The following is a 121,543-nucleotide window of genomic DNA, read 5'->3' on the forward strand; positions in this document are numbered from 1 at the left end:
CTAGCCGACACAGAGGAGAATGATCAGTTTGAAGAGTGACTCTTTGACCCCACAAATAAAATCTCAATTTAGTCAAGTCCCACACAATACTGAAACATTCTTTCTCAATGGTAGAAAGATTGCGTTCCCTAGGAAGTAACTTTTTGCTCAAAAACACAACCTGGTGCAATTCTGCATTAGGTCCTTTTTGGCACAGGACCGCCCCAACCCCAATTTGGTTAGCATCGGTTTGAACAAAAAAAGGTTGAGTTGGATCAGGAGCAACCATGATGGGTGATGGCATCAGACTAGCTTTTAAGGCTTCAAAGGCAGATTGACGTCAGTCTGTCCAGACTACTTTAAGAGGTTGTTTTTTCTTGCACAAGTCAGTAAGAGGCACAGCAATAGTCGAAAAATGATTGATGCATCTTCTGTAGTATCCTGTAAGGACCAAAAAGGATTGAACTTCATGTTTAGTTTTAGGAACAGGCCAGTCTAGAATACTTTGCACTTTAGCATCAAGAGGCTTAACAGTACCTCCATCGACACGATGACCTAAATATTTGATGTCAGCAAGGCCAAATTGGTACAAATTGGTACAGTGATTCCAGCAGCTTTTATGCAACTCAAAACTTGACTCACATGGTCCATATGCTCAGACCAGGTTTCACTATAAATAGCCAGGCCATCTATATATGCACAGGAGGAAGATGACAAGCCCTGGAGCAGATTATTGACCAATCTCTAAAAGTTCATAGGTGCATTCCTAAGGCCAAAGGGCATAGTGACAAACTGGAACAGTCCAAGACAAAAGCAGATTTCAAAGAGGCATCCTCATCAAGGCCTACTTACCAGTAGCCTTTATTTAGGTCCAGCACAGTGATAAACTTTGTTCTGCCAAGCTTCTCAATCAGTTCATCAATGTGAGGCAAAGGAAATTGATCTGGCATAGTCACAGCATTCAGTCTTCTCTAATCAATGGAAAAATGGATTCCAACATCTTTCTTAGGCACAAGTACAACAGGTGCAACCCAAGGGGAAGTGGAAGGCTTGATAACATCCAATTATAACATTTCTTGGATATCATTAGCAATGCTGGCCACTAACCCTGTAGGGATGAGTATTTTTATTTATTTATTTCAAATTTCTATTCCATCCTCCCCAAGAGTGGGCTCAGGGCGGATAACAACATATTAAAATACGAAATACAATAAAAACAACATAGTAAAATACAATAAAATCCATACACATTTAAAACAGGATGGTGGACAGCCTTCACAGGGAGGGTTAAGATTTTATACACCCCTTTTTTTTCAGGCCGGCGGAGGCCCAGCCTCAGCCATATGCCTGGCGGAACAAGTCTGTCTTGCAGGCCCAGCGGAAGGATAGTGGGTCCTGCTGGGCCCTGATTTCAGCAGACAGAGCGTTCCACCAGGTGGGAGCAAGGATCGAAAAGGCCCTGGCTTTAGTCGAGGCTAGGTGGGCCTCCTTGGGGCCCAGGACCACCAACAGCTGTTTGTCCCCTGATCAGAGTGTCCTCTGGGGAATATATGGGGAGAGATGGTCTCATAGATACGCTGGTCCCAGTCTGCACAGGGCCTTATAGGTCAATACCAGAACCTTGAATCTAATCAGGTACTCCACTGGGAACCAATGCAGCTTGTGTAAGAACAGTGTTATATGTGCCTTGTTTGGCACTCTCATAATAACACGCGCCACTGCATTTTGTACCAGCTGTAATCTCCGGGTCAGGCTCAAGGGTTAGCCCTGCATAGAGTGAGTTACAGTAATTAGCCTAGAGATGACCATTGCTTGGATCACTGTAGTTAAGTCATGGGTTGACAGGTAAGGGACAAATTGCCTGGTCTGCTGCAGATGGAAAAAAGAGGACCTGACAACCGCTGTGACCTGTGCCTCCATTTTCAGCGAGGCATCCAAGATCACCCCCAGGTTCTTAACCCTCAGAACTGGCACTAACGGTGCCCCATCAAGGACCGGGAGCCGGAGTCCTGAACCTAATCCCCTGTGGCTCAAGTACAGGACCTCCATCTTCATCAGGTTCAGTTTCATCTGAGACTGCTTCAACCAACCAGTCACATCTGCAAATGCATGTTCCAGGACATCTGGGGCTGAGCCAAGCTAGCCGTCCATCATCAGATACAAGTGGGTGTCATCTGCATATTGATGACACCCAAGTCCGAAACTTCATACGAACTGTAGCAATTGGTACAGCATTCTAGGTGTTAATATGCGTCAGCAAATGGGTTTTTCCAGGATGACGAGTAAAAACATCTGCATACTTCTCCAAAACTGCATACAATTGTTCAGCTTGATCAGATTTTAAAGCAGGATCAAAAAGTAATGCTCTCAATGCCTCCTGATTGTTTACATTTAGCAAGCATGTCTAATGGATGCATTTCAAAGCAAACATGTCAGGAATGTGGTACAGTTTTGGCTGTGGATGCTCCTCAGGAAAAGAAATCAAACAGTGGACAACACTCCATTTTGATAGCTGAGTGCAAATAATGCAGTGAAGTTACACTGTGCTGATTAAAGAGGCAAAAAGTTTTATTTGAGGAAGATACATACTTGATAGGAAAGAGGAGTGAGAGAGACCCTAGCTATCTGACTACATCTTGCAGAGAGAGATAAGAAGAGTGGCAGGAGAGAGAAGAAGCAGGATATTGCCCTGTTTAGCCCAATAGGAGACAAGAAAAGGAAATGACCCCCAGGAAACAAGAGAGATGCTGCTCTCACTGTCCTAACTGAGAGCCAAACTACAAGCGACGTCTTACACAGGTTGGACACTAGTCGGCTTCCCTCAAGTTTTGATGGGAAATGTAGGCATCCAGGTCTTGCAGCTGTAATGGAGAGCTAAGCTGTAAAACCAGGGCGCCTACATTTCCCATCAAAACTTGAGGGAAGCTGACACGTGTCCAACCTGTGTAAGGTGTCACTTCTAGCTTGGCTCTTAGTGATCCTTGCTGCCCCCTGCATAGAAGGCTCTTCTTCCTTCTTGCTGCTGTTGTACACCAGACATTGCTATTTCCAATACCCCTTCTCAATGTCTAGTGTACAAAGTCCACAAAGTTTAGTCTTTCACGTAGACTTTGAAATTTCTCTTTGGCAAGTGGCTTGGTGAGGATGTCTGCTATCATTTCTTCTGTGGGGCAGTACCGTAGCTCAACAAGCCCTTCTTCTTGCATATTTCTCACTATGTAACTCTTTATGTCAATGTGCTTGGTTCTTGATCCAATTCTTTCTGTATTTGCAAGTTTTATGCAAGATTGATTATCTTCAAAAAGTTGTATAGGTTTGGGTTCATCTATCCCAAAGTCTTCTAATAGTTGTAGAATCCACTTGAGTTCTTGGCATGCTTCTGCTGCTTATATGTATTCAGCTTCTGTAGTTGATGCCACTACTAGGTCTTGCTTTCTGCTTGTCCAACTGATTGCTCCTCCACCATAAAAGAATACTCGTCCACTGGTAGACTTTCTGTCTGTGATGTCTTCTGCCCAGTCAGCATCCATGAATCCCACTAGTCTGGGATTGTCGCTTGCTGGTAGCTTGAGCTTCAGTTGTGCAGTACCTCTCAGGTATCTTGCCAGTCTTTTGACTGCTTGCCAGTCATTCACACTTGGTGATGCATTTTTCCTGCACAGTATTCCAACTGCTGCTGCTATGTCAGGTCTGGTCACTGTACTTATGTAGAGCAGTTTTCCAATTGCTTCTCTGTACACTTTGATGTTTCTCAGAGGTTCATTGTTTCCATCTTGCTTCAGGAAATTTGTTTCCATTGGAGTACATGTTGGTTTACCATCTTTCATATCCATGTAGTCTAGGAAGTCCATGATCTTTTGCTTTTGATTGAGAAGATAGCTTCCATCTTCCTCTTGCTCTATCTGAACGCCGAGGTAAAAACTGACATTTCCAAGATGCTTTACCTCAACCTCTTGGTTCAGATGCTGAATTATTTCATCACAATCTTGTTGATCTTCATAACAAAGGAGAAGATCATCTACATAAATTGGAATAAAAGTCCATTTGTTGTCTTTCTTTCTTGAGTACAGGCAGCGTTCTGCCCCGCCTTGCTTGAATCCTTCTTTGATGGGCATTTGGTTCAGTTTCTGGTTCCAGGCCCTTGCAGCCTGTTTCAGTTCATAAATGCTCTTCTGCAGTTTGTATACAAGTCCTCTGTCTTTGGACTGTTCACATCCAGTAGGCTGTGTCATATATACATCTTCTTTCAGCTCTCCATGAAGAAAAGCAGTTTTCACATCCAGATGCTCCACATGCATCTTCCTTACAGCTGCTATGCTCAGTAGTGTTCTTACTGAAGTGTGTTTCACTACTGGTGCAAAGGTTTTATCTTAGCCCTCTCCATACTTCTGAGAATATCCCTTTGCAACTTGTCTTGCTTTGTACTTCTGTACTTCTCCATCTGCATCGTTTGGTTTTGAAAATCCATTTGCATCCTACTGTCCTCTTTCCAGGTGGTAGTTCTGTGAGAATCCATGTCTTGTGGGGGGCGGGGGCGGGGGTGGAGGTGGGGGTGGGTCCCCCCCCCATCCTGGCGGTGAGGGGAAGGCGAATGACCGCCTCACTTGCAGCTGGCTGTTTGCAGGCGTGCAGGTTTGCTCCCCGCCCCGGTGTCGGCTTGACAGGGGGGCGGGTTCGTCCCTCCCCTTGCGCTCATCTAGAAGGGGAGTGGCTGCCCCTCTTGCAGCCTGGCCATCCGGATTTGGCCAAGCTGCTTCAGAGGCGGGCCGTTTGTTTCCCCAGCCTATCAAACTGAGGAAGGGAAAGGAGTTGGAAGTCCTTCCTTCAGGCACCCAAAAGGCGCATGCTCCAGCTATCCTTCTGAGTCGTCGGATAGACGCTAAGACAATTATGTTATAGGATAGTGTTTCGTGATGAGTATTCATTTCATTAAATAACTCTTCATCTTTAGCTAAATGATTATTGCACCCAGAATCCACTGCCCATTGGGATACACTTTCATCTTTTACAACAACATTTAAACAGTTCTTATTTGATCTGCCTGCATTTGGTCGGCTATTAGCATTAGTTGAGCCATTGACTCTATCTGCATTCCTAAAGCCTTTTGCTCCCTGCCCCCACGCCGGCTTGACGGGGGGCACCCCCCCACACCAATCCCAGCGGCGAGGGGAAGGTGAGCGGCCGCCCCTCTTGCAGCCTGCCGCCGGTTTGCAGGCGGCTGGGTTTGCTCCCTCCACCCGTTGTGAGGGGAAGGCGAGCGGCTGCCCCTCTTGTAGCCTGCTGCCAGTTTGCAGGCAGCCGGGTTTGCTCCCCCCCCCGCGCCGGCTTGACAGGGGGGCAGATTCCTCCCCCATCCCGGAGGCGAGGGGAAGTTGAGCGGCCACCCCTCTTGCAGCCTGCCATCAGTTTGCAGGCAGGCGGGTTTGCTCCCCCCCGGGGCTGGCTTGACAGGGGGGCAGGTTCCCCCCCGTGGCAAGGGGAAGGCAAGTGGCTGCCCCTCTTGCAGCCTGCCGCTGGTTTGCAGGTGGCTGGGTTTCCTCCCCCCCCCAGTGATGAGGGGAAGGCGAGCAGCTGCCCCTCTTGCAGCCTGCTGCCAGTTTGCAGGCGGCCAGGTTTGCTCCCCACCCAGTGGCGAGGAGAAGGCGAGCGGACGCCCCTCTTGTAGTCTGCCACCAGCTTAGTTCAAAGCCTTCGTTCAGGCTTCGTTCAAAGAACGTTGGAGTTGATTGTATAACATTTAAGTGCACTTACTAGCATGTTACACTGAGCCTTTCAATTTGCTAGCAGGCGGGGCTGTATAATCCAAAGTGGTTTCTCCTGGTCGATAATCTTTGTACTTTAGCCAAGTCAACAATAAATTTCTTCTCAAACAGTGGTGCTGAAACATTGCGTCCATTTTATACTTATCGTACCACATATATGCATGCCATCCAAATAGTTTATTATAACCTTCCAACGTTAGTAGTTTATGATTGGTTAAAGACACCCATTCTTTTAGCCAGACTAAGCATATCGCTTCATGGTAAAGTCAAAAATCAGGTAACTGCATTCCACCTCTTTCCTTAGCATCACAAAGAACTTTCATCTTTACTCTTGGTTTCTTTCCTGCCCACACAAATTCAGATATCTTCTTCTGCCATTTTTCAATGGGTCTTCGTACTGTCTCTCATCGCCGCAATGAAGGCTTGTAAGTTTCTCAGTTCTGGGGCCCCCATATTGTAGAGAGTTACATACCACTCTGCCGCTATCCCTTCCAGGCGGGCCGCTAAGTAAACTACTCGGCTTTCCTCAGTAGGGAACAGGTGTCCCCACTGATTGAAGAACTGCAAGGTGTCAGAACGGTGGCTAGATAATGTCCTTACTCCAGACTACCTCCTGCAATCAGACAACAGTCCATTGTTTCCAAAAGGCTTTTACTGGAAAAATAGTTCATTATAGTCCACTAGCCTGAATGCAATATTCAGGATGGTACATATGCATTGTTACCAATGACAGGCAAAGCATGAGGTACAAAGTAACAGATCACAGCAGGCCCAACCTCCCCCCATAGTTCTCAAAACAACTCCTTTGAAGTCAGGAGAGCGAAAATTTCCCAAGGCCGGTTCTTGGTGGAACGTCGGTAGCCAAAACAATCCTTTTCTGTGAGATAGCTGCCTGGGAACCTTGGCACCTGGGAAGAGAGCACTTAAACACTGAAAGGATTAAAAATGGAGTTGGTTAAGCAAAGGCATACAAGAAAGCAGTCTGGACCTGACATTCTGCCCCCTCTAAGATCCCCCCCCCCCAGGTTTATGTGGGTAACGAGAGTGGAATGCCTTAACTAATCTAGGAGCATGAACATGTACAGAATTCACCCACTCATCGAACCCAGAGTCAAAGTCTTTCCATCTGATGAGGTAAAATAGCTGATTTCTTTTTATTTTAGAGTCCAATATTTGTTGAACTTCATAGTGGGTTTGATCATCAATTAAAGTAGGGATTGGAGGGGCACAGGTGTGCCACTGGTCTGCAGAGGGGGCTTTTTTCAATAAACTAACATGGAAGGTATCATGTACGTGGCGTAAATTCTTTGGTAAATCCAAGGCAACAGTCACTTTGTTGATTACTTTGCGAACAGGAAAAGGTCCTAGGTATTTTAACGCTAGCTTGCGGCTGGTTTGAGTTACTTTCAGATTCTTTGTAGAAAGATAAACCAGATCACCAGGTTGTAATTCCCATTCTGCCGCACGGTGGCAGTCAGCGTACTTTTTGTAATCCTGTTTGGCTTTGATGAGGTGCTTTCTAATTTGAGTCCATTGCTGGGCTGCTTCCCCCCACCATTCGGTGACGTCTTTGGAAGCGGTAGTAGGAGGGGGAAGCGCTTCAAACGGGAATGGCTTGAAGTGAAAGCCATAGACGGTTTTGAAGGGAGTTTCTCCTGTGGAAGCGTGTACGCTGTTATTATACGAAAACTCTGCTAAGGGGAGCAAGTCCAACCAATTATCCTGTTGGAAATTAATGTAACAGCGTAGAAATTGTTCTAATATCTGATTAGTTTTTTCCGACTGTCCGTCTGTTTCCGGGTGATGGCTTGAACTTAAACCTTGTTCAATGCCCAGCAGTTGTAAAAGCTCCCGCCAGAAGTTGGCAACGAATTGTCTGCCGCGATCCGAGATCACCTTCGATGGAAAAGAATGTATTTTTACAATGTTTTTCATAAAAATGTCGACTAGTTTTCTAGCAGAGGGAATTGTGGTGCAAGGTATAAAATGAGCTTGCTTGGAGAACAAATCAACCACGACTAAAATACAGTTGTGCCCCTTTGAGGGGGGTAAGTCAGTGATAAAGTCCATAGAGATTATTTCCCACGGTCTATTTGGCGTTTCCAAAGGCTGTAATAGTCCTGGAGGCTTGCCCTTTCGGGATTTGGCGCTGAGACAAATGGGGCAAGACGCCACATATTGGGAGATGTCTTTGCGCATGCCCGGCCACCAAAATTGGCGTTGCACTAAGTGAAGTGTCTTTAAGTACCCATAGTGCCCTGCCGTGGGAGCATCATGACAGCGTTGTAAAACTTCTTTTCTTAAACTCTTGGGTACATAGAAGCGATCTCCCCAAAGCCATTCTCCTTGATCGGAACGTTGCAGTTTGTCTTTGGGCACATCCCCCCCCTCCTTTTCCACTTCAGCTTTCAGTTTTTGCCTCCACCCCTGATCGGGTTGAGGGGATAGGGTTGTGCGGCTGCGTGTGGTCACCACGCCCCCTAATTGCGTAGGCGAAAAGACTGTGTCAATTGTCTCCTCCCTTTTACTTTTGTGCTGGGGCATGCGTGATAGAGCGTCGGCCAGAAAATTGGTTTTGCCTGGGAGAAAGTTTAAGGTGAAATTGAACTTGGAGAAGTATTCCGCCCATCTCAGTTGCTTGGCGTTTAACCTGCGAGGGCTGCGTAGGGCCTCTAAATTTTTGTGGTCCGTCCAGACCTCGAACGGATGACGGGCTCCTTCTAACCAATGTCTCCAGGTAGTGAGAGCCGCTTTTACAGCAAAGGCCTCCTTTTCCCAAACATTCCAATTCCTTTCCGCCTCTGAAAACTTTCTGGAAAGGAATGCGCAAGGTTTGAGTTTCTCATCCGCCCCCCGCTGTAGCAGCACGCCCCCAATTGCAGTGTCGCTGGCGTCGACCTACACTATGAAGGGGCGGTTTTCATCGGGGTGTTGTAGAACGGGCTCGGAAACAAACTGCGTTTTAAGGTGATTGAACGCTGTTTGGCATTCTGGTGTCCAAGACAATTTTGCACTTGGCTTTTTGGCTTGGTCCCCCTTGTCTTTGGTTTTTAACAGTTCGGTTAGGGGGAGTGTGATTTGAGCGAAATTCGCAATGAACTCTCTATAGAAGTTGGCAAAGCCCAAGAAGGATTGTAATTCTTTGTGGGTCGCGGGGGTTTGCCAATTTAATACTGCTTGTATTTTGCCTGGATCCATTTTCAAGCCCTCTTGGGAAATACAGTGGCCTAAGTAAGTGAGTTCTGTTTTGTGGAACTCACACTTAGAGAGCTTAATGGGCAGTTTGTTATTCATGAGAGTGGTTAAGACTCTTTTTACAAGGTCCACGTGTTCCTCTTCAGTCTCCGAATAGATTAACACATCATCTAAGTACACTACAACGCCTTTGTATAGAAATTCATGCAGCACTTCATTGATCATGGACATGAAAACCGAGGGTGCCCCGGCCAGGCCAAATGGCATAACCAAATATTCATATTGGCCGAGGGGCGTGTTAAAAGCAGTTTTCCATTCATCCCCCTCTCGGATACGGACATGGAAGTAAGCGTCTTTTAAATCTAATTTCGTAAAGACCTTACCTTGCTCCACGACGTTGAGTAGATCTCTGATAAGCGGGATGGGGTAGGCGTTGCTGGAGGAGACCGCGTTGAGTCCCCAAAAGTCCGTGCACAGTCTTAGGCCCCCGTCCTTCTTTTTGACGAAAAGCACTGGAGCTGCGTGGGGGCTATTAGCCGGGTGAATGAATCCTCTTTGAAGATTCAGGTCTATGAACTTGCGGAGCTCTTCTCTTTCGTTAGGACTCATGGGATATAGACGGCTTTTGGGCAGCGAGGCGCCCAGTAAAATTTCCACAGCACAGTCCGTTCTCCTGTGAGGAGGTAAGGTATTAGCTTCTTCCTCTGTGAAGGCTTGGGTGTACGCTCTGTATTGCTTGGGTATTTGGTTAATTTCTTCCTGGGTGAGGAGAGCAGGCTCAGTTACAGTAGGGTTATTACCCCAGTTTTGATTCCAACGATGATTTTTGCACAATTCATGGGTGAACATGATGCTTCCCTCTGCCCAGTTGATATAAGGGTTATGATCACATAACCACCGGCTTCCCAGGATCAAGGGGTATTTCGCCGTGGCACTAATGACGAATGATCTTACTTCCCAATGTTGCCCCATGCCTGTTATGATTGGCGTGGTTTCGGTAGTGACTGGATTCATGTTAGTGCCATCCATTTGCTCGAAAATTACAGGTATTTCCAAATCTTTCACAGGAAGTACTAGTCCGTTTACTAGAGCTGGTGCGATAATGTCTCTGGAGCAGCCCGAGTCAATTAGGGCTTGTATGCGGATGTGCATTTTCTTGTCAGGATTCACCAAAGTTACTGGTATGAAGCGTATGGACCTATGGGGTCGGTTCGGAACCGGAACTGACGGAGGTTTGATCTGCCGTTTGGGTCCTTTTACGACAGATCCATTTCGTTTCCCGAGGCGGGGCTCTCTGGATTCTCCCCCCCCCCCCCCGTTAGGGCTGTTGGATCGTATTCCATAACTTCTTCCAATTCTAGTCCTCTTTCGGGGGGGTTCCTCCTCGACGCTCCCCTACCTCTTGGAGCGGTTCTTGGAGCTGGAGTAGGGCGCGGTGGCGCTGGGTAGGCTGCGGGGGCTGGGCGTCTTAGTTGGAGCAGAGGTCTTTGCACAGGCCGATATGGGCATTGCGCCGCAAAATGACCACCTTGGCCACACTGCAAACATAGCCCTTGTTGCCATCTGGCATCTCTTGCTCCACGAGTAGCATATCCAGTCCCCCGGCTCCCTCGGACCGGAGTGGAGAGGCGTCTTTGGCCCGGAGGTTGTTGGTGTTGTTCCACTAGACGAACTTCTAGTAGGCGGTTTTCTACCTCGCAGGTTAATTGTATCCACCCTAACAGTGTAGGAGGGTTATCCTGCATGAGGGCTCTGTCCAACAATTTAGGGTTTAAGCCCTGTTTGAATAAAATGATCTTGGTGGACTCTTCGCACCTTGGGCATTTGGCAGCGAGTTGTCGGAATTTTGTGGCATAGTCTCTAGCCGACATGCTGCCTTGCCTAATAGCCTGTAATTCCGTTCGGGCTCTAGTTTCTTCTAGGGGGTCTTCATATTGGGCTCGAATTGCATCCACTAGCCCTTGGAGTGAATCTAACTCCGGGGCCCCCACGTTATAGAGTCCCACATACCAGTCGGCTGCTTTACCTTGGAGACGTGATCCCAGATGCTCGATTTGACTGGCCTCACTCCCGAAAAGATGCCCCCAACGATTGAAAAATTGTACGACTTGCACCAGGAAGAATCCCAATTTGGAGGGGTCTCCATCAAACGTAGCGTCCAGCTTAACCCATCCCATGGGAAGATCTTGTCTGGGAGCCGGTGCTGGCATCGGGTAGACATCGAGCGGGTCGAGTTGTAAAGGAGGCTGTCGCGGAGTTGGCGGTAGCTGTGGCGGAGGTTGCTAAGGGCAGGGTTGAGGTTGGTGCGGTGGCGGCGCTCCCGGAATCGGCTGGGGAGGTCCTCTCGGTGCTGGTTGCATTGGCCGTAAAGGTGCCCCCCCCCCGCGGTGGGCCTCTGGGCACTGGTTGACGGGGAGTGGGAGCCGGCCGCAACGGAGATGGGTGAGGAGAGATGGGTTGGAGAGGAACCGTATCCCCTCGCGGCCCCGGCATTGGGAGAGGCCTGCCCGCTCCTGGGACTACTTGCGGTGTGGTCCCTCCCGGTAGGCTTGGAGGCTGGTTCGCTTGTGTCGTGGGTGGAGGGACTAGCGGGGAAATCGGCTCCAGCGGTCGTTCTCCTCCTCCTCCTGCTTCGTGTATCCCACAGCTTCGGCAGTCTGTGAGGTCTGCATAGTTTTGGTCTGCAGCCCCGTGGTTAGCGTCTGTTGCCACGGCAAGGGTGTCTCTACTCCTTGCTCCTCTTGAGATCTCGCAGCTAAAACTCCTTTCGTCAGACCAGTGATTGCTGATATTCCTGAGTCAATGGCAATCGTTCTGCTCTGGAGCTGCACCCATTGGTGCTCACTTACATCTTGCTGCCCCGACCACGGGGTGACTTCCACATAATCCCAACTCAGGGCGCCACGGCGGGACGTTTCCCATTCCGTTTGTTCGGTCGCCCTGTTCCAGAACAGCCACTGTCGGCCACTGGTTTGCTCGGGTATGGATTCCAAACTGCGCCGACTATCCAGCTGTAGTTGCGTGAACATCGCGCTGGCCCTCCGGTCCCTCATTTCTCTTGGTCTCGCACCCCACTGCGTCGGGGTGGGCACGGAGAAAAGTGGTGCGGCTGTGGCTCTAGGCCGAGTATCAGCACTGCTGGGAGCGAGGGTATAAATCGTTGTAATCGAGGAGCCGTGTCCTCGCGGTACAGGTGCTTGGGATTCCAAATCTTGAGAGCCGGGAGAGGCATACGGGTCAAACAAAGGATCCCTGACTGGGACAGCTTTGGAGTCCGTCTGATCCGGCTTAGGCATTGGAAAAGGTGATTGGTAACAAAATGTCAGAACGGTGGCTAGATAATGTCCTTACTCCAGACTACCTCCTGCAATCAGACAACAGTCCATTGTTTCCAAAAGGCTTTTACTGGAAAAATAGTTCATTATAGTCCACTAGCCTGAATGCAATATTCAGGATGGTACATACTCATTGTTACCAATGACAGGCAAAGCATGAGGTACAAAGTAACAGATCACAGCAGGCCCAACCTCCCCCCATAGTTCTCAAAACAACTCCTTTGAAGTCAGGAGAGCGAAAATTTCCCAAGGCCGGTTCTTGGTGGAACGTCGGTAGCCAAAACAATCCTTTTCTGTGAGATAGCTGCCTGGGAACCTTGGCACCTGGGAAGAGAGCACTTAAACACTGAAAGGATTAAAAATGGAGTCGGTTAAGCAAAGGCATACAAGAAAGCAGTCTGGACCTGACACAAGGCCTGTACGACGAGGAATCCCAGCTTATGCAGCTCCCCGTCGAACGTAGCCTCCAGCTTTATCAATCCCAAGGGTAGTTCCGTCCCCATCATTGCTAGTGCTTCAGGGGGGTTGGGCCGGTTGTCGAGGCAACATCTGCGGCGCTGGGCACCACGCCCATAGCGGAGCAGGCTGGTATGGTTGGAAGGGCATGCCCGCTCTCGGTGTAGGTCTCTGCGGCACTCCCTGGGGCCCAGGTTGTGGTCGAGGCTGTGGTGGAGGTTGAGGCCTGAGCGGGGCCTGAGGCCGAGGACCCGGTAGCCCTCAGAGGGCTGGTACCAGCGGCCCTACCTCTCTGGGTGGGAACTGGGCCCTTGGCGGCTGCAAGCGAGGTGCAGGGAACCGAGGGGCTGGTTGCGCTGGAGCAGCCGGTGCGGAGGGGCCAGGTCCTGCTGGTGCAGCTGGTGCTATGGCTCCCGCCAGGACTATTGGCGCGCCCGGCGCTGGGACAGCTGGGCCTGCAGGCGGAATCGTGGGGCCTGCCGATCTGGCAGGAACTGCTGGCACGGGACCTCCAGGTGCGACAGGAGTGGCGAGGCCAGGTGGAGGTGGCAGCGGAATGGGTGCGCGTGGGGCTGGCAGTGGGATGGGTGCTGGCAGGGCCGGCAGGGCGAGGAGTGGGCAGGGGGCCACTGGTGCCAGTCCTTCAGGTTGAGTCGCTGCCCTGGTGGGCGCCGGACCGGCCGCACTGGCAGGGCCTTGAGGGACTGTTACCCCTGCAGCGTCTACCTGTGCAGCACTCGCGTCTCCTGTAGGCCCTTGGACCATCAAACCTATGAGATAGGTGGCCTGCGCCAGGTCTTCACGCATCGCTTCCATTTGCGCCTCCAACGCCCGGTAGCGGGCTTCCTCCTGACCTCTCGGGTCTTCTTCAGCATCCCATCCTGCTTGCTGGAGCAAACTTTCCTCCCAAGCTCATTGTCCACACTCGGTCCGCTCCACCTCTTCTTCCGTAAAACCCAAGCCGGTGTCCGCAACCTGTGGGCCCATTGCAGCGAGAATCCCAGAAGCAGCGGGCGGGCCAGGCACCTCTGAAGCGCTGGCGACCCAACCCTTGACAACTCCCGTCACCGCGAGCAACTCGTATTGCAGCACTTGGGCCTGATCTTGGAGGGCACTCCACCGCTCCTCACCCACCCGGGGGCCCAAGTCACTGCCCCAGGTTCCGAACGAACCTACATCGGCATAGTCCCAGCTCACTAGCTCTGTCCGGGGAGCAGTCCAATCCTGGAAACTACCCCCCCTCTCCAGGCGGGGAACACTCCACCAAGCAATCCGCAGCCTTATCCCAGCGATACTGGGGAAGGGTGCTGATTCTCGCAGCTCCCGCGGTGAAAGTGGACGCCTGTCCGGTTTCCCAAACCGGACCTTCAGTTGTCCCCAGGTTTTCTGACACTGGGGCTAAATTCAAGTCAATCATGGAGCAGGAAAACATGGTTCTACGACGTCTTTCCCTGCTGTCCCGGGGTCGCGGACCCCACTGCTGAGGCGTAAGCACAGATGTCAAAGGGGCAAAGCCTCCTCCCACACTGACTCTGGGCTGTGCCCCTTCCCAACTTGCTCTCGTCTGCGCAGTCCCACCGTCAGGCAGTGTTGGGGGCCCCGCACCCTCCGTTCCAGGATCAGACGGGTCTGTCTGAGTAGATCCGGTATCCATCCTTCCTAGGTGAGGGGTCGGGGGAGTAGCGGGATTCTCAATAAAATGTCAGACTATGGAATCCCAGTTATCTCGAGTTCATCTCCCACCCCTTCTATAAGAAGCACAGGGTCTCTTGGTTCAAAAGGTTTATTGAAAGACTATGCTCAGGATACAGGTGTCCATAATCCAAGGGCTGGAGAGGCCCCTGGCTGAACGAAAGCTTTGTTGAGAATGGCATATAAAACGAAAGTCACAACACATCAAACACCCATTCCCAGCCTCCCCCCCCCCCAGTCCTGTCTGCGAAGGCCTGAGAAGACAAGGACATCAAGGTTGTTGGCTGGACTGGATAGATAAGCCTCTTCACTCCCATGAGTATGAACAGCCTGGACAACATCTGGGCCTAGAGGGAGGAAAACTGGAAAACTACTGGTTATAACACAAGATAACATGGCGGTACTCTGGCTAGAGAACTGACATCCTGATACCAGGGCTGCAGTTTGGGGCTTTTCTTTTGCCTGGGCAAGGGACTTAACAAAATGATTAGAGCTGTTAAGGGACCCGTCTTTGACCTCTTCTTCTGAACACACCATCTGCATTCTGTTCAGTCCCCATGAAACACCAGGGAAACTCTTTCAGGCTTCATTCAAAGAATGTGGGAGTTGATTGAACAATAATCTAGTGCGCTCACTAGCATGTTACACTGGGCCTTTTCTTTCAATTTGCTAGCAGGCGGGGGGGGGGGGCTGTAACTGGACACTAAGCAAATGTTTTGGTCAAAGGCAGAGGAGGACTCTAACATTTAAGATTTGGTGGGCCGGAAGGAAGGGGGGGTCCAGGGCAATTGTCCCCTTGTGCCCTTTGCTTCCTTTGAAAGTGTCCTTCACAAATGCCCCAGATCTCACAAATTGTGACTTCTTGGATCCCATGTGCAAGCACTTCCCTCTGTCCTTTGGCAGGGTACTATATTTTCACTGATTCTCCCCTTCCCAAAATCTAACACCTCCCTCATCCCATCCTATGCCATCCTGGGAAATGCCCTGAACATGGAAGAAAAGGGGGTGCATGCCAGCTAAAATCCCCCCTCCCACGTTGCTGCTTCTGAGATATACGGAGGGTTGGTATATTTGCCTGGAAATTTTCACACACGCGCCCTGTGGACCTCCTGCTGCCTCCCATCCAATGAGGGATCTGTATAGGGACTAGGGTTGCCAGCCTCCAGGTATTGGCTGGAGATCTCCAAGAATTACAACTGGTCTCCAGGCCACAGAGATCAGTTCACCTGGAGAAAATGGGGTGGGGGTGGGGGGTGGACTATGCTATGCCAAGGTCCTTTCCCTCCCCAACCCCACTTTCTCCAGCTTTCTCCAGGTTTCACCCTCCAGATCTTCAGGAATTCCCCAACTTGGAGCTGGCAACCCTAACAGGGACGAAGAGGTTTATTCTCCTGGTCGCCTGCCAGAAAGGCCTGGGGAAGGTCTGACCTGGTTTGAACCCAGGCTGCCTTTGATGCTTCACTTCCTGTACAGAACCAAGTAGCCAAATCTCCCGGACTCAAATCTTATTAACTCCTGAAGTTGCCAGCTACATAGCGGACACAAGAAGCATTCTTATCCATTGTTATGGGAAGCCAGGACAGGGTCTATTCTGCTTTCTGGAGAGCGCACCAAAGGGTTAAAGGGAAGGAGTCTCCATTCCTAGAGAGGCCAGAAGAGGAGAGGCCCCCTGACTTGCCACAGTCACTTCCTCTCTCAGTGTCCCAGTTGCGTGTTATTGGGCAAACGGGAGAGGAAGCAGAGCCTGGGGACTTTTTGCAAAATAGGTAAGTAATGCAAAAATATCTCCTTTGCAAAAGGCTTTTGGGATGACTAACCAGAGGGCTGCATTCATCCAAAGGGCTGTTCCGCTTGCTCTCTGGAAGCTCAGCTTCTGTGGAGGTGGAGCAGAGTTCTTCCTGGAATAAGGCACGCACCTTCTGCTGTATTTTCTCTGCCTTCTCTTGCTGCCTGCAAGCTGTAGCAAAATGGCATCTGTTTCTTTCATGTTTATTTTATTTATAATCCCCCTTTCTCACTGAGACTCCAGGTGGATTACACAGTGTGAGCCAATACGATCAATGGCTGGGACACAATACGATAGGAGGGTATGGACTGCAGACTTTTGAAAGAAAGCATAAATCCAAATATTATTATTATTATTATTATTATTATTATTATTATTATTATAAATCCAAATATAAAGCTGAAACACTGCTGAAACAAAATCTCAGTAATTTAACATGATCATGTTCATTGACACCGAAGTTGCACATCCACACAGATAGACAGAACCCAGTAGAATAGTCTACAGTCCGAGTCCCTTTTTGAGAGCGTCTCTCTGAGCCATTTCTTACAACAGAGGCTAATTGCCTGCGGAGAAAGCAATACAGTTTTGCATCGTTTGAGGGAAGCCCGGAGACTGGGGGCTTTCCTTACCTCCTCAGGCTGGCCATTCCATAAGGTGGAGGCCACCCCAGAGAATTCACGTGTATGGGCAGCTGTTGATTTTGCCCATTGGGCACGACAGAAAGCCCTGTTCAGACGAGCAAAGATGCCATAGTGGAACACAGGGAAAGAAGCAGTCCCGTAATTCTTTTCATAAGCGAGGCATTGCTGTAGTTCAGACTTGGGTTTTGGGAGGGTTCCCTTCTTCCCTCTGCTATGGCTTTCTGAAGGTATAATTCTGAACACAGACTCAGCATCCCTTTTCCTTTCATCAGACCTTCAGTCTACTTCGGCCTCTTGGTGCACTTCAGTTGCCTCTGCTAATTTAAGATCTTGTGATTCTAAAAATCCACCCCTCCTCTTGAATTCGTGGTTACTTGGGGGAAGCCTGGCCCCTTCAAAATGCGTGTTGGATTTCTCAAATGAGCCACAGGACTCATAAATATCCCTGCCTGGCTTTGCTTTTCTGTATGACAAAGGTATTTGTTTCTTTAGACAATTTTTATGCTGCCCCTCCACACAACCTGACTGAGGTGGCCAAAAAGCATGTGGAAATGAAAATATAGAAGACTGGCAACAAAACCCGTTGTGGGGGAAAATACAATGGGCTCTAGAAAGGGGAGGGTGGATAGGAAGGGCTGGCAGATACGGGGCAAGGGGGGGTCTGGGGAGGGCTGGGAGGCAGGAGGGGTCTGGGGAGGGTTGGCAGGTAGGGAGCAAGGGGGGTCTCAGGAGAGCTGAGAGTCGGGAGGGGTCTGGGGAGGGTTGGCAGGTAGGGGCAAGGGAGGGTCAGGAGAGGTGAGAGGCAGGAGGGGTCTCGGAGGGATGGCAGATAGGGAGCAAGGGGGGTCTGGGGAGGGCTGAGACGCAGGGGGTGATGCACCCCCTGTTCTGTGAGCCCAGGCTGCACCTGTGATCCCCGCTGGAAGGGCACACCCTGGCTCCTCCCGCTGGGTGGAGCTGGGCAACAGGGCGGGGGACGAAGTGCCCGCCCTCCTATGATCCCCGCTGGAAGGGCATGCCCTGGGGCAGCGGACACTTCACCCCAGCCCCGGCTCCACCGGCGCTTGCAAGCGCGTTGCTCTCCTCCTCAGTTTTTATCCTGGTGCTCCTTCGCAGGCGTACCAGAATAAAAAGCGGGACCTAGGCAACATGGCTTGCCTTTTATATAATAGGATGCTGGTGAGATCTGAACTGGTGGCAACGGATCAGGATAGAAATCTTGGAGTCATGATGGATAATTTTATGAAAATGTCGAGGTCGTGTGTAGCAGTGGTAGAAGTACAACTGCTGTGTTCGCAGTTATCAGCAAAGGGATTGGGAAAAAAAGAGGCAGGTGTTGTAATGTTCTATAGCATTATGGTGCAGCCACATTTGGAATACTGTGTACAATTCTAGTTGCTATATCTCAGAAAAGTCGTGCTGGAAAGGGTGCCAAAAATCATCCAAAATTATCAAGAGTTTTAGTAGTGCAGTACTAAAGAGTTACACCCTTCTAAGCCCACTGAAGTCTATGGGCCTAGAAAGGTGTGACTCCCTTTAGAATGGTACTATAGTTTTGCTAGGCTGAGTAGGCCCATTACACCAATTTATCAGTTGCTCCATTCATATTCATGTTCAATTCAAGTGACAGAGTAGGCCGCCGTGCTGGCACAGCCCTACGCAGGCCTCCTTGGAAGGGCTGCTTCTCCGAGATTATCCTGGCGCAGGCACAGTGTTGCCAATGACTCACTGCCCCTGTGCCAGGATAAAAAGCGAGTTATCGGAAATACGGGCTGCCTTTTATATATTAGGATAGATCCATGAATGATAACGAATAACACTTTCTCAACTGAGGGCACCCTATCAACATAGTCTTCAATTCTTTACCTAAAGATACCTTCAGAAATCTCCTTTTTACTTGGCATATGAAGCTCTTCCAACTGATCATACTTAGAGTTCTCCTCTGGCACACGTAGTGGAAACACATGAGACAAATCAGTGGGCCAGGGCCCTGCGAAGTTCAAACTGAGGGTCCCCTTCCTCTTCTCTGACTCCTCCATAGCTTTGCTGGCTTCCATGAACTGCTGTTGAGATCTTTTCCAGTTGTCTACAGCATGATGAGAGAGGTCCAGCATCTCTGGGACTTGAAGTTGCTCCGTTCTGCGTCTGGCCCACTTTTTCTAACTTCACAAACAACCTCTTTCTAAATATGTACCTCATTCCTGGTGCATGTAATCTTCTCTGGCTTCTGAACGCTGCAGGAATCCTTAGTCTATAGTTAAGAAATGCTTTTATTAAGCAGAGCAGAAGGTTTCTGCTTGCTGTGTGGAAGCGCTTCTTCGCTTGCTCCACCCAAGTTCTTCTTTACGAACATCCTTGATCCTGGAGTGTGCCATCAGCTTTCATAGCTCACGAGTCACCTCATTAGTTGTAGGTGTCCATATCTACAGGTCCGACCACTCAGTCTTCTCTTTGCTGGCACTCATAGATCTGACACTTGTCTTTACAGAAGAATCCGGCACAGGAGGAAGGCGATCCACTGGTCCAGGTAGCGTCTGTTTGGAGAGGAAGGAAGGATGAGGGGAGAGCCAGAATCAGTTGGTCTGGAAGCAAGAAGAGGCCCTGATGCCACCGAGGCTGGGAGCGGAAAGGAAGCATGGGAAGGAACCATGCAGAAGAGCCTGGGAGAGGACGTGCAGTGCCAGCAATTCAGGCACTTCCGCTACCAGGAGGCCGAAGGGCCCCGAGAGGCTTGCAGCCGACTGCACCATCTTTGCCACCAGTGGTTGAAGCCAGAAAGGCACAGCAAGAAGGAGATCCTGGACCTGGTGGTCTTGGAGCAGCTCCTGGCTGTCCTGCCCCCAGAGATGGAGAGCTGGGTCAGGGAATGTGGGCCAGAGACCAGTTCCCAGGCAGTGGCCCTGGCGGAAGGGTTCCTCATGAGCCAGGCAGATGCCAAGAATCAGGAGCAGCAGGTGAGAAGGACTGATCCGGATAGTATATGGGGCACTGGATATGATCAAGGAGCTCCTTGAAATCCATATGGATTGCTCCAGTCCTTTTATAACCCTTCACACAGACCTTTTCCTCGTTCCTTTTCTCAACAGTGTCCCCTTTCTGGGATCCCCACTTCTGTTTCAGGTGCAGGAAAAGATTGTGCAGGAGCATTACCATGGAGCGGATTTTCCTGGTAAGATCAAAAGGGCTGTTGTACCCACTGGATGTCTTCCTCGAGTGTAAGTGGGCTGCATTGATGCTTCCCCACCCCTGCCCCCAGTCCAGTGTGGAAAGAATGTTCCATTCCAGCTTCCTACTTTAGAAATACCCTTTAAGTGGGGGTGCGTGGGTGGGTGGGAAGAGAGTCAATTTATGATTTTTGCTAAATAATTGGTACAATAATGGTTTAGCTAGTTAGGTAATTACTTTCTAAAAATGCCAGTAAGTTTGTGGTCGAGGAGAAAGAAAAATGATAGGGATTTATAGTTCAACCATGATTCTTTTGCAACTGAGAATCTCCTAAATGTATGGGAGAAAATACAATGAAAACGTTTCCGGCCCATGTCACCTCTGGTATCAGCAGAAACAATGTTGCCTCCTAAATCAAAAAATAGTGATAAATATAAATTACTTTTAAAAATTGGGCAGATAGTACATTAGGCCAAAATGAAGAGGCACAAAATCATAATCCTCAAGGAGCTCTAATGGCATATTTACGTAGTTCATGCATGACAACCAAGTAGGAACAGGCCCCACTCTCTGCACAGGGCTGCAACTCTTTTACTCATCACTTCTTAGATAAAATGACTTCCCTGCATTCTGACTTGGACCCTGGATTTGCATTGACAGTGTCAGATGGTGGCAGGGTGTCAACTTGTCTGGTTGTTTGTCATTCTTCTCATTTTAATCATTTTTAGGATGTGGACAGGGTCCTTGGAGGTTTGAGCCCAGGAGATACCACTCCACCTGTTTCAAATTTTCCATTCTTGAAGAAAGTGATTGAAAGGATGGTGTCAGGACAGCATTAGGCTCTCCGGGACCAGGCACATTTTTAGATCCTTTTAAATCTTTTAGACCTGCTTATGGGAGTGAAACAGCCTTCGTCGCCCTGATGGATGACCTTCAGCGGGAGATGGACAGAATGAATGCCTCTGTGCAAAGTGTGCAGGGGTAATTCACCAACAGCGAGGCTGCCTTTTTCTGTGTGTGCTGATCTTGCCACCTGCCAAGAGATTCTGTGGTTTGGCAGCTGCGATTCTGTCAGGGTTAGGACTGCCTGTTTCTTGCGTTTCAGAGGCCTTCCTACTTAAGTCTGTGAATTCTGTTGCACTAGAGAAGCAAGCAATAATTTTGTCTCTTACCCTTAGCAAGAATAGATTTTGCAAACATTTGGAATCAAAAAATTATCCTAAATAAGGATGCAACTGAAGCTGTGACTATGGGCCAAGAGAGGGAGAAACTTCTTCCCCTGTGCAAGAAACTGAGATGCTAAATACTTGGAAAGTGTTGAATGTTTTCCAATTCCCTTTGATTCCTCCAGGCGAGGCCTTGAATGCAACAGTCTATTCTTTGCCATCTCCTTGCGCCAGAGAGAAAGCAGCTCCTGTACGGTCAGATGGGGTAAGTGTGGAACTGCAAATATTGACCCTGGGTGCCTCCCTGAACATCTTTCTTTCCTTCCCCTGTCTCCCGTCTGTGATGTTGACTGGACGGAAAATGAAAAGTTCTGATGGAAGTTTGAAACCTGCGTGCAAGTGTCTAATTGGATTGTGCTTAAAAGGGGAAGAATTGTTACATTATCTGAGAGGAGGCAGAGAATCATAGAATCATATCATAGAAGTAGAGTTGGAAAAGGTCTTACACTCCATCTAGCCCAACCCCCTGCCCAATGCAGGAACAGCCTAAACCATCCCCAACAAGGATTCGTCCAGCCACTCCTTGACGGCCAATGAAGGGGAACCCACCACTTCTCCAGGCAGCCAATTCTACTGCTGGATTACTCTTAACATGAAGAAGTTTTTCTTAATGTCTGGCCAGTACTGTCCCTCGTGCGGCTTCAACACTTGTTCCTATCCTTTCTTGCCAATAAGAACAGCTCCCTTCCCTCCCCTAAGTGACAGCCTTTTAAATACTGAAAGAGAGCAATCACGTCTCCCCTCAACCTCCTCTAAACTTTCTGGGTCCATCAAGTTTTATTTGTAGGGTTTGGTTTCCAGGACCCTAATCATTCAGGTTGCTCTCCTCTGCACCTGTTCCAATTTCTCTGTATCCTTTTTGATGTGAATGAATGTAATGGAACAGGATATTTTAAGTGCCTCCATTAACACTATGCAATTTTATGAGTGCAACAGTTTTGAAATGAGGCCTCCAGAACTGCACACAATACTCCAGTTGGGGCCTGAGCAATGTGGTATATAGTGGGACAATGACTTCCTGTGGTTTCGATATTATGCCTTTGTTGATACAGCACAAGGTTGTGTTTGCCTTTTCTGTTGCTGCATCACACTGACTCCACATATTTAGCTTCCCATCCACCCATATGGAGAACCTGGCGCTTATCCGTGTTGAATTGCATCTTATTCAAATCTGCCCACTTTTCCAGTCTGTTCAGATCTTGTTGAATTCTATACCTATCTTCAGATATGTTTGTTACTCTTCCCAGTTTTGCGTCATCTGCAAATTTATTTTGGAATCCCTTCACACCCTCATCCATATCATTTATAAAAATATATTGAAAAGGCCTGAGCCCTATGGCTTTCCACTGGACACCTCTCTCCAATCTGACGTGGTGCCATTGACAACTAGTCTTTGGGGGAAGTTATCCAGCCAGTTCCCTATCCATCTAAACAGCTTTTTTTTTTGTCTTTTCAGCCTCTGGTGACCTTTGAGGAGGTGTCTGTGCATTTCAATGCAGAGGAGTGGGCTCTGATGGATCCAGGCCAAAGAAGCCTTCACAAGGAAGTCATGGAGGACAATTATCAAGCTGTGGTCTCTCTGGGTAAGGCTGCCCTTTCTCTAATTCACAGAGGCAGAAGGCAGACGTGGCTCCTTCTAGTAAGGACACCTGTAGGAGTCTTCATATACAGACTCTCAGTGGGCAAGTTGGACAGGTCCGTGCGCAGGCAGAGGTTGTGCTTCTGTATATCCAGTGGACTCGCCTACACTTAATGTGTAAATTACAATGTTGTAAACCAAAAGAAACAGCTTATGGGATGTCAACGGGGCCTCCTCATGGGCCTTTCAGAGCAGCTAAGAAAGCAACATTTTAAATAGCAATAATAATGTCTCTATTTGTATGTTGCAAACCCTTGTCTAACTCTGGCTTGGTCTGACCTCCCTCTACCCTGAGGTAAAATTTCTCCTCACCAAGCGTATGAAGCTGAATACGGGGCTGGGAAGCCTTTAGTAGCATGGTTGAGGTTTAGCTTCAACTTTCCTTCTTGTCCCACCCTTAAGTGGCGCGGTTAGCCAGTCAAGTCAACGTAGAGGAAAGATCAGGGGTTTGCGCTTCCCTTAGAAAGAAACTGGCACAGGAGGCTTATGAAGGTTCGAAATGAAACAGAAGTTTTATTCACAAGTAGGTAAAATAAGAAGGCATGTAAGCAGGTCTTTAAAACTGAATGAACAGAATACTTCACTGGTGTGAGGCACAAAACACTTGGTGTGGTTCTTAAGTTGCTGGCTTGTATGAGAGATGTTGGTGTCATCAGACTTAAAGATGTTACAGTAAACTCTTTCTGAGGCTGGCCCTCCTACAAGTTAGGTGCTCCAGTGTTAACACAGTCAAAACCCATTTAAGATACTGGGCAGGAAATATAGTTATGCTCAAGCTATAACCCTGTTCCTTGTGCTGAAGCGGGGGGGACTGCTTTCTACCCACTTTCTTGGCCTACTATAATTCCCATATCTCTTGTGTCTAGTGCTGTGTTACTGACAGTTTCAGATGGTGACAGAGTGTCAACTTCTCTATTTATTTATAGGGCCCTTGCTGTGCATTTTATGAAGTACAAAAAAAAATCCTTGCTCTAAGCCAGGTATCCCCAACCTTTTGGCACATGGGGGCTGCATTAGAGTGCCCAGTGCCTAAAGAGGGCCACAGCTTAACTCAAAATGCAACAAAATTGTAGGGTGATAGCAGCAAATAAGCAGGTTGGAGGGCCGCACAGAAAGAGCTTGGGGCCGCATGTGGCCCGCGGGCCGCAGGTTGGGGACCCCTGCACCTTACAATCTCCTGTTGGGCATGAGGATCATAGCAGTTTGGGGAGGGAGATGAAGGATTGCATTAGAGTCATTCCACTGGGTTCATTCTACTTACACCAGTGTAGGCTTAGGCATGGTTGACCTAAGCAGGAAATGGATGTGGCAGAGCATTGAAGAACAAACTGGGAAAACCTGGGTTTTGGCAGGTTTAGTACGTTTTGTCTATATCACAGAGAGCCTTGATCTTCAGTCATCGGAGGGTAAATGTTTTCGCCTGGGAAAGCAAGGCAAGGTTTTAGAAAGGAGAGGCCACAAATGAAAATGCCCCGTCTCTGGTGACCACCAACCTCTGAGGGGCTTGGGAGGCTGACTTTAACTGGGGGGGCACAATATGTGTTACCAAGTAGGCCCCCCGTCCTGCTTTGAGGCCTGCCATGGACTGTGCCAGTTTCCTAAGTTGCTGTTTCATTGCTACACCAAGATTGCCCTGCACGTGTGTGCTCTGATACACGTGTCAGTTTCCTGCCTGCTTGTTAATTACCTTGCTGCTGCAATAGACTGTGTTAGTTTCCTGATTCCCTGTCTGGATGACTCCACAAAGGACTTTCTTCCTGGGCAGCCCTGCCTAGACCTGTATCTGGACCTCCCAGTGTGTGTTTGGACTTCATTACAAGTGTGCCCCATGCCTGCCTTGCCATTCGCCACCGACCGCGCCTGTTCCCTGCTATGGACTGTGTTTTACGTGCTGTTCTCCCTGCCTCCATGGAAGCCTGCCTCATCTGGGCCCAAGCCGCTGTTAGCAGCCGGGCGCCTGCCGGGGAAACCTCCAGCAAGCCTGGCCAGGTGCTCCCTGGTCAGTTCCCGCCTGGAGCCTCCCGCGGGCCAGCCGCCGAGCTTGCCCTCGCTACCGGGCAGCCTACCAGCCATGCCCAGCTGGCAGCCATGTTCTTAGGCAGCCAGAAGACCTAGAGAAGAAGCCTGCTTTGGGAAGCCATTTCGGAGAAGCAGGCACACCATGTCCACAGCGAGAGAACCTCGCCCCGCTCTGCTTATCTTAGGAGCTGCCCTGGAGAGGAAGCTAAGTGCCGACCATCCCAAGCACTTAGAGAATGCATCTCAAAGAAACCTCCGTATTCCAGAGCTGATGACATCAGGACAAGCCCTGTCTGCTGGAACATCCATTCAACATGCTCGGATCTCCCCCTCCCTCCTTTGTCCCCCCTTCCTGAGGTGTCACTATAACACGATCAGATTCACTAAAGTGGCCCATCTAAGACATTCAGTAACCCATTAAAGCCTTTGTTTTAACCTGTGAGAACCACCAAGTACAGCACCAGCCCCAGGGTACGTTTTGGGGTATTTAAACTGGTCCCTCAGACCACACGGTGCTCGTGCCATTCCTATCCTGTCCCCAGCCAGGCGCGTACGCCATTCCTATCCAGACCCCCTTGCTGTCTGTCCAGTGCTGGCATTGGACCAGCTCGCAGTCGTGTCTCTGCTCTGCTTCAGGATTGTAAGTATTGCCCTTATCATCGTGGGTACCTGCTCATGCAACCGTCTCTGTATTTCCTTACTCTGCATTTCCTAGTTCTTGTATGCTCTCTTGTATGTATATGCAAGTTCAGGCTTACGCCACACTATTAGTAAATACACGTGTTTATTGTATCTATTTGTAGTCTGCCCCTTTGTCACTAGAGTGTCTGGAATCGGGACCTCTGTAAACATTGGTTAGATCCGCGCTAATTTTAAGTTCCAGACTGCTGAGCTAATTTCCCCATTTAAAAGAGCAGTTCTGGTAACATATGACAGGAGGCATACCCTAAAGTACTCCATCCTCAATTAGGGCCTTGGAGTTGGAGCCAAGATCAGTGCAGTTGCTCCAATTGATCCACCTAGATGAGAAATTTATCTTCTTACTAGCAACAAAGCCTGTTGTGGGAAAAAATACAACGGGTTTGAGGAAGGGGAGGCTGGGCAGGCAGGCAGGCATTGCAACCTGCTCTGAGCTTGATCCCAGCTGGGTGAAGGGGGGTCGGCATTGCCTCCTGCTCCATTCATGATCTTGAGAGGTGAAGGTGGGCAGGGGGCTTTACTACCTGCTCTGCTCCTGATCCCAGCTGGGTGAAGGGGGAGCGGCCATTGCCACCTGCTCTGCTTCTGATTCTGGCAGGTTGACGGGGGGGAGCAGGCATTGCTGCATACTTGGCTCCTGACTTTGGCAGGGTGAAGACAGGGTGGGCATTGTCACCTGCTCAGTGGCTTATTACGGTGGGTTGAAGAGGGCGGTCATTGCCACATCCTGTGCTCCTTAACCTGGCTGTGTGAATGGAAGAAGGGCATTGCCTCTTGCTCTGCACCTGATCCCAGCTAGGTGAAGGTGCAAGGTGCCACCTGCTCCACTCCTGATCCCAAATGGGTGATGGAGGGGCGGGCGGGCATTACCACTTGCTCCATCACTAATACCAGCTGGGTGGGGCGTGGCGCCACATGAGATAATGGCAGATACCTGAATCGGAGCTCCGGTAGCCTTCAACTCTCTCCGTGTTAAAAATAACGCTTCCTGAACAGGCACGGGTAAATAAATGATGGGAAAAGCTGGCAGGGGGGGGGGAAAGGGAAAACAGCAGCAGTAAAAAACAGAGAGGCAAACCCCCCAGCTTTGCAGACAAAATTTATTGAGGCCCAAAACGCGGGAAAAACCCCGTCTCTTAAAATGGCTGCCACAACAAACGCCATTCAAAATGAAGAATTAAGAGCACTAGATAAAGAAATTGAACTAAAGATTAATTGCCTTGAGGACAGAATTACCTCCAGGATTGAGGCTATTCTGAAGAGCCAAATGGATGAGCTCAAAGAAACAATTCATCAAGTAGCTCAGACAGCAGACAAGGCTTTGGAGCTGGGAGTCTCCTTGCAAAACACAGTGCAAGCACTACAAACAGAAGGTGGCTGGGCTAAGGCAAAATTAATGGAAATTGATGACAGAACGAGGGAAAATAATTTAAAACTGCACGGATTTTCTGAGAACGATGAAGGGACAATCGAGCTACCAACTTTTATAGCCAGATGGATAGCTGATGTAATTAAACTTGAAGATGGAATTTTTCCTTCAATTGAAAAAGCTTACAGGGTTGGTAGACCCAATAATCCTCAGAGAACATCAGGAAGGGACATAATTGTGAATTTTCTCAGCTACAGAACTAAAATGAAGATATTGCAAGAAGCCAGGAAAAAAGGATGCTTTCCCTATCAAGACAGACAGATATTGATATTCCAAGATCTATCTAGGGAGACCCTTGAAGCAAGGAAAGTACTTAGACCAATTGCCAGACAGCTGCAGGAGGCAAATATAAGATATCAATGGACCCTGTCAAACAAGCTAATGGTGCGGATACAAGGGAAAACATTTCAAGCGGTTGACCTTGTCAGCGGTCAGCAACTCCTGTGTGATTTAAATCTTAACCCACAAGACAAGACGCAAACTTCTCTGCTCAAGGAACGAAATACGAAGCAGACAACGCTGGGAAACTGGAGCAGAATCCCTGTGAAACAGCCTGCCTAAGCCAGCAGACATGATATATACGCCTCATCGTGGAAAGCGGAAGCGATACATCTTTGAAATATCAACAAGGGGGGGGGGCTGAGGGACCTCTGGTTATTTGCAGCCCCTTAAGTTTGAGTCTCCCCAGAGATGGAGTCTCATCAACTCCATGTTATTGGCCTATGGTCAATGACTCAGGTGGAAACATTTATGTTGTTGTTATTATTCTATGTTCTCCTCTCACTGCCTTTCCTCTCTTTCTCCAATACTGCTCCTAGTGTTGGGCTAGGGAGGGGGAGAGGTAGGGGGAGGAAATTTTGGAAAGGGTTCTTGGGAAGTTTGGGGGGGAGGGGATGTTGGGTTAGCTTAGATTTATTGTTGGTTGTATTTGTTTATGCAATATATGACAAGTTTAGTAAGTGGAACAGACAAACCAAAGCTGATGTTAAAACTAGACAAAGCATATTATCTAAATGCAATAAGGAAAACTGGAAAGGTAACGGTCATACTAGAATGGAGAGCATATCCTATTGGTTGTTGAGATACCCTGTTAAATTGATACAACACCCATGGAATGGCAATTAAGGTAATGACATATAACTGCAGAGGGTTAAATAATAGAATAAAAAACAAAAGGGTTATGACATCTATTTTAAAACATCATCCTGATATTTTATTTCTCCAGGAAACCCACTTAAAATCACAAGATGCACCTGTCTTCAAATCTAAATGGTGGCCACTCCAATTCCAAGCTTCTGGATCCTCTAAGTCTCGGGGGGTGGCTATTTTAATCTCTAATAATACTAGATTTGTATGTTCAGCCATGGAGCAAGACCCACTAGGAAGATATATATTTCTGAAAGGTAAACTGGATACAGAGACTGTGACATTGGCATCTATATATGCCCCAAATTATAACCAGGTCAGATACATACAAGAAATTTTAAGTAAGCTACAAACATTCCAAGAAGGCAAAATAATTGTAGGAGCGGATCTTAATATGATAGTAAGCTATGATTTGGATCATTCAGTCTCTAAATTAGAAGTAAAGAAGTGCAAGAGGCCTAAAGTAAACACTGAATTGGCAAGCATCTTAGATCAATTTAGCCCTGTTGATGCTTGGCGACATCTTCACCCTGGGGAGAGGGACTACTCCTTCTTTTCCCCAAGACACAACTCCTTCACTAGGATTGATTATCTATTGACATCTAGAGATCTGATGGAGAATATATCCTCCACTCTCATTGGCCCTCGAATCTGGTCAGATCACTCCTGGATAGAAGGAGATATTGCTTTTACAAACTCAGACAAACCATGCACAATCTGGAGTTTAAATAAAAATCTTTTATTAGACAGAAATATACAAGAGGTTATAAGGAAGGATCTCCAGCACTATCTCCAAGCAAATGAAAATTGTGGGGTCACTTCAGATTTCATTTGGGATGCCTTGAAGGCAGTTATCAGAGGTTCCTTCATCTCCCTAGGATCAGCCTATAAAAAGAGAAAAGAAAAATTAAGAACTGAGCTGTTGCAAAATATAACAGATCTAGAGCAACAACACAAACAGTCAGGCTGCAAAAAAATACTCAACCAACTTACAGTAGAGAGGAAGAAACTAGAAGCACTAGAAGTTGCAAAAATACAAAAAAAACATTTTGTACATTAAACAGAGATACTGGACTACTTCCCCAAAGTCCATTAAATTACTAACTTGGAAAGTTAATAAACAAAAGGCAACTAAATTTATACACTCAGTAAGAGACCCCAGTGGCAAAATCCTTTCTACCTCACAGGGAATTCTCGGGGTATTTGAAAACTTCTACAAGAAACTCTATACCACAAACAATCCCAAAATGCAAGAAATTAACAAATATTTGGCAAAAATGGACACCACTAAAATCACAAATTTGCATAGGGAGTTAATGGAAAAACTGATAAGTGAATTAGAAATCCAAAAGGTGATTAAAGATCTTAAACCTAATAAGACTCCGGGGAGGGATGGTCTACCGGCTGAATTCTACAAAAAATACTCAGATCTCCTAGCACCTCAGCTAGCAAAAACGTGCAACTTTATACTAATTGAAGGTAGGCTCCCCCAATCCTGGGCTTCCTCTGACATTGTCGTTCTCCCTAAACAAGACAAAGATCCTACAAACCCTGCCTCTTATAGGCCGATTGCACTACTAAACAAAGATGCCAAAATTTTTACTGCAGTGTTAACAAATAGGCTGAAAACCTTTATAACCTCCTATATACACAGAGACCAGACGGGCTTCATGCCTAAACAACAAATGGTCGATAATATCTATAAAACCCTAAACATTATAAATTTTGAGAAATCTTTAGACAAAGAGGCAATTATCTTGGCTCTTGATATTGAAAAAGCTTTTGATAGCTTGGAGCCAACATATCTAGCCGCACTTCTTGACAAAATGGGATTTGGAGAGAAATTCCTAAGGGTGATACGTACAATATATACTAACCCACAGGCACAGCTGAAAATTAATGGTCACAGGTCTAATGATATTTTAATGACACGGGGCACAAGACAGGGATGTCCCCTTTCACCCCTGCTATTTGCATTAGCAATTGAGCCTTTGGCTCAAGAAATCAGAAGAGATCAACTTATTAGTGGTGTACAAATAGGTGACTCAATTTACAAAACTAGTATTTTTGCTGATGATATGGTTGTATATTTAACAAATCCAGTAACCTCTTTAGACAACTTGACATCAACCCTCACTAAATTCAGCCAAATATGTGGTTTATCAGTTAATCTAGCGAAAAGTGAAATATACCCAATCAGAGTTACAGACAACACAATCAAATTACTAAAAACCCACTTTTCCTACAAATGGATCCAGAACACTTGAAAATATCTGGGAGTGCACGTTCCCCTAAACTTAAATGAAATCATAAAGTATAATCATCTAAATTTAGAACGCTCTTTGTCACAACATTTCAAACAGTGGAATGACAAACACTTTTCTCTCTTGGAAAGGGTTAATATAATCAAAACATTTATACTTCCCAAATTTTTATTTTATTTTAGAGCTTTGCCAATTCATATACCTGTAAAACATTTGATACGTTGGCAAAAAAAACTGACAACCTTTGTCTGGGCCAACAAAAAAGCAAGATTTAACAAAGTGATACTAACAAAATTGCCTGAGCAAGGGGGGTTGGCTTTGCCAGATTTGCAAAAATATTACAAAGTGACCCACCTAAATAATGTTCTGATAATGTTGGACCAACAAAATCAAAAGGATTGGAAAGAGGTAATGCATGTGTATACATGTTCGGAAGTCTTTTGGAATTCCCCTTCCAGCAGGGGAGTGCATCTTAATGATAACCCGTTTTTGAAGGCCATGTTGCAGAACTGGGATAGAACAAAGTTAGGGCTGACACGTACAGTTTCCTTGGTAGCAACATTTACTGGCCAAAACTGGTTTCAGCCTGCAGAACTCCAACATTCCTTTAAAGCATGGAGGAAAGGAGGGTTAAACAGGTTTATTGATATAAACAAAAATAAATTCTTAATGGGGAAATCTGATTTAGAGGGTAAGATAAAAGACAAACTGCCCTGGTATGAGTATCTACAAGTAAAACACTTACTTGATACTGAGGTTATCTGCAAAGCTTTGGCAGAACCCCTAACTGATTTTGAATTACTAATAAAAAAGGGCACCTCTGGTGCACAGGGTCTTATATCCTCTCTTTATAAAATGTTATCATCAATTTCTGGATATAAAATATTGCCATATCAAAAGGTGTGGAATAAGGATTGCAATATTGTGGTAACAGAAGATAAGTGGCAACAACTGTGGGGCAATTACATATTCACCACCAATATAATATGTATTAAGCTACAAACTGTAAAGCTGATGATGAGATGGTACTTGACACCATCTAGGTTGCAGCACATGTCCCATTCGATCTCCCCTTTATGTTGGAAGGGATGTGGGAGTAGAGTGACATACATGCATTGTTGGTGGGATTGTGTCTATATCAAGCAGTTTTGGAGTGATGTACTTAAATATATAGAGAAAATGACCACGTATCAGTTACCTCTCTAGCCAGAGGTGATACTACTAAATGATTGGCATGATATCCCCATCCCAAAAGAAAGAAAAGCTTTAATAGCTCAATTGTTGGCAGCGGGTAAATCCATTCTGGCAGCAGCCTGGAAGAGTGAAAACCGCCCAACCATTTCCAACTGGTTGCTGAAAGTCTGGGATCTCTTTATTTTAGCCAAGTTGACTGACTACACCAAACAACGTGAAAACCCAGATTACAAATCACATTTTATTGAATTTTGGTTCCAGTTCTGGAATTTCTGTCGATAGATAACTATACTAAACAAATTGTTAAACCTAAAGATTGTTTTAATGTTCTACTTAGTTTGTAAGAGTGTCTTTATTCAAACTGTATAAATCTTTATGACGACAGAGTCATAATTTTGTATTTGCAACCATTTAGATTGCCTAAACAAAAGTTAATTAATTAGTTTCTCTGTTTCCTTATACATGACGTTGATTGTTCTTGTATCTCCTTATAATTACAATAAATACATTTTAAAAAAAACTAATACCAGCTGGGTTAAGGCAGGAGAGGGCATCCGATAAGGAGACCAATACACAAACCACATTAAACAATTTTGCTGGGCGTGAGCCTGCTGACACAATGAAAGCTGCATAGAATTCCTTCTTCGCAGCCTTCATCGCCATCTCATAGGCTTTCATAAATGTCCTATAAGAGGCTCTTGCCTCTTCATCACGAGAACGCCTCAACACTTACTCAAGCTGTCTTAGCTCTTGTCTTTTCCGTCACCGCTCTTCTGTATACCCAGGAGCCTGCGGGGCACAGAGGTAAAAGGGCGACAGGGAGTGATTTCATCGATGGCTTCAGAGAGCCGGACTTGCCAGTCCTCTACCAGCTCATCCAATGAACCGCTGTGGAGCTTTGGATCCTGCAGAGCATTTTAAAAATCAGTTGGATCCATGAGTCTCCGTGGGTGAGCATAAATTTGCTCAGCGCCCTTGCAAGGGGCGGAGACGGGGTGGCATATCCAACCGAGCATTCAGAACTGAGTGGCCAGACCATGGCACCAGTTCTACTGCTTCCAGAACCACATTTATCCCCATCCCAAAAATCAAATCTAGCATATGGCCTACTTTGTGTGTAGAGGCCGACACAAATTGAGAGAGTCCCAGTGCTGCAATGGAAGATGCTAGGTCCGCAGCCTGTACAGAGGTGGCATAATCAGTGTGGACATTGAAATCCCCCAGCACCACCAACCTGGGGTACTCCAAGGCCCGCTCTGCCAATACCTCCAGCAGGCACGGCAGGGTATCTGCTGGTGCGCTAGGCAGTTGGTACACCAGACAGCCAAACTCTCCTTGGCACCCCACACGAGGCCCACACAATCAATGCCAGAAATGTCAGGGATGGGGAGAGTCCAGAAGGAGAAAGACTCTTGAGTAAGGATCACCACCCCATCCCCCTGGCCTCCTGTTCAGGACTGATGGAGGACTGAGTATCCTGGGGGAGGGGGTCAGTTCTTCTGAGGTGACTGATTCGGCTTCTCTAACCCAGGTCTTGGTCACGCTTACCAGGTCCACTTCATTCCCTTCAAAAAAGTCTTGCAGTGTTATTGTTTTATTATTTATGGAGCTGGCGTTGTACAACATCAGTGTCAAAGAGGAGGGGGCTTATCTTCCTAGCTCCCTTCCCAGCATATCTCAGGATAGGACACAGGTTAGAAGGGCTTTGAGCCATACCGCTGGACTAGATGACCATGGGAACCCATTTCAGCTTTATGTTTTTATGTTTATTGTAACTGCAAACTCAACAACCAGTTAATATATAGCAGGATTTCTCTGCTCTTAAATTGATTTCAGTTCCATCATTACCATTTTGCTTTTGTTTTAAGGTTTCGCCACTATCTTCTTTTTTCCAGAGGCTGTTTGTCTGCAGAAAAGACCTGAGAAAGAACCACAACAGCTCCAATTGGAACAGGAACAGCAAATAAGGAGGAATAGAACAAGATGGAAGAGGAGGAATGAATCTTCTGCTTCTCAGGGTGCTGAATCCCAGGACATCCTGCCATACTGTGGAAGAATCACTTGCCCTGTGTGTAGAAAAGAATTCCTTTACCAATCACTGTTTGATATACATTGGAGAAAACACACAGGGGATAAACCACATCAATGTGTGGACTGTGGAAAGAGCTTTGCTCAGAGTTGGCAGCTTACTGTCCATCGACGTATCCATTCAGGGGAGAAACCTTTTAAATGTGTGAACTGTGGAAAGAGCTTTGCTCGGAGTACACAGCTTACTGTCCATCGACGTATCCATTCAGATGTGAAACCTTATAAGTGTGAGGACTGTGGAAAGAGCTTTGCTCGGAGAACAGATTTTAATGCCCATCAACGTATCCATTCAGGGGAGAAACCATTTAAATGCGTGGACTGTGGAGTGTCCTTTACTTGGAGTGCGCAGCTTACTCTTCATCGACATATCCATAAAGGGGAGAAACAATGTAAGTGTGAGGACTGTGGAAAGAGGTTTGCTCAGAGTACCGATTTTAACATCCATCAATGTATCCATTCAGGGGACAAGCCATATAATTGTGATGACTATGGAAAGAGCTTTGCTCAGAGTACAGATTTTAACATCCATCGACGTAACCATTCAGGGGAGAAACCATGTAAATGTATGGAGTGTGGAAAGAGCTGTGCTCAGAATAGGCATCTTACTGTCCATCAACTTATCCATTCAGGGGAGAAACCATTTAAATGTGTGGACTGTGGAAAGAGCTTTGCCCGGAGTACGCAGCTTAGTGTTCATCGACGTATCCATACAGGAGAGAAACCATATAAATGTGTAGACTGTGGAAAGACCTTTGTTCAGCGTACACAGCTTACTGTCCATCGACGCAGCCATACAGGGGAGAAACCATTTAAATGTGAGGACTGTGGAAAGAGTTTCGCTCGGACTGCACAGCTTACTGTCCATCGACGTAGCCATACAGGGGAGAAACCATTTAAATGTGAGGACTGTGGAAAGAGCTTTGCTCAGAGTACACAGCTTACTGTCCATCGACGTAGCCATACAGGGGAGAAACCGTTTAAATGTGAGGACTGTGGAAAGAGTTTCGCTCGGAGTACACAGCTTACTGTCCATCGACGTAGCCATACAGGGGAGAAACCATATAAATGTGCGGACTGTGGAAAAAGCTTTGCTCAGAGTGCATACCTTACTGTCCATCGACGTATCCATGCAGGTGAAAAACCATATAAATGTGTAGACTGTGGGAGGAGTTTTGCTCACAGTTCACAACTTACTGTCCATCGACGTAGCCATACAGGGGAGAAACCGTATAAATGTGTAGACTGTGGAAAGAGCTTTGCTCGGAGTACACAGCTTACTGCCCATCAACGTATCCATACAGGTGAGAAACCATATAAATGTGTGGACTGTGGAAAGAGCTTTGCTCGGAGTACAGAGCTTACTGCCCATCGACGTATCCATACAGGTGAGAAACCATATAAATGTGTGGACTGTGGAAAGAGCTTTGCTCAGAATATGCAGCTTACTGTCCATCGACGTATCCACACAGAGGAGAAACCATATAAATGCGTGGACTGTGGAAAAAGCTTTGCTCGGAGTACACAGCTTACTGTCCATCAACGTATTCATACAGGGGAGAAACCATATAAGTGTGAGGACTGTGGAAAGAGCTTTGCTCGGAGAACACAGCTTACTGCCCATCAACCTATACATTCAGGGGAGAAGTCTTTTAAATGTTTAGACTGTGGAAAGAGCTTTGCTCGGAGTGCAAACCTTACTGACCATCGACGTATTCATATAGGGGAGAAACCATATAAGTGTGAGGACTGCGGAAAGAGCTTTGCTCGGAGAACATATTTTAATGCCCATCGACGTATCCATTCAGGGGAGAAACCATTTAAATGCGTGGACTGTGGAATGTCCTTTACTTGGAGTACACAGCTTACTCTTCATCGACATATCCATAAAGGGGAGAAACAATGTAAGTGTGAGGACTGTGGAAAGAGGTTTGCTCAGAGTACCGATTTTAACATCCATCAATGTATCCATTCAGGGGACAAGCCATATAATTCTGATGAGTATGGAAAGAGCTTTTCTCGGAGTACAGCTTTTAACATCCATCGACGTAACCATTCAGGGGAGAAACCATATAAATGTATGGAGTGTGGAAAGAACTTTGCTCAGAATAGGCATCTTACTGTCCATCAACATATCCATTCAGGGGAGAAACCATTTAAATGTGAGGAGTGTGGAAAGAGTTTTGCCCGGAGTACGCAGCTTAGTGTTCATCGACGTATCCATACAGGAGAGAAACCATATAAATGTGTAGACTGTGGAAAGACCTTTGTTCAGCGTACACAGCTTACTGTCCATCGACGTAGCCATACAGGGGAGAAACCATTTAAATGTGAGGACTGTGGAAAGAGTTTTGCTCGGAGTTCACAGCTTACTGTCCATCGACGTATCCATACAGGGGAGAAACCATATAAATGTGTGGACTGTGGAAAAAGCTTTTCTCAGAGTGCATACCTTACTGTCCATCGACGTATCCATGCAGGTGAGAAACCATATAAATGTTTAGACTGTGGGAGGAGCTTTCCTCACAGTGCACAACTTACTGTCCATCGACGTAGCCATACAGGGGAGAAACCGTATAAATGTGTAGACTGTGGTAAGAGCTTTGCTCGGAGTACACAGCTTACTGCCCATCAACGTATCCATACAGGTGAAAAACCATATAAATGTGTGGACTGTGGAAAGTGCTTTGCTCGGAGTACACAGCTTACTGCCCATCGACGTATCCATACAGGTGAGAAACCATATAAATGTGTGGACTGTGGAAAGAGCTTTTCTCAGAGTGCATACGTTACTGTCCATCGACGTATCCATACAGGGGAGAAACCATATAAATGTGTGGACTGTGGAAAGAGCTTTGCTCAGAGTGCATACCTTACTGTCCATCAACGTATCCATACAGGGGAGAAACCATATAAATGTGTGAAATGTGGAAAGAGCTTTGCTCAGAGTACATACCTTACTGTCCATCAACGTATCCATACAGGGGAGAAATCGTAAGTGAGCAGGCTGTGGAAAGCTGTGTTCGGAGTATGGAGGTTACTGGCCTTTAGCAAATCCATACCAGGGAGAAACAGTATTAATGTGCAGACTGTGCAAAGAGCTTTGCTCAGACTTTTAGTCGTATTGTCCCTCGACAGATCCACACTGGAGAGAGTCCATATACCTAGAGTGTGAAGGAAACTGATGAGTTATGTTGTTTTCTATCAAAATATTCACACTGGAGAAAACAGTCTTTTGAAGTAGTGTGTAGTGCATCCTTCTTTTAAGTTGGGTGTATGTGCAAAGGACAAATGTTATATTTCTTTTATGTTAGAAATTTTTAAAATCATTTTCTAAGTCACCTTTATCGATGTGGAAAAGGCAAGTTATAAATGCTTTAATAAATAAATTATTAAATAATAAATAAATGCTTCCACTGTGGGAACAGCTTCAGCCACAACTCCTCTATCACCAGGTGTCATGAAGTATATGCAGGAGAGCAAGCTTGCTTCATGTCAGAGGTGTCATAAGAAAGGCAAACTAGAAATTTTAGTCAGAGGTGTTAGAAGAAAGGCAAACTAGTGTTACCATTTCATGGAAGCTTTGTGACTTGACTACTGTAATGCACTGTACATAGATCTCCCTTCTAACTTAACTCAGAGACTCCAGTTGGTGCAAGATGAGCAGGAGCATGGATATTTGTCCCATTGTGCTGTCACTCCATTGGCTACGTCCCAGTTCCCAGGCTCAAAGGTTTTGACTATCACATACAAAGCTCTTCATGAACTTGGTCTATCATATCTATGGGATCACCTCTCCCCCCGTTTCCAGCTTGGCAGCTTTGGTCATCTGTATGGGGCCTTCTTGCAGATGCCACCTTGCACATGGACAAAATCAGCAGCTGCTCATACATGTGCATTCTCTGTGATGACCCCCACTTTATGGAACGAACTATCTGAAGAGGTCAAGAAAGGCATCCACTTTCCTGCTTTCCGCAAACAATGCAAAGCTGAATTATTCAAGAGGGCTTTTAAAATCAGATATAAGGGCTGTAACGTAAGGAAGCGCTGTCGAAGAAATATGTCTGTAAAGGTATCCTACTACATAATTCCCTTGAGTTTCGGACGACTCATCCCAATTCCCAGAGCACGGGCACATGAGTGCGCCCCTAGTGGGGATAAGGGGGAGTCTTCTGGCTGCACTCTAGGCCAGGCCCGACCCGGTGCCAATGAGGCTGGAACAGCCGCTTCCGGGACTAGGCCCATGAAGCTTCCTGCCGCTGCTCCGCCCCCCCCCCCCAGGTCAGCGGCTGCATCCAGAGCCAAAGCTGGGTGTCCTCTCAGTGGCTCTGGGTGGAGGTGGTGCAGCACTCTCCCGCGTGGAGGGAGCCGCCGGCTCAGGGGCTCAAAGGTGCACTGAGAAGCACCCTGAGGCAGCCCCTGACCTCAGAGAAAGCAGGAACGGGAGAAGTCCTAGCAGCTTGCCAGCCAGCCAGGCAGACACCCAACTTGCTCTGCTGCCTCCCGGCCGCTCAAGCAAGGCAGACACCGCATAGCCCTCTCTATCTCTCTCTTATTTTGTGCATGTGCGTGCATCCTCTCCGGCCACCGACCCACCCGCTGTTGTCCTGGCAGCTACTCCCCTAGCAGAGTCTGGTGGATCTCGGGGAGATCCTGGCCCGCCAAAGGACAGCGCAGGCAGTTGGGCTGGCTAAAGGCTCCTCCTGTGCCAGGGACAACCGGCCCACTGAGATACGTCAAGGAGTAGCCCAGCCGGGGTCCCGTGAGGCTATGCTGCTCCCCACCCCCCGCCTGGCTGGAGGCAAGCTTCTGGGTTGCCAGCCCCAGGTGGGGACATTCTGGGGGATGTGGGGAGGAGCCTGGAGAGCGTGGCCATGGAGTCCACCCTCCAAAGCATCCCTCTGCTCCAGGAGAAGGGATCTCTGTCAGCCGGAGATCATTTTAACTCCAGGAGATCTCCAGCCACCACCTTGAGGTTGGAAAGTAGGGTTGCCAGCTGCAGATGGGGAAATTATGGGGAATCTGGGGTGGCTGGAGCCTGGAGAGGGTGGCCATGGAGTCCACTCTCCAAAGCAGCCCTCTGCTCCAGGAGAAGGGATCTCTGTCAGCCGGAGGCCGGTTGTAACTCCAGGAGATCTCCAGCCACCACCTTGAAGCTGGGAAGTAGGGTTGCCAGCTGCAGGGGCTAAAATGGGTGTCTGCTGGGTGCTCAAGCTCACCAGGGTGCTTGGCACTGCCTCACAGCACTCCCCCCTGTGGTTGCCCATTTGGCCGCAATAGGCGCTGGGGTGGGGTCAATACCATGCCCGGCTGCCCTGCCCTCCCCCTTCCCTAATCAGGATGCTGGGGAGGTGGCAAACCTGGCCCAGCTACTCTGCCTCCCCCTTCCTGATTGGGGCGCTGGGGAGGAGGCAATGCCAGCCGTGGCTGCCCAGCCCACCCCCTGACCAGATTGAGGCACGGTAGAGGCAGCAATCCCTGCCCCACCTGCCCTACCCTTTCTAGAGCCCGTTGTATTTTTTCCCCCACAATGGTCTTTGCTACTAGTATAATAATAATAATAACAACATTCGATTTTTATAATGCCTTTCTAGACAACTTAATGCCCACTCAGAGTGGTTTACAAAGTATGCCATTGTCCCCACAACAAAAGACGCTGTGAGGTGGGTGGGGCTGAGAGAGCTCCAGAGAACTGCAACTAGCACAAAGTCACCCAGCTGGCTTCAAGTGGAGGAGGGGGGAATCAAACCCGGCTCTCCAGATTAGAGTCCTGCACTCTTAACCACTACACCAAACTGTCAATAGGGTGACTATAGATTTTACTACTGTTGGTGTAAGTATGATCCTACCAGGTTGTTCCTGTGTTCTTTAATATGTCTTTCTTAGAATTGCATATGGTCTATTTCAGCATTTCTTCAACTCTGTATTGTATTCCTGCTGTTTTAAATCTTTGCAAATATGTATGTATAACCCCTATAATATTGTTTATTGAAATGCCTTTGAAATTGACTATAGCGACTCACACTGTGTAATCTATCTTGCTTCTCAATGTACTCCCCACTTTCGATGGAGTTCGTTTGACCCTTGCAGACTTGGATCCAGCGCTACTACTAGAAAAAATAAGTTAAGGCAGCCACAAAAAATACTTTCTACAACCTCACTCTAGCCTGGAAGATGGCTTCGTACATAAGCAAGGCCGACCTGGCCACCTGGACTCATGCTATGATAACATCAAAACTTAACTATTGTAATGAACTATACATTGGTCTCCCATCTAAGTTAACTAGGAGGCTCCAGTTGGTGCAAAATACTACGGCTTGACTGTTTTCAGAAGCAAGCGGCAGCATGAACATCACTCTCATCCTACAGTCACTCCATTGGCTACCTATTAGTTACCATTTATAGTTCAAGTACAGTTCAAGTATTGGTTATTACATTCAAATCTCTTCACGGCTTTGGCCTGGCATACTTACAGGACTGCCTCCCTCCATGGCAGCTTTGATTATATGAACAGAGTCACCTGCAGGTGCCACCCTGCACATGGGTGAAATCAACAGCAGCCTGCACACGGGCTTTCTCTGCAGTGGTCCCTACCCTGTGGAACTGCCTGCCTGAGGACGTCACTCCCCACTCTCCTGGCTTTCCGCAAACAATGCAAACTGAATTATTCAAAAAGGTTTTTTTACTCAGCTAGGAAGGCTGTATTGTAGGGAGGGGGTCTCAGATGCTTCACTAATGAGTTAGGGACCTTAGACTCAGCACTATGTTGCCTTACATATTTGTCACTTATATACCTGTGTTTCATATGGTCTAATGTTAGTCCTAGAATTGATTATGTTGTTTCAGCATTTCTTCAACTCTGAATTGAATCCTTGCTAATGCTATGTCTCTGTAAACTTGTATTTATTTACCCTATGGCATGGTTTATGGAAATGTCCTTGACACTATATGGAAATTTCCTTGATCATGTATAGAAATGTCCTTGATACTGATTGTACTAGTCTCACACTATGTAATTCGCCTTGAGTCTAGGTGAGAAAGGCGGACTATAAATGACATAAATAAATAGATAGATAAATAAATGGTTCTGTTGAAAGCATGAGAGTGGCCCAAAGTTAACCAGCAATCTTGTTACCCAAATGGCTGCATGTGGGAATTTGAACCTGATTCTCAGAACCAAATATCACTGTTATCCAGTTTCTCTAACATTGCCATCCTAAGAAAAATTATTCCAATCTAAACCCATTGATGTCAGTGGGCTTGGACTGGGTTAACTCCTCTTAGGATTGCACTGGAAGTGACCCATCAAGCCACATGTTACATGTATGCAATGATGTTAACAAACAGAGGATCCACTAAACAGTATAGTAATACAAACAGTGTTACCACGTCAGTGGGTGGCTCAAATTATGAACAATCACTTTCAAGGTTATTAATAAAGTGAACAAACACAAAGGTAAATTATGAACACGCAAATTAAATGCCTATATTGTATTTCTTAACATCAATAAAGGTAATAAAGTCCATGAACTCAAGCCTTGTGGTTGAAAGTTAAACTAAAGCACAGAGAAGGCTCCACCAGAGCCCTGATGCCCAACTCGCAGATCCGGTTTGTTCCTGCTCTTTCGTCTTCCCGATGTCTTCAGGGGCAAGCTCTCCTGTGAGTTCTGTGAACATAAATTAAAATGGAAAACCACATGCCGACTGTACAAACAATCCCCCAATAAGGCTTCCTTGCCTGGGCTTATCGGATAAAAAGTGGGGCATCTGAAATACGGCTTGCATTTTATGTAATAGGATTAGCTTTCCTCGTATGTTTATCACATAAAGCATCTATTGATGACATTACTGGTGATATTGGTGGACTAATACTCATTCTCACGGCATCCCAGGTTTTAAGCAGACTGTCTCTAATTACATGAGTTGTATGTTGTATTCCTGGCCTTTTCTTTACCCAAAAATAAGTATGTAGCCTTTCTGTCAGATCTGCTGCTTCTAACTTTATTAACCTATCATTTAGATTTTGGATCCAATCTGTAATCGAGACCAGACCTGCAGCTTGATAATATAAATTAATTTTTGGTATGCCTAGTCCTCCTCTTCTTTTTTCATCTTGTAACACTTTAAATCTAATTCTTGTTTTTTTGCCATTCCAGATGAATTAATTTATTTGTTTTTGCCAGTTTCTCGATACCTTTTCTTGTATGTTAATTGGAATAATTTGAAATAAATTTTTTTGGCAAAATGCTCATTTTTATTGTGGAAATTCTTCCTAGCCAAGATAATTTTAATTTAGACCATCTTTCAAGATCTTTGCATTCTCTTCCAGACTATTTCATAGTTGTGTCTTTAAATAATGTGTTATTTTGTCCTGTCAAATTAATGCCCAAGTATTTCACTTGATTTGTTGCTATCTCACATTCTGTCATTTCATAAAATTGGTTAGTCTTAAAGGTGCTACTGGACTCTTTTTGATTTTGTTACTACAGACTAACATGGCTAATTCCTCTAGATCTGTCATTTCCTTGATTTTTTTCTTGTTTCGTTAATTTTTTTTTAATTATTAACTTTAAATTCCAAAAAGGAACCGAATTTTATAAGATGTTCTATGATGTAGTGTAATGTCTCATGTAGATTCAAAATTGCCAGGACCACCTCATCAGCATAACTTTTCAATTTGAATTCTTCACCGTCTACATTTACACCTTTAATTTTAGAATCCTGTCTCACCTTTGATGCAAGAACTTCCATTGCTAAAATAAATAGTTGTGGTGATATTGGACACCTTCGTCTGGTCCCCTTTTCAATTTGAAGAACAATGAGGGAGGCTTCTCCTTCCATACTCTAGCTATAGTACCTTCATTTTCCTGCCATTTAATTTAATAGGTTTGTAGCCTGCTCTCCCCAACAAGTGGGTTCAGAGTGGATAACAACATCAGCAGTGACCATACAATTAGAATAAACAACAAGAATAAAATTCACATGAAGGCTCTTTCTATCATATGTGGTGGATTTGTGATAAGGCTAAACAATTCTGGTCTAAGATATATGCGGAAATGTTGATAATTATAAAAGGTAACTTTCCAAAAAAAACCGAGCTGTTTTTGTTAGGACTTAGCATGGAAAAAATTAATGTAATGGACAGGACATTATTATATTATATGATGGTGGCAGCAAGACTATTATATGCGCAGTATTGGAAGCAAGCGGAGATTCCAGAGATTGAAGATTGGATACAAAAACTGTTGTACATGGTGGAGATGGACAAATTGACTAGAAAATTGAAAGACCAAAATTCAAATGAATTTTTAAAAGACTGGGAGAAATTTAAAGAATATCTGGAAAATAAGTGGGATATGAAGGGACAGTTATGGTCTATTGGATAATTACTGATGTCTATATGATAGTGAAATTAAAGTTTAGGTAGGAACTTTACCTTTAAGGAACAGGAATATTAGAAATATTAGAATAGATAAAATATGAAGAGAATTAAAAATGTTTTAGTGCTGTTGGGGGTCAAGAGAGAAAGGGGGAGGGAGGGTGGGGAATATATGTTATATGTTTTAATTAATTAATATACGGTATAGAAGTTGTAGAGTGTTATAGGGAACTGATGTATGTATTAGATATATGTGTGTATTAACCTAGCCAATAAAAATTCTTTATTAAAAAAAAAAATCAACATTGTGTGTGTGTGTGTGTGTGTTGTGTGCTGTCAAGTCCTGTCTGACCAATGGCGACCACCCTATGAAGGAAAGACCTCCAAACCTTCCTATCATTAACAGACCTGCTCGGATCCTGCAAACTGGAGGACATGGCTTCTTTTACTGAGTCAAGCCATCTCGTTTTAGGTCTTCCTCTTTTCCTAAAAAAATCAACATATATAACAAAAATATAAAAAACTTCTCAGAGCAGTGGTCAGTATTGCACAACCCAATATACAATATGCAGACCCCATGAGGCAGGGGACAGCAGGCTGTTTAGTGCAGATAACAAGTCCTGGAGGGGGTTCAAACCCCACAGCAGGAGACCAGCAGAAAAATGCACCCAACATCAACCACAACCATAGGCCTGGAGGAAATGTATAGGCTTAACCCCTTACCAGCTCTTTGGATACTGATGAATCTCTGAACTTGCACCAAGTACTAGCACAGCTGAGCCATTAGGCAGATGGGTGAAGATACTTTAACACCGCCTGTTCTTCATCAAATGTTTTTATTGGATTACATTGGAATATAAAACAGAGAGCACATAATATTTAAGTAGATCACACTACATTAGCCGCCAAATAAGAAAAGAAAGGAAGTTGCTAATATCTAGTTAGAAGCACATGAGAGTTACAAAAGATACCTGAATGTCCAGGTATCCACTTTGGGCCTTTTAAACAGTCTATTGGGGGGAGAGGTGGATTTCCCCTCCCAGAAAATTAAAATTAGTCCTCTTAACCTCCATAGCTTAGCTAAGCTAACCCTTGGCACGTAGGCTGGTTTTAATGACCAGGGGGCTACAAAAACATGTTTCTCCATCACTTAATGACAGCATAATGAACATCCAAGCAAATGGCCATGAACTGGCAGCTTTATGGCCTCCTCCCTTCTTACTGAGAAGAGAGCAGCTTTCCGAGGGCTTGCTCAGAAAGTGGAATTAAAAGCCTGCTTAATATCTGACGACCTGCTTCGTATTCCCCTACTGTGACAGGAATAGATATGACGTGAGTAAGCAAGTAAGTAATTAATTAAGTAAGTAAGTAAGTAAGCAAGTAAGTAAGTAAGTAAATGAGACTGTAAAGATCCTGGTATAAGTTAACCGTAGTGGTGCCATTCTGTACTCTAGACATGCTTAGAGTAATGTTTCTGGGGCCACAGAGCAGACACAGGAAGCCCTTTGCGTAACAAGGTTACTTGCTGACTTTGGACCCATCACACGCTCTCAACAGAACAACCTTATAGAGCTGATGTGATTATTAACTGGAGGAGAACAATCTAAAAAGTTATGGATCCATGTTGGCGATAAAAAGAGCACAAGAAGAGAGGATGCACCATATTCCATCCTTTACAAAACAAAGGTTATCTAAGAACCTCCCTAAACTATTAGAGACAGTGTTGTCTAGTGGTTAGAGACTAGACTCTAGGAGACCTAGATTCAAATTTCCCTTGGCGGCAGAAAGTTACTGGCTGACCCTGGGCCAGGCATACTTTCTCAGCCTAACAAATCTCACAAGCTTGTTGAGTGGATAAAATGGAGGAGAGAGAACAATGAAAGCTATTTGGGACCCTACAAGAAGAAATGTGGGATATGATATTGATTAAAAATCAATATTGGGATAGTTTTGGGGGGAAACGGATGATCGCTCTTGTCACTACTTCATCTGGTATAGCTGCCACTCTTCTAGGAGGAAGCAGAACTGCTCATTCAGTAATCAAACTCTTGTTAAATATGGTGAGTGGAGCAAGCAGGGTGGAACTCTTCTAAAAAACATACTCTAATAAATTAGTAATAAAAAACCCTTTAACTACTAAATTCTCAGACACTCCTCCACAACATGTATCAACAGGGTAGGACAAATCACTCCCATTATATAATAAACTGTCTTTCACTTATTTCAGCTAGGAACCAAACAAAACAATTCACAAGTTGTATAATATGGGCCTGATTTAGCATAAAAACGCTAGACACTGAGCGAACTTTTCTACAGCTTGCCCTTCTTCTGATGGCTTTGACAGGAAGCATGGTTAATCCCCCACATAACACCTGGAAAGAGAGGGCTTGTGACTGAAATTGTTGACACACAGGAACCATTTATTTATGATATAACAAATTAGCATTTCTTTAATTAAGCATTTATAATTTAGCACAATCTTAGCATTTATTTGGTTCCTCTTTTCTGTTTGGATACATCAATGGGCAATAATCTCTCTACTCCAAACAAAGCTCTCTCCACAGTCCATAGAATTATATGGTTACTTCCCTGTGTGGATATGTTGATGGACAGTAAGCTGTGTACTCCAAGCAAAGCTGTTTCCACAGTCTGCACATTCATATGGTTTCTCCCCTGTGTGGATACGTTGATGGGTAGTAAGACTTGTACTCCGAGCAAAGCTCATTCCACAGTACACACATGTGTATGGTTTCTCCCCAGTATGGATACGTTGATGTAAAATGAGATGTATACTCTGAGTAAAGCTCTTTCCACAGTCTGTACACTTATATGGTTTCTCCCCTGTGTGAATTCGTTGATGGATAGTAAGCAATCTACTCTGAGTAAAACACTTTCCACAGTCCACACATTTATATAATTTCTCTCCTGTGTGGATACGTCGATGGATATTAAGCTGTGTACTCTGAGTAAAGCTCTTTCCGCAGTCCACACATTTAAATGGTTTCTCCCCTGTGTGGATATACCTATGGGCAGTAAGAGTTGCACTCCGAGCAAAGCATTTTCCACAGTCCACACATTTATATGGTTTTTCCCCGGTATGGATACGTTGATGGACAGTAAGCCGTCCACTCTGAGCAAAGCTCTTTCCACAGTCTACACACTTAAATGGTTTCTCCCCTGTGTGGATATATCTATGGGCAGTAAGTGTTGCACTCCGAGCAAAGCATTTTCCACAGTCCACACATTTATATGGCTTCTCCCCGGTATGGATACGTCGATGAACAGTAAGGTCTGCACTCCGAGCAAAGCTCTTACCACAGTCTATACATTTATATAATTTCTCCCCCGTGTGGATACGATGATGAACAGTAAGCTGTGTACTCAGAGCAAAGCTCTTTCCACAGTATACACATTTATATGGTTTCTCCCCGGTATGGATACGTTGATGTGAAATAAGACTTGTACGGTGAGTAAAGTTCTTTCCACAGTCCATACATTTATATGGTTTCTCCCCTGTGTGGATACGATGATGGACTGTAAGCTGTGTACTCCGAACAAAGTTCTTTTCACAGTACATGCATTTGTATGGTTTCTCCCCTGTGTGGATACGACGATGGACAGTAAAGTCTTTCCGCTGAGCAAAAGTCTTTTCACAATCCACACATTTATATGGTTTCTCCCCTGTATGGATACGATGATGGATAGTAAGCTGTGTACTCCGAACAAAGTTCTTTCCACAGTCTACACAATTATATGGTTTCTCCCCTGTGTGGATACGTTGATGGACAGTAAGTTGAGTACTCCGAACAAAGCTCTTTCCACAGTACACACATTTATATGGTTTCTCACCTGTGTGGATACGACAATGGACAGTAAAGTCTTTCCCCTGAGCAAAGCATTTTCCACAGTGCAAACATTTATATGGTTTCTCCCCAGTATGGATACGTAGATGGACAGTAAGTTTTGCCCTCCGAGCAAAGGTCTTTCCACAGTTTGCACATTTATATGGTTTTTCACCTGTATGTGTACGTCGATGGACAGTAAGGTTTGCCCTCCGAGCAAAGGTTTTTCCACAGTACGCACATTTATATGGTTTTTCACCGGTATGGGTACGTCGATGGGCAGTAAGGTTTGCACTCCGAGCAAAGGTCTTTCCACAGTCCACACATTTATATAGTTTCTCCCCTGTGTGTTTTCTCCAGTGTGAATGAAATGCTGCATAATAAAAGAATGTTTTTCTACACACAGGGCAACAGATCCTTCCGTGGTTTTCACCTTCCAATGGGAGCTCTTGTGGTTCTCCCTCATGGTTTTTCTGGGGACCATCAGCCTCTGGAAAGAAGAGGACAGAGTGATGAGATCTTATAACAAAAGGAGAATCAAGGAAAGAAGGACATTAATTGCTCTTGATAACAACAGAACAGGAATCACTTGTACAAGAATCCAGCCATGCATTAATTGTCTGAGTTTTCATGTAGGATAAGCATAGAAAACAGAGTTGGAATGCCAAGGTCATCTAGCCCCACCCCCTGCAAAGTGCTAGAAATTCAAACCTATCCTCCCCTCCCTTAGTGACCCCCTACTCTCTGCTCAGAGGAAGGCAAAAAAACTCCATGATTGCTATGGGCATATAAGAAAGGGTCATGAGGCATAGCACTGGCTCATCCCTTCATGCCCTCCCTTTCTTGTTCTATGTACATTCATATTGAGTAATAAATCATCATTGCTCTCAGATGCCTCTTCTTACATACTTCCAAGGAAGGAGAGCCCACCACCTCCCAGGGAAGCCTGTTCCACTGAGGTACTGCTCCAACTGTCAGGAAGTTCTTCCTAATGTTTAGCTAAAAACCCTTTTGATTTATTTATTTTATTTGACTTATATACCACCCTCCCCACAAATGGGCTCAGGGCAACTTAATTTTAACCTACCCTTTCTGGTCCAACCCACTGGGGCAACAGAAAACAACTCCACTCCGATTCTTTTAAAATAAAGAACAATGAGGATTTACCATTTGAATATGGTTGGCTGCAATATCGACAGATTAAAGACTTATTTGAATTTGATAAAAGAAAAGTGGGTTTTAGAACTAAAAATACAGAATTAGAAGAGCTTTTATTTGGAGGGGGAAAATTGATTTCTAAGGTGTATAAACTTTTATTGAAATGGTATACGGAAGATGAGATGGTTAAAACTCAAATGGTGAAGTGGGCAATAAATTTTAATAAAGAAATCACAATGGAGACTTGGAAATTTCTATGGAAGAACACATTGAAGATATCTACATGTAATAATCTAAAATAGACTGTATACAAGATAATGTATAGGTGGTATTTAACAACAAAAAAATTAGCAAATAGTAATATGTCAAACAAATGCTGGAAATGTAAAAAAACATGAGGGTTCTTTTTACCATATGTGGTGGTCATGCGACAAGGCCAAACTTTTTTGGTCAAAAATATTTACGGAAATGTTATTAATTATGAAATGTAATTTGTTGAAGAGCCCTGAAATGCTGTTGTTCAGATTGAATATGCAAAAAGTTAATGGGAAGGATAGGACAGTGTTATTTTATTTATTTTATTTATTTATTTATTCAATTTATATACCGCCCATCCCCAGGGGCTCTGGGCGGTGAACAGTTAAAATCGATAAAAACAAAAACTAAAATCAATATACAAATAATAAAACAAATTAACAAAGTGCAGTGGTGGGGAGAACCTTCCCCACCCCAAAGGTGGGAGGCCGACATGGCACCGCCCCCTTCAATCACCAAACGCCTGGCGGAACAGCTCTGTCTTACAGGCCCGGCAGAACGATAATATGTCCCGCTGGGCCCAGGTTTCCATTGACAGAGCGTTCCACCAGGCTGGGGCCAGGACTGAAAAGGTCCTGGCCCTGGTTGAAGCAAGGCGGGCTTCCTTAGGGCCGGGGACCACAAGTAAATATTTGTTCGCTGATCGGAGCGATCTCCGGGGAATGTACAGGGAGAGGCAGTCCCAAAGATATGCCGGTCCCAACCCACTCAGGGCTTTAAAGGTAAGAACCAACACTTTGAACCTGATTCGGAATTCAACTGGAAGCCAGTGCAGCTGGCGCAGGACAGGTGTGATGTGTGAGTGGTAAGGTATACCAGTCAGGACCCATGCCGCTGCATTCTGGACCAGTTGTAGTTTCCGGATCAGGCCCAGGGGTAGCCCAGCGTAGAGTGAGTTACAGTAATCTAGCCTGGAGGTGACCGTTGCATGGATCACTGTAGCCAGGTCCTGGGGCGTCAGGTAGGGGGCAAGTTGCCTGATCTGACGAAGATGGAAAAATGCAGACTTGGCAACCACCGTGACCTGGGCCTCCATCGATAGGGAGGCATCCAGGAGCACACCCAGACTCTTTACCACTGGCAAAGTTGCCAGTGGTGTCTCATCCAGGACAGGGAGCTGGATCCCAACATCTGGCAGCCCCTGTCCCAGCTGCAGGACCTCCGTCTTCACTGGGTTCAATTTCAGCCTGCTCTGTTTCAACCATGCCGTCACAGCCTCCAAAGCTCTGGCCAGATTGTCTGGGGCCGTGTCTGGCCGGCCGTCCATCAACAGAAAAAGTTGGGTGTCATCCGCGTATTGATGACAACCCAGCCCAAACCTCCGCACCAACTGGGCGAGGGGGCGCATATAGATGTTGAATAACATCGGGGAGAGTATCGCCCCTTGGGGAACCCCGCACACCAAAGGGTGACAGACCGATAGATCTCCCCCGAGCGCCACCCTCTGTCCCCAACCCTGGAGAAAGGAGACCAGCCACTGTAAGACTGTCCCCCTAATCCCCACGTCGGCAAGGCGGCTGGCCAACAAATCATAGTCAACCGTGTCAAACGCTGCTGTGAGATCAAGTAACACAAGCAGCGCTGACTCGCCTCGATCCAGATGCCTGCGAAGGTCGTCTGTGAGGGCAACCAAGGCTGTCTCCGTCCCATGGCCAGGACGGAAGCCAGACTGGAATGGGTCCAGGACTAGAGCATCATTCAGCATCATTCAGCATCATTCAGCATCATTTTATATGACTGTGGCAGCAAGATTACTATATGCACAGTATTGGAAGCAAAAAGAGATACCAGAAGTGGAAGATTGGATACAAAAACTGTTGTACATGGTGGAGATGGACAAAATGACAAGAAAATTGAAAGAACAAAATCCAAGTGAATTTTTAAATGACTGGGTGAAACTTAAGGAGTAACTTGCAAGTAAGTGGGACATGAAAGGACAGTTGTGGTCTCTGGACAATTATTAAGATGCATAGAGAATAAGTAAAAGCTTTACCTTTAATAATAGGGACAAATATTTGAATAGAGATAAAAATAAGAAATAAAGGGGTTATAGTGCTGTTGGGAGTCAAAAAGGGAAAAGGGGGAGGGGGAAGGGATGGGGGCATATATACCGATTTAAAGGGTAAATGTAGTTGTCCTATGTATTATGGAATGTATGTTAACCCATTTTTTTAAAAAAGAAAACAACTCCACTCCATCGTCTATGTGACACCCCTTCAAATACTTGTAGAGGGCTGTCATATCACCTCTCAGTCACCCCCTTTCCAGGCTAAACATACCCAGCTCCTTTAACCTTTCCTCACTGGACTTGGTCTTCATACTGATAACTGTCTTTGTCCTTTGGACACATTCTATCTTGTCAACCTGTGATGCCCAAAATTTAACACAGTACCACTGGCCAAATCCCCTACTCTGCCATAGAAGCTTACCTCTGGTCAATCACTCTCCCAGCCTATACTTCCTCACAGAGATATTGTGGGATAAAATGGATGAGGACTGAAAGCCTTTTTGTATGCTGCTTCGGGTCCCCTTTGGGGGAAAAGGGGGATATCAATAAAAAATAAACTATACAAACAGAAATGGTGCCACTATATTTGAAGGGTTTGCATGTTACAGTTGACACAAGAAAGCTGTCTAAGAAAACCTCTATGTGGCCAGCTCTATCATGTGGGTTCTCAAGAAAAAAAATCAAGTTCACACAGCGTGGGGTTCCTCATGCTTTCTGACTGACTGCCACAGACTCTTCATGCATGCATACTGATACTCTTGAAGGACAAGCTACATTTTTGTAAAAAAGGCATAATATTAGCTTGCGGGCTTCATCATAATTCCATATGTCAGAACAAGGTAACAAGATAGCTGTTTTTTAAAAAGGTGGTGGTAAATGGTAGGTAAGGAAAATGTGGGCAAAACATCTGTGTGGACACTCGACTGATATTGTGGGTTTCATGTCCAAGCCAAGGTTGGGATATTCAGAGGGGCAGCGGGTGTGGAGAAATCAGCACTGGAAATGAGCTTTGTTAAACAAAGATCGAGAAAAAGCATTCACCTGGACTGAATTGTGACATTGGCTTCCTGTCTCATTACCCATGCTGATTTCTTCATACCCACTACCCTCAAAATACTCCCCCCCTTATTCAATCACAGCTGCTATTGTCATTCACTGGCTATTATCATTCATCTTCTGTAATCACTCCACTCTCCAAGAACTGATGGACTCTAGATGTATCTGAAGAAGTGAGCTGTGGCTCACAAAAGCTCATACTCTACCACAAATGTTAGGCTTAGAATCATAGAATCATAGAGTTGGAAGGGGTCATATAGACCATCTAGTCCAACCCCCTGCCCAGTGCAGGATCAACCTAAAGCATCTCTGACGAATATTCATCCAGCCTCTTCTTGAAAACTGTCAGTGAAGAGGTGCTCACCACCTCCCTAGGTAGCTGATTCCACTTTTGAACTACTCTGACCGTGAAGAAGTTCTTCCTAATATCCAGCCGGTACCTTTGTGCATGTAATTTAAACCCATTGTTTCGGGTTCTACTCTCTGTTGCCAACTGGAACAGCTCCCTGCCCTCCTCCAAAAGACAGCTTTTCAAATACTTAAAGAGAGCAATCATGTCCTCTCCTCAATCTCCTCAGCCTTTCCTTGTAGGGCTCAGTCTCCAGACCCCTGATCATCCTCGTCACTCTCCTCTGCACTCTCTCAATTTTGTCCACATCCTTTTTGAAGTGAGGCCTCCAGAACTGCACACAATACTCCTCTATGGGGAAAACTGGGCTTCTCTATGGGGAAAACTGAGGAGGGGGTTCTAGGTGGCTGGGGGTGGCATTTTGCAAGCAAAATGCATCAAAGCTGCAGAAGACCCTCTCCTAACCCTCCTCTCAGGACCATCCAAATTACAGAAAAATTGGACTTTGGGGGGCTATGTTATGCCCCCCCCAAAGAAGGTGCCCCTATCTACCACCAATCTCCATTGTTCCCTATGAGGACCAACCTTCACATCAGAGAATCACACTACGGATGTGAGGGCGATCTGGCTGCGACATGTCACCCCATTGATCACCAGGGTTGATTCGGCTGATCTGGCTGGCTAGGCGGGTGTCCCCTTCCTCTCTCACCGCTCCATGTGCGTCCCTCCCGAAGCTGCGCGCTCGGTGGAAGAGGACGACCATCCCAGATAGAAGGAATCACACTAAGAAAATTTAATTTAAAATACACAAAACCATATGAAGCAAGGGACACTCTTGCCACTAGAAGTAAACTGAAGCCCACTCCCCACCCCATATAACCAAAGTGAAACTCACCAGCAGTAGCTGAAGGACAGCAAACGCAGCACTGGGCCACATCTCAACCAGCAGGCAGGCTAGAGGAGGCTGGAAAGGAGAGGCTGGGAGCAAAGCAGCCACAGGTGGGACTGCCTGAGGTGATTAACAGAGAAAGCCTGGTACCCAACAAAGGAGGCGCTGGTGTGGCTGCTCAGAGCAGCCAAGGCCCTAGCTAGAGGGCTGGGAGGGTGTGGTTGGCAGATGGAGCCGAGGATGGGAAGAGGGATATAAGGGAAGCTCTCCCACAAGGTAGGGTGGTGAGTTAGGAGCATGGCGGGGGAGGGAAAGAACTACCAGCAAGGAGGAGATGAGGCAAGTGAAGGCTTTGGGAAGCTGGAAGTAGGAGAAAGCAGCCGGGAGTAAGCCAGGTTGAGCAGGCCTGCGAGTGGGTTGAGAGGGAGCGAGGGTGAGGTATACCCCCCTCCTTCCACGGAGTGAGGCCCTGCACCATCTCTGCACGTGGGCTTTCCAGAGGCGAAGTCAGGTACGCCGGCACACAGCACCACAGCGCCTGCAGTAGAACCTGACACCCCCCTCTCCTCAAAGAGAAAAAAATCACTCTCAATCCAATGTCCTCTAGGTGCAGTCATCAAGTCCAATCAAGTCCAGGTCCATTTTGCTTGCAAAATGCCACCTCCAGCCACCTAGAAAGCCCCCTAGTTTTCCCCATAGGGAACAATGGAGATTGGAGGTGGATAGGGACATCACAGTATTTTGAAAATCTGACTCATTTTGTAAGATAGCAGTATCAGGGTGTCATGATCCTGGTGATGGCTCAGAGCAAAGGAGGGCATAGGGGACTTCAGCACAGGGAAGGGGAAACCCCAGCTCAGACTGAGCCACCAAGATACAGCGTCTCAACCCCCTCCAAAGGCAAGAAGGACCCAGCATCCCTGCCTGATACCCTATCATGTGGCCTTGACGAAGGGCCATGAAGGTCTCTTCTCTCTTTCAAGAGACCACATAGTCCTTGCAGGGTGCAAAGAAGCTGTTAATGGATCTCTTATAAATCTGATATCTCTATTTTGGACATCCCACCCTTCCTTGAGGGGGCTTACAACAACATTTTCCTCTGGCTTGTGATAGGCAAGCCAGAATTGTTCGCCTTGTTTCAAACACATTTTCTTCCGGGTAGTTACAAACCAGTTTAATGTATCGGTTGACTCATACTGAAATCACCTCAGCCTTACTCCTGCCTGACACAGGAGTAATATGATGTTTTAGTTTACAAGGAAACGTTTTAACTTACAAATAAATGCAATACCCCGATGAGGGGAGTCCTCCTTAGAAGCAGCCATTTCTGCCTTCAGCCACAGTGAATAAAGGGAAAGGGGAGCCTTACCCAGAGAGGCCACAGCCTGACTATTGTCCTCCATGACTTCCTTGTGAAGGTTTCTTTGGTCCGGATCCAGCAGAGCCCATTCCTCCTCAGTGAAATGCACAGACACGTCCCCCAAGGTCACTGGACCCTGAAAAAGAGAAACCCCTCTCTCCTCTTAGCTAATGGAACCATTCTTCCCCTTTTAAGCACAATCGCAAAGGACTATAATTAGATGCTTGCAAGATTCAACCTTCCATTATTTCTTTTCCTTTTTCATCTTGTGGACAACACACCTGGAAGCCAAGGAAAGGATGCAGAGAGGTTCTCTGTGGGCTAGGGAAGGGTGGGGGGTGCGGGGAGGCACCCAAGGTAAGAATTGGCACTTCCACACTTACCCACTGTGGCTGCATGGAAGCTGCTTTCTCTCTGTCACAAAGAGATGGCAAAGAATATATCGTTGCTTTCAAGGCCACGCCTGGAAGGATCAAAAGGTAATTGGAAGACATTCTAAACTTTCCAAGTATTTAGCATTTCAGTTTCTAACACGAGAGAAGAAGATTCTCCCTTTCTTGGCTCATAGTCACAACTACCCTCACCTCCTTATTTAGGATAATTTTTTTATTCCAAGTGTTTGCAAAATCCAGTCTTGCTATGGTTACCAATGGACACCTGTTTCTCTACTGGTACAGAATTCACAGATTTGAGAAGGAAGAATTCTAAAAAGCAAGGAACAGGCAGTCTTAAACCCACCGACAGAATCACAGTTACCATATCCCAGAATCTCTTGGCATGTGGGCAAGAAGAACGCAGATGGGAAAAGCCTTGCAATTGGTAAAGTACCACTGCTGACTTCACATAGAGGCACTCCTGTCCATCTCCCTGCGAAAGTTATCTATCAGGGTAATCATGGCTGTTTCAGTCCCATAACTAGGCTTAAACCAGTGTGGAAAGGATCTAACAATTGGCCTCATCCTGGAAAGCCTGAAGCTGTCCAGCCAGTACCCATTCAATCACCTTGGCCAAGAATGGACCATTTGAGACTGGTGGGGCGAGATCTCCTGGGACCAGGGCAGTCTTCTAAAGAAGTAGCTGAACACAGCCTGTTTTGAGGCTGGGGTGAGCACCCCCCTCCTCAATGAGGCATTAAGTCCCTCAAACACTCAGTCTAGCAGGCCCGCACTGGCAGATTTAATTATCCAGTGTTACCAGAACTGCTCTTTTTAAATGGGGAAATTAGCTTTAGCAGTCTGGAACTAAAATTAGCGCGGATCTTAACCTGAATTTACGGAGGTCCCGATCCCAGACACTCACGTGATAAAGAGAGCAGACTACAAAGTAGGTTCAAACACGTGTATTTGCTAAATGGTGTGGCGTAAGCCTAAACTTGCACATACACACAAGAGCATACAAGGACTAGGAATACAGAGTAAGAAATGCAGAGACTTTCGCATTAGCAGGATCCCAACGATGGTGGGGAATACTCACGTTCCTGAAGCGAAGCAGAGACAAGACAGCGAGATGGCCCAATGCCCGCAGTGGAGCCACAGAGACACAGCAAGGGGGTCCGGATAGGATGGCACGCGCACCGTGTGGTCTGAGGGACCAGCTTAAATACCCTAGGATGTACCCTGGGGCCGGTGCTGTACTTGGTGGTTCTCACAGATTAAAACAAAAGCTTTGATAGTTTATTGAATAGTTTAGATGGGCCACTTTAGGAATCTAATCAAGTTATAATGACACCTCAGGAAGGGGGACAAAGGAGGGAGGGGGAGTTCCGAGTGTGCTGAAAGGATGTTCCAGCGGACAGGGCTTGTCCTGATGTCATCAGCTTCTGGAATGCGGAGGTTTCTTTGAGAGGCATTCTCTAAGTGCTTGGGATGGTCGGCACTTAGTTTCTTCCAGGGTGGCTCCTAAGATATGCAGAGCGGGGCGAGGTTTCTCTCGCTGCAGACGTGGTGTGCTCGCTTCCCCGAAATGGCTTCTCGAAGCAGGCTTCTTCCCTGGGTCTTCTGGCTGCCTGGGAACATGGACGCTGGCTGGGCATGGCTGGGGCTGGATAGCAGGCTTCCCGGTAGCGAGGGCAAGCTCGGCAACCGGCCCGCGGGAAGCTCCAGGTGGGAACTAGCCAGGGGGTGCCTGGCCAGGCTCGCTGGAGGTTTCCCCGGCTGGTGCCTGGCTGTTAGCAGAGGCTTGGGCCCGGAGGAGGCAGGCTTCCATGGAGGCAGGGGGAACAGCATGTAAAAACACAGTCCAGAGCAGGGAACAAGCACGGTCCGTGGCAGATGGCGAGGCAGCACAGGGCACACGTGTAGCAAGTCCAAACACACACACTGGGAGGCACAGATACAGGTCTAGGCAGGGTTGCCCAGAAAAAGAGTCCTTTTGTGCAGTTACCCAAACATGGAGGCAGGAAACTAGCACAGTCTATGTAGCAGCAAGGTAACTGACATGCAGGCAGGAAACTGACACGTGTGTTAGAATGCACACGTGCAGGACAGTCTTTGGTGTAACAATAAAGCAGTAAGGCAGGAAATCCAAACACAGTCCATGGCAGGCCTTAAAGCAGGAGAGGGGGCCTACTTGGCAACACCAGGAAGGGCAAGGGTCATACAAGCAGGTGGTAGGGCTCAAACATCCATGGATCCTGTCGTGCCCTCTGAAAACCAGTTGGATCCATTAGGCTAAGGGGGCAGATCACCTAAATCAATCCCCCTCCCTGCACACTTCTGGTATCCCTGTAAACCCAAATCCCAGCCAGCAGAGACCTGTCCATGACAAGGGGGCCATCTTCAGTCCCCCCCCCCATCCTTGGATCACTTTCCTCCTACACAGAGCAAAACACCAGATAGAGAGTCTGCCTTATGCAGGATATGGGGCTGGCTACTAGCTGAGACAGGCCCATGGTTCTCACAAAGTCCATGAAACCATGACAAGATAGCCTCCATATAGATGCTGAAGTCCCCCACAACTGTTTCTACATCATAAGATCTTATAATTATATCTTGCCAAACTTTAACATTAATCTTGCCAATTTTTAACATTAATGTACATTAATTGACATTTTTTTTTAGTTCGGAGGCAGCTTTGTTCTCAACACCCCTACTGTGGACATCAGCAACGAGATGGGCAACAAATGTTTGTGTTGTGTTTTCTCCCATTCAATCAATAGATTCTCACTCACATTATCACAGTTAAATTATAAATCTCTATCATTTTCTTTATCCACAACCACAGACCAGGGGGTTACACAAGGCATAATCTTATCCTCCATGTTATTCAACCTCTTTGTAAAACATTCATCACAATGGAACTGGATGCCATTAATACACAGCTGATACCCAGAGTTATATCTTGCTATCCAAATCCCGTTAATGCAATAGAGGTACTGAGTTGGTCCAGCATACCTACGGGACTTCCTCTCTTCCTACGTTCCTCCACAGTAACTTCGCTCCTTTGAACAGGGTCCCCTACAGGTGCCGCCCTGCACATGGGTGAAATCAACTTCTGTCCATACACGTGCATCCTCTATGGTGGCTGCTACCCTGTGAAACGACCTGCCTGAGGGGGTCAGGAGAGCCCCCACTCTCCTGGCTTTCCGCAAATGATGCAAAACTGAATTATTCAAAAGAGCTTTTTACTCAGACAGGAGGGCTGTATTATAGGGAGGGGGTTTCAAAGAGATGCTTCACTAATGAGTTAGGGACCACAAACTTCACCACTATGTTGCCTGACGTACTACCTGTTGCTTTAGGTATGTGCTTCTATATGCTGCCTGTGGTTTAAGTATGACCCTCCCTACCGGGTAGTTCTAGGTTGTTGAATGCCAGTCCTAGAATTGCTTAGGCTCTCTTTCAGCATTTCTTCAACTCTGTATTGGTTTTTTTGCTGATGTTACATCTTTGGAAACTTGCATTTGTTTACTCTGTAGCACTGTTTATTGAAATGTCCTTGATATTGACCATACTAATCTCACGCTCTGTAATCTGCCTTGTGTCTCAGTGAGAAAGGCAGACTATAAATGACATAAAATAAAACAAATAAAAATTGAACCCAGAGAAGATGGAAGTGATGCTGGTTGGAAAAGCAGAGGTCTTGAAGGACATTGTGCTTCGAACCTGTGAGGAGGTCCAGTTGATCCTAGCTGACTCAGTGCGGAACTACAAGTGACAAAGGGCACAGATTGGACACTTGTCAGCTTCCCTCAAGTTTTGATGGGAAATGTAGGCATCCTAGTCTTGAAGCTTCGCTCTCTGACTGCTGTCCAATGGACTTTTCAACTGTCACTTGTCCAACATTCCGCCAAGCTGCCTACATTTCCCATCAAAACCTGAGGGAAGCTGACAAGTGTCCAATCTGTGCCTTTTGTCACTTGTAGTTCCACACTCAGTTAAGTGCCTAGGATTATACTCAATTCAGCGCTGCTGCTAGAGAAGTAAGTTAATGCATTGTCGACGGCTTTCACGGCCGGAGAACGATGGTTGTTGTGGGTTTTCCGGGCTGTATTGCCGTGGTCTTGGCATTGTAGTTCCTGACGTTTCGCCAGCAGCTGTGGCTGGCATCTTCAGAAGTGTAGCACCAAAAGACAGAAATCTCTCAGTGTCACTGAGAGATCTCTGTCTTTTGGTGCTACACCTCTGAAGATGCCAGCCACAGCTGCTGGCGAAATGTCAGGAACTACAATGCTAAGTTAATTCAGTTGCAAAAAAGGCCTTCTCCTACCTCAGACTAGTTTGGAGGGTGGCTTGGACATGGTTGATCTGGCCATCTGGATACATGGCGCAGTAAGACTAGACTACTCTAATGCCCTCTTACAAAGGTAGAATTAACTCGGAGACTCCAGTTGGTTAAGAACGTTGTAAGCATTTACTCTCTGGAACTAGAAGGAGCATGCGTATCACCCCCACGCTGCAGACATTGGCTTCCCATCAGTTACTAAGCTCAATTCAAAGTCATGAATATCAAGTCTTTGGATACTTTTTAAGGGGGGGATAGTGCTCTGTTACTTTAACTGAATATAGAGATAGAAATTTTAACATTATATTGGAGAAGGATAATATAGTTTGTGATAATATACCAGGCTATAGCGATGTATTTTGCTATAATACACTAGGTCATAGTAAGATGAGATTTATAGGGTATACACCAGATTATGGTATATTGTAGGACACTATATATTAAATGCTTAATTTAAGTTATAAGAGGAAAAAAGGAGACATATCTTAAAGTAATATTGAAAATAACAATAATTTTGAATGTTATAGATATGGTATAGTAGATATATATTATTTTGGATATGGAATATTATAGGTTATACTATTATAGAGTATGCTATTATAAAGAGTGTATATGTTGAGTAATAGAATATGATTCATTGCTAGAATATACTGGATATTATATAGTATTAAATATACGATACATATTGTTAGATTATATTATATGTTATGGAATAACTATGTTATATAGGGTTTAGGATGGTTAAGGATTATATATTAAGAGGTAGTAAAGTTAATTAGATGAAGGGAATGGAAAACTGTCAGAAGTCAACGGAAAACGGGGGGGAAGAGTGGGGGATATTACTATATGGGGGAGATAAAATAATGTGTTGTATGTGAGAATTGATATAATAACCCATCCAATAAAAATTCTTATTAAAAAAAAAGGTCATGAATATCAAGCCCTTCATGGCCCTAGCCCCTCATACCTGTGTGACCATTTCTCCTCCTATGTTCTGCCACAGAAGCCCTCCAGTTAAGCAAAATCAACAGTTGCTCACAAATATGCATTCTCTGTGCCTTAAGGAATGGCCTACCTGAGGAGATCAGGAAAGCTCCCACTTTCCTAGCTTTCCGTGGACGATACAAGATTGACTCAGAGAGACGCTTTGGTAAGAGACTGGGACTGTAGACTATGCTGTTGGGTACTGTATTACCCTTGCACGCATAAAATAAAATTGGAGCTAGGGTACGGCCTAAACCACTTTTCGTCCAATTATCTTCTGCTGAAGTTAAACCAATTCTACATTTTTACTTCCCAAAATGAATAGTTTTAAACTGAGAAGCTGGAGTGGAGCATCCTTCCCACACTGGACTAGGGGAGGGGGTAAAAACAGCCCATTGACATTCAAGGAGGACATCCATCGGGGACAGCAGCACTTTTGAGCTTACCTGGAAAATCCACTCTGTGGTAACATTCCTGCCCAATCGTTTCTTGCACCTGAAACAGAAATGGAGGTCCCAGAAAGAGGAGACTGTTGAGAGAAGGAGAAGAAAAAAGGCTGGGAGGGTTTCTAAAAAAGTTGGGTCAACCCATATGGATTTGGAGGGCATCCTTGATTGTACCTTGTGCCCCACATCCTACCAAGATGAATCCCTCTCACCTGCTGCTCCTGATTCTTGGCATCTGCCTGGCTCAGGAGGAAGCCTTCTGCCAGGGCCACTGCCTGGGAACTGGTCTCTGGCCCGCATTCCCTGACCCAACTCTTCATCTCCGGGGGCAGGATGGCCAGGAATTGCTCCAAGACCACCAGGTCCAGGATGTCCTTCTTGCTGTGCCTTTCCGGCTTCAGCCACTGGTGGCAAAAATGGTGGAGCCGGCTGCAGACCTCTCGGGGCCCTTCGGCCTCCTGGTAGCGGAAGTGCCTGAATTGCTGGTGCCGCACATCTGAAGGGAGAAAATCCTCTCCTGGGCCCTTCTGCATTGTTTCTTCCCACAGTTCCCTTCTGCTTCCAGCCTTGGTGGCATCAGGGCCTTTTCTTGCTTCTTGACCTACTGATTCTGGCTCTCGCTTCATCCTCCCACCCTCTCCAGACAGCCTCCACCTGGACCACGGGATCTCCTTCCTCCTCTGCCTGATTCTTCTATAAAGGCAAGTACCAGATCTACGACCTCCTGCAAAGAGAAGACAGATTTGCTGGCAAATATAAATAGGTGACCCATGACTTGTGAAAGCTCATGGAACACCCCACCATCAAAAGTGCTTGTAAAGAAGTTGGATGGAGCTCATGAAGAGGAGCTTCCACACATCAAGGAGAACTGCTCTGCTTTGCTTAATGAAAGCATGGCTAAACTATAGACTAAAGATTCCTGCAGCATTCAGAAGCTAGAGAAGATTATATGGCACCAGGAGTGGGGTGCAAATTTGCAGAGTGGTTGTTGTAAAGTTAGAGTGAAACAGAAGCAAAACAGAGTTCTAGAGATCCTGGGTCTCTACAGATAACCAGAGAAGATTTCAGCAGCAGTTTATGGAAGCCAATGGAGCTATGGAGGAGCCGGAGAAGAGGAAGGGGACCCCAATTTGGAACCTTGCAGGGCCCTGACCCACTAATTTGCCTCATGTCTTTCCACTAAGTATGCAGGATGAGAATGCTAAATTGAATGACAAGTAGGAAGAGCTTCATATGCTATGTTTTTATACTCTGGCTGAGGTTTTTATGCTGATTTTTTTTATTAAACACTTCTATTTTTGTATAGATCCAGAGGAGTTAGCCGTGTTAGTCAGTAGTAGCAAAATCAAAAAGAGGTGCTACTGGACTCTTTTTGATTTTGTTACTTTTTATGTTTTCAGTTCAGGGGTTTTTTTTTTAGTCAGCCTCAGTTAGGTTGTCCAGAGGCAGCACATAAATATCTTTGTCATACAGGAAAGTAAAGCCAGGCAGAGATCTGTCCGAGTTTTGTGGCTGATTTGAGAAACTCTGGTCCAGCAGTTGACTTTGCAGGGCTTGCTGACTCATTCAGAAGGGATCAGATTGTCCCAAGTGTCCAAGATTTCAAGAGGAGGAGTTGATTTCTAGAAGCTCTTGAGCTTCTAGAAATCCACCCCTCCTCCTGAAATCTTGGACATTGAGCCAGAAGCTAGAAGCTCTTGAGCTTCTAGAAATCCACCCCTCCTCTTGAAATCTTGGACATTGAGCTAGAAGCTAGAAGCTCTTGAGCTTCTAGAAATCCACCCCTCCTCTTGAAATCTTGGACATTGAGCTAGAAGCTAGAAGCTCTTGAGCTTCTAGAAATCCACCCCTCCTCTTGAAACTAGAAGCTAGAAGCTCTTGACCTTCTAGAAATCCACCCCTCCTCTTGAAATCATGGGACATTAAACTAGAAGCTAGAAGCTCTTGAGCTTCTAGAAACCCACCCCTTCTCTTGAAATCTTGGACATCTTACATCAGCAAAGAGAACTGAAGTGTGTCAGGCTGGAGAAGTCACCAAGAAAACAGCAGATTTGCTGGCCAGGAATAGTTGTGCTGAGTCTCTCGGCAGAATTATACCTTCAATAAGCCATAGTAGAAGCCTCCAAAAATCCAAGTTTGCTATTCTAGAGCTGAAAGGGGAAAAAAGGAAGGATCTTTGGGAGCCAGGACTGCATTACAGCAATACCAGACTTAGGAAAAGAATTCTGGGACTGCCTCTTTCCCCATGTTCCACCCCAGCATCTTCGCTCATCAGAACAGGGCCTTCTGCAGGGGCCACCTTGACAATGGGCAAAATCGACAGCTACCCATATACATTAATTCTCTATAATGGCCTCCACATTATGAATAGCCTACCCAAAGAGGTTAGGACCCCCCCACCCAGCCCCTGTCCGGGCTTTTTATAAACTATGCAAATCTGAATTATTCAGGAGGGATTTCTGCTCAGGCAATAAGGAATAGAAGTGGGTCAGAGAGATCCTCTCCAAAAGGGACTGGGACTGTCAATTATTCTACTGGGTTCTGTCTATCAGTGTTGATATGCAACTTCCTCAAGACTGAGGTTTTGTTTCAGCAGTGTTTCATCTTTATGTTTAGATTCATGCTTGCTTTCAAATGTCTGCAATCCATACCCTCCTATTGTATTGTTTATTTAATATCCGGGCCATTGATTATATTGACTTAAACTGTCTAATCCATCTGGAGTCTCATTGATAAAAGCAGACTACGAATAACATAAATAACAAAAAAAATAAAGAAACAGATGCCATTTTGCTACAGCTTGCAGAAGAACAGGAGGCAGAGAAAATACAGGAAAAGGGGCATTCCTTATTCCAAGCATAACTCAGCTCCACCTCCAGTGAAGAAAGCGCTTGGAGAAATGGAGCCCTCTGGTTAATCATGTCAAAAGCAAGGAGGCCTTCTGCAAAGAAGATATTATTATTGCATTACTTACCTCTTTTTAAAAAGTTCTCAGGTGCTGCCTCCTCGCCCCTTTTTCCCAACAACACACTGGCCACTCAGCACACATAGGACACTAAACAGGAAGTGACCGTCCCAGGTCAGGTGCCCCCCCCTCTTCTGGCCTTTCTAGGAATGGAGATTCTTTTCCTTTAACCCTTCAGTGGACTATCCAGAAAGGAAAAAGGACCCCGTACATTGAAACCAAATAAAACCACTGTTAACTGCAGATCATGTCTTAGTCTATATGCAGCACCATGACAATCACGCACTCACCACTTGGGGGCGCTGTCACAGCGCAAAAACATCATTCCAAGGCCCGAATCCCCATTGTAACCCCCAGAGTCCCGAGGGTCAGGTTCAGCGTCCAGAGATATGTTTACAAATTCAAAATGTAAATCCAATTTATTAAAATATAACAGAGCACAACTATGAAAACGTTCCCAAAGTTATCAATACTGGATCAGTAACCAGTGGCCCCAGAGCAGAGTTCTACCTACAGTCCCCTTGGTAGAGGGCGCAGAAAGTTCTGTGGGTTTGGCCAGAGGCTATGCCTGGAACAGCGTCCCAAATATCCAGAAGGCCTTGCCACAGCAGGACTCTCTTTATGAAGATGCTGTCTGAATCCTGGGGCTTGCTTGTTGCCCTAGGAGCAGTCCCCCTTTCCTCCTGGCAAGACGAAGTGGGGCACCTCTTCACTAGGGTGCTGGTCTCAAGCGGTCAGTGAAGAGTTCAGCTGCCAGCAATTCCTGCTCTTTGCTCTTCATTGCTTCTTCAGCTCTTCCCAGCTACCGCTGTTCTCCCAGGGAGAAGTGCTGAATTCTTCCCACCTAGCAGTTTCAGCTCTGTAATCCTATTCAATCCAAAACTTGGAAATAAGCTTTGCTTTCCATAGAACAGTAACTTCAACATTCCTCTTTCCTTTTCAGTTTTTTCTGCTAGCCTAGTACTGCATTATACCACCTCTTCCAGTCATGGTGACCTTTTTTTTAAAAAAAAAAACACATGCCCTATGAGCCTTTGCTAAAGATGAAAATTAATACAAACCTAGGTACAGCTCAGTGATCTGCTAGTCCTGTCTGCTAGTCTGGTCTATCTATGTATCTGCAGTCTAGGTCCTGGGCCCCAAACTCTTTTTTCAGTACAGGCTTACACCATGGATCTTCGGCTTCCAGGCAATAGCAAATCTTCCAGAATTACAACTGATTGGAGGGTGGAATCTACAGCATTATACTCTGCCACGGTCTCTCCCCTTCTCAAGCTTCACCCTCCCCAGGCTTCATCCCCAAATCTCCAGGAACTTCCCAACCAGAGTTGGCGACCCTATGTCCATAACCACAGACTGTGCCACGAAATCACACACCCACAGCTTTCATGGCACCACCATGGAGCAAAAACATGGCTCTGAAGCAGGGATTCTCATGGTTCCTCCGGCTTCTTGGGTTTGGTCACCGGGACGTCTAGGATTGTGTTGCAAAAATAGCGAAGGTTCATGCTTTGCTCAATGATTACACCAAGACTTGGAGAACTTTGAAAGAGGAAAAGATTGTATTCCAAAAATAAAAAGGGGGAAAAGTGTTAAGCAAGTAAAAACAATCTGAGCCCATCCTAAAACTGCAGGGAGAATCTTTTATCTGAGACAAAAGGCTCATCTGCTTCTCCCAGCTCTAAGTGAAACTTTCCCATCTTATCTAGCTGGTTTCATCCAGCAGTTGGTTATTGCTTCTGGTCTTGCTGTCTAAGCAACTAAGCAATTTTGTATTTCAAGCTGGCTGTACTTTTGCTCATAATTGTATCACAAAAATCACACATCCACCATTTTGGGGAGCTGCCATGGCACAAAACGTGATTCAATGTCAGGTTCCTTCATGGATCCTGAAGATTTTTCATGAGATTACCCAAAACTTAACTATCAAATGACACGTCATGTCCATAGCCGCAGATAACACCAAAAAAGTTGTGCACCCACCACTTCAGGGCCCCACCAGGTTGCAAAAATGTGCTTTCATATATATATATGGTGCCTCTCTGATACTGTATCTTAATACAGTGTATAGAGTTTGCCAGATTGTGCAAACCTATGCAAACTTGCTCCTTTCTAATTATTTCATTGATTTCAGTGGGTTAGAATCAATGGTTTAGACTGCACTGCATATTATCTTAAATATAATCATGATGTTAGAAATGTTAGATTTTTATAATTTTGAAGCGTGTTAACTACAAAGCAACACTAGATCTGTTGGGCTTTAAGGTGTCAAAGGACTCTCTGGCCTTGTTCTTACAGATATAGTAAATCTGGCTCTGGACTATACCCTATTCAGATATTCAAAATGGGACACTTTTTTATATAAAAACCATGAATAGAGGCAGTGTAGAGTAGTGGTTAAAGTGCAGGCCTAGGAAAATCTTTTTGGTCTCTATGGGCAAATCTATGGGCAAATCTCTATGGGCCATTCCACTCCTCCACTCTCAGAAAAAGACTAAAAACCTGTGATTTTTCCCCCAGTTAGCAGGTTTCCAGTGCAAAAGTCAAATTAGGCTTGCCATCCTCCAGGAGGGACTTCAAAAAGTGCAAAAATGACAACTGATCTCCAGGCTACAGGGACCAGTTCCTCTGGAGGAACTGGTAGCTTTGGAGGAGGGACTCTGTAGCATTATTCCCAGCTGAGGTCCCTCCCCAACACCCACCCTCTCTAGGCTCCACCCCAAAATCTCTAAACCTTGGGTTGGCAACTCTAAATACAATGCAGTGGATATCATGAGCAGAGAAGCCCCTGTTGCCTTCTTCAGTTTGGAGCAAGTCCTATGGAACTCCAGGAGACTTGAGACCAGTGGGGGATAGTGTCATTGCATGCACATGGGGTTAGCACAGGATTTCCTCCTCCACCCCACCCCCCAGAGAAGGGACACCTGGAGGGGAAGTGGCAGGGTAAGGCTTCCTCAAGGGGGGGATGTCATGCAGCCCTCAAATGGGGCTGCAGGGCGGGCCTGAGACTGCACTGGAGGGTCCGGGCCACCTATCCCCCTCCAGGCTTAGCAAAATGATGCAGCTCCCACCTGGCTTTCAAGTGGTTCCTGGTGAGTGGCATGTGCAATGCAGTGCAAAAGCATCCACCCCAGCACCCTAGACAGCCAGGAACCCTTCTGGATACAGAACTCTGCAGTCCCCACCCCCCCCCATCGCCAAGCTAGGGTGGTGGCAGTGCGTGATTCTCGGCTGCTGGGCTGCCCTTTCCTGGTGTTCAATCCAGAATTATTCAGGAAGGCTTTCTTAGGTAGGTAAAAGGGCTGTGCTGTTAGAAATGGTCCAGAGACATGTTTTAGTAAAGGGGCAGGGACTGTGGACTATATCACTATGTATTGTCGAAGGCTTTCACGGCTGGAGAACGATGGTTGTTGTGGGTTTTCTGGGCTGTATTGCCGTGGTCTTGGCATTGTAGTTCCTGACGTTTCGCCAGCAGCTGTGGCTGGCATCTTCAGAGGTGTAGCACCAAAAGACAGAGATCTCTCAGTGTCACAGTGTGGAAAAGATGTAGGTCATCTTGTAGGACAAGACATACTTGTCAGTTTTGATGTTGTATCCCTGTTTACCAAGGTTCCAGTAAAAGACACTATTGCACTTATTAATCAGATTTTCCCAAAGGATGTAACAGCCTTATTCCACCATTGTCTGACAACCAGTTACTTCCAATGGGGCAATGAATTCTATGAACAGATGGATGGGGTGGCCATGGGGAGCCCACTCAGCCCAGTTATAGCAAACTTCTACATGGAACATTTTGAAAAAACAGCTCTAGAATCAGCACCCCACAAACCTAGTGTATGGTTCCGGTTTGTGGATGATACATTTATCATTTGGAGCCATGGGGAGGAAGAATTGATGGGGTTTTTGAATCATCTCAACAACATCCACCTGAACATACAATTCACAATGGAGAAAGAAATCGAGGGAAAACTCCCATTCCTGGATACCTTGGTCATCCGCAAAGCAAACTTTCAGTTAGGTCACAAGGTCTACAGGAAACCAACTCACACTGATCGGTACTTACACAAAAACTCCAATCACCACCCCCGACAGAAAAGAGGCATAATGAAAACATTAGTGGATCGTGCAAGACGGATATGTGAGCCGCACTTTCTCAATGAGGAAATTAACCATCTAAACCACGCACTTCAGGCAAATGGCTACTCCAGAAATGAAATCCGAAGAGCAATCAAACCCAGGATGAATCAAACAACCAAGGAAAAACAGTCTCCTACAGGAAAAGTGTTTTTGCCATATATCAAAGGAATTACTGATCAGATGGGAAAGCTTATGAAAAAGCATAACCTTCAAGCAGTATTCAGACCCACCCGAAAAATACAACAGATGCTACGATCAGCAAAAGACAGTAGAGACCCCCTCACCTCTGCAGGAGTATACCGTATACCCTGCAGCTGTGGACAAGTTTACATCGGGACCACAAAGCGTAGCATCCAGACAAGAATAAAAGAACATGAAAGACACTGCAGACTTGGACAACCTGAAAAATCAGCAGTGGCTGAACATAGCCTAACACAAACAGGGCACAGTATCTTATTCCAGGACACCAAAATACTGGACAACACTTCCAACTACTTTGTCAGACTGCACAGGGAAGCCATTGAAATTCACAAGCATAAGCAAAACTTCAACAGGAAAGAAGAAACCTTAAGAATGAACAGAGCATGGTTTCCAGTTCTGAAAAACACCAGGCTAACAAAACACTCTACACCTGACAATAGCCCTGCAGAGAAGATTAGCACATCAAGCACCAATCCATATGCAAAAGAACCTCCTCAGGATACAGTGAAGCCTCCCGCTATTAGCATTCCACACCCTGGGAAACTCTTACAGGATGACTCAGCTCAACCCCACCCCTCCTGAGTAGATACAAATGACCTACATCTTTTCCCCACTGTGACGCTGAGAGATCTCTGTCTTTTGGTGCTACACCTCTGAAGATGCCAGCCACAGCTGCTGGCAAAACGTCAGGAACTACAATGCCAAGACCACGGCAATACAGCCCGGAAAACCCTCAATCATTATACTATGTACTCAGCAAGTAGCTTCTGCATTGCTTAATATGTCATGCCTAATTTCTTATTGCTTTGTTCCAGCTCAGTATTCAATGTCTGCATTTCCTCCCACCAGATGAGCATCCTTTGTCATCCACCAAGGTGACTGATGCAGGTCTCTGCCTCATAGCCTGGCCTGAAGCTGCAACACTTTTGAGCTCAGCTGGTGCCTTCAGGACCACACACCCATCTGCCAGGGAGCAGGGGCTGTTCTGAGGGCCAGTGTGGGGTAGTGGGTAGATAAGAAACTAAAATATGCAAGACCTGTGTTCGAATCCCCGCTCTGCCATGGAAACTGTTTAACCTGTCTCACAGGTCTGTTGTTGCTGTTAGGATTCAATGAAGGAGCAGCTGTTTTGGGTCCCCACCATGGAGAAACACCAGCATAAAAACAACTTCAGGTCCAGAAAAGCCCTCGTTACAATTAGGGAGGCAACACTTCTTACTCCCATTTGTTGCCCATTCCAGAGTCTGGGTGCCACCAACAAAAAAGCTCTGCCAGAGACACTTGTGAAAAAAAATTGCCCCACAGAACAGTTGTCATGGGGGAAAGAGGGTTTTCATGTTGGCACCTTGAATTGCACTTGCAAAGAAATTACTACCTGGGGGGCAAAGTCCAGGGATCCAGCAGGAAGAGCCACTGAACTGTGGATGATACTCTACTCTTTCTCACATTCAGGCGAGGCCATAGATGCATGATTGTATTGCCTGGAGGGCCCCGAGGAGCTGGGGGAGTTCCGACATCCAGATGGTGCTGGTGGTTGACTCTGCGCTAAATCAGGGATTCAGGGACTGTGGCTTTGGACTCCCCCTGAAGGTTTGTTGCTTGAGCTTCTTTTAGAGCCAAGCTACAAGTGATGCCATACACAGGTTGGACCCTTGTCAGCTTCCCTCAAGTTTTGATGGGAAATGTAGGCGTTCTAGTTTTACAGCTTGGCTCTCCATTACAGCTGCAAGATCAGGATGCCTACATTTCCCATCAAAACTTGAGGGAAGCTGACAAGTGTCCAACCTGTGTCAGATGTCACTTGTAGCTTGGCTCTTAGACTGGGGTCTGCTGGTGCAAAGGCAGATCTCTGCCGCACATGGTGCGTTTACCAGCTTCTGTTTGGGCCACTCACTCCCTTGGGGGGCAGGACTTGGCTGCAGACCCCCTCTGCTCACAGGCTAGACTACTGTAATGTGCTTTCCATGAAGATTGTTCAGACGTTTCACTTGGTGTATTTTTTATTTTTAAAATTATTTATTTGCGCAAAGTAAAAAAGAAAAAGAAACATTTGTATAAAGATTTGGTAACTTAACACGTTTTGGGTTCCCTGATACGGACCTGGATATTCTCACCCCTCCACAGGTTTCCTTCTCTTCCTTTCAATCAGTCAGGTCGCACATGCTCATGTGCGACCTTTCACACATGCTCATTCTCAGCCTGAGGTACTCATACATGCCCCCCTCCTCCCACACACCTGGGTCTGTGGCTCAGTGGAAGAGCATCTGTCTGGCACGCGGAAGGTTCGAGGTTCAAACCCAGCCTCCTCAACACAGGGATCCTGTTGAGATAGGTGAGGTGAAATACCTCAGCCCGAGACTTAGACAGGCAGAGGATCACAGCTACTGAAGGAAGCAAGTTCATCTGTAGACAGTGCTTCCAGTGAAAATCAGGGCATTTCTACTCTGTAGCAAGGATGCCAACGCTTCTGGATCAGCTGGGAATCTCCTGGGATTGGTATCAGTCATCTAGCATGTATTGAAAGCGATCCAGGACGACACTGCAGAGTTCTGTCCTGAAGCACAGCGACTGCAGCCCAGCTGGATTGCCCAAATGTAAATGTGGGGGATTGGATATTACGGCAGCCCTGTTGGGCTGTGGAAAGTGGAGATCTGCCACTTAGCCAAGGCCCAATACAGAAAGGGCATACGTGTTCTCTAAATAAGCCAATAAATAATTTCCTAATCAGAGTATGGCAACAGGTGACCAACAGAGGCGTGGAGATGATCCTGCCATGGAAGGAAAAGCTGGAATACTGAAACTTACAGAAGGAAAACAGAGAAAAAAAATTAGCCACCAGCTTCAGCCGGATGGTGGGAGTTGAAGTGGTAAAAAGGAGGGGAATCACAACTTCCTCGTACAGATGAGCACAAGAAAAACCCTCTGCTTTTTGCAAAAGAATCAAAGGTTTATATGCAGGAAGCCAGGGAGGAGGAGGCAGCTTAGACAGGGAGGGTGGCAAATAACCTCTCAGTTACAATGCAAAGGGGACTGCACCACTTCCTTCGACCTATCAGAGCCTTTGTGGTGTAAAATGTTAGAATGCCTGATTAGAATCCAGGTTTGAATCCTCACTCTGCTGTGAAAAGCTGTAACCAACAGCTAGTGCAGCCCCAATACAACGCTGTGGCATTTAATTTTTTTAATTTGGTCTCCCCCAAGGTTTGGAATAAAAAACGCAGCCAGAGTGACAGTGAGAGGGGCCAGGGGAAAAGTCAATACTTGCAGTTCAAAGAACAACGCACATTAAAAACAACTTCCTGTATTCTTCCTCTAGCTGGGGAAAAGCACCTCCATTGATGCACCTCAAGAATTCACATAGGGGAGAAACGTTATAAATGCCTGGAGTGCAGAAAAAGCTTCAGTCGGAATGGAACATTTATTGTCCATCAAAGAATTCACACAGGGGATGTGTATGGTTTCTCCTCGGGATGGATACATTGATGAGCAAGGAGCAGTGTACTCCGAGCAAAGCTCTTTCCACAGTCCACACATTTATATGGTTTCTCCCCGGTATGGACACGTTGATGCAAAATAAGATGTGTGCTCTGAGTAAAGCTCCTTCCGCAGTCCATACATTGATATGGTTTCTCCCCTGTGTGGATACGTCGATGGATAGTAAGCTGTGTATTCCGAGCAAAGCTCTTGCCGCAGTCCACGCATTTATATGGTTTCTCCCCAGTATGGATAAGTTGATGTGAAATAAGCTGTGAACTCTGAGCAAAGCTCTTTCCGCATTCCACGCATTTATAGGGTTTCTCTCCTGTGTGGGTATGTTGATGAGCAATACGGTTTGCACTCTGAGCAAAGCCCTTCCCACACACCAAGCACTTAAATGGTTTCTCCCCAGAATGGATACGTCGATGAATAGTAAGCTGTGCATTTCGAGCAAAGCATTTTCCACAGTCCACACATTTATATGGTTTCTCCCCGGTATGGATACGTTGATGTAAAATAAGATGTGTACTCTGAGTAAAGCTCTTTCCGCAGTCCGCACATTTATATCGTTTCTCTGCTGTATGTGTTCTCCAGTGGGTATTAAACACTGAACGATAAATAAATGTTTTTCCACAGATGGGGCAACTGATTGTATCACGGCATGGCAGGATGCCCTGGCATTCAGCACCCTGAGAAACAGAGGTTTCGTCTCTCCTCTTCCATTTTGTTCCATTGCTTCTTCTCAGCTGTTCCTCTTCCAATGGAAGCTCATGTGGTTTTCCCTCAAGGTTTTTCTGGGGACCATCAGCCTCTAGAATGAGGAAGCAAGTAGTAAGACCTTAATGGAAAAGCAGAATCAAGGAAAGAAGGCCATTAATTGATAACAACAGAACGAAATCATTGATATTGTGGGTGCTTGTCCAATCATAGCAATAAAGAGAGCTACATGGAGAAGCCAAGGAGTGAACCAAGCACCTTCTGAATGAAAAATGTGTGTTCCACCTGTTACCTAAATGGGTCTCCATTGTCTGTCCTCTGGCCCCAAGAGGCATCCATCTGAGCACATCCAGAGTGCAGACCGGCACCAATAGGATACACACTAGAATCTTTACAGCCAAGTGTCTACCAGGATCTGTGATTTGGGTGGTGGGGGTGGCACTAGAGAGTAATGAATGAAGCAGTTCATTTACATAGGACTGGAGGACTCATGCGCACACTCTCTGTTCTGCAATATATCCTAACACTTAACGGTCCTAACCACAACTAAAAGTACAGAACAGACACTTAGAGATTAGTTCCTCCAAAACAATCCATGATTTTAATGTCAGCAGATGCTATAATTTCTGAATATCCGCAGCAGGATATGAAAGGAGAGAAGAATAGGCCATTACAAAATAAGAGTACATCAGAGTATGCCTAGAGAGAGAGAGCTGCTCTCACATCTGTTCTTAGTGTTCTCCTTATACTTAAATTTTCTGTCTTTGATGTAAATGAAGTTCTTTTACTGAGTTCAGCCATCTCATTTTGGGTCTTCCTCTTTTCCTATGAAGACCCCTGTGGCGCAGAGTGGTAAGTTGCAGTACTGCAGCCCAAGGTCTGCTCAAGACCCGAGTTCGATTCCGACAGAAGACAGGTTTAACAAGCCGGCTCAAGATTGACTCAGCTTGCCATCCTTCCAAGGTCAGTAAAATGAGTACCCAATTTCCTGGGGCTAAAGTGTAGATGACTGGGGAAGGCAATGGTAAATCACCCTGTAACAAAAAGTCTGCCAAGAAAACGTTGTGATAAGACATCCCCCCCCCCACATGGGTCAGTAATGACTTGGTGCTTGCACAGGGGACTACCTTTACCTTTTCCTACTGCCTTCCATTTTTCCTAGAATTACTCTGCATCACCTCTTAAAATCCACTTTCGTCTCCCTGCAGTGGGCCTAGTGCCTCCAAGGTGGAACCTCCATACTTAGATGCAATCTCTCTCTGAAGGTTGGTTGCCAGCAGGGCAATCCCAGAAAATCATAGAATCATAGAGTTGGAGGGGCCTTACAGACCATCTAGTCCAACCCCCTTGCCCAGTGCAGGATCAGCTTAAAGCATCTCTGACAAATATTCATCCAGCCTCTTCTTGAAAACTGTCAGTGAAGGGGAACTCACCACCTCCCTAGGTAGCTGATTCCACTTTTGAACTACTCTGACCGTGAAAAAGTTCTTCCTAATATCCAGCCAGTACCTTGCCGGTAATTTAAGCCCATTGCTTCAGGTCCTACCCTCTGCTGCCAACTGGAACAGCTCCCTGCCCTCCTCCAAATGACAGCCTTTCAAATACTAAAAGAGAGCAATCATGTCCCCCCTCAATCTCCTCTTCTCCAAACTAGACATTCCCAAGGCCCTCAGCCTTTCCTCGTAGGGCTCAGTCTCCAGACCCCTGATCATCCTCGTCACTCTCCTCAGCACCCTCTCAATTTTGTCCATATTCTTTTTGAAGTGAGGCCTCCAGAACTGCACACAGTACTCCAGGTGTGGCCTGATCAAGGCAGTATAGAGACGGGCTATGACCTCCTGCGATTTCGACGCTATGGCCCCTTTGATACCTTTTTTGCTACTGCATCGCACTGACTGCTCGTATTTAGTTTACAGTCCACTCTTACCCCAAGATCCCTTTCACATATACTACTGCCAAGAAGTGTATCCCCCATCCAGTATTTGTGCTTTCCATTTTTGTGGCCCAGATGTAATACTGTGCACTTGTCTTTGTTGAATTGCATCCTATTCACAGCTGCCCACTTCTCCAGAGTATTCAGGTCTTGTTGCATTTTAATTTTATCTTCTTGGGTGTTTGCTACTCCTCCCAATTTGGTATCATCAGCAAGTTTAATGAGCAGCCCTTCCACTCCTTCATCCAGATCATTGATAAAAATATTGAAAAGTACCAGGCACAAAACAGAGCCCTGCGGCACCCCACTGGACACCTCCCTCCAATCTGATGAAATGCCATTGACCACCACTCTTTGGGTGCGGGTCCTCTAACCAGTTCCCTATCCAACAAACTGTCCTATAGTCCAGTCCACAGTCTTCCAGAGGGGGGCTTTCGCTCTGCTCCTCTGTTTGTGAATGTCCCAAGGACTATATTTGGCAACTGAAATGGGGAGGCTGGAAGAGAGGGACCTCTGGCAGATCTCTTCCTTTACTCGAATGCAGAACAGCATTCTGGAAGAGAGCTTTACATGTGAACCAGGGAGACCCGAACAGACCTCCCTACTTCTGCAGCATGCTGGAGTGCTCTTGAACACTGTGCAGGCAAATGGAATGGCCTTGCCAATTCTGCTTTGGGCTCACAACAGCATTTTCCTCCAGACTACCACCCTTGTGGAAGGATGTGCTCCTTTGGTTTTAATAGCAACCTGGCACATAGGAATTCGGCAGGAAAGCTCTTCGTGACAAGGACTAAAACTTCACTTGTTAAAATCCAGCTTTTCATGATTTGTTCTCAAGGCTCTGCCACACCTTTTTCGTGCATGTTCAACTGTGCCTGAGCCTACACTGTTAGTAGAATGAACTCAGTGGAATGACCCCAATTCACCCTTTCGGCCCCCTCCTCATACTGTTACCCTCCTCATGCACAAAGGGAGGCCCAAAGGTCCTTGGGGCAAGGAAATCTCTTTTCATGCTTTCTAAAATGCGTAGTGAGGATCCTGTAGAAATACAAATATTGTCAAGGTTGTTGTAAGACCCCTACGGGAGTCCTTCTTAGAAGGAGCCATTTCTGCCTTCAGCACCTTTGAATTATGGGAAAGGAAACCCTTACCCAGAGAGGCCACAGCCTGACAATTGTCCTCCATGATTTCTTTCTGATGGCTTCTTTGGCCTGGATCCAGCAGAGCCCACTCCACCTCAGTGAGATGCACAGATGCGTCCTCGAAAGTCACCAGACCCTGAAAAGAGAACAATAATAACAACAACATTCGATTCAATAATAACATTCGCCCTTCAGGACAACTTAGTGCCCACTCAGAGCGGTTTACAAAGTGTGTTATTATTATCCATGTGACAATCACCCTGTGAGTTGAGTGGGGCTGAGAGAGCTCCGAGAAGCTGTGACTGACCCAAGGTCACCCAGCTGGCTTCAAGTGGAGGAGTGGGGAATCAAACCCGGCTCTCCAGATTAGAGTTCTGCCGCTCTTAACCACTACATCAAACTGGCTCCCCAGAACAAAAGAAACCCCTCTCTCCTCTCAGAGAATGAAACCGTTCTTCCCCATCTTAAGGGCAAGCCAAAAGGTCAATAACGAGATGCTTGCACACAGGGTTCAAACTTACATCAGACCTTTTCATTTTCCATCTAGTAAACACCAAAGACATGAGACAAGGGAAGGACAGAAAGAGATTCTCTTGGGGCCAAGAAGGGGTGGGTGGTGCAGCGAGGCATCCAGGGTCAGGATTGGCACTTCCACACTTACCCGATCTGGCTAAATAGAAGTTGCTTTCTCTCTGCTGCAAAGAATATATTATTGGATTCAAGGACCAACCTGGAAGGATCAAAAGGTAATTGGAAAACATTCTAAACTTCCCAAGTATTTAGCATCTCTGTTTCTTGCACGGGAGAAGTAGATTCTTCTTCTCTTGGCTTATAGTCACAACTACACATGTGCATCCTTATTTAGGATAATTTTCTGATTCCAGAGGTTTGCAAAATCCCATATTGCCGCAGTTAACATACACAACGTAGGCCTGTTTCTCCAGTGGAACAGAACACCCGGCCCCAAGGAGGTTTGCCTTGCCTCAACCAGGGCCAGGGCTTTCTAGGCCCTGGCCCCAATCTGGTGGAACTCTCTCTTTGTGACCAGGTGGGCCCATTCGGACTTTTTATCCTTCTGTCGGGCTAGCAAGATAGAAATGTTCTGCCAGACATTGGGTGGTTGAGGCGGGAGGGTCACCTAAGCCTGCCGTCCCCAACCTTTTTGGCACCAGGGACCAGTTTCGTGGAAGACAATTTTTCCACGGACTGGGGGGATGGGGGGAGACAGCAACTGTGCGTGTGCTGGCTGGGAGAAGGAGGAGAAACCCAGAAGCATGATGGGAGTCAGCCAGGACGCATGAGCAGGGAGAAGCATGAGCGCCAGGGCCAGAAAGCAGCCGGCAAAAGTAAGTGATATTTCTAATGAAAAGTGCAGGGCTGGCCAGACAAGGTGCAGCTTCCCCTCCCAAGGCAGTGACTGCCTACCTCACCTGCTACCTAGAGGTGGCTCTGTGCTCGCTCACCACTCACCTCCTGTGCAGCCCAGTTACTAACAGGCCACGGACTGGGGACTCCTGACCTAAGGTATTGTATCAGCCTCCTGCTATGGGGGAGTATATGCCCCCCTCGGGTTCTGTCAACATCTATGACTGCCACCCACCTCACAGATTATTTAGTTTGAGGGGTAGGGCAAAAAGTGCATGGCTGTCTTATAATTGATGCGTTTTTCATATTTATATTGCTGCAAAAATTTTATTCTATTTATTGTATATTTTAAAATGTTGTGATCTGCTCTGAGCTCACTTGTGGGCAGAGCGGAATAGAAATCAAATAAATAATGGTATAGAATTCACAGATTTAAGAAGAACTCTGAAATGCAAGGAATAGGCAGTCCTAAACCCACCAACAGAACAACAGCTGCCCCAGAATCTCTTTGCACATGGGCAAGAGCAACACAGATGGGAAAAGATACTCTTGCAGTTGGCAAAGAACCACTGCTCACTTCTCTGGGAGGCATTCCCTCTGTCTCCCAGTGAAGGTCATCCATCAGGGTGACCAAGGCTGCTTCAGTCCCTAACCAGGCCTAAACCAGTGTGGAAAGGATCTAACCAACTGGTCTCATCCCGGAAGGCCTGAAGCTGACCAGCCACCACCCTTCCCATCACCTTGCTGAAGAAAGGCACATTTGAGAGTGAGTGAGAATGAGATCTCCTGGGACCAGGCCAGGCTTCTTTAGAAGTGGGGGCAGTGCAGCCTGTTTTGAGGACGTGGACGCCCCCCCCCCCCCGCCTTAAGGAGCCATGAAGTCCCTCTCACGTCGAGTCAACCTGGCCTGCCCTGGCAGATTTAATTAGCCAGGAAGGGCAAGGGACTTAGAAGCAAGTAGCAGGCCTCAAACCTCCATGTATCCTGTGTACATCCTCAGACTGAAAATCCCCCACAGCCACCTGAAAACCAGTTGGATACATGAGACTATGGAGGCAGATTACCTTAATCAATCCCCACCCCTGTGCAATCTTGGTATCTTTGTAAGCCTGAATCTTGTTTTTATTTATCCTATGACATTGTTTTTTGGAAATGTCCTTGCTACTGATTGTACTCATCTCACACTATGTAATCCACCTTGAGTCTCAATGAGAAAGGTAGACTATAAATGACATACATACATACATACATACATACATCCCAGCCAATAGTGATCTGTCCATGACAAGGGGGCTGTCTTCAGTCCCCCCACCCTCAGATCGCCTTCCTCCTTCCCAGAGCAAAATACCAGATCGAGAGTCTGCTCTGCACAGGATGTGGGGCAGGGCATTACCCGAGACAAGCCCGTAGTTCTCAAGGAGGCCGTGAAACCCTGAACAACTGACAAGGCTCCCTCCGCAGGGATGCTGAATTCCCTCACAACAACTATGTTACTACAGCATAAGATTCCCCCAAAGATTGTAATTTTGTTCCTCTTCCTCTCAGCTCATTGCATCTGCCCAGTTTTTAACATTAATAATCACTTTTTGATTTAGAAGGTAACTTTGTTCTCAATGCCCCTACTGCTTACACCAAAGATGAGTTGGGTCGGAAACAGAGCTTTCTAAAGAAGCTAAGATGGCTCCATATCAGCTTATTAAAGAGTTGAGAAATAAAAAACATTCATTTCGGAAATGGAAGGAGGGCCTTATAACCAAGGATGAAGATAAACAAATAACCAGCACGTGTAGGGCGAGAGTTAGAAAAGCTAAAGCTCAGTATCAGCTTAGGCTAGGAAGAGATGCTAAAAACAACAACAAAAAGTGTTCTTTGCTTATGTTCAGAGTAAGAAAAGAGTAAGGATATGGTAGGCCCATTGCAGGGACGGGAAAGTGAAGTTGTAATGGGTGATGAAGAGAAAGCAGAACTGCTCAATTCCTACTTTTCCTCAGTCTTCTCCTGTGAAGGAAATGGTAATAACAGACAGCCTAGGATCAGCATAGGGGTAGTACATAATGCACTATACATAGGTCTCCCATCCAAATTAACTAAGAGCCTCCAATTGGTGCAAAACGCTGTGGCACGACTGCTATCAGGGCAAGGGGGGGCATGAACATCACTCCCATCACTGGCTACCTATCAGTTACAGTGCTCAGTGTAAGGTACTGGTTATGACATACAAAGCTCTTCAAGGCCTTGGTCTGGCATACCTATGGGATTGCCTCCCTCCCTATGTTCCTCCATGGCAACTTCACTCATCTGAGCAGGGTCTCTTGTGGGTGCCACCATGCAAATAGGCAAAATCAAAAGCAACCTGTAAATGGGTGTTCTTTGTGGTGGCCCCTACCCTGTGGAACGGCCTGCCTAAGAAAGTCAGAGACCCCCACTCTCTTACACTAGTGGCCAAAAGTGTGGAAACCTTTTGGAAAAAGCTCATTTTTGAAGTTTGATGGCTCATAACACCACTTTTTTTGGGAGTAATACCATAAAATTATATTTCAATGGAAAGATATTTTAATCAAGAATGCAATGCAACAAAGTTTGTTCAATTATCTGTATTCTATCAAATGTTATAGCCAAATAACCAGGAAAAGGAAGCACAACTTGCTTAGGTTGATATGAAGTAGCTTTCCTTCATTTAAATGTAGCCATTCAACGTAATACAATTAAAGAAACAGCACGAAGAGTTGACTGGTCACCCAGAAAGCAATGTAAAATAGTACTATTAAGTGAACAAGGCTACAGTTATGAAGAAATTCGAAGAAAAATTGGTGGAATTAACCAAAGGTGGTATTTCTAAATTTTTGAAGAGGTATAAGGCAACTTAGTCACTACAAAACCAGACTGGTAAAGGCAGGAAAAGGTGCACACAAGCAAGGGATGATAGAAGAATTGAGAGACTGAGCCTAGGTGACAGAAGAAAATCATACAGAATGAAAATCATACAGAATGAAATGGCGCAATTCAATGTGAAGTTGAGTGCAAGGACTGTTCGGCGCAGACTGGAGGAATTTGGTCTTAATGCTAGAATTCCACGGAAAAAAAACATTGTTCTCTCTCAAACAAAGGTTGAAAAGATTAAACTGGGCTAAAACCCATGTTAACTGGACAGCGGAACAATGGGACAGTGTTATTTGGAATGATGAGACCAAAATCTCCCTGTTTGGTAGTGATGGCATAAAATACATGAGTCAGTCCTCGAGCATTTAGAGAAGATGGCTGTGATTACTAAGAGCCAGCATGGGTTTCTCAAGAACAGGTCTTGTTCTTGAGAAACCAGTTCCTCAGGAATCGGTCTGGGAACCTGTTCTGTTCAACATTTTTATAAGTGGTTTGGATGAAGGAATAGAAGGAATGCTTATTAAATTGGCAGATAATACTAAGTTGGAATGAGGTAGCAAATATGGTAGAAGACAGAGTCAGGATACAGGATGATCTTGACAAGCTGGAAAACTGGGCAACCACAAAATAAATGAATTTCAAGAGAGATAAATGTAAAGTTCTGGACTTAGAAAGGAAAAATCAAATGCATAATTATAGGATGGGGAGACTTGTCTTGGCAGTAGTATATACTGAACATGAGTCAGCAGCGTGAGTGGGTTAATCATACCAAAAGGTAGTAATTTTGCAAAGGTGGTAATTTTGCAATCCTGACCTATTTTGCAAAAGTCCTCAGGGTCTCTCTCCTCTCCCCTTCACCCAACCACACTCGCCACTCAGTGGGACACTGGAACAGGAAGCGATTGTCCCAGGTCAAGTGGCAAAGTGGCCTCTCCTCTGACAACATTTGCCCGCCTCCAATCTTCTGGCACTTCAACTGTTCTCCAAGAATTCTCAACAATAATGACCAGAGACTCAGAAATTACATCCACGAGTTCTTTTAGTGCCCTTAGATGCAATTCATCTGGCCCTGAGGACATAGAGTTTATTGCATTGTAAAGGGGGTTGGACTAGATGACCCTGGAGATCCCATCCACCCCTCTGTTTCTATGACTGCCCCAGCCATTGAACACACTCTGTAATCTCCCTTGAGTCTCACTGAGAAACACAGACTACCAATAATGCAAATAAAATAACATAAGCAGATGCTGAAAGAGAGGCCTCTTGACTAGAGGTCACAGAAAGTAGCAGATGCAGAGAAAATATGGCAGAAGGCGCCTATTCCAGGAAGAACTCAGCTCCACCTCCAGAAAAGAGGAGCTTCTAGAGAGCGAGCAGAAAGGCGCTTTGAGAAATGCATTGCTCTGGTTAATCGTCCCACAGCAGGGAGGCAAAGGAGATACGGCTGCAGCCCTTACCTATTTTGCAAACAGTCCTCCGGGGCTGCCCGGCCTCCCCCTCAACGAACCACACTCGCGCACAACACAGACGCGCCCCAAAACTGGAACAGGAAGTGACTCTGCCCGGTCAGATGGCCGCCCCTCTTCTGCCCCCTCTAGGCATGGAGGCTCCTTCCCTTTAACCCTTTGGTGGACTCTCCCGAGAGTAAAAAGGGTCCGCTTCTGGCTTCGCCCTGCCAGAGGGTACATTTGTACATTGAATTAAAATAAAATCCCGACACATTGCAGATCATTTCTTAGTCTGTGCAACAGCACCATAAGAATTACGCACCCACTGCTTCAGGGAGTTGTCAGAGCACAAACGCATGAATCCAAGGCACGGATCCTAATGGAGCCGCAGGATTTTTGCATGGGCCCCCCCCCCCCCAAACTCCCCATCAAACCCTGTCCATAGCCACAGACTGCAGCACCGATTGGCACTCGCACAGCTTCCAATGCGCAAAAGCGTGGCTCCGAAGCAGGGATCCTCATGGAGCCTCAGGCTCCTGGAGTTGGGTCACCCCCAATTCACTCTGCACCACAGAAACCACACATCCACCATTTTGTGGAACCACCGCCATGAAAAAAAATGATTCATAGTCATGTATCATCCTAGATTCTCAAGATATTTTTGGGGTTCCCCAAAACTTAACTATCAAATGACACTTTAAGTCAATAGCCACAGACTACACCACAAAAATCACTCACCCACCACTTTGCGGTCCCACCAAGGTGCAAAAATGTGCTTTCAAGGCAGGGATCCTCAGGATTTTTTGCATGCTGCCCCATCAAACAGCTGTCTCCTTTCCAGGCCAATGTTTGGCTGTGGATGGGTTGCGTCTCATATTATGCCACTTTGATACTGTGTCTATACAGTTTGCTAGATTGTGTAAGCCTACGCAAACTTGTTCCTAATTATTTCATTGATTTCCATAGGTTTAGACTGCAGTAACTGTTTAGGAATGCACTGTACATTATCTTAGAAATATTAGATTTTTACATTATACAAATGTGTAACTACAAAGCAATATTAGATTTGTTACAAGATTCTCTGGCCTACTTCTGAAAGATACAGTAAACCTGGCTCTGGACTATACCACTTTCAGATATTCAAAATGGGATACTCCTTCATATAAAAACAATGAATAGAGAGAGACAGTGCGGTGTAGTGGTTAGAGAGCAGTACCAGGACCTGGCAGATCCAGGTTCTTCAGGGGCCCTGTCCCCGAGCCATTTAGGGCCCCAAAGGTAAGAAATGGCACTTGGTCTTGTGCCCTGAAGCAGACGGGTAGACAGGGCAGGTCTTCCAGCATGGGGGGGCATTGATCAGTGTTCCACCCCTGGTGGCATCCTGGCCTCTGCAGAATGGATGAGCTAAAATGTCTGTTTTCTAAGGCAGCCCCACTTGAGATGCATCAAAGTCATCTAACTTGGATGTGATCAGAGCATGGACCGCCCACCTGACCCTCCAACCCCTGGCCAGCAGTCAGCAGCACCCCCAGGCTGGATGGACTCCCCGCCTTATGTACACACACCCCACAGAGTAATGGTTGGATAGTGGCAGGACTTGCAGCAGATAGAAATATTCTAGGGATATGAAAGGATTTGAGGTTACTGGACTCTGTGCACCACCACCACCACCACCACCACCACCATCATCATCATCATCATCTACCAATACCTGGCTGATACTTAGGTCTCTGGTCGAAACATGTATCAGCTCAGCTAGGCCAATCAATGATCGCATGTGATCTTTGTTCATTATTGATTGTGTTTCGTGTAATTCGAACAACAATAACAAACAACAACAAGTACATCCTGTAGTGGAAGAAGAAAAAAGAGGCCTGAATGATTACATCAGCAGAAGTACAGAAAAATGACTTCAGGCAGTAAAAACAGAGAGCATATTAAAAATAAATGCTGAATACAAGAAGAAACAGCTCGAGAATAGATTCAATGGCTGGAAGAACAAACTCTTACACAGGCAGTATCTAAAAAATATTGAAGGAAAAAGCGACAACAGCTTGACCTGGGCATGGTTGAAGATGGGTACAAACAGGAAAGAAACAGAAGGTCTGGTTTTCGCAGCACAAGAACAAGCTTTACAAATGAATGTTATGAAAGACAAAATTCAGAAAACCAGTGAAAATCCAAAACGCCGACTTTGCCAGGAAAAAGATGAAACTGTGTCCCACCTTATTTGTGAATGCAGCAAAATTGCACAGACGGACTACAAAGATAGACATGACAGGGGCCAAATCCACACGCACTCACCACCATCCGCTTATCTTGCGCAGTCATGGCAATCGGGTTCATTCCACTACCATGCTGTGCATCATCACATTCACCCTCCCAGTGCGTCTTCGTGGCACAATCAGTTCTCCACACGCCACTGAGTAGTGTTATAGTGAGCGGCTCCCTCCTCCGTTGTCAGCGTTGACGACGCATGTCACTTCCCTTTTTTTTAATAAAAAGTTTATTTTGTGCTATACTGATATTCCAACTCTTATGTAGGTAGAGCCAGCGAAAAGCCAGAGTATTTATAGGGGTGGGTGGGGACCAGGTTCCATTCAAAGCTGAGAGCGGAAAGTAACGGATGGTAAGATAAAGGACCATCATCTGTTTCTTTTCCCATGCAAACCACTGCTCACTGAAGTAGGTTTTGCAGTATACCGACCTTTCTTTATTGTGTAAATGCACTATGACAACCCTTTAAAAAAAAGTGGGGGGGGGGGCGGACAAAAACAGATTTCCACTATTATCACGTGGTATGGAAAGGAGACGCAATTGTGGTGCGGTGATGGCGGGGAACATGTGGAATGGGAAAGCGTGTGAGTATCTGCTTGAACAGCGCTGCGGTTGTGGAAAAGGTGCGGAAACAAAAAGGAAGTGTGGATTCAGCCAGGGTCGCAAACCTGATTCATTGTTGTGTAAAAAGTATAACTTGCCAGTATCAAAGAATTCATGGGAACATCAGGTGGAAAATCTGCTAGAAAATGAACAAGTCAAGAGATCTTGTGGGATTTCAGAATTCAAACTGATCAGCACCTTGAGCATAATTCACCAGACATAACAGTCGTGGAAAATCGGAAAGTCTGGATAATCGACATTGCAATTCCTGAGGATGCCAGAGTTGAAGAAAGAGAACAAGAAAAAATGATTAAATATGGAGATCTGGCAATAGAAACCACCCAACCATGGAAGAAGAATGCAACAGTAGTCCCCTTTGTCATCAGGGCACTTGGAACCATCTTGAAAAACTTTGCAGTTCACATGGAAAAACTGCAGCTTTCTGACATAACACCTACAGAACTGCAAAAGATGGCGCAACTTGGAACAGCGTACATATTACGTTAATATCTAGTTGATACTAAGGTCTCAGGTGGAAACTTGTATCAGCTTAGCAAGGCCAATCAATAATAACATGTGACCTCTGCTTATTGTTGATTGTGTTTTGGATAATTTGAATAATAACAACAATAACATTTGATTTATATAACACCCTTCTGGACGACTTAATACCCACTCAGAGCAGTTTACAAAGTACCTTATTATTATCTCCACAGGAACAAACACCCTGTGAAGTGGGTGGGGCTGAGAGAGCTCCAGAGAGCCGTGACTATCCCAAGGTAGTCCAGCTGTCTTCAAGTGGAGGAGTGGGGAATCAACCCCAGTTCTCCAGATTAGAGTCCTGCCGTTCTTAACCACTACACCAAACTGGCATGAAATAGGAGGGGGACAGGAGATGTAAGAGATGTCTCAAACAGATGCTTTGATAAAGGGATAAAAGACAGCAGACTATACTTCTGTGCAGTCCGTTACTCTCTCAAATCATAACGGGTAATAGTTTATACGTCTCGTTTTACACCATCCCATTGAAACGGGCACAGTGTGGCCAGACCCCTTGCTGTGGGACATTATAGTTGCTTAATTTAACCTGCCCTTTCCTCGCATGCTCCGCTCGCCTTTTCCCTCCTGGTCTCCTGGACTGGGGAAGTGCTCCCTAAGGGTTAAAGAGAGAGAGAGAGACCGACAGTCCTAGAGAGGCAAATTGGGAGAGAGGGCGGGGAGACCTGGGAAAGCCACTTCCTGTCTCCCTCCCTTGCAGGAGCCCCTTTTTTGTATCTCCGCTTGCCTGCCTGGGAGGGAATCTGGTGAGTCGAAAGGGGCTTTGGAGGGGGGAATGTGGGGTGGGGGCTGCAATGCAAGACCCAAAGCGGAGAGGAAGGAGGGGGCGCAGCAGGGGGTGAGAGAGAGCAATCCCCGCCCAATTCCTATCCTTCCTCCCTCTGCCAAATTCCTCCCACCGCCCCTCCTGCCCTTCGGCCGCTTTCTGCAGAGGCCCCAAAGTTCCCTGCAGTGGGTTTGGGGAGGGATCCGAACCCAGCACCCTTGGAGGTTGGAGGGGGCTCCAGAGGCTTCAGATTGCACCAAAGCATGTTTAGATAGAGAAAGGGGGAAAGAAACAGGGGGGTGGGGGAGTGGATACAGGAGGGGGCAGTAATGGGCCTGAGGGGGAGATTTTGGGGGGAGAAGGATGGGGCAGCTGCAGGAGGGGAGTTGCAGGAAGGGCCGGGGAAGTGGGAAAGGGGGGGGGCATTGAGTGGCAGACAGGGACTGTGGCTCTTGAGTCCCCGCAAAAAAGGACTTAAAAGAGACCCAATCCAGTACCTCTTATGGGGTGGGGGGACGGGGTTTTACATATCTATAAATGAATAATAGTATTTGCATCGACTTCTCTGAATTCTCAGCTTTGATCTGATACTTTAAAAAAATCATTTTAAAAATAAGCCTCCAGCCTTTTTTGTTGTGAAGATATAACCTGAAAGACCATTGGAACAATATTCAAGGCTAGACTGTACCTCCTCCCAGGTTTCCCTTCCTGCATCAGAGTGCCCCTTGGTCCCCCGGTGCAGAGCCCTGAGCTCCCTACAAAGGCTTGAGGGTGGAATCCGAACCCTGCACCTTTGGCAGTTAGATGAAGAAAGCGCTCTCAGGTTCCACTGAGGCACACTGAGGAAGAAGCAATGGCTACAGGAGGAGGGAAGAGATGGGGGCTTGGCTGGTTTTTATTTCAGTGGTGGGGAGGGAAGGCAGGAGGGGTCCCAAAGGAAAAGCTGAAAGAGAGAGAAACTTGTATGTATCAAAAAGAGTTTCCCAGCATTTTTCTTTCTCTCCCTCCCAGGCAGAAGGAAAAAGACGCCCTTGATGGCTTTTCTGCTGTCTCCCCCGTGTGGTGAGGAGGAAAGACCAGCCATGCCAGCAGCCCAGGTGCGGGGGGTTGGAGGGGGGGGGAAGGTTTCCTTCTCGGCTGCAAGGCTCAGGGGATGGGGCTCCCGGCCTTTGGTTCAAGCCCTGCCAGAAAACGGTCCCTTGCCTAGGATGAGAGAATCCCAAGCAGGCCAATAAGAAAAAATACTTTCACCAGGAGGAACTCCGAAGGACCCTTTGGGGAGAGCCAGATTTTCAGTCAGGCAGACTGTTTCTTGGCCTTGGGGCCGACCCCAGCAGATAAACCCTGGAGGGGCTCCCGGGAGAGGGATACCCTAATGCACAAGAGCTGCTTGGATTGTGCGATGAAATGCTCTTCGGGATGAACCACATCGTACCTCTGATGTTCTTCTTCCAGGGCTGGGTGTCCTTCGAAGAGGTGGCTGTGTATTTCTCCAAGGCAGAGTGGAGCCTGCTGAGCCCGGCCCAGAGAGCTCTGTACAAGGAAGTCATGCTGGAGAATTTTGGGAATGTGGCCTCTCTGGGTAAGGTGGGGAAGGAAGGCAGGAGGGTTCCCAAAGGAAAAGCTGAAAGACAGAGAAACTTGTATGTGTCAAAAAGCTTCCTAACATTTTTTCTTTCTTTTCCTCCCAGGCAGCAGCAGAAAGACGTCCTTGATGGCTTTTCTGCTGTCTCCCCCGTGTGGTGAGGAGAAAAGACCAGCCATGCAGGCAGCTCAGGTACGGGGGCTTGGGGGGAGGCAGGGATGCTTCCTTCTCGGCTGCAAGGCTCAGGGGAGGGGGCTCCATGCCCTTGCCAGCACTGCAATATGTCAAGGCTGCCCACTTGGGAGGCCAGAAAATGGTCCCCCCGCCTAGAATAGCATGTTCAGAGAATCTCAAGCAGGGGCCATAAAAATACTTTTATCAGGAGTAACTCCAAACAGCCCTTCAGGGAAAGCTAGATTTTGAGTCATGAGGAATGTTTCTTGCCTTTGGGGTTTGTGGGGGGCTGATGTTCTTGTGAGAGGCCCTCACAAAAACTCCTTCCAGAGTACTTTACAGTTGGAAGACGGCGGTTGAGGACACTCTTCAAAACCAGCTTCATTTCATAGAATCATAGAGTTGGAAGGGGCCATACAGACCATCTAGTCCAACCCCCTGCCTAGTGCAGGATCAGCCTAAAGCATCTCTGACAAATATTCATCCAGCCTCTTCTTGAAAACTGCCAGTGAGGGGGAGCTCACCACCTCCCTAGGCAGCTGATTCCACTTTTGAACTACTCTGACCGTGAAAAAGTTTTTCCTAATATCCAGCCGGTACCTTTGTGCATGTTCACAGCCCATTGCTTTGCATCCTACCCTCTGCTGCCAACTGGAACAGCTCCTCGCCCTCCTCTAAATGACAGCCTTTCAGATATTTAAAGAGAGCCATCATGTCCCCCCTCAACCTCCTCTTCTACAAACTAAACATTCCCAAGGCCCTCAGCCGTTCCTCATAGGGCTCAGTCTCCAGACCCCTGATCATTCTTTTTTTTTTATATAAAATTTTATTGGTGAGTTTATATTTCATATTTAATACATACATTCCCATCATATCTAGTTAACTCTAACCCCCACCCTTTTCCTCCCCCTCCTTATCGACTTCCAACAGCTTTCCAACCCTTATCCCTTCTTATTACTTAACTTAATTTCACTTATATTCTTCTACAACACATATGTCATAATATCTCTTACTCTAAGCGTATTCAAATTCTTCTATATATATACTATATTAATTCAACTAATATATCCATTTTACTCTTCCTTGATTAAACTATATATTCTGGATAAATTTTCTTAAACATACTGCTAGCTTAGATTATAATAATTAAATTTCCCCCTTAATGGTAAAGTCACTTCTCTCTTCAATTTACAACATCACATTTTAATAGTTCTCAAACTGCCACAGTTCTCCTTTCACATCCCATTTTTTTCTATTGTTTCAATTTCCCCCAATCAGCAATGTACTGTCCTGGATAAAGATCTTTAAGTTTTCTTGCCAATTTATCCATCTCCGCCATGTACAGCAATTTGTAAATCCAATCTTCTATAGTTGGTATTTCTTGTACTTTCCATTTCTGCGCATACAAAAGTCTTGCCGCTGTAGTCATATAAAATAACAATGTTCTGTACTGCATTGGAACATCTTCCATTCCCAAGTTCAGTAGCAACAATTCTGGGTTCTTATTTATTTGGATTTGTAAAATCTCATTAATTGCTTTAATTATATCTCCCCAGTATTGCTTAGCTACCTCACAAGTCCACCACATATGATACAGTGATCCTTCATGCTTTTTACATTTCCAGCATTTGTCTGACATGTTGGTATTTCCTAACGCGATTTTCTTTGGTGTTAAATACCATCTATAAATCATTTTATATGCATTCTCTTTAATATTCGTACAAGTTGAAATCTTCAGTGTGTTTTTCCACAAGTGCTCCCACGCCTCCATTGTTATTTCTTTATGAAAATTTATTGCCCACTTCACCATCTGGACTTTTACTACTTCATCCTCTGTATGCCATTTTAGAAGTACTTTATAAATCTTTGAAATTTCTTTCTTGCCTTCTTGTAACATCACTTTTTCTAATTCTGAATTTTCCATTCTTATTCCTCCCTTCGAACAGTCCGAGTTGTAAAGATCTCTGATCTGCCTGTATTGAAACCATCCATAACAAGGAGACAGCGCTTCTTCTGTTTTTATTCTTAATATTGAATGTTGTATTTGTGTTATCTCCTTCTAAGTTAGACGTTGCTGTTCATTGTCGACAGTTCTCGGATCTATTACTTCATACGGAACCACCCATGAAGGAATTCCATCTTCCAAATAAACCTTATACTTCTTCCAGATTGTGAAGAGGCTTCTTCGAATGTAATGATGCAGAAACATAGAGGCCGCTTTTACTTTATCATAGCACAAATATGCATGCCATCCAAATATTTTTTTGTATCCCTCCAAAGCCAGCAATTTACGGTTTTTTAACGTTATCCAATCTTTTAACCATGCCAGACATATTGCTTCATAGTATAGTCTTATATTGGGCAGTTGCAAACCACCTCTTTCCTTCGCATCCTGTAATACTTTCATTTTCACGCATGGTTTCTTGCTTACCCATACAAAGTCTGAGATTTTCCTTTGCCATTTATCAAATTGTTTAGAGTCTCGAATAATTGGAATTGTTTGCAACAAGAACATCACGCGCGGTAAAACATTAATCTTTACTGCTGCTATTCTTCCCAACCATGATAGATTCAGTTTGTTCCATTTTGTCAAATCTCTCTCTATTTGTATCCACAATTTCTCATAATTGTTTTTAAATAAATCTATATTTTTCGCAGTCAGTTCAATGCCAAGATATTTTACTTTGTTAGTTACCTCACAGTCCATTATCTCCATTAGTTCTTTTTATTCACATAAAATCCAGCCAAGTCTCCAAAGTCCCAGTTCAGGTTGTCAAATGCTTCTTCTGCGTCCACGAAAAAGAAACCAACTTCCCTGTCACAGTGCTTGTCATAGTATTCAATAGCGTTTATTACTGTCCTTAAATTGTCTTTAATTTGTCTATTAGGTAAAAATCCAGCCTGTTCTTCTGCAATAAATTCCAACAACCATCCCTTTATCCTTTCCGCCAAAACTTTTGCAAATATTTTATAATCATTATTCAGCAATGAAATTGGCCGATAATTTTTAACATTGGTCAAGTCCTGTCCGTCTTTTGGAATCAGTGATATATTAGGTTCGTTCCATGAATCAGGAATCTTTTGGCCTTGCATAACTTCGTTCATTACCTCTCTCAGAAAAGGTGCCAATTCGTTAGCCATCATTTTATAGAACTTTGCCGTTAATCCATCCAGTCCCAGTGCTTTCCCTAATTTCGTTGTTTGGATGGCCTCTTTTATTTCTTCTTCTGTCACTTCACTGTTTAATTTTTCTTTCCATTCCTCTGACATCGTTGGAAGTTTCATTCTGTCCAAATATTCCGCTATTGAATCTCTATTCACATCTTTTTTCTGGTACAATTTTGCATAAAATTTATAAAAAGCTTTACTAATAGCTGGTTGGTCCAATAATGTTCTGTCTTCTTCTCGAATCTTAATTATAGTTTTCTTCTCTTTTTTCTTTTTTAATTGCCAAGCTAAATATTTGCCAGGTTTATTTGCACCTTCAAATATTTTTTGATTCATTTTTTTCAAGTTCCACTCCAATTCTTTATTATTCATTGCCGTCCATTGCTCCTGCAGTATTTTTATATCCTGATATATTCATTTCTTCCCTGGTCTTTTCTTAAGTTGCATCTCTTTGGCTTTAATTTTTTCCGTTATTTGCTTTCTCTTTTCTTCTTTTCTCCTTCTATCTCTTGCATTCAGATCCATCAATATTCCTCTTATTACAGCTTTATAGTTATCCCATGCCTTGTAAGTTGACACATCCTTGTTTATGTTGTATTGTATAAAGAACTTGGTCTCCTTTCGTAGCAATGCCATGTTATCTTCTGTCTGCAGCAAGTCCTCATTTATTCTCCATCCTCTTCTTTTAATGTTTTTTTCCAAATCTCCACATGATTGGGTTATGATCTGAGCCTACCTTAGGCATTATCTCCACATCTCTAGTCCATAACATCAGTTCTTTGGAAGCCCAGATCATATCAATTCTTGATAATGTAGAATGCCTTGCAGAGTAAAAAGTATATTGTCTGTTTTTAGGGTTTTGTCTCCTCCATACATCTTCCAGACTTTCCTGTTCCTTGATCACAAAAAACGACTTTGGCAAAAGTCCTTTTTTTGTGTGCAATTTTAGATTTCTTATCTTCTTCCAAGTTTGTGACTCGATTGAAGTCGCCTGCCAGAATTATTTGATCATAGGTCAGCTCATCTAATTGTTTTTGTAAATCCTTGAAAAAGTTTTCTTTTGCACCGTTAGGTGCATAAATTCCAATCACCAAGGTCTTCTTTGAGTTCCAAATTATTTCCACTGCTAGATATCTGGCTTCTACATCACTTAAAACTAATTTTGGCTGTAGCTCCTCCTTTATATACAATGCAACTCCTCTCTTCTTCTTTTTGGAAGCAGCTGCAAATTCATTTCCAAGCTTTGCAAGTTTCAAATACTTTAAATCCTGTTTTCTGATATGTGTCTCTTGCAGACACACTATATTTCATTTTTGTTTTAAAAGCCAATGGAAAATAGCCTTACGTTTACAAGGTGAATTTAGTCCATTTACATTCCAAGATATAATTTTACACTCCGTGATCACATTCTTGTACTTTTTGGTAAGTCCTTTTCATTATCCCTAATAAAGGTTTCCATCTCATGGCCAGACCTGATGTTCCTCCTTACTCCACCGAATTCAAATGCCAGTCCTTCTGGTATTTCCCATCTGTATCTGATTTTCAAATCCTTTAACATCTGGACCAGCTCTCTGTATTTTTTCCGCTCCAACAACACCGCTCTGGGCAATTCTTTCATGATTCTCACCACCTTCCCATCGACTTCTAATGGTTCCTGGAACTGTTTACTCACAATTGACTCTCTTATATTTCTGGTCGTAAATTGCACAATCATATCCCTTGGTAACTTCTTCTGAGCTGCAAATTTTGAGTTAATTCTGTATGCCACGTCCAGGAGAGCTGCAATCTCCTCTTCTTCTTTCCCCAGGTAGCCTGCCAAAATTTCTATAATCTGCTCTTGGGCTGATTTTTCCTCAACCTCCGGGATCCCACGAAATCTGAGTTGCTTTTCCATTTGTTTACATTCAGCTACGGCCATTCTTCCCCTCACTCCTCGCATCTCCGTTCTCTGCACGTCTGCTAAGGTGTCGACCGTATTCTCTACTACAGGGGTGGGCAAATTGCGGCCCGCAGGCCACATGCGGCCCGCTACAGAGTTTTTTGTGGCCCGCCAAGACAGTCAGAAAAATCCACCTTGAACCGAGATTTCCTTCCCGTGCACGATATGAAATTAGCACAATAAATAAATTGAATAAAACTACCACTATTTTATTTACTTTATATTTATTGATTTTTATGATACAATTTATACCTTTTTGGAAATGCAAAGTTAACTAATGAATGCAATCATTTTAAAAGGTGCGGCCCTCTGCTAACCTCCGCTCCCACAAAGTGGCCCCCGAGCCAAAACAATTGCCCACCCCTGCTCTACTACATTAACTCTCTGCTGTGTAGCTTGCAAGTCGTTCTGTACTTGATCCATTTAATCTTTAAAATTCTCTTGCATCATTTCTTTAAGCTCTTTGTTTCCTTCTGCAACTTTTTAATCCAAGTTTTCCAGCGCAGTTTGCCACTCCTTCTTCGACATCGTGGGGCTAGCTCTACCTCGCTCCCATGAGTCCGCTCTTTTCCTCAACTCCGTGGCGCTGATTTGTTACTTTCTGTTATTTTTAAAAGTCCAGATTCAGTTTATTTTTTAAAAATTAGTGTTCGCGCGGTCCAAAATGTCGGGCGTCTTTTCTCTATGGTTTTATGTTGAGGCAATCACCCTTACCTTCATCAAAGATGGCCTACTTTCGTTTTCCTTGAAGTCACAGCTTTGCCCTGTTTCAAAATGGCGATCTTCTACTTCCGTTTTTAACAAGCCGCTTCTCACCAGTCTCTTTATGGTTCTGATGCACTTCCTGTTCCTCTTCTTTTCACAGCAGTTCTCGCGATGTTAAAACTTCCTCACAGTCCGCTATCTCTTCCTAGCCGCAGGTATGTAAACAATAATCAATTTTCTGCACTAACTTCTCTTTACAATATCACTTTTTAAAGTTTAATTTGCCGGAATTTTCTCCTTTATGTAACAAGTCTCTTGCAGTTTTTAAATTCTCTTTATCACTTTATTCCTTTTTATAATCTGTCCTGTATTGAGAGATAGCAATCTTTACCTTCTTAGACGTTTCTCTTGGGTTGTAATCGCTGCTTCATTTGTCCAGTCGATTCAAATTCCCCTTTTTATTTGCTGAAGCTTGGGCATGTAGGTCTTATGCCAGAAAATGACTCCAGAGCCGCTGCAAAGATTTTGGCAACCTTTCTTCGGGTGGGACCTCAAGAGTGGATGGGGGTTCATTGCGTAGAACCCCCCTCACACCCGAGATCAACGCGCCCTCAGGTTCTTGAGCGTACTTGCCTGTTCTCCGCCTGAGAACAGGGGGCTGCGGGCAGTTTGCGCCCCTCCAGCCTCCACAAACAGCGGCACGGACAGCCCAGCTCTCTGAGCTGCATTAGACCTCCATGAATCCCAAACCGGAAGTCAACCCCCCTGATCATTCTTGTTGCTCTCCTCTGCACCCTCTCGATTTTGTCCACATCCTTTTTTGAAGTGAGGCCTCCAGAACTGCACACAATACTCCAGGTGTGGCCTGACCAAGGCAGTATAGAGAGGGGATATGACCTCCTGCGAATTCGATGCTATGGCCTCTTTGATACAACCCAGGATTGAATTAGCCTTTTTTGCCACCGCATCACACTGACTGCTCATATTTAGTTTACAGTCCACTCTTACCCCAAGATCCCTTTCACATATACTACTGCCCAGAAGTGTATCCCCCATCCAGTATCTGTGCTTCCCATTTTTGTGGCCCAGATGTAATACTGTGCACTTGTCTTTGTTGAATTGCATCCTATTCACAGCTGCCCACTTCTCCAGAGTATTCAGGTCTTGTTGAATTTTAATTCTATCTTCTTGGGTGTTTGCTACTGCTCCCAATTCGGTATCATCAGCAAATTTAATGAGCAGCCCTTCCACTCCTTCATCCAGATCATTGATAAAAATATTGAAAAGTACTGGGCCCAAAACCGAGCCCTGCGGCACCCTACTGGACACCTCCCTTCAATCTGATGAAACGCCGTTGACCACCACTCTTTGAGTGCGGTCCTCCAACCAGTTCCCTATCTACCAAACTATCCTATAGTCTACTCCACAGTCTTCCGGTTTGCCCATCAGAATGTCATGGGGGACCTTATCAAAAGCTTTACTGAAATCCAGATAAATCACGTCAACAGAGTTCCCCCAATCCAGTAAGCTGGTCACTCGATCAAAGAAGGAAACCAGGTTGGTCTGTCAAGATCTGTTAGGAACAAAACCATGCTGACTTCCCCGGATCACTGAGCGGTCCTTCAGATGCTTACAGATTGATCCCTTTAAAATCCGTTCTAATATCTTCCCAGCAACAGAAGTCAGACTGACCGGCCTGTAGTTTCCCGGGTCATCCTTCCTCCCTTTCCTTGGGATAACATTCGCTCTTCTCCAATCTTGTGGCACATCCCCAGTCCTCCAGGAGGCCTTGAAGATGATGGACAGGGGTTCTGCAAGTTCTCTGGAAAGTTCTTTCAGCACTCTTGGGTGCACCCCATCCGGCCCAGGGGATTTGTATTCATCCAGTGCAGCCAGATGCCTCTCCACAACCTCTCTGTCAATGTCAATTAGCCACTCAGGTGTCCTGCCACATTTTCTACTATCTCTAGATGTGCCTGAGTTCTTCAGGGAGAAAACAGAGGCAAAAAAGTCATTAAGCCTGTCTGCTTTTTCTCTGCCCTGCATCAGAGTTTCTCCATCTACTCCCAACAGCGGTCCAATTGCCTCTTTTACCTTGCGTTTGCTTCTCACATATCTGTAGAAGTTTTTCTTATTGTAGCAAGCCCTCCTGGCCAGACCCAGCTCGTACTGAGCTTTGGCCTCTCTGATGTCTGATCTGCAGTACCTAGTAACCCTCATATACTCCTCTTTAGAGGTCTGTCCTTCTCTCCGTTTCCTGAACAATTCCTTTCTCTCCCTTAGCTTATTCTGGAGCTCTCTGTGCATCCACATCGGTTTCTTGGAGCCCTTACCATGTTTCCGTCATGCTGGGATCATGAGGGCTTGAGCTTGCAAAAGCTCATGTTTGAGAATGGCCCACCCTTCACTCGCTTCTTTCCCTTCCAGCACACTCCCCCACGGAATGACTCTCATCAAGCCTCTGAGTTCATCGAAGTTGGCCCTATGAAAATCTAACCTACGAGTCTGGCTATGAACTTCCTTGGCTCCCCACAGCAACTGGAATTCAAGAAGGACATGGTCACTTCCCCCTAAGGTCCCCACCACCTTCATCTCATCTACCAATTCTTCCCTGTTGGTTAATATCAAGTCTAGTATGGCCGAGCCCCTTGTAGCTTCCTCCACCTTTTGAAAAAGGAAGTTATTGGCCAGGCAGGTCAGGAAATTGCGTGATTCATGACGCTTTGCTGAGCCTGTCTCCCAGCACACATCGGGGAAGTTGAAAGAGGGCAGCATCCATTTCTTCTCGCTGGTCACGTGGTCTGTAGCAGACTCCCAACAATAATACCTTTTGTCCTTCCTCCCCTTATTTCTACCCATATACTTTCCACCGGGCTGTCCGCCCCATTCTCCGTAACTTCTTGACAATCAAGCCCTCTCCTCACATGCAACGCCACTTCACCTCCTCTTCTACACTTCCAGTTTTTCTTGAACAACTCATACCCATCCACTAGCACATTCCAGTCATGGGAATCATCCCACCAAGTCTCAGTAATTCCTACTATATCATAGCCCTCTGTTTGCAATAGAAGCTCAAGCTCTTCTTTCTTATTGCCCATACTTTGGGCATTGGTATGTAACGAGCTTTTGCCTGTGTTTAAAACTAAGCTTTAGCTAGCTAAGAGAAAGATGTATCTCTTTCCAGGGAAGCTTACAGCAGTTAGTCTTTAGACTTGTCAAACAGATAAGTTCTTTGATCCAGCTGTTTATTAGTACATGTATTTATATAGGGTTCAGTATTGCTTTGCAACTCTTGATCAAACACATAGACACTTGTCTAGAATTTATTTCACTTTATTGAAAATACACCTTAAGTTTTTTAATGAAGTAAGTAATCAAAATATAAATGGCTATTAATATAAATCTTATAAAAACAGAACACAGAAAGGCAATAAGAAATAAGTTTACTAACGTTTCTTAATAAATCTTAAGTTTAACATGCTTAAAGTTTCTATGAAATACATAGGTAGAGATAGGTTCTCACCTAGATTTTCTCAAGAGATTTCCTCCTTCAGAGCTCTGCCATACTATCTGTGTTTGCAATTATATACCTAATCATATGCATATATTTAAGGTCTGTTCACATGATAGCACAAACAAATAATTACTGGTTTGACACTTCACTGAATATTTATAATTTCATAGTACAGCCTTCCAATTAGTTAAAAAATTATGTCATAGTCAGAACTGCACAACAAGACTACAAATTTCTAACAAGTGTCAAGAAAAGTTAAGTTGAACGATCACCATTGGTTGAATCTCTGATAGAGGAACATTAATCTCGATAGAGTCCACTATTTTAATTAATTGTCAAAGGATGAAAGCACACCTGTTGAATTACCTAACACATAGAAAAAAATACACAGAAAGTTCATGCAAAGTTGAAAAGTTCATCTAGAGCAGGGGTGGCCACACTTGCTTAATGTAAGAGCCACATAAAATAAACCTGAGATGTTTGAGAGCCACAAGACATGATGCATTGAAGTGACTTCAGAGGAAGAGGCGGGTTTGGGGGAGTGTCCTGAAAGTGACGTCACAGGAAGGGGTGGGGTTTGGGCGCAATATGCTGGAAGTGATATCAGAAGGGGGTAGAGCTTGGGAAGGACTACCACCTGACCTTTGACCTGGAAGTGACATCACAAAACGTGATGTCATCCTTGCAAGGCACCACCTCTAAAGTATTCTGGCTCCACCCCCAAAGACCCCAGGTATTTTTTTAGTTGGACTTGACAACCTCAATGTTTTACTGAAAATAGGAAATACATGGAAAGAAAGACAAAAAAAGAAAGATATGGAAAGAAGGAAGGATAAAAAAGGAAAGCAAGAAAGATAAGGAAAGAAGGCATGGAAAGATATGGAAGGAAGCGAAGGCATGGAAAGATATGGAAAGAAGTAAAGAGGAAGGAAGAAAGGAAGGGAAAGATGGAAAGAAATACACGAAAGGAAGGAAGAAATGGAAAGATATGAAAAGAAGTAAAGAGAAAGGAAGGAAGGGAAAAAAGATTTGGAAAGGTATGAAAAGATATGGAAAGTAAAGAGGAAGGAAGACGTGGAAAGACATGGAAAGAGAAAGAAAGAAAGAAAGAAAGAAAGAAAGAAAGAAAGAAATGGAAGGAAGGAAGGTATGGAAATATAAGGAATGAAGAAAAGGAGGGAAGGAAGGAAAGAAGATGGAAAGAAGAGATGGAAAGAAAGAAATGGAAAGAAGGAAAGAGAAAGGAAGAAAAATGAAAAGAAGGAAAGAAAGGAAGAAAGAAATGGAAAGAGGGAAGGATGAAAGAAAGAAAGAGATGGAAAGAAGGAAAGAAAGAAATGGAAAGAAGGAAAGAGAAAGGAAGGAAGGAGGGAGGGAAGAAACAAAGAAATCAAGGAAGGGAGGATCACAAAAGCAGAGCCACACAATCTTAAAGCAAGCATATGTCCTCTGAAGCAAACACACTCCCTGCTCCTCCATCTCAGCTGTCCTGCACACACTTATGACACTTACTCCTGACAGTAGTGGGATTTGAACAGCAGAGTGCTGATTCGGGACCCAACCACTTAACCATTTGGGGGCACTGGGAAGGGAAACCCCCTGGCTGTTGCTGCTGGACAAGAATGGTTTTAATATCCATGTCTTTTTTCCTCAGGGACCAGCAATATAAAGAACCACTTTCTTCTTCTTCTTCCAGGGTCAGGTGACCTTTGAAGAGGTGGCCATGTGTTTCTCCAAGGCGGAGTGGAGCCTGCTGAGCCCAGCCCAGAGAGCTCTGTACAAGGAAGTCATGCTGGAAAACTTTGGGAACGTGGCCTCTGTGGGTGAGGATCCATTACTTTCTGGGCCAGTCTTCATACTGGGAGACATTTTTGAGAGGCATGGAATGCCTCTATGTTGTCCTGTTATGGGCCAAACATTGCCCATTAATCATGGCTGGGGAGTTGGGGGGGGCGGGTTGGAGAGCCAAGAAAAGGTGCCGTGATTAAGGAGTAGTGGCCTTTCCGTGGGAAGAAGGCTCCTGCCTCTTGGAATAGCATTTTATTGCATCTGGGTTGATAGAAGGTGCGGTCCCTCTAGCCCTGTCTTTGGATGGCCCTGGGACCCAGGAGAGCTTTAAAGGCTGGTGCCCAGAGTGTGTATGGCTGGGGGAGTCTCAAGGTAAGAACACCTCTGGATTCCCTGTGGTGTGATTTTTTTTGTGAGGGAGAGGGGATCTGCTGCCAGGGGACCCCAAGTGCCAGCCTCCAGAGCCGCCCTTGTGGCCAGGCCCTCCCCTCCCTTTGCCGGGCCAGCCAGTTAGCTGTTGGTGCTTCGTTTGGTTCGTTCCGTGGTTTTCACTAGCCAGCCAACCAGTTTTAGGGGAAGCCTCCGTCTCCTTCTCTTAAGGGTACTTAACACACCATATAATGCTAAAAGAAATAGAGTTTATTGCCGCAATTAAGAACACAAAGCAAATTTCTACAAATGGGACACACTCAGAAATACAGCTTACAACTTAACTTCTGTGCTCCTAAATTAGAATACAGTGAAACATCCATATTCCAAATCAGAATATCACTTAACACTTACACCAAAAGGATACAGGCAAACTTACACTCTAAAAACTTAATCCTAAGGGTAATGAAATTAAACCTAAGTGTCCCCTGGAGTGAGTCTGGAGCCAAGCAGAGAGGTTCCCTGAAAGGGACCCTCCCTCGCCACCTGGCTAGCACGTCAACCCGGTCCCCTCTGCAAAGGCTTGTAGCCGTATTTTATAGTAGTCCCATGGGCTCTGTGTCATCACTCCTGGAGAGATCCCATTGGCTAGTGGACCCGATCCAGGGCTACAGAAAGTACCTGTTTACTTTTCTGGCTTCTCTGCGGGGCAGAGCGTTCTCAGGAATCCTTTTAGTGTAGTCGGCAAAAAGCACAGCGGTTTCTGGCTGAGAAGATGCTGGCTTATCTTCAAGGGCAAGAGGCAAAGGACCTTGCTTGTTACAGAGTGTTAAACATAGCACATTCCTTAGCCAGCTGCTTTGTGTAGGAGACAGAGGAATCGAAAGTTACGAAGAGAGAAAGGAAGGGGGTTTAAAGGAACAAAGAAGAAAAGTCTCCGCTTTTTGGAGTGTTAGAAGCTTTTTCTCATAAGTTTGGATGGCAAGCTGTTAGTGGCCTGGGTCTTTCAGAGCCAAACCGTAAAATTCCCACGACATTCCCTTCTGTTACTTTTGTTCCCAGTTGGGCAAGCATTGGGCACTTAACTGCCAATACTAGATGGAGGAACTCTGGGCCAGCTGTCTTATTTGTGGAAGGCCTGAGTCAGGTGGCTTTCATGCGTACACAAAATAGTAAAGAGTCCAGTAGCTCCTTTAAGACTAACCAACTTTATTGTAGCATAAGCTTTCGAGAACCACAGGTCTCTTCATCAGATGCTTCATCTTAAATGTGCTACTGGACTCTTTACTATTTTGCAACTGCAGACTAACACGGCTAACTCCTCTGGGTGCATAGACAAAAGAGCCATAATTGTGATTTTGTTTCCTCCTGGAAAAGGTCCTGTAATTTGCATACCTGGCCTTATATCCTGGCTGGAGGAAGAGGAACAGCTGTTTGTCCCTGGGTGTGATGAAGATGAAGGATTGACAGGTAGGTCTGTAACGGGATTCACCGATATATGGGAGTTATGCATTTCATTTCTATAAACAAGAATGGTCTGAAATACCCTTTTGCTCCTGCCATTAATGGCTGACCTCTGCTTTGTGCACCTCCCAGTTTTTGCCTCAGAGACTGCTGGGAGTAAGTCCTGTCACTTGCAAACTGAATTGGGATAGAGATCACAGCTACCCCCTCCCTTTTTCTCCCTTGGTAAACACGATCCATCCCAAAGATGAATCAGAGAGAATGCAAAATGAGAAGAGGTTCGACAAGAAAAGAAAAGGGGAACACAAAGAGCAACAAACAGAGCAAGGATAAAAGACATTGAGTATGAGCCTGCGATGTAGACAGCCTAAAGGAGGAGAAAATATTGATTCCTGGCATTGCAATTTTTCAGAAAATGATCCATTAGCTTGGTTTCAATATTTGGGTCTTCTGTCTTGTAAATTCAGGAAGAGGGGCTCAAGATGGAGTTAGGAGTAAAGAAATTCAGGAATGACAAAGTGGCTTAAGACCAAGCCAGCTTCTTCCTCATGTCCTCCTGGCAGGCCAGGCTTTTCTTCCTACAAAAGAGAAGGGATACTCTCTACCCTTTGGTATTCCTAACTGTGACTCTCTGGGCCCAGTGTGAGCTGCCAGCCCTTGTTCTCCTCCGGCCAGAGCACTGTCCGTTCCTCTGTCCCTGAAGTGCCCTCAGCCTGGGAAGCGACTCATTCCCTAGTGACCTTCCCTCTGATGTCCAGCAAAGAGAGCCTTACAGTGTTTGAGATGGTTCAGAGCACCAACCCAATTACAGTCATCTTTCATGGAAATTATGGGATACTAGAAACAAAGCTCGTTGTAGCAAAAAATACAACGGGCTTTAGAAAGGGCAGGGGGGCCCTGTTGGCCATTGCCCCCTCCCCAGCACCTGGATCTGGGACAGGGGAAGGAGGGCAGGGGGGGCATGCCCACCTCCGGGCCTCCTGCCCTTGCCCCCATTGTAACTTGCGGGGAGGTGAGCAAGGTATGCCCGCTGCCATGCCCCCCTTTGCCCCTGCGTGGCCCCATCACCTCCCCATTGGGACTTGTAGGGTTTCCAGCTCCAGATTGGGACATTCCTGGAGATGGGGGGAAGTGAAGCCTGGAGAAGGTGGGCTTTGAGAGGGGAGGGACCTCAGGTGGATATAATGCCCGTTGAGCCTACCTTCCAAGGCAGCCATTTTCTCCAGGGGAACTAAGATCTGAGAGATCTCCAGCCACCACCTGGAGACTGGCACTCTAGGCTTTTCGGGGGCAAGGCAGGCAAGCCTGCCCCCCCCGCCGCCCTTAATGATCGTGGCTTTGTGGGGAGTGCATGCCCCTAGGGGGGTGGAACCTGGAGAAACCTGGAGAAAGTGGGGTTTGGGGAGGGAAAGGACCTCGGCATGGCATAATTCTATAGAGTCCACCCCTGAAAGTAGCTATTTTCTCCAGGTGAACTGATCTCTGTGGCTTGGAGACCCGTTGTGATTCCAGGAGATCTCCAGCCACTACCTGGAGGCTGGCAACCCTATCTCCAGGCCACAGAGATTAGTTCTCCTGGATAAAAATAGCCCTTTCAGAGGGCGGACTCAATCATAAGTTGCTGAATCGCCTCCTCTCCCCCAGCCCCAGCCTCTCCAGAATCTCCCCCCCAAACACACACACACACACACACACTCACAGCTTGGGGGAGGGAGCAGGAAAGCCAGGCTTGTCCACCTCTGTGCCCCACCGCCCCTCCCCCCAGAATCATGGCTGGGGAGGGGGGAGAGGAGGCCAGGGAGGCTTCCATGCCACTCGACCCGCCCCCCAGGATTGTGGCTTTGGAGGGGAGAGGAGGCCAGCGATTGGGGCGCTGCTGGCAAGGAGCATGAGGGGGACGGCTCCAGGCTCCTCCACCAGGTAGCCACCCCAATCAGGGAGCGGCGGGTGGGAGGCGCAAGGGGACCGGCAGTTTGAAGCTGCTCTGCCCGGCAGCCACCCCAATCAGGTCACAGGAGGCGGGAGATGCATGGGGCCAACAGCTCCAGGCTCCTCTGCCCAATGGGGCTTCTGGCACAGAGTGCCTCCATATCCCCACTAGGGGTGCACTTCCGTGCCTGCTCAGTGGAATCAATGTGAGTCGTCGAAACCCGCTAAGACAATTATGTTATAGGATAGGTCATTGTTACCAGCCTTGGGTCCTGACTTTCCCAGAAGAAAGGAAGTTATATAAATATTTATAGTATGTTAATAAAAGGAATTTATATCTTGACCATATGAATATAAGGTCAGGGACTCTTCTTGGAAAGTGGAATATAGTTTCAAAGCATGGAGGTGTTGAAGCAGCCGCCTAAAATGAAACCCGTGTTTCCTTTGGACATCTTCTGGTTTTCTTTCCATGGGGCCTGGAAATAGGGGTTGGCACTGGGCCCCTTTTTTGAGCTCCACTAAGACGAGGTGGGTCTGTCTTTTATAATTTAAATTTATTCTTTTCCCATTTCATTTCTTCTCATGGGAACCTGTGCTGTTTGCAGGTGTCTGCCTTGGACAAACCTTTCTGTTTTGGTGGGGAAAGGTCCAATGAATAAACTGCCCACTTTTCTGTATTTGGAAGAGAATTATTTTATGAAAGACAAGAGGGCTGGTGTGCCCTCCTGCCACCCCACCCCTTCATGAGGCAAAAAGAGGGTAGAGAGGCCAGAGAATGCTGAAACTCGAAAAGCACTTGGTGAACCTTGAGATTTTAGTCACCCATGAAGTAAATATATAGGATCCGTGATGAGGCTCTCTTTCCGTTGCCTCAGCCGTGCTGTCCAAACCATCCCACTAGGGTTGCCAGGTCAGTATACCCTCCCAGCTGGAAGGGGGACCCAGCCCATATTTTCCTGGACCTTTTGCTCGTCCTAGGAGTCGTTCCCAGGAAGTGACATCATCACACCAAGCTAGGACATGCTCCCGTGCTTTGCACGGGGCAAGTTCAGCCCGGTTGGGGCCAAACTTGGCCCCAGGGAAGTGCGGGAGTACACCTGCTGCTAGTGTGACAGTGTTGCTTCAGGAAGTGATGTCATCAAACACCACCGGAAATGTACCCAGTGCTTGCTTTCCTAAGTTGTCCAGTGGGGGCAGTTTCTCAACCTCCCACCAATCACCAGTGATCAGATCACTCTGGAGTAAACCCCTGGCCAACTGGGAAGCCCTCCTCCTCTAGGGTGAAGGATGGATTTGGATTTCGTGCATCAGCTCAATATGAATATATCTCTGTGAGAGTCTTGACTTAAAGAAACAGTTTTGCTACCAGATAATACTACGCTAAAAAGAAGGAGAATAAGAACGAATCAGTCAGAACCTGCCAGTCCATGTTAGCTCTGTTCACATCTTGCAGTGAATGCACATAGAGTTACACTGGAGTTTTCTTCATATGCGTGTTGAGTAATGTTCATGTTACATCAACAGATGAACGGCTGAATACATGCTAGAAACCAATGTCAAAGAGAACACTGAATTTTATAACGCTCTGAGGAAGGAGGGAAAGCATCCACTTAGGGGGAGGAATAAAACCAGTCTTTTACAGAGTAATAATTCTCATGAAATTACACAACTTCTCAAACTATATGAAAAAGACAATAGGAATGAGGGAAATTCCTCAAGTGGGGAACGATTTTCTGAAAAATCCGATATTCAGAGGAGCATAAATGCCCATAAAGGAATGAAAATGTGAGAAAAGGTTTGGGCAGAAAAATACCCTAATTTCTTATCAAAGAATATACACAGGGTTGAAACCATATAAATGCTTGGAGTGTGGAAAAAGCTCCAGTCACAGTTCACACCTTGCTTCACATCAAAACCTTTACCCATGAGGAATAAAACCTCTGTCATGTTAAGGAGAAAGGCAGAAATTTCAGAGATTTTTCCCTGTCAGATGATCTTCTCCCTCTGGCTGGCCTCTTCTCTACAGACCTTCTCTTGTGTCTATTAAAACTGCATGCCTGTCCCTCTCTTATAAGGTGACCTCCTTCTCCCCACAAGCCCCTCAACCATTCCCTCCTGTAAATTCATCCTGGCAGGAGAAGAGAAACCTAAAATGGGTGATTTTGAGGCAAGAGGTCTCCATGGCGTATTCCCTTTCTTTTGTCCCTCTGGGCTACAAATGGCTGCCCTGCCAATTTGGTCAGCTCGGAATTTAGAAGGAATTGAGTAAGTGAGGGGGGGAGGGGATGGCTACAGGCTAAATGAGTTTAACTTCTGAGCCTTCAGAGATTGCAAACGCAGCCTTTTCAAAGGAAAATAGAAAACTCTAACACAGATATGTGGGAAAGTGTAATGTCACACCAGGTTTCTCTTTCTTTCGGCAGGAGGCATATGGGAGTCAGCGAATGAAACATCTGAGCATGGAGTGATGGAAAATGGAGACACCCATTCAGATCTGAAAGAGGGAGATGAACATGGTGATGAACTGAGGACAGAGATGGGAAAACGCCCTCCTGCAGGAATGCATAATTCTGGTCTTTTACGGGGTGCAGGCTTGCGTGAAGACAGTACAAATGGGTGCCCAGCAAGTGGGGGGGAATCTCCTGAAAAATCAGATAAAAATGTGAATCAGAAGATCCATAAAAGGAAGAAAACGGACAAACGATATAAATGCCTGGAGTGTGGGAAAAGCTTCACTGAGAACAGAAGCCTTACTTGCCATCAAAGAATTCACACAGGGAAGAAGCCATATAAATGCTTAGAGTGTGGAAAGTGCTTCAGTCAGAGGGGACATCTTACTTCCCATGGAAGAATTCATACAGGGGAGCAACCATATAAATGTCAAGAGTGTGAGAAAAGCTTCAGAACAAGGGGAAACCTTAATAAACATCAAAGAATTCATACAGGTGAGAAACCATACAAATGTCTGGAATGTGGAAGAAGGTTCAATCAGAGTGCAACCCTTTCTTCCCATCAAAGAATTCACACAGGCGAGAAACCATATAAATGCCTGGAGTGTGGAAAAAACTTCAGTGCAAGGGGAAACCTTAATAAACATCAAAGAATTCATACAGGTGAGAAACCATACAAATGTCTGGAATGTGGAAAAAGCTTCTCTTCTAGGGGAAACCTTAATACCCATCAAAGAATTCACACAGGCCAGAAACCATATAAATGCCTGGAGTGTGGGAAAAGCTTCACTGAGAACAGAAGCCTTACTTGCCATCAAAGAACTCACACAGGGAAGAAGCCATATAAATGCTTAGAGTGTGGAAAGTGCTTCAGTCAGAGGGGACATCTTACTTCCCATGGAAGAATTCATACAGGGGAGCAACCATATAAATGTTTGCATTGTGGGAAAGGCTTCCATGAGAGTGGAAGTCTTCATTCTCATCAAAGAATTCATACTGGGGAGAAACCATTTAAATGCCTGGAATGTGGAAAAAGTTTCAGTCAGAATGGAAAACTTACTTCCCACCAAAGAACGCACACAGGGGAGAAGCCATATAAATGCCTGGAGTGTGGAAAGAGCTACAGTCATAGTGCAAACCTTATTACTCATAGAAGAATTCACACAGGGGAGAAGCCATATAAATGCCTAGAGTGTGGAAAAAGCTTCATGGGCAGTGGACACCTTTCTGGCCACCAAAGGATTCACACAAGCAAGAAACCGTATAAATGCCTGGAGTGTGGAAAAAGCTTCTCTTGGAGTGGAGCACTTATTGTCCATCAAAGAATTCACACAGGGGAGAAGCCATATAAATGCCTCGAGTGCGGAAAGTGCTTCAGTAACCGTGGAAACTTTTCAACCCATGAAAGAATTCACACAGGGGAAAAGCCATATAAATGCCTAGAGTGTGGGGAAAGTTTCAGTCAGAGTAGAACATTTGCTCGCCATCAAAGAATTCACACAGAGGAGAAACCATATAAAGGCCCGGAGTGTGGAAAAAGCTTCAATCGGAGTGGAAGACTTATTGGCCATCAAAGAAATCACATAGAAGAGAAACTGTAGAAATACTCATAATATGGAAAGAGGTTATATCAGATTAATTGACTTACAAAAATAGAAAGCAATGCAATGAAGCAATACAATAATATAGTCTGTAATTCAGTATCGTACTATATAATTGAGTAAGTGTGTTTCAGACAACTCACTTTATACCCTGGTGCACCACCAGAGGGCGATGCCATGGAGGGAAGCCCAGTCAAGGCAACGTGTCCCTCCAGAAAACGTGCCGTGGCTGAAAGGCCAGGCTGGGTTCAGGAGGGGAACAGGTGGCAATACCAGCCCCTCGCTTTCATGCAGCTGGTATTAGGAGTGGAACAGCTGGCAATACTCACCCCCCACCTTAACCCAGCTAATATTAGGAGTGGAGCAGGTGGTAATTTCCATCCCTGCCTTAGCCCAGCTAGTATTAGGAGCAGAGCAGGTGGCAATGCCCACCCACCCCCTTCAGCCAGCTGGGATCAGTAGTAGACCAGGTGGCAATGCCCACCCCCTCATCTTACCCAGCTGCTATTAGAAGTGAAGCAGGTGGCAATGTTCACCCCCAGCAATTCCCACCTCCTGCCTTTACCCAGCTGGTAGGAGTGGAATAGGTGGCAATGCCCATCCAATGCCTTAACCCAGCTCGTATTATGAGCAGGGCAGGTGGCAATGCCTGCCCTCCCTTCAGCCATCTGGGATCAGGAGCGGAATAGGTGGCAATGCCTACCCTCTACCTTCACCCAGGTGGTATTAGCAGCAGAGCAGGTGGCAATGCCCACCCATTGCCTTAAACCAGCTGGTATTAGGAGCAGAGCAGGTGGCAATGCCTGTCCCCCACCTTACCCAGCTGGTATTTGGAGCTCCCAGGGTGGCAAACCTATTCATGGCTTATTTAGAAAAGGGATTTGTTTACAGAGAAGAATCTAATCCTTTTCTTGAAAATATGCTCCTATATTGTCACTTTATTGATGACTGTTTCTTGATTCTTAGAACAGAGGGAAGTGTGGAAGGCTTTGTTGCCTGGATGAATTATTTGCATAATAACATCACATTTACCTGGGAAGGGGATGTAAACTGTATACATTTTTTGGACATAACTGTTTGTAGACAACCAGATAACACTCTTGGAGTTAGTCCTTACCGTAAGGCAACAAACAGAAATTCGTATTTAACATTTAATTCTCACCATCCTAGAATCTTGAAAAACAATACCCCATTTAGTCAATTACTTCGGATTAAACGGAATGCAACTGATCAACAAGACTTTGCTAGAGAAGCTAATATTATGATGCAAGCGTTCTGACACAGGGGTACGCGGTGGGGGTTGTAGAAGATGCATGGAGACGTGCTATGAGTGTGCATAGAAGGGACCTGTTTGTATACAAAAATAGGGAGAAAAAGAAACAACTGATATAGACAATGGATTTTACATCTCAGTCATGCTGGATCAAAGGCATTATCCATAAGCATTGGCCCCTACTGCAGGATATCAAGGGCTGTGAGAATCCCCCCATAATTGGACTGCGAAGAACTAGGAACCTTAAAGATCTGTTGGTTCACTCGGATTTGGGGAGGGGAAACAGCAGTGGAAAATTACCTGTTGGGTACTTTAAGTGCGGCTGGTGCCGGTTGTGCCCTCAAGTGACCACAGGTGATAGGGTTTCCATCCCAGGCTCAGAGTTCAATATTCAATTAAGATAATTTACCACTTGAGATCCCACCTGAAAAATCACGAGATCCCACTTGCAAAATCGCCAGGCTAACTAATACGCTGATCAAGAATTCCTCACTTCATCCCGACATGCACAGAAAACTATGCAAGACAGAAGCACAGCCACCACGACTATATGGACTCCCCAAAATTCATAAGGATTCAGTCCCACTCCGACCCATCGTGAGTGCCATTGGTTCACCAACATATGAATTAGCTAAACATCTGGTCAATCCTCTACAGGACCACATTGGAAAAACCACGTCTTACATCAAAGATTCAGTGCATTTCATCAACAAAATCAGTTCTCTGAAACTCAATCCACAGGACATACTCGTCAGTTTTGATGTTGTAGCCCTGTTTACCAAGGTAAACAGATACAATTGCATTTATTAATCAGATTTTTCCAGAGGATGTAACAGCCTTATTCCACCATTGTCTGACAACCAGTTACTTCCAATGGGATAACGAATTCTATGAACAGATGGATGGGGTGGCCATGGGGAGCCCTCTCAGCCCAGTTATAGCAAACTTCTACATGGAACATTTTGAAAAAACAGCTCTAGAATCAGCACCCCACAAACCTACAGTCTGGTTCTGGTTCGTGGATGATACCTTTATCATTTGGTGAGGAAGAATTGATGGAGTTTTTAAACCACCTCAACAATATCCATCTGAACATACAATTCACCATGGAGAAAGAAACTGAGGGCAAACTTCCATTTCTAAATACCTTGGTCATCCGCAAAGCAAACTTTCAGTTAGGTCACAAGGTCTACAGGAAACCAACTCACACGGATCGGTACTTACACAAAAACTCCAATCACCATCCTCGACAGAAAAGAGGCATAATAAAAACATCAGTAGACTGTGCAAGATGGATATGTGAGCTCCACTTGCTTAATGAGGAGATTAATCATCTAAACCATGCACTTCAAGCAAAGGAGTACTCCTGAAATGAAATCAGAAGAGCAATTAAACCAAGGATGAATCAAACAACTAAGGAAAAACAGTCTTCCACTGGAAAAGTGTTTTTGCCATATATCAAAGGAATCACTGATCAGATGGGAAAACATGAAAAAGCACAGCCTACAAACAGTATCCAGACCCTCCAGAAAAATACAAGAGATGCTACATTCAGCAAAAGACAGTAGAGACCCCCTCACCTCTGCAGGAGTATACCGTATACCCTGCAGCTGTGGACAAGTTTACATCGGGACCACAAAGCGTGGCATCCAGACAAGAATAAAAGAACATGAAAGACACTGCAGACTTGGCTATCCTGAAAAATCAGCAGTGGCTGAACATAGCCTAACTCAAACAGGACACAGTATCCTATTCCAGGACACTAAAATACTTGACAACACTTCCAACTATGTTGTCAGACTGCACAGGGAATCCATTGAAATTCATAAGCATAAACACAACTTCAACAGGAAAGAAGAGACTTTAAGAATGAATAGAGCATGGCTTCCAGCCCTGCAAAACACCAGGCTAATGAAATACTCTACATCCCACAATAGCACTGCAGAGAAGATTAGCATATCAAGCACCAATCCATATGCAAAAGAACCTCCTCAGGATACAGTGACACCTCCCTCCATTAGCATTCCACACCCTGGGAAACTCCTACAGGATGACTCAGCCCAAACCCACTTTCCTGAGTAGATAGAAATTACCTGCCAAAATCTTCTACACACTGTGACACTGAAAGATCTCTGTCTTTTGGTGCTACACCTCTACACCTCTGAAGATGCCAGCCACAGCTGCTGGCAAAACATTAGGAACTACAATGCTAAGACCACGGCTATACTGCCCGGAAAATCCACAGCAACCATCGTTCTCTGGCCGTGAAAGCCTTCGACAATATAATTTACCACGAGCCAGTCCATGGGAGTGGTATATCTGATAATTTGTGAATGTGATATGCTGTACGTAGGGAGCACTTCTAGGGAATTAAAACACGTATTTTAGAACGTGTATCACATATTAACAACAGAGTGATGGAAGCCCCCCTAGTAAAACATTTTCTACAACATGCCCATGGGGGACAGAATTTCAGGTTCACAGTTTTATTTTCAGGTCAAGGACTTCCAGAAAGGAGTTTAAAAAGAGTTTTACTCCAAAAAGAATCCTTATGGACTCATAAGTTGGACTCTATGAAGCCCAGGGGTCTCAACTATGAATTCAATCTGTCACGTTTTTTTGTGAATTGTGAATTGTGTTCACAATGCTTGAAGTTATATGTGTGTGATGGCTTTAAGATCAGTTCACAAGTTGATTGGTAGCTCTTTAAAAGAATTTGGCTTATGGGGTGTTTCTCTCCCCAGCCATCGCTTCTGACTTTGTGAATGAACTTTATGATTCACTAAGACTCTATAATAGAATACATAGGTATGTTTGGATAATTATTATTGAAAATGTTTATTCCTTGCATTGCTTTGTAGATTGTGATGCTATGTTAGTTTGAATATTGTGATGTTTATTGGCAGTATTTCAGTTGGAATTATTTCGACCCAGAAGTGGTTGTAGGATGAAACAACAGGCTACAGACGCCAGCCCTGATTGTTGGGCAAGGGATGCCTTTGGGGCGTCCGGGGTGTCTTCTGCTTCATCATCTACAAAAGACAAAAGATTGGAGAAACATCATTAACCTTTGAAAGACATGATTTGTTATTGAATAACTTTGGATACATACCTGGGGGACTTACCAGTGGACATTCTCCTATCCGACTTTGAATATTATCTCTCTGAGTGCATATCATTGGGGAGAGAGTGCACGGCTTGAACATGCGTTATTGGTGGATTGTTATATGATATGGATTTGGGTATATACTGATTATGACCATTGCTGTGGGAATTTGAATTGTGTAATAAGTTATATTTAAATAAGCAATTATTTGGTAATTTTGAGTGTGAAAATAGATTTCTTTCTAGTGCTTTTGTTAAAACGTTTCCTTTGTAAATCCCATCAGATCCCTTCACGTGAAGCGTTCTACTCTATTTGTTAGTGTATATTAGGAGAGGAGCAGATGGGAATGCCCACCCCTAGCCATAACCCAGCTGGTATTAGGAGTGGAGCAGGCGGCAATACCCTCCCTCTGCCATAATGCAGCAGGTATTAGGAGTGGAGCAGGTGGCAATACCCTCCCTCTGCCATAATGCAGCAGGTATTAGGAGTGGTGCAGGTGGCAATACCTTCCCTCTGCCATAATGCAGCAGATATTAGGAGTGGAGCAGGTGGCAATGCCCACCCCCCTTCACCCAGCTGAGATCAGGAATAGCAGGTGGCAATACCCGCCCCCCTTCATCCAGCTGAGTTCAGGAGGGGTATCACAATACAAAAACCACCAGGGTCTCCGGGGGTATAGACAGGCAATGACTATATTACATTGAATATTACCTCAAGTCCTGTGTGCGTAGTGCTGAATACGTGCAATCACAATCAGTTGACAGTCAATGTAAACAATAACCAAAATATCTCATATACAAGCCACTATATAGCCAAATACAAAAACAGTTAGTCCATGGAGAATTCCACATCAGACTCTTTGCCGATACTCCTCAAGGGTGAATGCTGAATGTCTTTGGTTCGCTGTTCCTTCTCGTGCTCAATGGCGTGACAGTTCCCATTGACCAACATACATTGCAGGTGACCTTCCTGATGACACTGGAGAAGCACTGAAAAGGCTTCCAGCAAGCACGCGTGGCTCTGAGCTGCTGTGGCTGCTTCTCCTCCCTGGCTGGTGTGTTATGAGGAACAGCCTGCACTAGAGAGCAGATGGGCTTCAAAGTCTGCTGCTGAGCAACTGGCAGCTGTCTCAGAATATGGCCGGTGAACAAGTGACTAAATGAAATGGGAATCGGAAATAACGCTGGCAAAAAACCTGCCGGCTGCTTGCTGGAAGCCCTTTCAGCACTTCTCCAGTGTTATATGGAGATGTATATGAGATGGAGATGTATATGAGATATTTTGGTTATTGTTTACATTGACTGTCAACTGTCAGTTGATTGTGATTGCACGTATTTAGCACTATGCACATAGCACTTTAGGTAATATTAAATGTATTCAATGTAGTATAGTCATTGCTTGTCTATACCCCTGGAGACCCTGGTGGTTTTTGTATTGTGAGTTCTATTTTCCGATGGTGCTCCCCTGTTTTGGTGAGATCAGGAGGGGAGCAAGTGGCAATGCGTGCCCCCTTCAACACCCATTTGGGATCAGGAGTGGAGCAGGTGGCAATGCCCACCCCCTGCCTTAACCCAGCTGGTATTAGGAGCGGAGTAGGTGGCAATGCTCACCACCTGCCTTAACCCAGCTGGTATTAGGGACGGAGCAAGTGGAATTTCCCTTCTCACCTTAACACAGCTGTTATTAGAAGCAGAGCAAGTGGCAATGCCACCCCCAACCTTAACCCAGCTGGTATTAGGAGCGTAGCACTTGGCAATGCCCTCTCTCCCCCTTCCCCCAGCAGGTATCAGAAGCAGCACAAAATACAAAATCCGGGGGACAAAATTGAATTGTCAAACAATTTGGAATTGATTTTTATATATTTGTATATTTTTGCATGTGCAAAGTGCAAGTGCGTTCAGGATAATTCAAATTGCAATAGCAAGCAATAACAATGAGGTAGTCTGTCAAGCTACAAATAATTCCAATATATATACAGAGTCACACCTGGCAGATGGAGAGTCTACTGGAATAGGGAGAAACGTCCCGTCCAAGGTGCAACTGGAAGTGCCAAGTTCCTGCTTAAGCGCAAATTTCCATTTCCCATTTCGTTCTTACTTCTTCTTGGGCATAATTCAATGGATGGTCGCAGATGTCTCTCCAGCCTCCCCACTCAGTTGAGCACTGAACTTTCACTGTATTTTCAACTGAGTGGGGAGGCTGGAGAGACATCTGCGACCATCCATTGAATTATGCCCAAGAAGAAGTATATGGTGCTTGATGTGCTAATATGGTATATGGATTGGTGCTTGATGTGCTAATCTTCTCTGCAGGGCTATTGCAGGGCTATTGTGAAGCATAAGCAAAACTTCAACAGGAAAGAAGAAGCCTTAAGAATGAACAGAGCATGGTTTCCAGTTCCGAAAAACACCAGGCTAACAAAACATTCTATACCCGACAATAGCCCTGCAGAGAAGATTAGCACATCAAGCACCAATCCATATGCAAAAGAACCTCCTCAGGATACAGTGAAGCCTCCCGCCATTAGCATCCCACACCCTGGGAAACTTACAGGATGACTCAGCTCAACCCCACCCCTCCTGAGTAGATATAAATGACCTGCCAACATCTTTTCCACACTGTGACACTGAGAGATCTCTGTCTTTTGGTGCTACACCTCTGAAGATGCCAGCCACAGCTGCTGGCGAAACGTCAGGAACTACAATGCCAAGACCACGGCAATACAGCCTGGAAATACAGCCCACTACAACCATTATTTAAAAGACTGTCATTTAGGGGAAGGAAGGGAGCAGTTCCTGTTGGCAACAGAGGATAGGACTTGAAATAATAAGTGTAAACTACAGGAGGGAAGGTACCGGCTGGACGTTAGGAAAAACTTCTTCATGTCCAGCAGTGGAATTGGCTGCCTAGGGATGTGGTGGGCACCCCTCACTGGCAGTTTTCAAGGAGCAGCTGGACAAATCCTTGTCGGGGATGCTTGAGGAGGTAGGGGATAGAGACAGGACTCCTCTAGTTCTCATTAGATTGACTGGAAGGAATTGCTATGGTGGAATGAGATTGTCTGTTACTTGGTCTATATCTTGCCTATCTTGCCTCCCCTCAATTGCTCTAGTAGGTCAGTGATCAGGGGAAGTGGGTACCTGTCTCAGACAGTGATTTTATTCAGGGCCCGGTAATCATTGCATAACCGGAGTTCCCCACTTTTCTTTTTGACGAATAATACGGGAGCAGAGGTGGGTGAGGTGGACGGGCGGATGAACCCCCGCTGCAGGATTTTGGCAAGAAAATCCCTGAGTGCAGCCAGCTCGGGCTGTGACAGTGAATACAGGCGTCCAACCAGCAGGGGTGAGCCTGGAAGCAGGTCAATGGCACAGTCATATGGCTGGTGGGGGGGAAGTTGGTGCAGTTTGGGGAGAGTGGAAGAGGTTGGTGCAGCTGTGGCAGTGGCCAGGACCGTAGGCTGGGTCAGGTGCGGACATGGGTCCTGAAATTGGAGGTCCAGTTGGGCCCACCTGACGACGGGGTCGTGGAGGCTGAGCCAGGAAAGTCCCCAGATGAGGGGGAACCGAGGTGTAGTCACAACATCAAAGTAGAGCTTCTCCTGATGCTGCTAGATTCGTAGCACGAGTGGCTGGGTCTCTTTGACCACTGGGCCAGAGCACAGCGGGCGCCCATCAATGGCTTCAATTATGGTGGGTGCCTCCTTGGACCGAAGAGGAATTTTGTGCTGGGCTGCGAAGTGAGCATCCATGAAACAGCGGGAGGCTCCCGAATCTATCATGGCATACACAAACAGCCACCGGCCGTCAGGTAAGCAAAGCTTCACTGGCACCAGGAAAGGTTCAGGATGGTCGTCGGAGGCATTGGCCACCCCAACCAGTTGTTTTACAGGAGGCTGCTCCCGCCCTGTAGCTGAGATTTTCTTCTTTGCAGGGCAGCTGTCGGCATAGTGGCTCGCCTCACCGCAGTACCAACAGAGGTGGTGGGCTTGACGTCACTCCTTTTCCTCTGGAGGCAAGTGGGTACGAGGCCCACCTAACTGCGCAGGCAGATCCCTGTCTTCAGGTGAGGCTCTGGGCGGAGGCTGATGGCTCAATGCACGGGCTGTTTTCCTGCTCTCCAGTCGCCCCTCGATTCGTAGGCATAGGGGAATGAGCGCCTGCAGTTCCACCGGCTGTTCCGATCGGGCCACTTCATCGAGAACTTCATCAGACAGCCCTTCCAGGTGCTGGTCCACTAGGGCTGCCTCGTTCCACTCCAGGTCCTGAGCCAGTAGCTGGAATTCTGTGGTATATTGAGCCACAGTCCCGTTCCCCTGGGTGAGGGCGCGGATTTTCTGGTTTGCTTTGATGGCTTTCAGAGGGTTTGCAAAGGCAGCGGTAATGTGAGCCACGAAGTTTGGAAAGTCCCCCAGCAGAGGGGATTTGGCCAGTAACAAGGGTGTGGCCCATCTTGCTGCCTGCCCCTTTAACAGGCTGAGGATGAAGCAAACTTTGATTTTATCCGTGGGGAAGTCTCTGGCCCGGAGCTCAATGTATAGCTGGCACTGGGCAAGAAATGCTGGGAATTCTTCCACATTGCCCTCAAAACTGTCAGGAGGCTTCACTGGGCATTTTGCAGGCAGAAGTGCAGCAGGGGCAACAAGAAGAGTAGCAATCTGCTGCTGCAGAGTCACCAGTGCTTGGGTTAGTTGCAGTACCTGGTCCTGCAGCATTGCCAGGCTTCCCGGGGTGGGCGTTGCCGCATCCATGCCAGGAAGTTTGGTGTGGAAGCAATCTGTCACGGGCTGGGCCAGCCCAAGCAGGGTGGTTCAAGTCCAAACCTTAATGCCAGAGTCTGAGGGGAGTTCCAAGAGCAAAAGCCAGGTCAAACCGGTGGTCAGAGCACAAGATAACGCCAGGAGTGAGTCCAGAGTCCAAGAGCAAGGTCAGGCACAGTCCAAGGTCAGTCACCGATAGTGTCAGGTCCAAAAGCAGGCACGGGCAAGGTTCACAGAACACAGAGTGGTTGCAGGCAGTAGACACGTTGCTTCCACACCTGGCAGTTCCTCCAGACTGGCTCTTATAGCCAGGCGTGGTTTTCAGCCAGCTGCTGGGGCTCCATCCTGATGCTACTCATCGTCACTCTCCAGCAGCTGGCGTTGGCTCAAGAGGCGAGCACTGCGCCATCTCTCCTGCAGTTCCAGTGTCTGGCGCTGCCTGCGGCGTTCCTTGGGCGTGGGTGAACCTGGGGGGGGAGGCTCTTGGCTGCGCTGCACCTGTAGAAGTCCCTGGCTGAGCTTCCCCTGTGGTGTTGGAGCTAGAGGGTGCTGGTGCCTCAACTGCTGGCTGCAAGCCCTGATCAGCCAGCAGCTGTTGCTCCTAATTGCTGGCTTCTGCTGAATCAGAGCTAGGGCTGGCTACACAGGGCTCCTCTTCTCCTGAGGAGTCCTGGCTGGCTACACGAGGCACCTCTCCTCCAGAGGAGACCTCACTCTCAGACTGGGCCCTGACAGCCCATCCAATGCCTTATCCCAGCTGATATTAGGAGCGGAGCAGGTGGTAATGCCCACACCCACCTTAACCCAGCTGATATTATGAGTGGGGCAGATAGCAATACTGCCCCCCTTCAGCCAGTTGGGATCAGGAGCAGAGCAGGTGGCAATGGTCGCCCCCTTCATTACCCAGCTCGTATTAGGAGTGGGACAGGTGCCAATGCCCACTCCCCTTCATCCATCTGGGACCAGGAGGAGAGCAGGTGGCAATGTTCTGACCCCCACCTTCAACCAGCTGGTATTAGGAGCGGAGAAGGTGGAAATGCCCACCCACTGCCTTAACCCAGCTGGTATTAGGAGCAGAGTATGTAGCAATGCCCACCCCCGTCAGCCAGCTGGGACCAGGAGCGGAGCAGGCGGCAATGGCTGCCCCCTGACATACCCAGCTGGTATTAGGAGCAGGGCAGGTGCCATACCCACTCCCCTTCAGCCTTCTGGGACCAGGAGCAGAGCAGGTGGCAATGTCTGACCCCCCACCTTCAACCAGCTGGTATTAGGAGCGGAGAAGGTAGAAATGCCCACCCACTGCCTTAACCCAGCTGGTATAAGGAGCAGAGCAAGTAGCAATGCCCACCCCCGTCAGCCGGCTGGGATCAGGAGCGGATCAGGCGGCAATGGCTGCCCCCTGCCTTACCCAGCTGGTATTAGGAGCAGGGCAGGTACCAATGCCCACTCCCCTTCAGCCTTCTGGGACCAGGAGCGGAGCAGGTGGCAATGCCTGACCCCAGCCTTACCCAGCTGGTATTAGAAACAGCAAGGAAAACCAACCATGGAAAAACAAGCAGAAACTTACACAGTCTATAACACTGTGCCAATGTCTTATGCAAAAATATCCTGCTTTAATTACAGAGACACCTTCAATAGCTTTTCTTTAAAGTGCATGGTGAAAATAGCAAAACAATAATCAATTTCGACAATTCATGTGCTGTGGGACATTGTAGTTGCTTAATTTAACCTGCCCTTTCCTCGCATGCTCCCTTCGCCTTTTTCCTCCTGCTCCCCTGGACTGGGGAAGTGCTCCCTAAGGGTTAAAGAGAGAGAGACTCACAGTCCTAGAGAGGCAAATTGGGGGCGGGAGAGAGGGCGGGGAGACCTCGGAAAGCCACTCCCTGCCCCCCCCTTTGTCTCTCCCCTGGCCTGGCTGGGAGGGAATCTGGTGAGCCGAAAGGGGCTTTGGAGGGGGGAAGGGGGAATGTAGGGTGGGGGCTGCAATGCAAGACCCAAAGCAGAGAGGAAGGAGGGGGCACAGCAATTCCTATCCTTCCTCCCTCTGCCAAATTCCTCCCACCGCCCCTTCTGCCCCTCGGCCGCTTACTGCAGAGACCCCAAAGTTTCCTGCAGTGGGTTTGGGGAGGGATCCGAATCCAGCACCCTTGGACATTGGAGGGGGCTTCAGATTGCAACAAAACATGTTTAGAAAGAGGGAAAGAAACAGGGGGGTGGGGGCGTGGATACAGGAGGGGGCAGTGATGGGCCTGAGGGGGAGATTTTGGGGGGAGAAGGATGGGGCAGATGCAGGAGGGGAGTTGCAGGAAGGGCCAAGGGAGTGGGAAAGGGGGGGAATTGAGTGGCAGACAGGGACTGTGGCTCTTGAGTGCCCGCAAAAAAGGACTTAAAAGAGACCCAATCCAGTACCTCTTATGGGGTGGGGGGGACGGGGTTTTACATATCTATAAATGAATAATAGTGTTTGCATCGACTTCTCTGAATTCTCAGCTTTGATCTGATACTTTTAAAAAATCATTTTAAAAATAAGCCTCCAGCCTTTTTTGTTGTGAAGATATAACCTGAAAGACCATTGGAACAATATTCAAGGCCAGACGTAACTTCCTCCCAGATTTCTCTTCCTGCATCAGGGAGAGGCCCTTGGCCCCCCTGGTGCAGAGTCCTGAGCTCCCTGCAAAGGCTTGAGGGTGGAATCTGAACCCTGAACCTTTGGCAGTTGGATGGATGAAGCGCTCTCGGGTTCCACCGAGGCACATTGAGGAAGAAGCAATAGCTACCGAAGGAGAGAAGAGATGGGGGCTTGGCTGGTTTTTATTTCAGTGGTTGGGAGGGAAGGCAGGAGGGTTCCCAAAGGAAAAGCTGAAAGAGAGAGAAATTTGTATGCATCAAAAAGAGTTTCCCAACATTTTTCTTTCTCTCCCTCCCAGGCATCAGCAGAAAAACACACTTTTCGGTTTCGTTTTCTCGGCCATGTCGGACGCTCCTCTCCGCAGGTCCGGGAGGAAGCGCCCGAGCAGCCTGACCGGGCGGCTGACCTGCGAAGGTTAGTCCCCAAAACTCCCAGTGAGGGAGCCAGGATCCGGAGCGCTACGGGAAGAACCCCCTGAATTCGATGCAGGGGGTAAATTGCCCGTTTACTCCTTCGGAGGCCGGCAGACGATCACAGCACCTCGAGTGCTGCCGGGCCATGGAGAACGGCAAAGAGCAGAACTAGGTGAAAGCCTGTAAGTAAGAGAATCCCTTCTTTTACTACAAGCTTATGCGGAGGATTGGTGGGATTTAAAGCTAAGAAGGCTCAGATCTCTTCCCCCTCATTGAGTTTCGGAACTTAGTTGGCAGACTCCCCCCCCCCCCCTAAAATGGTGAAGAAAAAGCAGAGCTCCGCTATGGGCAAATCAATCACGGCTGCCTTGCAGGGAAAAGGAGAGTCGCTTGAGGAGCTGGTGAAGTGGTCGGTCACTGAAGCCATAAATCCCTTTGTTGACAAGCTAAACGAAACGGATCAAAGGGTTGGCTTAATTGAGAGCGAAGTGAAAACCATTAAAGAAACAGCGGGGGGGGGGGGGGCGGAGAAGTCTGCCCGGGAAAACGCGGCATTCATGAGGGCAACAAACAAAGAACTAAAGCTGGTGGTGAACCAACTGATCGGGCTGCAGGTGGAGCGAGCTCAGACAATTTTACGTCTCCAGAATGTGAAAGAGGAGGAAAATGAAAATTTAAAGGATTTGGCCACGGAATTTTTGGCGGCACCCGTGATGGCAACTAAAGAAGAGTTAAAAAGCGCCATTTTGGAAGTCCGCCGGGCTTCTTCAAAATATGCAACGAAGCGTCAGCTGCCTCGCGAGATCATTATTGACTTTTCATCTAAGAGGATTCGGGACATCATCCTATATAATTCATATAATGCAGATTTGGACTTTCTGGGCAATAAGGTTAAGATATTGAAGGACGCTCCATTTTTAGCTCGGAAAAGAAGATTTAAATATAAAAGGTTTGCGGCTCTTCTGAGGAAACGTGAAGTAAAGTATAAATGGTTATTTCCGGAAGGCATTTGGTTTAGCTACAAAGATCAAACTTATAAGATAACATCAGAAGATCAGCTAAGGGACTTTGAGTGTAAAAATCAAGAGTTCCAGCAAGACTCACAAGAAGAAGAAAAGGACTCTAAGTCTGAAGGGGGAGGAGAGGAGGGAACGAGCACAGCGACTGCAGCTGTTCAGAGAGAACTGCGACCGAGGCCCAGGCCGGGGAAGAAGACCTAATCTTGATTGAAATTTGTATTTTATAAGGTCTACCAATCTAACAGCATTTTACAAAGTTTTAGTTTAAAACAATGGCAGAATGAAGGGAATGCATTATCTGTAGATGTAGTGTCTGTGTTGTTATGTGTTGTTGTTGTTTTCTCCCTCCCTCTGTTTTCTCTTCTTTTTCCTTCTGTATTGTTAGTAATTAAAAAATAAAAAAACTTTCAAAAAAAAAAGGAAAAGCTGAAAGAGAGAGAAATTTGTATGCATCAAAAAGAGTTTCCCAACATTTTTCTTTCTCGCCCTCCCAGGCAGCAGCAAAAAGACATCCTTGATGGCTTTTCTGCCGTCTCCCCCATGTGGTGAGGAGGAAACACCAGCCATGCAGGCAGCCCAGGTATGGGGCGTGGGGGGAAGGCAGGGACACTTCCTTCTCGGCTGCAAGGCTCAGGGGAGGGGGCTCCTGTCCCTCAGTTCCAGCACTGCAATATGTCAAGGCTGCCCACGTGGGAGGCCAGAAAATGGTTCCCCCCGCCTAGAATGGCATGTTCAGAGAATCTCAAGCAGGGGCCATAAAAATATTTTTATTGGGAATAACTCCAAAGGGCCTTTCAGGGAAAGCTAGATTTTGAGTCATGAGGAATGTTTCTTGCCTTTGGGGTTTGTGGGGGGCTGATGTTCTTGTGAGAGGCCCTCACTAAAACCCCTTCCAGAGTACTTTACAGTTGGCAGACGGCGGTTGAGGACCCTCTTCAAAACCGGCTTCATTTGTGCCCAAGGAAAAAGACCTCGGGTTGGACGGAGGCGTGCAGGGACCAAGAAACAATGGCCGCTCTCCCCTCGGAATCAGAAAAGTCAGAAGATCCAAATCTGCCCTGGACGCTCAGGACTGAATAAAACTGGGGGTCTCTCCTCAGAAGGGGTGGCTGTTTTGTGGTTTTTGGCTGGTCCTTGAAAAACGTTTAAATTACTTGATAATGTGAACCAGGCTTTCAGATTGCCTCCCAACCCCTTTAAGAACCATTTTCAAAACACTTTATGCTAGAAGGATCAAACGCTCTGAAATGTCTAATGCGTGTCCCAGATGGTTTTTTTTAAGTGGCTGACTGGTCCTGCTCACCATTTGCCAATCGAAGTGGGGAGGGTGTTAAAAACCATTCATGTCTCTTCCATTAATTTCCACTCAGCTTTCCAGTCAGCCAAATATCAGCGTCCTTTTGTGGGTTCGAATGTTCCCCTCTCAGGAAGGGCCTTCTTCTCAGAGCTGGCACACCCTCTGCGTATCTGGATCGGGCGGAAGAGGAGTCCAGTAGGGCCAGCTGCTGAGCTTCTGGCAGTAGTGGGATTTGAACAGCAGAGTGCTGCTTCTGAACCCAGTCACTTAACCATTTGGGGGCACTGGGAAGGGAAACCCCCTGGCTGTTGCTGCTGGACAAGAATGGTTTTAATATCCATGTCTTTTTTCCTCAGAGACCAGCAATATAAAGAAACAATTTCTTCTTCTTCTTCTTCTTCTTCCAGGGTCAAGTGACCTTTGAAGAGGTGGCCGTGTATTTCTCCAAGGCGGAGTGGAGCCTGCTGAGCCCAGCCCAGAGAGCTGGAAGTCATGCTGGAGAATTTTGGGAACGTGGCTTCCGTGGGTGAGGATCCATTTCTTTCTGAGCCAGTCTTCATAGTGGGGGACATTTTTGAGAGGCATGGAATGCCTCTATGTTGTCCTGATCTTGTGGCATTTCAGAATTCAAACTGATCGGCACCTTGAACATAATACACCAGACATAACAGTTGTGGGAAATTGAAAAGTCTGGATAATTGACATCCTGGAGACGCCAGAGTCGAAGAAAGAGAACAAGAAAAAATGATTAAATATAGAGATCTGGCAATAGAAACCATCTGACTATGGAAGAAGAATGCAACAGTAGTCCCCTTTGTCATCGGGGCCCTTGGAACCATCTTGAAAAACTTTGCAGTTCATATGGAAAAACTGCAGCTTTCTGACATAACACCTACAGAACTGCAAAAGATGGCGCAACTTGGAACAGCGTACATATTACGTTAATATCTAGTTGATACTAAGGTCGCAGGTGGAAACTTGTATCAGCTTAGCAAGGCCTATCAGTAACAACATGTGACCTCTGTTTATTGTTGATTGTGCTTCAGATAATTTGAATAATAACAACAACAACAACATTTGATGTAGATACCACCCTTCAGGACGACTTAACACCCACTCAGAGCAGTTTATACAGTATGTTATTATCTCCACAACAACAAACATCCTGTGAGGTGGGTGGGGCTGAGAGAGCTCCAAAGAGCTGTGACTGACCCAAGTCATCCAGCTGTCTTCAAGTGGAGGAGTGGGGAATCAAACCCTGCTCTCCAGATTAGAGTCCTGCCGTTCTTAACCACCACACCAAACTGGCATGAAAAGAAATGGGATGGGGACAGGAGCTGTAAGAAATGTCTCAAACAGATGCTTTGATAAAAGGATAAAAGACAGCAGACTATACTTCTGTGCAGTCCGTTCTATGCAGCCCGTTAGGCTCACATCATAATAGATAATAGACAGGCACCTCTCATCAGGCAATGTGTGGTTTTGCAACATTTGCTGTTCAATTTGCTCTGAAGGATTCCTTCTTTTCCAAGCGATGTTTCCCTTTGGTGCCAGGTGAAGCTGAAGATCAGATGAGAGAAAAGAAAAAGCAAGCTGAGCTCCCCTTTTTATCAAAGCGATCCTGAAGCACCGGAGAGGCTCCAAAAATCCGACCCTTTTGCCCTAGAGA

General features: G+C 46.0%; 4 protein-coding genes across 7 annotated transcripts; 3 read left to right on the forward strand and 1 right to left on the reverse strand.

Annotated features, from left to right (window-relative positions):
* Positions 1 to 16,128: 16,128 nt before the first annotated feature.
* LOC129328029 (zinc finger protein 75D-like) lies at positions 16,129 to 28,295 on the forward strand. The gene is made up of 6 exons (XM_054976768.1): positions 16,129 to 16,185; positions 19,338 to 19,803; positions 19,970 to 20,018; positions 21,366 to 21,445; positions 22,697 to 22,823; positions 28,252 to 28,295. Exons 2-6 carry the CDS (start codon positions 19,405 to 19,407, stop codon positions 28,293 to 28,295), a joined length of 699 nt encoding a protein of 232 aa, XP_054832743.1. The 5' UTR covers positions 16,129 to 16,185; positions 19,338 to 19,404.
* A 4,015-nt stretch (positions 28,296 to 32,310) lies between these two features.
* On the forward strand, positions 32,311 to 37,223 carry LOC129328030 (zinc finger protein 721-like). The gene is made up of 2 exons (XM_054976769.1): positions 32,311 to 32,434; positions 33,526 to 37,223. The coding sequence occupies exons 1-2, from the start codon at positions 32,311 to 32,313 to the stop codon at positions 36,711 to 36,713; spliced, it is 3,312 nt and encodes a 1,103-aa protein (XP_054832744.1). The 3' UTR covers positions 36,714 to 37,223.
* Positions 37,224 to 43,982: 6,759 nt separating this feature from the next.
* On the reverse strand, positions 43,983 to 80,581 carry LOC129328449 (zinc finger protein 721-like). 3 transcript variants are annotated; one of them, XM_054977515.1, is made up of 6 exons: positions 63,198 to 63,257; positions 60,436 to 60,916; positions 60,224 to 60,272; positions 54,455 to 54,534; positions 54,081 to 54,207; positions 43,983 to 47,426 (listed from the first exon to the last, which is right to left on the reverse strand). In XM_054977515.1, the coding sequence occupies exons 2-6, from the start codon at positions 60,847 to 60,849 to the stop codon at positions 45,676 to 45,678; spliced, it is 2,421 nt and encodes an 806-aa protein (XP_054833490.1). In that variant the 5' UTR covers positions 60,850 to 60,916; positions 63,198 to 63,257; the 3' UTR covers positions 43,983 to 45,675. The 3 variants fall into 3 exon arrangements, with proteins under 3 accessions (XP_054833490.1, XP_054833489.1, XP_054833492.1); XM_054977514.1 differs by lacking the exons at positions 54,081 to 54,207; positions 54,455 to 54,534; positions 60,224 to 60,272; positions 60,436 to 60,916; positions 63,198 to 63,257 and adding exons at positions 71,023 to 71,814; positions 74,805 to 74,931; positions 75,457 to 75,525; positions 80,498 to 80,581 and having other exon boundaries at positions 43,983 to 47,225; XM_054977517.1 differs by lacking the exon at positions 63,198 to 63,257 and having other exon boundaries at positions 60,224 to 60,306; positions 60,436 to 60,530.
* A 4,040-nt stretch (positions 80,582 to 84,621) lies between these two features.
* Positions 84,622 to 107,430, forward strand: LOC129328459 (zinc finger protein 883-like). 2 transcript variants are annotated; one of them, XM_054977542.1, is made up of 7 exons: positions 84,622 to 84,672; positions 85,704 to 85,789; positions 86,148 to 86,274; positions 86,384 to 86,469; positions 97,474 to 97,600; positions 99,312 to 99,404; positions 103,751 to 107,430. In XM_054977542.1, exons 2-7 carry the CDS (start codon positions 85,727 to 85,729, stop codon positions 105,376 to 105,378), a joined length of 2,124 nt encoding a protein of 707 aa, XP_054833517.1. In that variant the 5' UTR covers positions 84,622 to 84,672; positions 85,704 to 85,726; the 3' UTR covers positions 105,379 to 107,430. The 2 variants fall into 2 exon arrangements, with proteins under 2 accessions (XP_054833517.1, XP_054833518.1); XM_054977543.1 differs by lacking the exons at positions 86,384 to 86,469; positions 97,474 to 97,600.
* Positions 107,431 to 121,543: the final 14,113 nt, after the last annotated feature.

This window comes from Eublepharis macularius, chromosome 4, assembly GCF_028583425.1.
Source record: "Eublepharis macularius isolate TG4126 chromosome 4, MPM_Emac_v1.0, whole genome shotgun sequence".
NCBI classification, from domain to species: Eukaryota; Metazoa; Chordata; class Lepidosauria; order Squamata; family Eublepharidae; genus Eublepharis; species Eublepharis macularius.

What these genes read in the sequence shown, in the direction of transcription:
- LOC129328029 (XM_054976768.1), top strand. Translation starts at nt 19,405, where the DNA reads ATGAGGGGAGAGCCAGAATCAGTTGGTCTGGAAGCAAGAAGAGGCCCT. An exon ending in CCAAGAATCAGGAGCAGCAG is followed by an intron (nt 19,804 to 19,969) that starts GTGAGAAGGACT and finishes CTTCTGTTTCAG; the next exon opens with GTGCAGGAAAAGATTGTGCA. An exon ending in CTCCTGTACGGTCAGATGGG is followed by an intron (nt 21,446 to 22,696) that starts GTAAGTGTGGAA and finishes TTGTCTTTTCAG; the next exon opens with CCTCTGGTGACCTTTGAGGA.
- LOC129328030 (XM_054976769.1), top strand. Translation starts at nt 32,311, where the DNA reads ATGTCCTATAAGAGGCTCTTGCCTCTTCATCACGAGAACGCCTCAACA. An exon ending in GGAGCCTGCGGGGCACAGAG is followed by an intron (nt 32,435 to 33,525) that starts GTAAAAGGGCGA and finishes TCTTTTTTCCAG; the next exon opens with AGGCTGTTTGTCTGCAGAAA.
- LOC129328449 (XM_054977515.1), bottom strand. Translation starts at nt 60,849, where the DNA reads ATGAAGCGAGAGCCAGAATCAGTAGGTCAAGAAGCAAGAAAAGGCCCT. An exon ending in CCAAGAATCAGGAGCAGCAG is followed by an intron (nt 60,273 to 60,435) that starts GTGAGAGGGATT and finishes TTTCTGTTTCAG; the next exon opens with GTGCAAGAAACGATTGGGCA. An exon ending in TCAGGCTGTGGCCTCTCTGG is followed by an intron (nt 47,427 to 54,080) that starts GTAAGGCTCCCC and finishes TCTTCTTTCCAG; the next exon opens with AGGCTGATGGTCCCCAGAAA.
- LOC129328459 (XM_054977542.1), top strand. Translation starts at nt 85,727, where the DNA reads ATGGCTTTTCTGCTGTCTCCCCCGTGTGGTGAGGAGGAAAGACCAGCC. An exon ending in TGGGAATGTGGCCTCTCTGG is followed by an intron (nt 86,275 to 86,383) that starts GTAAGGTGGGGA and finishes TTTTCCTCCCAG; the next exon opens with GCAGCAGCAGAAAGACGTCC. An exon ending in TGGGAACGTGGCCTCTGTGG is followed by an intron (nt 97,601 to 99,311) that starts GTGAGGATCCAT and finishes CTCCTGGAAAAG; the next exon opens with GTCCTGTAATTTGCATACCT.